We start from the raw sequence: 144,179 nt of genomic DNA, 5'->3' as shown, positions 1-144,179 counted from the left end.
ATCTAGATAAGTTCGTTGGGGGGTCTCGTTTCCAAAATGGGGTCACTTGTGGGGGGATTTCCACAGTTTAGGTACATTAGGGGCTCTGCAAATGTAGCATGATGCCCGCAGACCATTCCATCAAAGTCAGCATTTCATAATGTCACTACTTCCCTTCTGAGCCCCGATGTGTGCCCAAACAGTGGTCCCCCCACATATGGGGTACCAGCGTACTCAGGACAAACTGGACAACAACTTTTGGGGTCCAATTTATCCTGTTACCCTTGTGGAAAAAAAATTGTGGGCTAAAATTCATTTTTTTTGAGGAAAAAAAATGATTTTTTATTTTCACGGCTCTGCGATATAAACTTCTGTGAAGCACTTGGGGGTTCAAGATGCTCACCACACATCTAGGTAAGTTCCTTGGGGGGTCTAGATTCCAAAATGGGGTCATTTGTGGGGGGTTTCCACAGTTTAGGTACATCATGGGCTCTGAAAATGTAACATGATGCCCGCAGACCATTCCATCAAAGTCAGCATTTCAAAATGTCACTACTTCCCTTCTGAGCCCCGACATGTGCCCAATCAGTGGTTCCCCCCCCCACATATGGGGTACCAGTATACTCAGGACAAACTGGACAACATCTTTTGTGGTCCAATTTCTCCTGGTACCCTTGTGAAAATAAAAAATTGCGCACTAAAAGATAATTTTTTGAGGAAAAAAAATATTTTTATTTTCACGGCTCTGCGTTATAAACTTTTGTGAAGCACTTCAAAGTGCTCACTATGCATCTAGATAAGTTCCTTAGGGGGTCTAGTTTCCAAAATGGGGTCATTTGTGGGGGAGCTCCAATGTTTAGGCACACAGAGGCTCTCAAAACACGACATGGTGTCCGCTAATGATTAGAGGTAATTTTCATTTCAAAAAGTCAAATAGTGCTTCTTCCCTTCTGAGCCCTACCGTGCGCCCAAACAGTGGTTCCCCCCCACATATGGGGTACCAGCGTATTCAGGACAAACTGGACAACAACTTTTGATGTCCAATTTCTCCTGTTAGCCATGTCAAAATAAAAAATAGCGTGCTAAAGAAATCATTTTTGAGGAAAAAAAATGTTTTTTTTCACTGCTCTGCATTATAAAATTTTGTGAAGCACTTGGGGGTTCAAAGTGCTAAACACACATCTAGATAAGTTCCATAAGGGGTCTAGTTTCCAAAATGAGGTCACTTGTGGGGGGTTTTACTGTTTAGGCACACAGGGGCTCTCCAAACGCGACATGGTGTCCGATAACGATTGGAGCTAATTTTCCATTCAAAAAGTCAAATAGCGCTCCATTTTTATGGAAAAAAAGTACTTTTTTTTTTTTTACGGATCAATTTGTGAATCACCTTGGGGTTCAAAGTGATCACTATGCATCTAGATAAGTTCCTTGGGGGGTCTAGTTTCCAAAATGGGGTCACTTGTGGGGGAGCTCCAATGTTTAGGCACACAGGGACTCTCCAAACGCGACATGGCAACCGCTAAATATTCCAGCATATTTTCCATTCAAAAAGTCAAATGGCGCTCCTTCCCTTCTGAGCCCTGCCGTGCACCAAAACAGGGGTTTATGACCACATATGAGGCATCGGTGTACTCAGGAGAGATTGCCCAACAAATTTTAGGACCCATTTTATCCTGTTGCCCATGTGAAAATGAAAAAAATGATGCTAAATGAAAACTTTTGTTGTAAAAATTAAAATGTCCATTTTTTCCTTCCATGTTGCTTTAGTTCCTGTGAAACACCTGAAGGGTTAATAATCTTCTTGAATGTAGTTTTGAGTAGCTTGAGGGGTGCAGTTTATAGAATGGTGACACTTTTGGGTATTTTCTGCCATATAGACCCCTCAAAGTGATTTCAAATGTGAGGTGGTCTCTAAAAAAAATGGTTTTGTAAATTTTGTTGTAAAAATGAGAAATCGCTGGTCAACTTTTAACCCTTCTAACTTTCTAACAAAAAAAATTTTGTTTCCAAAATTGTGCTGATGTAAAGTAGACATGTGGGAAATGTTATTTAGTAACCACTTTGTGTCACATAACTCTCTGGTTTAACAGAATAAAAATTCAAAATTTGAAAATTGCTAAATTTTGGCCAAATTTCTGATTTTTTCACAAATAAACGCAAGAATTATCGACCTAAATTTACCACTAACATGAAGCCCAATATGTCACGAAAAAACATTCTCAGAATCGCTAGGATGCGTTGATATGTTCCAAAGTTATTACCTCATAAAGGGACACTGGTCAGAATTGCAAAAAATGGCCTGGTCATTAAGGTCAAAATAGGCTTGGTCATGAAGGGGTTAAACCTATATGGCATAATGCGTTACCAATGGTTTTCTTGGTGACTGTTGTCCCAGCTGACTTGAGATCATTAACAAGTTCCCCCCATATAGTTTTAGGCTGATCTCTCACCTTCCAATTGATCAAGGATAGCCCACAAGGTGAGATTTTGCACGGTGCTCCAGATCGATGTCGAAGGACAGTCATTTTGTACGTCTTCCATTTTCTTACTATTGCACCAACAGTTGTCTCCTTCTCACCCAGTGCCTTATGTATGGTTTTGTAGCCCATTCCAGCTTTGTGCAGGTCTATAGTCTTGTCCCTGACATCTTTAGAAAGCTCTTTGGTCTTGCCCATGTTGTAGAGGTTAGAGTCTGACTGATTGTGTCTGTGGACAGGAGGGGGATCTAATAACCATGTATATAAGTATATAAGGGGACAATACAAATATCTCTCCAAGGATCTGTTTATACCAAGGAAGGTGACGGCCACAAGGGGTCATTCTCTGCGTCTGGAGGAGAGAAGGTTTTTCCACCAACATTAAAGAGGATTCTTTACTGTTAGGGCAGTGAGAATCTGGAATTCCTTGCCTGAGGAGGTGGTGATGGTGAACTCAGTCAAGGGGTTCAAGATAGGCCTGGATGTCTTCATGGAGCGCAACAATATTGTATCTTACATTTATTAGGTCCTTTAGAAGGACGTAGATCTGAGGATTTATTCTGACGGAATATAGGCTGAACAAGATGGACAAATGTCTTTTTTCTGCCATGCTATGTTACTATAAAGGTGACTATGTATGACAGCGGTCTTTAATGCAGGTAACGAGTTGATTAGGAGCGTCTAACTGGTCTGTAGGAGCCAGAATTCTTAATGGTTGGTAGGGGATCAAATACGTATTTCTCACTGCAAAATGCAAATAAATTTGTATAATTTATACAATGTGATTTTCTGGATTTTATTTTTGATATTCTATCTCTCAATGTTAAAATTAACCTACCCTTAAAATTATAGACTGTTCGTGTCTTTGTCAGTGAGCAAACTTACAAAATCAGCAAGGGATCAAATACTTATTTCTCCCACTGTATAAGATAGACCATAACCCTGAGGAAGGCACGCTTTATGGCGATACACATGGGGTCCTTTTCTCCTTGAACCATGCTGTAGCTTGGTCTTTTCAATATGTCTACTTACATGTTATCTGGTTTAACATTGCCTGGGATTTTTTTTTCACTTTTTCTAAGTTACCATTTATTTATTTTCAATGTTTTAGGCATCTCTGTTTTTTGGATTTCCCTACAGGTTTTCCACTTAATATAGGTAGGAGGAGGATATTCAGTCTTTATATGGACTTTCTGGTGATGTTTTCTAGTTGTTTGGATTTTCAGTTGTTTTTATATAATTACCTTGTATGTATCTTGTTTAAAAATAAAATCATTGGTTTGATATTTTGGTGATCCTTACTTGTTATGCACACTTATTTTTCTCTCAGCTGGCCAGCAGTATGCTTTGGGTCATTGTCTTGTTCGAAGGTGAATCTCTATCCTAGTCTTAAATCACTGTATTTCACAACATCCATCTTCCCCTCGACTGGGACCATTTTCCCTGTCCCTGCTGCCAAAAACTTCAATTTAGGTCTCATCTGACACCTTCCTCTATACATCTGGGGAGTCTCCCATGTCTTTTAGCAAACCCAATCGAGCCTTAAAATTTTTGTGTTTAAATAAAGGCCTTTTTTTCCGCCCACTCTTTCATAAAGGCCACCTCTATGGAGTGTACAGCTTATTGTGGTCATATGGACAGATACTCCAGTCTCTGCTTGGGAACTATGCAGCTCCTTCAAGGTTACCTTTGGTCTCTGCGCTGCCTCTCTGATTAATGCCCTCCTTGCCTGGGCTGAGAGTTTTGGTGGGTAGCCCTCTCTTGGCAGGTTTGTTGTGGTACAATATTCTTTCCATTTGAAGATAATGGATTTGATAGTGCTAAAGGAGATCTTCAGAGATTGGGTTATTTTTTTATAACCCAACCCTGACTTGTACTTCTCAACAACTTTGTCATGCACACGCGTGGCGCACGTGGATTGTGGACCCACTGTGCCACAGGGACAGGCGTAAAAAGGAGCATTATAGTTAAGTGGTTACCTGGTTTTCACTGGAGCTCCTGATGGTGGAGTCAGGCTTGAGCTGTAGGTAGCTGCCAGGTACTACTCCTAGGCAGTCCCCGGTACTGCAGCTGCTGACCCCAGGGGTCAGGATCACTGACACAGACTGGACTCGAAGTAAATGGCAGGCCAGGATTCAGACTTCACTCAAACTACACAGGTTCTGGATCCTTGGGCAGAATGGATATGGACACATAGTCACAGACAGGCCTGGATTCATATACTGGAACAGGCTCCAACAGTATGGATTGGAATGCATACCAGAGCAGATGCTAGTGTTGGTTCAAGTACCATCAGAATGGTTTCAGGTTCAGGTACTGTGGGTGTGGCTTTAGGACTCAGGTACCGCTGATGTGGCTTCAGGGTGCAGGTACAGCCGGAGCGGCTTCAAGGTTCACATACTGCCGAAGCAGCTTCAGGATTCAGGCACCGCGCATGCGGCTTCAAGTACCACTGGTGCAGCTTCAGTGTTCTGGTAATGCTGGTGCGGCTTCATGGTTCAGGTACAGCCGGTGTAGCTTCAGGATTAAGGTACCACCAATGCTGCTTCACGGTTAAGGTATGGCTGGTGCTGCTTCAGGTTCAGACTCTGGACACACAGGAACCAGGGGTTTGTGTTCAGGTCCTGGCCACACAAGAACCATGGTTTCAGGTTCATTCCCTGGCCACACAAGAACCAGGGGTTCAAGGTCAGGCCCTGGCCACACAAGGAACTGGGGTTCAAGGTTAGGCCCTGGCCACCAAAGGACCTGGGGTTCAGGTTCACGTGCTAGCTACTCAGGATACTAGGATGGGTGACCTGGCAACATACAGTAGCGCACACTCACAGTAGGAAACTGCAGGTGTTGCTCAGGCACCTCCCTACAGGGGAGGGTGCCTTTAGTACAAGATGCCTCCCAGTTATTGGCTGGGGGCATTTTGAAAGGCCGCACTTGCCCCTGTAAGAACAGGGTACTAGACTTGCCGCTAGGAAGCCTGTCCAACGTACACAGACCAGGAAGCAGGAGACAGGTGATCACCGTGCGGTCGGTGCAGTGAGTATGTTGGTGTCCCTTCATAAAGGGAGAAGAGAGATCATGCAGGGTCACCGGCAATAATGTTACAGTCCCTGACTTGTTGGAGATCTCCTTGGTCTTCATGGTGTTGTTTGGTTAGTAGTCCCTCTTGCTTAATGGTGTTGCAGCCTCTGTGGCCTTTCAGAAAAGATGTGTATATATTGATGGACCATGAGACACTTAGTTTGCACACAGGTGGACTTCCTGTTACTAAGCATGTGACTTATGAAGGTAATTGTTGCACCAGAAATTTTTAGGGGCTTAATCGCAAAAGAGGTGAATACATCTGCACATTTCACTTTTTTTTTATTTCATCTAATACAGTAAATTTTTGCCTATATTTTTCTCACTTAACTTCACCAACTTAGACTGATGCATCACACACAAATTGGGTTACAAAAAGATTTAAACACAGGTTTAGTGATGAGAGAAGATTATTGGTTAACATCTTATCCGAACACGCTTGGATGTTATCCGAGAATCTGGGCGAGCTTGTAGATCATGTTAGAATCCCTGCAGCTGCATGATTTGTGGCTATTAGACAGCCTCATTACATGTTGGGATTCCCTAACAAACAGGCAATCCCCACAAGTAGTGAGGCTGTCTAACAGCCACAAATCATGCAGCCACAGGAACTCTACTATGTTATACAAGCACGCCTACATGTTTGGATAACACCCGAGTGTGCTCGGATAAGATGTTAACTGAGCATGTTCACTCATCTTTACACGAGTTGTAATGTGATAAAATAGGTAAAAAGCTAAAAGGAGGTTAATTCTTTTGCAAGTATAAACTTTCGTGTATACACACGTGGTTGGTACCCCTCGTTTAAAGACAGAAAAACCCACAACGGTGACAGAAATAACTTGAATTTGACAAAAGTAATAATCAAAAATCTATGAAAATGAACAAATGAAAGTCAGACATTGCTTTCAACCATGCTTCCAAAGAATTTAAAAAAATATAAAACTCAAGAAATAGGCCTGGACAGAAATGATGGTACCCCTGAAAATAATGTGACAAAAGGGACATGTTAAATCAAGGTGTGTCCACTAACTAGCATCACAGGTGTCTAAAATTTTGGAATCAGTGAGTGGGTCTGTATAGAGGGCTACAGGTACTCACTGTGATGTTTGGTGACATGGTGTGTATCACACTCAACATGGACCAGAGGAGGTGAAGGAAAAAGTTGTCTCAGGAGATTAGAAAGAAAATGATAGACAAACATGTAAAAGGTAAACGTTATACGACCATCTCCACGAAGCTTGATGTTCCTGTGACTATAGTTGCACATATTATTCAGAAATTTAAGCTCCATGGGACTGTAGCCAATCTCCCTGGACGTGGCCACAGGAGGAAAATTGATGACAAATCAAAGAGACGGATAATACGAATGATAATAAAAGATCCCAGAAAAACTTCTAAACAGATTAAAGGTGAACTTCAAGCTCACGGAACATCAGTGTCAGATCGCACCATCCGTCGTTGTATGAGCCAAAGTGGGCTACATGGGAGACGACCAAGGAGGACACCATTGTTGAAAAAAATGCTAAAAAAGCCAGACTGGAAATTGCCAGACAAGCTACAAAGCTTTTGGGAGAATGTCCTATGGACAGATGAGACAAAAATAGAACTTTTTGGCAAGGCACATCAGCTCTATGTTCACAGATAGAAAAATGAAGCATATCAAGAAAAGAACACTGTCCCTACTGTGAAACATGGAGGAGGCTCTGTTATGTTCTGGGGATACTTTGCTGCATCTGGCACAGGGTGTCTAGAATCTGTGCATGGTACAACGAAATCTCAAGACTATCAAGGGATTCTAGAGAGAAATATGCTGCCCAGTGTCAGAAAGCTTCGTCTCAGTTGCAGGTCATGGGTCTTTCAACAGGATAATGACCCAAAACATACAGCCAAAAACACCAAAGAATGGCTAAGAGGAAAACATTGGACTAGTCTGAAGTGACCTTCTATGAGCCCTGACCTAAATCCTATTGAGCATCTTGAGAAAGAGCTGAAACATGCCGTCTGGAAAAGGCAACCTTCAAACACGAGACACCTGGAGCAGTTTGCTCTTGAGGAGTGGGCCAAAATACCTGTTGCAAGGTGCAGAAGTCTCATTGACAGTTACAGGAATCGTTTGATTGCAGTGATTGCCTCAAAAGGTTGTGCAACAAAATATTAAGTTAAGGGTACCATCATTTCTGTCCAGGCCTATTTCATGAGTTTTATTTTTATTTTTTTTAATTCTGTGGAAGCGTTGTTGAAAGGTAAAGTCTGACTTTCATTTGTTCACAATCATAGATCTTTTATTTGTTATTACTTTTGCCAGACTCAAATTATTTCTGTGACCATTGTAGTTTTTTCTATCATTAAACTAGGAGTACCAACAATTTTGACCATGTGCGTGAAAATATACAGATATATATACAGTATATATATATATATATATATATATATACACATACTGTATATACACAAACGTGGTCAAAATTGTTGAATTGTTGGTACCCCTAGTTTAATGAAACAAAAACACATATATTTTGAATGTGTACGCTATCCATACATGTTATCCAGGGATACGGTACCCTTTCTAACCTTTGTGCAATCACGTGCAATCCATACTGGGCGTGAGAACGGCTGGCGAGCTGTTAAGCAAGCTACAGCACCTGTCCAGACAAGTACAGGGATTCCCTAGCGAGGAGACTTATTTGATTGTTTTCAATGTTGGGACAGCAATTTTTGGGGAGCACTATACTCTGGAGAATGATAGATGGGGCCCACCATACACTGGAACATTCCAAAGGTGGACATCAGACACTGGAGCAGCATTTACAGGGCCCATTATACATTAGAGCATTAGAAATGGGGCCCATTATGTTTGGAGCATTATTTGGGCCCATAAGACAGTGGAGCTTCATCCATGGGGACCAACATATACTGTAGCATTATGTGGAGCTCATCATATACTGTTTCAAACATTATATGGGACCAATGATTCTGTATGGAGAAATAGATGGGCCTCGTCATGAGATGTAAAAAGTGAGGTATTTTTCATTGTACTATACCGCTATTTATCTGCCGTATCGGAGCATGATGAGTTGTGGTATGTGTTAAAGGGGCACTCTTTCGCCCAGGGCACATGAAAACCTGCAGCCAGCCCTCCCCCCCCCCCCACAACTTTAGCCAAATAACCCCCATTTTTCAGTGCGTAACTTGTATTATGAAGTTAATTAAGGTTGACAAGCTTAAGTAAGAAGAATTGATGCTTTTGGCATTCAAATGGGCACTGTAGGTGTGTTTCCTGTCCTCCTCTCACTGCCGACTTTTATTCCCCATTGACTTACATTGGGTTTCGTGTTTCGGGACGACCCCGACTTTTCCCTATAATCGGACGATCTTGCTCGACCCGACTTTTGGAAAAGTCGGGTTTCACGAAACGAAACGCGACCCTAAAAAACCAAAAGTCGCTCAACTCTAATGCAGCACCCTCATAGAATATAATGCAGCCATCTCATAGAATATAGCCCTCTCATAGGGTATAATGCTGCCCCCTCATAGGGTATAATGCTATATAGATATAGAGTTAGATAGATATAGATAGAAAGATAGATGTAGAAATAGATAGATATAGAGATAGATAGTAGATAATGGATAGATAGAGATAGATAATAGATAGAGATCGATAGAGATAGATATAAAGATAGATATAGATGGAAATATAGATATAGAGATAGATTGATAGATATAGAGATAGATAGAAAATAGATAATGGATAGATAGATAAACGATAGATAGATAGAGAGATAGATAGCTATAGATAGAAAGATAGATATAGAGATAGATAGATATAGAGATAGATAGATAGATAATAGATAGAAATATAGAGATATAGTAATAATAATAATATAGAGATATATAGATAGATATAGAGATAGATAGCTACAGATATATATAGATAGATAGATATAGAGATAATAGATATATAGATATAGAGATAGATATAGAGTTAGATAGAAATAGAGTTAGATAGATATAGATAGAGCGATAGATAGAGATATAGAGATAATAGATAGATATAAAGATAGATATAGATATAGAGATAGATAGATATAGTGATAATAGATAGCTATAGAGATAGAGCGATAGATACATAGCATTAGATATAGAGATAGATAGATATAGAGATAGATAGATATAGAGATAGATAGATAGAGATAGATAGAGATAGAGAGATAAATATAGAGATAAATAATGGATAGATAGATAGAGATAGATAGATATAGAGACAGATAGATAGATAGATAGAGAAAGAGAAAGATAGATATAGATAATAGAGAAAGAGATATATATAGAGAGATATATAGAGATAGATAGATATAGAGATAGATATCTAGATAGAGAGAGAGAGACAGATAGAGAGAGAGAGATAGAGATATAAAAAAACAAACCATGTTACTCACCTCTCCTCCTCGCTCCCACGCTGATCCCGGCTTCAGTGTCAGGAGCTGCCCCCTCTGTCAGACACACAGCGGGTGCGCGATGTAGTGACGTCATCGTGCACTGGCTGTGAGTCAGGAGCAGAGGGGACTGAGGGCGGCACCGGCCCTGATTTACAGATGCAGAGCGGCTTACTTTGCTGTGGGGGGGGCCTCTGGGGGTGGAGACTGTGAAATGATATTCACTGCTTTGCAGTGAATATTCATTTCTCTTTAGCAGCGGGGACAGGGACTTCTGCCTCCTGTCACCCGCTGCTGCTCCACTGGCAGGGGCCCCCATAGCAGCTGCATGGTGTGCGACACACCACTGGCTGGGGGCCCCTGGAGCAGCAGGGGCCCTAGGCAACTGCTGGCCCTGTATGCCAGCAGGTGCCAGAGCCCACCAGATGCCAGGGCCCACCGGAGAATCCACCATCTCATGACGAGGCCCATCTATTTCTCCATACAGAATCATTGGTCCCATATAATGTTTGAAACAGTATATGATGAGCTCCACATAATGCTACAGTATATGTTGGTCCCCATGGATGAAGCTCCACTGTCTTATGGGCCCAAATAATGCTCCAAACATAATGGGCCCCATTTCTAATGCTCTAGTGTATAATGGGCCCTGTAAATGCTGCTCCAGTGTCTGATGTCCACCTTTGGAATGTTCCAGTGTATGGTGGGCCCCATCTATCATTCTCCAGAGTATAGTGCTCCCCAAAAATTGCTGTCCCAACATTGAAAACAATCAAATAAGTCTCCTCGCTAGGGAATCCCTGTACTTGTCTGGACAGGTGCTGTAGCTTGCTTAACAGCTCGCCAGCCGTTCTCACGCCCAGTATGGATTGCACGTGATTGCACAAAGGTTAGAAAGGGTACCGTATCCCTGGATAACATGTATGGATAGCGTACACATTCAAAATATATGTCTCAGGAGGCAGGCTCAGACGGTGTTAGGCCCAGTATGGATTGCACGTGATTGCACAAAGGTTAGAAAGGGTACCGTATCCCTGGATAACATGTATGGATAGCGTACACATTCAAAATATATGTCTCAGGAGGCAGGCTCAGACGGTGTTAGGCCCAGTATGGATTGCACGTGATTGCACAAAGGTTAGAAAGGGTACCGTATCCCTGGATAACATGTATGGATAGCGTACACATTCAAAATATATGTCTCAGGAGGCAGGCTCAGACGGTGTTAGGCCCAGTATGGATTGCACGTGATTGCACAAAGGTTAGAAAGGGTACTGTATCCCTGGATAACATGTATGGATAGCGTACACATTCAAAATATATGTCTCAGGAGGCAGGCTCAGACGGTGTTAGGCCCAGTATGGATTGCACGTGATTGCACAAAGGTTAGAAAGGGTACCGTATCCCTGGATAACATGTATGGATAGCGTACACATTCAAAATATATGTCTATACAGCATGAGGCAGGCTCAGACGGTGTTAGGCCCAGTATGGATTGCACGTGATTGCACAAAGGTTAGAAAGGGTACCGTATCCCTGGATAACATGTATGGATAGCGTACACATTCAAAATATATGTCTATACAGCATGAGGCAGGCTCAGACGGTGTTAGGCCCAGTATGGATTGCACGTGATTGCACAAAGGTTAGAAAGGGTACCGTATCCCTGGATAACATGTATGGATAGCGTACACATTCAAAATATATGTCTATACAGCATGAGGCAGGCTCAGACGGTGTTAGGCCCAGTATGGATTGCACGTGATTGCACAAAGGTTAGAAAGGGTACCGTATCCCTGGATAACATGTATGGATAGCGTACACATTCAAAATATATGTCTATACAGCATGAGGCAGGCTCAGACGGTGTTAGGCCCAGTATGGATTGCACGTGATTGCACAAAGGTTAGAAAGGGTACCGTATCCCTGGATAACATGTATGGATAGCGTACACATTCAAAATATATGTCTCAGGAGGCAGGCTCAGACGGTGTTAGGCCCAGTATGGATTGCACGTGATTGCACAAAGGTTAGAAAGGGTACCGTATCCCTGGATAACATGTATGGATAGCGTACACATTCAAAATATATGTCTCAGGAGGCAGGCTCAGACGGTGTTAGGCCCAGTATGGATTGCACGTGATTGCACAAAGGTTAGAAAGGGTACTGTATCCCTGGATAACATGTATGGATAGCGTACACATTCAAAATATATGTCTCAGGAGGCAGGCTCAGACGGTGTTAGGCCCAGTATGGATTGCACGTGATTGCACAAAGGTTAGAAAGGGTACCGTATCCCTGGATAACATGTATGGATAGCGTACACATTCAAAATATATGTCTCAGGAGGCAGGCTCAGACGGTGTTAGGCCCAGTATGGATTGCACGTGATTGCACAAAGGTTAGAAAGGGTACCGTATCCCTGGATAACATGTATGGATAGCGTACACATTCAAAATATATGTCTATACAGCATGAGGCAGGCTCAGACGGTGTTAGGCCCAGTATGGATTGCACGTGATTGCACAAAGGTTAGAAAGGGTACCGTATCCCTGGATAACATGTATGGATAGCGTACACATTCAAAATATATGTCTATACAGCATGAGGCAGGCTCAGACGGTGTTAGGCCCAGTATGGATTGCACGTGATTGCACAAAGGTTAGAAAGGGTACCGTATCCCTGGATAACATGTATGGATAGCGTACACATTCAAAATATATGTCTATACAGCATGAGGCAGGCTCAGACGGTGTTAGGCCCAGTATGGATTGCACGTGATTGCACAAAGGTTAGAAAGGGTACCGTATCCCTGGATAACATGTATGGATAGCGTACACATTCAAAATATATGTCTCAGGAGGCAGGCTCAGACGGTGTTAGGCCCAGTATGGATTGCACGTGAGTGCACAAAGGTTAGAAAGGGTACCGTATCCCTGGATAACATGTATGGATAGCGTACACATTCAAAATATATGTCTATACAGCATGAGGCAGGCTCAGACGGTGTTAGGCCCAGTATGGATTGCACGTGATTGCACAAAGGTTAGAAAGGGTACCGTATCCCTGGATAACATGTATAGATAGCGTACACATTCAAAATATATGTCTCAGGAGGCAGGCTCAGACGGTGTTAGGCCCAGTATGGATTGCACGTGATTGCACAAAGGTTAGAAAGGGTACCGTATCCCTGGATAACATGTATGGATAGCGTACACATTCAAAATATATGTCTCAGGAGGCAGGCTCAGACGGTGTTAGGCCCAGTATGGATTTGACGGCCCAGATTACACAGCGGAGGAGCAGGGAGAGGTAAAGATTGCAAATGCTGGGGCCCTGCCCAAGCAAGGGGGGCCCACTCGTGGGCGTCGGTACTGGCACTGGGCCCCTCATAGTACAGCGGTGTGTCTGACGGCGGGTGTGCACCACCACCGTCAGAGACACTTGATTGCACTATGAGGGACCCTGTGCCAGTGCCCGCGCCCAAGAGTCGGCCTACCCACCTGTCCAGGGCAACGGCACTCGCACGGTGTCGTGCGCTAGGTGTTGACCCCGGCCATGGGGGGGAGGCAGCACAGTTAGGGAGTTTTAGAAAGTGGCATATGTTGATGTTGGACATTCAGCTGATGCAAAAGGCGAAATAAGTGAAGTACCAGGAAGAGGTGGACCAAAGCAAGCCATTTTTCTGTCACCCTATGTGTAATCAGGGGAAGGTGGGACAAAATCCTTGGAAACCCATGCGTGGTTCATTTTAATGAAGGTTAGATCATCCACATTTTGGGTTGACAGACGGGTCCTTTTTTCTGTCAGGATTGATCCAGCTGCACTGAAGACTCTTTCCGATAGCACACTTGCAGCTGGGCAAGCGAGCTCCTGTAAGGCATATTGGGCCAATTCAGGCCAGGTGTCCAGTTTAGCGGCCCAATAGTCAAAGGGGAATGACCTGTGTGGGAGAACATCGATATGGGAGGAGAAGTAGTTTGTAACCATAGTTGACAACTGCTGTCTCCTGTCACTTTCCATCGATGCAGTATTACCAGTTGTGTGAGCGGTATTTGAAAAATCAGTCCACAACATTGTCATGAAACCCCTGTCTCCAACGCCACTTCTGCTGTGTGCACCACGAACACCTCTGCCAAGCTGCCCCCGGCCCGTACGGCTCGTGTGAGAACCATCACCGCTGCTGTGTGCTGGGAATGCCTCAAGCAACCGATTTACCAGAGTTGCTTGTTTATTAGCCAATATTATGTCAAGGTTCTCCTGTGGCATGATGTTTTGTAACTTGCCTTTATAGCGTGGATCCAGGATGCTGGCCAACCAGTAGTCGTCATCGTTCATCATTTTGGCAATGCGGGGGTCCCTTTTTAGGATCCGCAAGGCATAATCTGACATGTGGGCCAATGTTCCCGGTGTCAATGATGCACTGCGAGTGCTGGGTGGAGGAGCACTTTCTGGCAAATCCACATCCCTCCAGTCACACACAAACCCTGTACCAGACCTTGCCACGCCAACATTTTCACTTGCCCCACGAGATGCATCCTCCTCCCCTAAGTAATCATCCCCATCATCCTCCTCCTCCTCCTCTTCTTCCTCCACCTCGTCCAGGAGAGGTCCCTGAGCAGACAATGGCTGAATGTCATCAAGGATTCCCTCCTCCTCTTCCTCCTCATCAACATTGACTGCAGACGCCTGCTCCTTAAGGTGCGTCAAAGTTTGCATGAGCAGACGCATAAGTGGGATGCTCATGCTTAGGATGGCGTCGTATGCGCTTACCAGCCGTGTGCATTCCTCAAAACACTGAAGGACTTTACAAAGGTCTTTCAGCTTCGACCACTGCACGCCTGTCAACTCCATGTCTGCTCTCAAAGTGCCTGGCCGTGTATCCTCCCACAAATGCATTATGGCCTGCCTCTGCTCGCACAGCCGCTCCACCATGTGCAGGGTGGAGTTCCACCTTGTTGCAATGTCGATAATGAGGCGGTGGTTGGGAAGGTGGAGCAATCGCTGCAGCTTCTGCATACGAACGGAGTGTACAGGCGACCGGCGGATGTGCGCGCACAGTCTTCGCACCTTGTGGAGCAGGGCTGTTAACTCCGGATAATTTTTGAGGAAGCACTGCACCACCAGGTTCAAGGTGTGAGCCAAGCAAGGTATGTGGCTGAGTTTTGAAAGGGCTATGGCTGCCACAAAATTACGGCCGTTATCACTAACTACCTTGCCTGCCTCAAGATGTACACTGCCCAGCCATGACTCAGTTTGTCGCTTCAAGTACTCGGCCAGCACCTCGGCGGTGTGTCTGTCGCCCAAACACATCATCTGCAACACAGCCTGCTGACGCTTTCCACTAGCTGCTCGATAGGGGGACACATCGTGTGCAACAGTGGCAGCTGCAGATGGAGTGCTCATACGACTGCGCTCTGTGGACGAGCTTTCGCTTCTGGAGGAGGAGGAGGAGGAGGAGGGTCGAACGCCTACAACCAACTGTTTCCTATACCGTGGGCTAGGCAGCACTGTCCCACCACCGCTGTCCCCTGTGGACCCTGCATCCACCACATTAACCCAGTGCGCAGTGATGGACACGTATCGGCCCTGGCCATGCCGACTGGACCATGCATCAGTTGTGAGGTGCACCTTTCCGCTCACTGACTGCTTGAGTGCATGGACAATGCGGTCTTTCACATGATGGTGGAGGGCTGGGATGGCTTTGCGAGAGAAGAAGTGGCGACTGGGTAGGTCATAGCGTGGTACTGCATAGGCCATGAGTTCGCGGAAAGCTGTGCTTTCCACCAACCGAAAGGGCATCATCTCAAACGAGATTAGTTTAGCAATGTGGGCGTTCAAACCCAGTGTACGCGGATGAGAGACTGAGTACTTTCTTGACCTACTCATAGTGTCTGGGAGGGTGAGCTGGACTTGAGAGCTGCATATGGTGGAAGTAGCGGTGGACAGGGCGGACTGAGAGAGGGTTGATGATGGTGATGGAGTTGGTGTTCTTTCTGATGGCCTAGAATCAGTCTTTCATTGATATAACAGTGGGATTCCCTGACTGCTGTGGTCTTGCAACGACACCTCAACATTTGCTGCTGTGCTAACCGGTGGGCTTACAGTGGGGGAAACAATGTAGCGTTGCTGACTACCTTCGTTGTGATCAGTTGCACATGTGGCACTTGAGGTTTGGTGTTGTGTCCACGCTTGCAAGTGCATGCTGGTTAAATGTCTAAGCATGCAACTGGTATTCAAATTTTTCAGATTTTTCCCTCGGCTAAAGGTCTTTGCGCACTTCTTACATATAACCTTGGCCTGATCATGAGGATTTTGTTCAAAAAAGTGCCACACTGCACTCTTCCTACTTTGGCAGACATTTTGCGGCCTAGCACGCTGTGATCTTTTGACCCTCTGGACAAGCTGTCCAGCAACTCTTTTGATGTTTGGAACCTGTCTTTGGAGTGCTCCGGGCCTGCCAGATAACAGCTGTTGCGATGTCGTTGTCTGCTGTGGATGCTCCTCATCTGAGCTATTGGAAGCAGCACCCTCTTCCCCCAATGGATGCCAATCTGGGTCAACAACTGGGTCATCCATCACCTCCTCTTCTATGTCATGTGCACCTTCCTCTGTGTCACCGTGTATGGTGGTATAGTGTGCGGGAAGGGGCACCTGAGTCTCATCAGGGTCAGAATCTGGCTCTGTACACTGCGAGGACAATGTAGTGCTCTGAGTGAATGTACCAGCAGAATCATCCATCAGCGGCTGTGCATCAGTGCACTCCATGTCAGATTCATCTTGGCCTGGGTAATTCACCATTTCACTTGATAATCCAGGCATGGTATGTGAAAACAGCTCCATGGAGTAATCAGTAGTATGGCCTGCGTCATCCTTCAATCTTGGTTGGGGTGAAGGACACAAGGAAAGGTGTGGTTCATGAACATGAGCCTCCAATGACGACTCAGTGCTTTTACTTTTTACAACTGAAGAAGAGGAGGCGATAGAGCTGGAGGCTGAGTCAGCAATGTAAGACAAAACTTTTTCCTGATGCTCTGGCTTTAAAAGCGGTTTGCCAACTCCTAGAAAACTAAGCGTTCGAGGCCTTATGTAGCCAGACGATGACGCAGGGTCAGCACCTCCTGCATTCGGTCCTATTTTGCTCTTGCCACTACCATCAGATCCACCACCAACACCATCATTACCAGCTGCCAACCTCCGCCCAATTCCACGGCCTCTTCCACCAGCCTTCCTCATTTTTGGTAGAAATGTAGACAAAATCCAACAAACTATATAGTAATGTAAAACAAGGTACAAGGTGTCTATAGGACAGGGGAGATTTAGAATTTCTGCACACACTTGTGGACAGTGGACACTTTTGGATTGTGTGAGGCCCACTGATATCTGAGCGCTATGTGACAGGCTCGATGGCACAGCTGCCTGTGACAAAAGTGACGAGAGGATAATGGAGATTTTGAATCTCTGCGCACACTTTTGGACACTGGACACTTGTGGATTGTGTGAGGCCCACTGATATCTGAGCGCTATGTGACAGGCTCGATGGCACAGCTGCCTGTGACAAAAGTGACGAGAGGATAATGGAGATTTTGAATCTCTGCGCACACTTTTGGACACTGGACACTTGTGGATTGTGTGAGGCCCACTGATATCTGAGCGCTATGTGACAGGCTCGATGGCACAGCTGCCTGTGACAAAAGTGACGAGAGGATAATGGAGATTTTGAATCTCTGCGCACACTTTTGGACACTGGACACTTGTGGATTGTGTGAGGCCCACTGATATCTGAGCGCTATGTGACAGGCTCGATGGCACAGCTGCCTGTGACAAAAGTGACGAGAGGATAATGGAGATTTTGAATCTCTGCGCACACTTTTGGACACTGGACACTTGTGGATTGTGTGAGGCCCACTGATATCTGAGCGCTATGTGACAGGCTCGATGGCACAGCTGCCTGTGACAAAAGTGACGAGAGGATAATGGAGATTTTGAATCTCTGCGCACACTTTTGGACACTGGACACTTGTGGATTGTGTGAGGCCCACTGATATCTGAGCGCTATGTGACAGGCTCGATGGCACAGCTGCCTGTGACAAAAGTGACGAGAGGATAATGGAGATTTTGAATCTCTGCGCACACTTTTGGACACTGGACACTTGTGGATTGTGTGAGGCCCACTGATATCTGAGCGCTATGTGACAGGCTCGATGGCACAGCTGCCTGTGACAAAAGTGACGAGAGGATAATGGAGATTTTGAATCTCTGCGCACACTTTTGGACACTGGACACTTGTGGATTGTGTGAGGCCCACTGATATCTGAGCGCTATGTGACAGGCTCGATGGCACAGCTGCCTGTGACAAAAGTGACGAGAGGATAATGGAGATTTTGAATCTCTGCGCACACTTTTGGACACTGGACACTTGTGGATTGTGTGAGGCCCACTGATATCTGAGCGCTATGTGACAGGCTCGATGGCACAGCTGCCTGTGACAAAAGTGACGAGAGGATAATGGAGATTTTGAATCTCTGCGCACACTTTTGGACACTGGACACTTGTGGATTGTGTGAGGCCCACTGATATCTGAGCGCTATGTGACAGGCTCGATGGCACAGCTGCCTGTGACAAAAGTGACGAGAGGATAATGGAGATTTTGAATCTCTGCGCACACTTTTGGACACTGGACACTTGTGGATTGTGTGAGGCCCACTGATATCTGAGCGCTATGTGACAGGCTCGATGGCACAGCTGCCTGTGACAAAAGTGACGAGAGGATAATGGAGATTTTGAATTTCTGCGCACACTTTTGGACACTGGACACTTGTGGATTGTGTGAGGCCCACTGATATCTGAGCGCTATGTGACAGGCTCGATGGCACAGCTGCCTGTGACAAAAGTGACGAGAGGATAATGGAGATTTTGAATCTCTGCGCACACTTTTGGACACTGGACACTTGTGGATTGTGTGAGGCCCACTGATATCTGAGCGCTATGTGACAGGCTCGATGGCACAGCTGTGACAAAAGTGACTAGAGGATAAGGGAGATTGGATTGCTTTTAAAAAAGCAGTTTGCGGAGCAGTGGGTAAACAGCAATGCCAGCGTGTCAGGAAGCCTTAAAAGGCAGCCCAACAACCAACACCACTGATACACCACTATATAGCCTCCCCTTGCACTGCACACACAGTGACTTGTGTGTTGTGCAGGCCAAATCGCTAGCAGCAGAAGCAGTTTTTTTGTCTTGTTCCCTGCCTAACGCTCTCCCTACAGAATCAGCAGCAACCTCTCCCTATACTAAGATCGGCAGAAGTAAGATGGCGGTCGGCGTGCACGCCCTTTTATACCCCCTGTGACGCCCACCAAAGCAAGCCAATCACTTGCATGCCCTTCTGAAAGATGGTGGTGACCCGTGCCTAGGTCATCACGTTGCCCACAGTGTCCGTGGATCCTGATTGGCTGAAAAAGAGCGCAAAACAAACTTTTGAAACGCGACTTTGGCGCGTAAGTCGCCGACCTCGTGGCCGACCTCATCCTAGGGTCGGGTTTCGTTTCATGAAACCCGACTTTGCCAAAAGTCGGCGACTTTTGAATTTTTTCGACCCGTTTCGCTCAACTCTATGCTGCATTATATTCTATGAGGGGGCTGCATTATACTATATGAGGGGGCTGCTTTATATTCTATGAGGGGGCTGCATTATACTATATGAGGGGGCTGCTTTATATTCTATGAGGGAGGCTACCCCAACTCCTGCTACATAATTAAGATTTGTACTACTTTATATTATACCCTGATATTAGTGTGTTTTACCGCACAATTGGTGGTCTTGTATTTATTTCTATGTAGCTACATAGTGGGCCCCAAGAATGATTTTCTCTGGTGGGCCCAAGGTGCTCCAGTCCGACGCTGAAGACAGCTGAAAGGGCTGAAACAGTGGCCCATGGGCCGCACAGTTCCCTCCCCTGCCCATCCGTATTGTGAGAAATATTGTGCTTGATACAGCAGACGCGATGACGTCATTTAATTGCATGAACTGTGCATTGCAGAGAGTCTGTGCACCGGAGACAGGAGTAGAGCGCCAGTGGAATGGGAGCGAGGTTGAGTATGTGCTGTTTTTTCTTTCATGTGTTTGGGATGTTTGTATGTACATAGGAGGTTATGTTGAGCTCATACTGTTTATATGGAGGCTATGTGGTGTTCACATTGGATATGGAAGGCTATCTGTGGGGGTTCATGCTGTATATGGGAGACTATAGTCATTTCCAAAAGTGTTGGCACCCTTGAAATCATTTTAAAAAAATGAAGTATTTCCACCAGAAAATTATTGCAATCACATGTGTTTTCTTATACACGTTTATTTCCTTTTTGTATTGGAACAACACAAAAAACAGAGGGAAAAAAGGCAATTTGGACATAATTTCATGCAAAACCCCAAAAATGGGTAGGACAAAATTGCTGGCACCCTCAACTTAATATTTTGTTGCACACCCTTTGGAATAAATAATTGCAATCAATCGCTTCCTATAACCATCATCAAGTTTCTTACACCTCTTAAAGGGAATCTGTCACCTCATGTAGCCCTATAAGCTGTGGCCACTGCCATCAGGGGCTTATCTACAGTATTCTATAATGCTGTAGATAAGCCCCCTGATGAAACCTGAAAGATAAGGAAAACACGTTAGATTATACTCACCGGGGGGCGGTGGGTGTCGCGGTCCGGTCCGGCACCTCCTATCTTCATACGATGTCCTCCTCCTTGTTTCTCCCTCAGCTCCTGCGCAGGCGTAAAGTACTGCAGTGCGCAGGCGCCGGGAAAGATCAGAGAGGTCCGGCACCTGTGCACTGCAGTACTCTGCGCAGGAGTCGAGCGAGGAGCAAGAAGGAGGACATTATCTTATGAAGATGGGAGGCGCTGGATGGGACGGCGACACCCATCGCACCGGACAGAACGCCGGGGTGAGTATAATCTAACTCTTTTTTCTTATCTTTCAGGTTACATCGGGGGCTTAGCTACAGCATTACAGAATGGGGTGACAGATTTCCTTTAATTGGAATTTTGTACCACTCTTCTTTTGCAAACTGCTCCAGGTCTCTCATATTTGAAGGGTGCCTTCTCCCATGAGCAATTTTAAGATCTCTCCACAGGTGTTCAATAGGATTTCTTCAACTTCACCCCATTTTATCTGGTTTCAGTTGTGATTTTCACATTGCCCAAACTTGTTTCTTGCCACAGGTGAGTTTGAACGAGCATCATATGCTTGAAAACAAAGTTGTTTTCCCACAATTCTGGAAAGGTGCCAACAATTATGTCAGGCCCATTTTTGGGGTTTTGTGTGAAATTATGATTTTGTTTTTGTGCTGTTCCAATACACACAAATGAAACAAACATGTATAACAAAACATCTTTAACTGCAATAGTTTTCTTTGAATAATATTTAATTTTCTGGAACAGGTTCAAGGGTGACAACACTTTTGACCATGACTGTCTGTGTGGGGGCTCATGTTGTATATGGGAGGCTATGTGTGGAGGCTCTTATGGTCTCTAGGGGGATGTCAGCATACTTAATTCTGCTCAATATTAACCCCTTAATGACCGCCGATACACCTTTTAACAGCGGCAGTTAAGGGTACTTAAACCACAGTGCCTTGAATTCACGGCGCTGTGAAAAAAGTGTATAGTGCCCCCCAGAGTCGGAAATTCTCGGCTGGCGGGGGTACCCGAGGACCCAGAGAACATGATTCGGGTTGGTTTTTACCAACCCCGATGCTGCGATCGCCGTTATTAACGGTATAACGGCAACCACAAAAAATTCAGATTTTCCATTTTATTTCTCTGTCCTCTGATGTGATCGCACATCAGAGGAGAGAGAAATAGTGTCCCCAATCTCCCCGGTGCCCCCTGAAGTCCCCCGGGCCTCCGGCTTCTTCTTCCTGGAGAAAATGGCGGGCGCATGTGCAGTGCGCCCACCGAGATCTGCCGGCCGGCACCCAGCAACAATAGTGAGATTTTTCCTATTGGTTCATTTTGGTCACTGTGATAGACGCTAATAAATAAAAAAATAAAAAAATAGTAAATCAACCCCCCTTCATCACCCCCATAGATAGGGAAAAATAATAAAATAAAGAAAAAGTATTTATTTCCATTTTCCCATTAGGGATAGATTTGGGCTAAAGTGCTTTGGGCTAAAGTTAGGGTTAGGTTTGGGGCTAGGGTTGGGACCAAAGTTAAGGTTAGGGTTGGGACCAAAGTTAGGGTTAGGGTTGGGATCAGGGTTAGGATAATGGTTAGGGTTAAGGTTTGGGCTAAAGTTAGGGTTGGGATTAGTGTTAAGGGTGTGTTCATGTTAGGTCTGTGGTTAGGGTTATGGCTGGGTTGGGATTAGGGTTAGGGGTGTTTTGGGGTTAGGGTTGTGGTTAGGATTATGGTTGGGGTTGGGATTAGGGCTAGGGGTGTGTTGGGGTTATGTTTTTGGTTAGTGTTATGGTTAGGGTTGGTATTAGGGTTAGGGTTTTGGTTAGGGTTATGGTTAGGGTTGGAATTAGGGTTAGGGGTGTGTTGGGGTTAGGGTTGTGATTAGGGTTATGGTTAGGGTTGGTAATAGGGTTAGGGGTGTGTTGGGGTTAGGGTTGGAGTTAGAATTGGGTGGTTTCCACTGTTTAGGTACATCAGGGGGTTTCCAAATGCGACATGGCGCCACTAATGATTCCAGCCAATTTTGCGTTTAAAAAGTCAAACAGTGCTCCCTCCCTTCTGAGCTCTGCCATGCGCCCAAACAGTAGTCTACCCCCACATATGGGGCATCAGCGTACTCAGGACAAATTTCACAATAATTTTGGGGGTCTAATTTCTCCTGTTACCTTTGGGAAAACAAAAAATTGGAGGCTAAAAATCATTTTTGTGGAAAAAAAAAAGATGTTTTATTTTCACTGCTCTGCGTTATAAACTTCTCTGAAGCACTTGGGGGTTCAAAGTGCTCACCACACATCTAGATAAGTTCCTTGGGGGATCTAGTTTCCAAAAAGGGGTCACTTGTCAGGGTTTCTACTGTTTAGGCACATAAGGGGCTCTGCAAACACAACATGATGCCCGCAGACCATTCCATCAAAGTCTGCATTTCAAAACATCACTACTTCCCTTCCGAGCCCCGGCGTGCGCCCAAACAGTCGTTCCTCCCCACATATGGGGTACCACCATACTCAGGACAAACTGTACAACAACTTTGGAATCCAATTTCTCCTGTTACCCTTGTGAAAATAAAAATTGCGGACTAAAAAAATCATTTTTGAGGAAATATAAATTATTTTTTTATTTTCACAGCTCTGTGTTATAAACTTCTGTGAAGCACTTCGGGGTTCAAAGTACTCACCACACATCTAGATAAGTTCCTTAAGGGGTCTAGTTTGCAAAATGGTGTCACTTGTGGCAGGTTTCCACTGTTTAGGCACATCAGGGGCTCTCCAAATGCAACATGGTATCCGATCTCAATTCCAGCCAATTCTGAATTGAAAAAGTCAAATGGCACTACTTCCCTTCTAGGCTCTGCCGTGCTCCCAAATAGTGGTTTTCCCCCACATATGGGGTATCGGCGTATTCAGTAGAAATTGCAAAACAAATTTTGTGGTTCGTTTTCTCTTTTTCCACTCATAAAAATAAAAAAAATTGGTTCTGAATTAAAATGTTTGTAAAAAAAGTTAAATGTTAATTTTTTTTCCTTCCACATTGCTTCAGTTCTTGTGAAGCACGTAAAGGGTTAATAAACTTCTTGAATGTGGTTTTGAGCACCTTGAGGGGTGCAGTTTTTAGAATGGTGTCACTTTTGGGTATTTTCTGTTATTTACACCCCTCAAAGTGACTTTAAATGTGATGTGGTCCCCCCAAAAAATGGTTTTGTAAATTTTGTTGTAAAAATGAGAAATCGCTAGTCAACTTTTAACCCTTATAACTTCCTATCAAAAAATAAATGTCGTTTCCAAAATTGTGCTGATGTAAAGTAGTCATGTGGGAGATGTTATTTATTACCTATTTTGTGTGACATATCTCTCTGATTTAACCCCTTAACGACAGCCGGTACACCTTTTAACGGCGGTAGTTAAGGGTACTTAAACCATGGCACTGTGGAAAAAGTGTTTAGCGCCCCCCAAAGTGGGATTTCCTCTGGGGTCTCGGCTGCCGGGGGGTAGCCAAGACCCCAGAGAACATGATTCGGTTTGGTTTTTACCAACTCAGTTTTTGCGATCACCGTTATTAACCGTATAACAGCGACCGCTAAAAAAAAGCAGCGATTTTGCATTAACTTTCTCCTCTGATGTGATCGCACATCAGAGAAGAGAGAAATACGGTCCCTGATCTCCCCCCCCCCGGTACCTCCCAGTGGTCCTCGGACCCTCCTGCATCCTCCGGTGGGGGCTGCCATCTTGTTCCTGAAAGAAAATGGCGGACGCATGCGCCGGCAGATTCCATTCATTCATTGAACGTACATTTTGATCACTGTGATAAACTCTATCACAGTGATCAAAATAAAAAAAAATAACCCCCCCCCCCCTTTATCACCCCTTTAGTTAGGGAAATATAATGAAATAAAGAAAATATTTCTATTTTTCCATTAGGGTTAGAATTAGGGTTAGGGTTGGGATTAGGGTTAGAGGTGTGTTGGGGTTAGGGTTGGAGCTAGAATTGAAGGGTTTCCACTATTAGGCGCATCAGGGGGTCTCCAAACGCGACATGGCGCCACCATTGATTCCAGCCAATTTTGCGTTCAAAAAGTCAAATGGTGCTCCCTCCCTTCCGAGCCCCGACGTGTGCCCAAACAGTGGTTTACCCCAACATATGGGGCATCAGCGTACTCAGGACAAATTGAACACCAACTTTGGGGGTCTAATTTCTCCTGTTACCCTTGTAAAGATAAAGGTTTGGGTCCGAAAAGATCATTTTTGTGGAAAAAAAATGATTTTTTATTTTCACGGCTCTACATTATAAACTTCTGTGAAGCACTTGAAGGTTCAAAGTGCTCACCACACATCTAGATAAGTTCCTTAAGGGGTCTAGTTTCCAAAATGGGGTCACTTGTTGGGGGTTTCCACTGTTTAGGCACATGAGGGGCTCTCCAAATGTAACATGGCATCCGATCTCAAATCCAGCCAATTCTGCATTGAAAAAGTCAAACGGTGCTCCTTCCATTCCAAGCCCCGCCGTGCACCCAAACAGTGGTTTACCCCCACATATGGGGTATCGGCGTATTCAAGAGAAATTGCACAACAAATTTTGGGGTTCATTTTCTCTTTTTACTCTTGTGAAAATAAAAAATTTGGTTCTGAAGTAAAATGTTTGTAAAAAAAAGTTAAATGTTAATTTTTCCCTTCCATATTGCTTCAGTTCCTGTGAAGAATGTAAAGGGTTAATAAATGTCTTGAATGTGGTTTTGAGCACCTTGAGGGGTGCAGTTTTTAGAATGGTGTCACTTTTGGGTATTTTCTGTCATATTGACCTCTCAAAGTGACTTCAAATGTGATGTGGTCCCCCAAAAAATGGTTTTGTAAATTTTGTTGTAAAAATGAGAAATCGCTGTTCAACTTTTAACCCTTACTTCCTAACAAAAAAAAATTTGGTTCCAAAATTGTGCTGATGTAAAGCAGACATGTGGGAAATGTTATTTATTAAGTATTTTTTGTGACATATCTTGCTGATTTAAGGGCATAAAAATTATATGTTTGAAAATTGCAAAATTTTAAAAATTTTCGCCATATTTCCGTTTTTTTCATAAACACAAGTCATATCGAAGAAATTTTACCACTAGCATGAAGTAAAATGTCACGAAAAAATATTCTCAGAATCAGCGGGATCCGTTAAAGCGTTCCAGAGTTATAACCTCATAAAGTGACAACCGTGCAGAGATGGAAAACTGCTGCTTAGTAATGGAGGACGTGATATGGCAGTATAATAAAGGAACACACGGGGTTAATTTCACCCTGTCTGTACCGAGGCGGACTCTGATACCTCACAGAGCCGCACGGCCGCCAAACATAAATGCCGTGGCCTGTTTAAGCTCACAGAGCACGGCAGTGTGAACACTAGTGTATAGTCACAGGACTCTACCCCTGAGATACTGGGTCTGAGTCCCTCTAGACCAGTGGTCCCCAAGCTTTTTTGCACCAGGGACCGGTTTCAAGCAAGACCATTCTTCCATGGCCCGGCAGGGCGGGGATGGAGGTGTGGCAGGGGCGGGGCTTTGGTCATAAGGGGGCGGGGCTATGGACACGGTTGTAGTGTAGCAGTGCATACTTATAATTAAATAACATTTATAATGTGACTCAACTCACCATAGGTTTTGAATGAGTGCTCCATCACCCCCTTCTCCCCATCATTGCCCTCACCCCATCACTCCCCTCTCCCCATCATTGCCTTCACCCCATCATTGCCTTCACCCCATCATTGCCTTCACCCCATCACTCCCTTCTCCCCATCATTGCCTTCACCCCATCACTCCCTTCTCCCCATCATTGCCTTCACCCCATCACTCCCCTCTCCCCATCATTGCCTTCACCCCATCACTCCCTTCTCCCCATCATTGCCTTCAGCCCATCACTCCTCTCTCCCCATCATTGCCTTCACCCCATCACTGCCTTCACCCCATCACTCCCCTCTCCCCATCACTCCCTTCTCCCCATCATTGCCTTCACCCCATAACTCCCCTCTCCCCATCATTGCCTTCACCCCATCACTCCCCTCTCCCCATCATTGCCTTCACCCCATCACTCCCTTCTCCCCATCATTGCCTTCACCCCATCACTCCCTTCTCCCCATCATTGCCTTCAGCCCATCACTCCCCTCTCCCCATCATTGCCTTCACCCCATCACTCCCCTCTCCCCATCATTGCCTTCACCCCATCACTGCTGTCTCTCCATCACTTCCCTCATGGCCTTCTCCTCATGTCCCCATCTCCTCCAGGGCCAGGCTACACAAACACAGACCAATACATACACACACACACATACACACACATACATATATACACACACATACATATTATACGTACACACACACACACACACACCACCTCTCTCCTCTCACCTGCCCGCCGCCCGCGCTTCCTCGCTCTGACACAGCAGCGGCGCGCTCCTCTCTGTGTCAGTCAGAGAGAGGAAGCGCGGACGGCGGGCAGGAAGCTGGACGGGTCCTTGCAGCTCCGCTCCTGCTACTCCCTCTTGCAGGCAGCGGAGCTGCTGGGATCACTCCCTGCCGCCGCTACACACGCCGCCCCAGCCCCCGCTACGCCACTGACCGCCCCTGGCTCCCCTTGTGTCCGCGGACCGGCAAGGGCACTGCAGCGGCCCGGTGCTGGGCCACGGACCGGCGGTTGGGGACCCCTGCTCTAGACACACTAGTGCTCGGCACCGAAACCATCGGACGCTAGTGTGTGCAGTGTACCAGGAGCACAGTGGCGTGAGCACAGCCACCCTTTGGCGCTGACTCTAACTCTGAATCCCTATACCAACAGACACAACCAAGGGTAGGGGCTTCCAATGAGTCAGTCACCAGATACATGCATCCATCATCGTACACACCATGAGTATTAGAGTCTATACTAGCGAGCAGCGTCCTTCCGGGACCTTCCTAGTGGTCCAATGGGAGCAGCAATAGGACCTGAGCACGTGACCTCAAACCTCCAATGAGAGGACTTCCACGGGTATGCTCAGTGGGCCAAAAAAAGGACTTAGTCCCAAGAGCTGCTCGCTGCTGGCTATTGCAGGTTACCAATAGCTGAACCCTGATTGGCAGCAGTAGCTAAGACAACAGAAGTAGACTGAGCAAGATGCTGGGAAAGATGTCTCTGCTGAGCAGGCTCCTCTGTGGCTGGAAAGGAATGGGAGACTGCAGAAGACAAGGCCTGGGAGTCCTGCTGTGCAGAGGCAGGAACCCGATGCCTAACACCATTTTTCCACCAATACTGACCAGCTTTCCTGTCCCTGCTGAAAAAGCATCCCCACAGCATGATGCTGCCACCACCTTGGGGATGGCATTTTCAGGGTGAGGTGTAGTATTAGTTTTCCGTCACACACAATGTTTTGCATTTAGCCCAAAAGGTTCAACTTTGGTCTCATCTGACCAGAGCACCTTCTTCCATATATTAGCTGTGTCCCCTACATGGCTTTTTGATAACTGCGAACTACAATTCTTATGGATGGCTTTTTCTTGCCATTCTTCCATGAAGGCTAGATTTGTGTAGTATACAACTAAAGCCACGTATACACGTTGAGTATTTGGTCAGTATTTCACATCAGCATTTGTAAGTCAAAATCAGTAGTGAAACAATGAGAGGAAAAGTATAAGAGAAACACGTCACCAGTTCTGCATTTCTTCGCCCACTCCTGGTTTTGGGTTACAAATACTGATGTAAAATACTGACCAAATACTGAATGTGTCCACAGCTCCTCCAGAGTGACGATTTTATTACTTTTTATAACCATAACCTAACCCTGCTGTATTCTTCTCCACAACTTTATCCCTGACATGTCTGGTGTGTTCCTTGATCTTCATGATGCTGGTTGATCACTGAGGCCGTCACAGAACAGCTGTAGTTATAGTGCGAATAAATCACACACAGGTGAACTCGGTTTACTATGGTACTTGTGGAGGCAACAATTAGTCACTCAGGATTTTATTTAGGGTTATCAGACTACAGGGGGCTGAATGCAAATGCGTATCTCAATTTTCAGATTTATATATACTTTTTTAAAATTAGAAAACCACGTATCACTTCCTTTACACACCACAAAAACTTGCACGTGAGTGAAACGTGCAAAAAGGTGAGAAGTTAACGGGGTAGGAATACTTTGTCAGCGCACTGTATATAGAAATGCCTATTCCTATGTATGTGCGCGTATATATTTGTGTACAGCAGACAGCAATCCTGTGGGGACAAGCGCACTCGGGAAGTTTTAGCAGAAAAGCTTATTTTGAAATTGGGATTGAGAAAAGTTAACCCTGTCAGGCACAGACTGGATCTTCAGCACTTTCCGGAGGTCTTGCTTTTGCAGGATCACGTGCCGCTCACGAGTCTGGTAGAGTGCTGCCGAAACGCAAAGAAAGCGGCATGGAAATCGTCGTCCATCCGCCATATCCTCCTGGTTTATTGTCTTTTTCCAAAACTCGAGAAATGCTTGAAAGGATGAAAATTTACGGGAAATGAGGGGACCTGGCGCCGTGGAGTCGCGGTCTGCGGAACAGGGTGACAAGCTTTTTCTATAGGATCAGAATGACTTTTTGACCGATGCATTAAACGTATAAATCTGTGTTCGCTGGCGGGAATATGTGAGGTAACGACAACATGTCGCTCCGCCAACTTCTATCAGTACCGCCTGGTGCTATACGAGGGCACCCAGTACACACACCTGTAACACTGATTATACAGGGGGATTAGCACACGGCACCAACATTTACATTTCTAAAATATTTTGATGTTCATGTAATATAGTGAGAACATCCTGATATTACAGGGTCAACAAGAGAAGACATGCCGGCACCAGAGGCCCCACCTCGGTCCCCCCTCTCCAGGCTCTCCTTGGTCTCGTCCTCGCTGACATTACCTAGCGCCTCATTATCAGACTCGTTCGTTGCCGTCTGTACGAGGTTACTTACTGACAAGTGGCTGTCTGTACATGCAGTAGCATAGGCTGCCACTAGGTGCCGCTGTTGTGTGTGAGAGCACATTGTCGCTCTACTCTAGCAGCGCTCATCTCTGTGCTCCCCTCCGGGCCGGGCTGTTGTTTAGGACCCTGTTTGTTGTTACGCCGCCCGGGGAGCGGGGATGGCGGAGGCCGAGGTAGCGGTTGCTGAGGTGGTGGCTGAGACTGGGAGGGCCGACGCCGAGGAGGCCGAGCTCCAGAGCCCCGGCTGGTGCGAGTCCCAGTTACGTTCATATCAGTTTCAAACCAGTCAGATCCCACGAATGCACCATTCCGATCCCAGGGCGGAAGAACGCATCTACAATGAGGTGAGATGTGGATGTGCAGGGCACGTACGGCGCCTGTAGTGATTGCCCATTGATGGGATGAAAGAAGGGTGGTGGTGTGGGGTAGGGTGTGCGTGCCAGATGTGGTGTGGGGTACTAGGGTGTGCGTGCCAGATGTGGTGTGGGGTACTAGGGTGTGCGTGCCAGATGTGGTGTGGGGTACCAGGGTGTGCGTGCCAGATGTGGTGTGCGGTACTAGTGTGTGCGTGCCAGATGTGGTGTGGGGTACTAGGGTGTGCGTGCCAGATGTGGTGTGGGGTACTAGGGTGTGCGTGCCAGATGTGGTGTGGGGTACTAGGGTGTGCGTGCCAGATGTGGTGTGGGGTACTAGTGTGTGCGTGCCAGGTGTGGTGTGGGGTACTAGGGTGTGCGTGCCAGGTGTGGTGTGGGGTACCAGGGTGTGCGTGCCAGATGTGGTGTGCGGTACTAGTGTGTGCGTGCCAGGTGTGGTGTGGGGTACTAGGGTGTGCGTGCCAGATGTGGTGTGGGGTACTAGGGTGTGCGTGCCAGATGTGGTGTGGGGTACTAGGGTGTGCGTGCCAGATGTGGTGTGGGGTACTAGGGTGTGCGTGCCAGATGTGGTGTGGGGTACTAGGGTGTGCGTGCCAGATGTGGTGTGGGGTACTAGGGTGTGCGTGCCAGATGTGGTGTGGGGTACCAGGGTGTGCGTGCCAGATGTGGTGTGCGGTACTAGTGTGTGCGTGCCAGGTGTGGTGTGGGGTACTAGGGTGTGCGTGCCAGATGTGGTGTGGGGTACCAGGGTGTGCGTGCCAGATGTGGTGTGCGGTACTAGTGTGTGCGTGCCAGGTGTGGTGTGGGGTACTAGGGTGTGCGTGCCAGATGTGGTGTGGGGTACTAGGGTGTGCGTGCCAGATGTGGTGTGGGGTACTAGGGTGTGCGTGCCAGATGTGGTGTGGGGTACTAGGGTGTGCGTGCCAGGTGTGGTGTGGGGTACTAGGGTGTGCGTGCCAGGTGTGGTGTGGGGTACCAGGGTGTGCGTGCCAGGTGTGGTGTGGGGTACCAGGGTGTGCGTGCCAGGTGTGGTGTGGGGTACCAGGGTGTGCGTGCCAGGTGTGGTGTGGGGTACTAGGGTGTGCGTGCCAGGTGTGGTGTGGGGTACTAGTGTGTGCGTTCCAGGTGTGGTGTGGGGTACTAGTGTGTGCGTTCCAGGTGTGGTGTGGGGTACTAGTGTGTGCGTTCCAGGTGTGGTGTGGGTTAGGCTGTGTGCACCAGGTGTGGTGTGGGGTAGGGTGTGCGTGCCAGGTGTGGTGTGGGGTTACTAGGGTGTGCGTGCCAGGTGTGGTGTGGGGTTACTAGGGTGTGCGTGCCAGGTGTGGTGTGGGGTACTAGTGTGTGCGTTCCAGGTGTGGTGTGTGGTACTAGTGTGTGCGTTCCAGGTGTGGTGTGGGTTAGGCTGTGTGTGCACCAGGTGTGGTGTGGGGTACTAGGGTGTGCGTGCCAGGTGTGGTGTGGGGTACTAGGGTGTGCGTGGTAGGGTGTGGTGTGGGGTACCAGGGTGTGCGTGGTAGGGTGTGGCGTACCAGGGTGTGGCGTGGGGTACCAGGGTGTGGCGTGGGGTACCAGGGTGTGGCGTGGGGTACCAGGGTGTGCGTGGTAGGGTGTGGCATGGGGTACCAGGGTGTGCGTGGTAGGGTGTGGGTGCCTGATGTGGCAGTGTCAGGTGGTGTTTGCCAGGTGTGGCCGTGACGGGCAGGGGGTGTTCGCTACGTGTGGTGGTGTAGGGGGTGTGCGCCAGGTGTGGTGGGGTAAGGGGTGTGCGCCAGGTGGGGTGTGGGCACCAGGTGTGGCAGTGTCGGGCAGGGGCTGTGGAGCAGGTGGACATGACGGCACATCAGGGACTCCGGTGTGTGATTCGTTGGATCTCTCAGGTGACTTTACAATTCCTTGTCAGTCACCATGGTGAATGTGCAGCCGTCTGTCTCCCCCTTTGGTAGCTGTGCAGCCATTTTGCGTCCACTCCCAACCATCCTTTGGTGCTAGCTCATAACATTTTTCAGAATTTCCCCCTAGATTTTGCCATGTGAATAGTCGTAGGCAATCATGCGACTTGCAGATACTTTTCCACTTAATGCAGGATTAGGTTGCTTGATTTCAAGACCTGGGCTCGGTTGTGGAAACAACCTCCCTGGGTGTCTAAAGAAGGGGTTAGATGACACCTTATCTGGTTGCTTAAGGTAAGAGGAGGGGAACCAAATAACTGTAGAGGTAATATTCTGAAATATGGTAGAGTGAAAGGCCATGAACTGCTGTCGCTTTTTGTTATTCGTTCTAAGCTGGAAGAGACCATTAACTTTCTGTTCCTGACCCATCTGTCTAGCAGCCTGCAGAGCGCCAAGATTCGGATATGTGCAGGCAATCCATGGATGCTGCGTACTTCATCAGCGTTCAACCCGCAGCATCTAGATGTTACAGCATAGTGTATGGGATTTTAAGAAATCGCTCATCCGCTATGTGTCCACAGACACCTGCGGAGATGGACATGTGGCGTTTCTCTCCGACCGCAGCAGGTCTATTTCTCTTGCAGAGACGCGAAAGAAATCACTGTTCAATAGCCGTCAGTGCTTTGGATGCAGTGAACGTGCGCTGTGTCCAAAGTGCTGCCAGTCCCTCCTGATCGTCTGCACGTGCCCTTAATCTGCAGAAATCTCCCACTCTTGTCCCAGGGCAGGACTAAGATAAGGGCTTGGGTTTTTTTTTCTTGGCTCCTCTGAAGACAAAGTGGGAAAAATAAAAACATACTTGATATCGTCAATTCTGATGTATCAAAATGTAAAGGCATACTGTACTTTAAAGGGAATCAGTCCAAAAATGGGGTGACAATCAGCTGCCAGCACCGCCATCAGGGGCTTATCTACAGCATTCTGTGTAATGCTGTAGATAAGCCTCCGATGTAACCTGAAAGAGAAGAAAAACGAGTTATATTATACTCACCCGGGGGGCAGTTCGGGTCTGGTTTTGGTCCAATGGGTGTAGCGGTCCGGCGCTTCCTATCTTCTAACAGTGACGTCCTCTTCTTTGCTTCCCGTCATGGCTCCTGCGCAGGCGCACTGCTCTGCCCTTTTGCGCAGGCGCCAGACCAGGTCAGAGAGGTCCGGCGCCTGAGCACTGTAGTACTTTACTCTGCCCTCAACAGGGCTGGTAAAGTACGCCTGCATCGGAGCCGCGACGGGAAGCAAAGAGGACGTCACCGCTACAAGATGGGAGGCGCCGGACTGCGATACCCATCAGACCCGAACCGGACCGCCCCCGGTGAGTATAATCTAGGTCGTTTTTCTTATGTTTCAGGTCACATCGGGGGGGGGGGGGCTTATCTACAGCATTACAGAATGCTGTAGATAAGCCCCTGATGGCGGTGACTGTAGCTGATAGTCCAAAAATGGAGTGTCAGATTCCCTTTAAAGGCCAGAAAAAAATGAAAATGTGAAAAATGCAGTTTTTCAGACTTTACTCCTCCATTTTAAAAAGTACAATAAAAAGCGATCAAAATGTTATATGTACTCCAAAAATGGTATCAATAAAATTTGTGTTAAATTGTCAGCGGAACCCTCAAAAATACAAGCCATCCCTCAGCTCCATGGACCAAAATATAACGCACACACCTAGTATTTCCATAATCGTATCGAGCAGGAAAATCCTAATGCAAGGACATTTTTACCATGGAATGAATGCCGTAAAACCAAAGAATGGTAGAACAGCAGTGTTTTTAAACATTTTATTTCTGCATGGGTCTCCCCTCCACCCATCCCCATTTGTAGTGCATTACATGATATAACTTAAAATTACAACTCATCCTGCAAAATAAAACAGGTGCTAGCATGGTTATATCAATGATAGGATAAAAACTTTTCCCAAAGGTCACTTGGATAAAGCGAAATGCCATGGCAGCTATGATGCCCCTTATCCTTTGTAATGCCCCTCTTGAAGCAATGCAAGGCCCTGTGCTAGGTGCATCACTTTAAGTGCTCCATTAAAATCTTGCTACTGATGGCAAAAGAATTTTTTTTTTTCCTTTGTGCCACTTCCTCCGTCTTAGTTGCTTAGCACTCATGACCTCTTTTGCGTAGGACTAATTGAGTCAGCTTGGTGTCCTGTATGTCCAACGTGGTCAGGTGACTGGGTCTAGATAGAGTAAAGATCAATGTGTGATACATGCTGCTGGGTCTATAAAAAAACAAAAAAAAAACACCGCCATCAATTAAGGTATTATTGACTTTAATTCATCATTGCTGTTTCTCATTTTTTTTTGCTGTAGCGTAACACTTTTTTTTTTTTTTTTTTTTTTGTGGCTTCACCATTAGCCTCTAGTGTCTTGTAATTGGCTTCCAAGCTCTTGCTTTTCCCAGTCGATTTTACCTGCTTTCAGTTGCACCGAGGTCAAAATGTACTCATTTGGAGTACAGATGATTGCAGTAATGCGTCAGCACCTCTGTCCTCCTCCTGAGATTGTGATGATCAGAACAGTCTCGCGCAGACGCTTATCCCCAGAGATAGCTGGACAATGGTGCTAACCTTTTCATTTCCGTCATCTGTACCCCAAATGAGTACGTTCTAATATCAGTGCAGCTGAAGCCTGGGAAAATAAACTGGGGAAAAGCAGAGGTTTTGGAAGTTGCTTTCCTGCCAATTTTTTTTTTTTTTTAGTTAAAAAAAAAAAAAAAATTGAAAACTAATCCTATTAAAGGGAATCTGTCACCACATTTGACCTTTCTAAACTATTAATATAGGCATACAGGTTGTAGAATGCTGGAAAAAGTCCTACCTGTATGCCTCATATCAGATTCCTTATTGCTGAGAAATCATCTTTTATCACTCTATGTAAATGACCTCTTCCAGGCTTTAGGACGCAGCCTCGAAGATCACTCTGCCTCCAGAGCTTGTTTTGCATGAAGGGGAGTTACCAGTGTGAGAAGTGTAACCAGAACAAAATAAAACCTCTACTAGGACAACCCCTTCTTGATAAAAATGTTTGGTGCCGATAAAATAACAAAATCTTTACACTCCTCCTGTACCAATGCCGTTCCTGAGGTGTCGGCGCTCTCGTGTGGTTGGACCCCAGCGTCATGTGTCACAACAGTGCGGGAGCCCCGGAAGACGGAGTGCTGATACCATGGGAAAGGTCCCAGCACGGGCGGTGAGTATAAACTTTATTTTTTGAGGGCCAAGTGAGGGGTACGAGATGTTGTCCAAGTGGTGGACAACTTCTTTTAAATTGGTCTTCTTGCAAATACATTTTTGCTTCTCTCAGCTCTGCTGTATTGAAACAATATTGCACCCTGCCTGTCTGTGAGATGGTAGCTGAGAGGAACCTGCAAAAATGTCAGGTATAATCAGACAGAGGTGTATCTAGGTTTTCCAGCACCCGAGAGAGTTCAGTTCAGTTTCGCACCCCCCACCACTTCCCACATATGTGATTTCCCACTTGCAGTTGTGTGACGACGAGCTGCTCTTCCTAAATCTCTCAATGTTCAGTGAAAAACTGAGAGAAGCAGGAAGAAAAGCTAGGTATCTCATGACCAGAGATAGGCGAAACACTGGATGTTTGGGTTCAGCCGAACAATTAAAAAAAAAAAAAAGTTTGGGTACTAGATCAGTACTTGGACCCCAGAGGTAGAAAGTTTACCTCTGGTCACTGGCGTCGGCTGATGGGACTACTGCCGCTAATAACAGTGAGAGCAGACAACAGCTCATAGGAGTATTCATCAGCTGGCACCTGCCCTCTAAATAATGTATATATTTAAAAAATAAATAAATAAAGCGTGGCTTCCCCTGTATTTTCTGAGAACCAGCCAGGCAAAACTGACAGCTGGGAGCTGCAACCCTCCGCTGTCAGCTTTAGCAGGGTTGGTTAGCAAAAATAGAGGGGTTACTACTGTGTGGTGTTTTTTTTTTTTTTTTTTTTTTCCTTAAACCCAAAAAGGGCTTGGGGTCCCCCCATTTTTGACAACCAGCCTTGCCGCCCAGAAAAGACACATCTATTAGAACCACCAACAGTACAAAAATACATCCATAGAACCCTCATAACTACTGGAACACATCACAAGAATCCTCATCAGTACAAGAAGACATCAATTCTAATGTTAGGTCAGACCCATATACATTTGTATTATTATTATTTATTATAGCGCCATTTATTCCATGGTGCTTTACATGTGAGGAGGGGTATACATAATACATACAAGTACAGTAATCTTAAACAATACAAGTCATGACTGGTACAGGAGGAGAGAGGACCCTGCCCGCGAGGGCTCACAATCTACAAGGGATGGGTGAGGATACAGTAGGCGAGGGTAGAGTTGGTCGTGCAGCGGTTAGGTGGATCGGTGGTTACTGCAGGTTGTAGGCTTGTCGGAAGAGGTAGGTCTTCAGGATCTGTTTGAAGGTTTCCATGGTAGGCGAGAGTCTGATATGTTGTGGTAGAGAGTTCCAGAGTAGGGGGGATGTGCGGGAGAAGTCTTGTAAGCGATTGTGGGAAGAGGAGATAAGAGGGGAGTACAGAAGGATATCTTGTGAGGATTGGAGGTTTCGTGCAGGTAAGTACCGGTAGACGAGGTCACAGATGTATGGAGGACTCAGGTTGTGGATGACTTTGTATGTCATGGATAGGGTTTTGAACTGGAGTCTTTGAGTAATGGGGAGCCGATTCAGGGATTGACAGAGGGGAGAGGCCGGGGAATAGCGGGGGGACAGGATGACTAGTCGGGCAGCAGAGTTTAGAATAGATTGGAGGGGTGTGAGAGTATTAAAGGGAAGGCCACAGAGCAGGAGGTTGCAGTAGTCAAGGCGGGAGATGAGGGCATGGACTAGGGTTTTTGCAGATTCTTGGTTGAGGAATGTGCGGATCCGTGAAATATTTTTTGAGTTGAAGTTGGCAGGAAGTGGAAAAAGCTTGGATATGTGGTTTGAAGGAGAGATCAGTGTCAAGTATAACCCCGAGGTAGCGAGCATTAGCCTACAACTTCCGGTACGTCCTTAATAAAGGTGAGGCGATACTGGGAGTTGTTGCTACTGATGAGTACTAATTACAATTAGTGAGTATCACAAAGAATAAAAATACATCCAGGTGCCTTATACATACAGTCATGGCCAAAAGTTTTGAGAATGACACAAATATTATATTTTCACATGATCTGCTGCCCTCTGGTTTTTATGTGTGTTTGTCAGATGTTTTTATCACATACAGAAATATAATTGCAATCATATTATGAGTAACAAAAGGTTATATTGACAGTTAGAATGAGTTAATGCAGCAAGCAGGGTGGATTTGATTTAAATCTAACTGATCTAAATCACTAGTCAGTAAGGCTTGATTTAAATCAGTGATTTAAATCAAAGTTTCTACCTAAACTAGTTCTTGCTACTTTAACATGCAAGTAGATGAAGATTTTTAGAATCACTTTTTATATTACTTTTTTCTCCCCAGTTTAATGGGTTAATCATTCATATTTGGACACCACTCTTCTGTTGTACTTAGGAAGGAGAAAAATAATCCTGACTTTAATAACAATTTAAATAGATTTATTCAACTGAAACAATAACATTACAGCATAAGTTATTTGCTTAAACAAACATCCATGTTTGTTAACTAATTTGGCTAAACAAAATATATATATTTTAAGAAACTTAGACTGTCAGCCCAGCTGACACATGAGAAACTTAAATACTACTGTCCCTGCTGTCCTCTGTAGCTCACTTGTCGTCATCTTCGTCATCATCTTCTTCTTTGTTCCTATTCATAATCTGGAAAAGAAAAACAAGCTTTCCTGCTTTATTGGGTGCAAACCGATTTCTCAATTTAGAATGAATGAGTCCAAAGGAAGAGAATATTCTTTCAACGCCTGCAGAAGAAGCTACTGCTGTTAAAAGTGAAATCATTACTTGAACAGTCTCTAAATGCAAGCGCTTAAGTGACTTCCACCAGTTTACTGGTGTGACCTTCCTTAAAATATCTTCAGCAAACATATATTTCTTGAATGGTTCCCCCTTAGCTCTGAAGTTTATTATAGTTGGCATTAAAGATGGATGATTGCTGGGTACCCATGTCATAGCTAACTCCTCTTCCTCAGCACTTAGGTTTTGACCCTGATATTGGATATTGACAATATTTGCCAAAAAATGAGCTGGAGTCAGTGCTTGTCCCATTCGTTTGTTTACTGCTTGTAATTTAATTCTGTCCATGTGTAGTTCTGTTTTTAAGTGTTCACTCAGTTCCTTCCAAATTTCAACAGCATCCGCAATAAAACAGCTATTTTTCTGTATTTTGTTTAAAGCTTGAGAGATGGGTTTCAGGAAGCTCAGCACATGTTCAACATTTCTCTTAAGCCCAATGTTGAGGATTTTGGCCGTGGCAGTGCCATCTATTTTATCTCTATTTTCTTCACAAAGTGTCATCAGAATAGGCCAGTTTTTGATATACTGCTCAAAACAGTCCACCACAGAGTTCCATCTAACATCTTGTGGGAGCGTTAGCTTGGTTCCACCCATCCTATTCAGAGCTGCTGCAGCAAAATGATTATTACGGAAGTATTTAGCAATTTCAACAACATTAGCCTTTATTTCTGGAACACTTAAGTCTTTGGCTAAGAGGTGCAGCAAATGAGCACTGCAACCATATGTTATTAGCAGCTTTGTATTCCCTCCCTGCTCTTCTAAATCTCTTCTCATCTTGGATACGTTTGCAGCATTGTCAGTGACCAAACTGCGTACTAGACATTTGAATTTTTGTTCACATGTCGTTATAGCTTTTACTGCCACTTCTTGTAAGTATTCTGCTGTGTGTGCATTTCCTGACGTATCAGTTGTTTGTGCAAGGAAGACTTTACCTTCTTCTGTTGTTATACAAGCACATACAATAGGATCATTGTGGACATTACTCCACCCATCAATACTTAGGTTAACAATTTTACCCTCCAGAGCTGTTGCACATTGCTACATTTCTCTGTCATACACTTGATCCAGCAGTTTCCCTGCAACATCAGCTCTGCTGGGTGGACTGTATCCTGGTCTCAGTGACTGAACCATATTAATGAAATGTGGGTTCTCAGTCAGACGGAAAGAAGAGTTCGTTGCATAAATAAACTGGGCAATTTAAATAAACTGGGAAATTTTTTCATCAATCAACTCTTTTTCTAATCTGCTAGTTCTTATCACAAACCTATCTATGGTGGTTCCAGGAGGTAAAGGTTTTTTCTTCCTTTTGGGTGATGGTGATATGTGGCTGTGGGTGTCTGATGATGATGCTGCTGCTAATGAAGCACTATCCTGGATGGATAACTCTGAAACTGTAGAACAGGATGATGGTGATCTTGGAGGTGGATAGTTTCCAGAATCCATGAATTCCCCTAAACAAAAAAGTCAATGCTGTTATTTTATTGTTTATACAATTTCTGCTTATTGTACACAACACATCACTGCCCCTGCCCCAAAAGGAATATTTGTTTTTCTTCATAACTGTACCAAATGACAGTAACATGCAGTAATAATAAGAAATATAATTTTTCTCACACATGACAGTTCAGTCTTTAGAAATAGGATTCAATAAAAATGTTTACCAACCTGAAGATCCTGCCTGTTCAGAAGTGTTTCTTTGGTCATCTTCATCACCGCACTTCTCATGATGTTGCCTCATTCGCGCCACCAGGCCTTGCATCTCTTTGTTGCATCGTTTGCATTTTGCACGCATGCCTGCCTTACCGATAGGCGAAGGAGCTTCATTAAAATATTCCCAAACTGGGTCTCTTTTACGGCCTGCTGCCATTATAAGGAAAGAATGTAATAAACCTCAGATCGTACACACAAACAGATCCAGACTTGTCTGTCTGTGGCTATGCTGCAGTATTGTGCTCAAAGTTTCACTTTCATTTTCTTGTCTGCTTGCCCTTCCTCCTCCTCACACTTAGATTCACATTCTTCTTGTGTTGTGCAGATCTATTCCACTCCAAACAATCAAACATATTGTCTAACTTCTTGGACTTGGCACTGAAGGGGTTGATTCTGTATTCATAGGTTCCTAGAACAATAGGATTAAGGTCTTTTTCTCAACTCTGTTCATGTTGTAACATTTTTGCCGTGAAGAAGAGGCTGGGACCTCTGCGGAGTCAAATTCAGTTTTGAGAACTGCGTAAGTAAAGCGAGCGTCTGTGATAATTTAGGAGAGAAACTGCCCACTAATCCTACAGAAACCTCTGGAAGAGCATGGCATTGTGAATGTTACACATATACAGCCTTTATTCTACTGAGTTAAACAACTCAGCTTTATCTCATGATGGAAGAACCTTTGGATGGTAAAATATTTTCCTCAAAAAGCAGTTTATTGAAAAAAATCCGATTTAAATCAAAAAAATCCGATTTTTTTTTTTTTTTTTTTTTAAAAAAAACATTGATTTTTATCCACCCTGGCAGCAAGTCAATATTTGCAGTGTTGACCCTTCTTCTTCAGGACCTCAGCAATTCTCACTGGCATGCTCTCAATCAACTTCTTTATCAAATCCTGACTGATAGCAGTCCATTCTTGCAAAATCAATGCTTTTATTTTGTCTGAATTTGAAGGTTTTTGTTTGTCCACCCGTCTCTTGATGATTGACCACAAGTTCTAAATGGGATTAAGATCTGGGGAGTTTCCAGGCCATGGTCCCAAAATCTCTGTTTTGTTCCCTGAGCCATTTAGTTATCACCTTTGCTTTATGGCAAGGTGCTCCATGTTGAAAAAGGCATTGTTGATCGCCAAACTGCTCTTGGACGGTTGGGAGAAGTTGCTCTTGGAGGACATTCTGGTACCATTCTTTATTCATGGCTGTGTTTTTAGGCAAGACAGAGAGAGCCCATTCCCTTGGCTGAGAAGCCACCCCACACATGAATGGTTTCAGGATGCTTGACAGTTGGCATGAGACAAGACTGGTGGTAGCGCTCACCTGGTCTTCTCCGAATAAGCCGTTTTCCAGATGTCCCAAACAATCGAAAAGGGGATTCATCAGAGAAAATGACTTTACCCCAGTCCTCAGCAATCCACTCCCTGTACCTCTTGCAGAATATCAGTCTGTCCATGATGTTTTTTCTGGAGAGAAGTGGCTTCTTTGCTGCCCTCCTTGAGACCAGGCCTTGCTCCAAGAGTCTCCGCCTCACAGTGCGTGCAGATGCACTCACACCTGCCTGCTGCCATTCCTGAGCAAGCTCTGCACTGCTGGTAGCCCGATCCCGCAGCTGAAACACTTTTAAGAGACGGTCCTGGCGCTTGCTGGTCTTTCTTGGGCGCCCTGGAGCCTTTTTGGCAACAAGGGAACCTCTCTCCTTGAAGTTCTTGATGATGTGATAGATTGTTGACTGAGGTGCAATCTTTCTAGCTGCGATACTCTTCCCTGTTAGGCCATTTTTGTGCAGTGCAATGATGACTGCACGTGTTTCTTTAGAGATAACCATGGTTAACAGAAGAGAAACAATGATGCCAAGCACCAGCCTCCTTTTAAAGTGTCCAATGGTGTCATTCTTACTTAATCATGACAGATTGATCTCGAGCCCTGTCCTCATCAACACCCACACCTGTGTTAATGGAGCAATCACTGAAACGATGTTAGCTGGTCCTTTTAAGGCAGGGCTGCAATGATGTTGAAATGTGTTTTGGGGGATAAAGTTAATTTTCTAGGCAAATATTGACTTTTCAAGTAATTGCTGTTAAGCTGATCAGTCTTTATATCATTCTGGAGTATATGAAAATTGCCATTAGAAAAAATGAAGCAGTAGACTTTGTAAAAATTAATATTTGTGTCATTCTCAAAACTTTTGGCCATGACTGTAACGTTGTCTCTGGAGTTATTCTGTTTTTGTCCAGATTCTATGATGAATTTTCACAGCCACAGCTACATCTTTTCTGGTCTTTTGCTGCACATTCCCACATGATTCCCTTAAAAATAAGTGTTGTCATAAGCCCCTGAATAAATAATTTCCCCCCACTATATTCCCTGCATTAAATATGGCCCACAAACGGTTCCTCTTATGGTACACTGCCCCTCTTCCCCCTCCTGGCTATGCATTTACATCTCCTGCCACACACACACACACACACACACACACTCTCTATTCTGTGCCCACTCACACTTTTCTCCCCCATACTATCTCCTCACATGTTTCCCGCTCCCTCCTCATACCGCCTTCTTGCATATTTACCCTTTTGCTCTCCATACTGCCTCCTCACACACTTCCCCTCTGACTCTCCATGCTCCATACTATGTCTGCACCCATCCTATCATTCTCTCTCCCTAAACTGTGTATACATTCTTCCCCTTGCTCTTCATCCTGTGTCCACACCAATCTCCCCCACTCGCTATACTGTTTCCTCTTATTTCTTCTCTCCACCTGTGTCCTGAAATCTTATTTTGACCCCCTACTCAACCAAGTTGCAACAAATCTTTGATGTTTTCAGGTCTACTGGAGCACGTATGTGGCGGGGAGTGATGTCAGCAGCGTGATCACATGACCTGATTGCTGCTGACGGCGTTCCAACCCTGCAGCCAGGGCTTCATTTGTGCTCGCGTCTCGCTGTCGGTCTGCTCAGAGAGGTCGACTTGCATCATGAAGCCCGACTGCGCCACCTGCCGGCTGAGCCCCGAGGCAGATGCTCTGCCTGCCCCCTCCTAGATATGCCTCTGATAACACACAGCGCTGATTGGGTGCCAATGTGATGTGTCACAACACTGCACGAGAGCCCCAGAGAGTGCAAGTGCAAACCACCGCGGGAATGGTGTCCGCATGTGAGGAGAGTATAAGCTTTATTTTATGAGGACCAAACATTTTGATCAAGAAGGGGTGGTCACGTGATGGCATAAAATTTTGTTTTCAGGTCAGCAAGTCCCACAGTGGAGAAATATTATGCAGTGATTACACCCTGGAGTATATGGCTAAAAGCAATCTATAGTAGTAATATTACATCTGCTTTAACACTATGAAATAACAAAGCACTAATTGTAGGAAGACCACAGTATTGCAGTGTAATCTCAGTTTTGATCCTTCAAATATGTGTAGTATGTTTATTAGAGGTAAATGTATAACAGAGGAGCGGCGCTAAGGCACCCTGTCGGCTGATCGTGAGTCTCCTGAGGGCACACTTATCAGATAAGGTGCATTCTTGGATTCTGGTTAATGAACCACTACATGTTTCATTTGTTTAGCTAAGCTCCCAGGTTCATGTGGATGTGGTTTGTTACCTGATCTCAGACTGCAGCATGCGTGTTTCCATTAACATTCACAGCACATTGGTTGGTGCTTACGTGCTGCAATTTTGATGACCACACTTGTAAATAAGCCCTAGGTTTGGTCATCACTTCTATTATTAGACCTCTCTCTTGTGCCACCCTAATTTACTGTAGCACACAGTAATCTATCCTAGGTTCATGGAACGCCTTTAGTACTGAGGAAAATATGCTGAAGATTAAGAATGCTTTAAAAATAGAAGTGCAAATAGTTTATTTTTATCAATTAGCAAAATGAACAAGTGAGAACTCTGAATGAAATCAATATTTGGTGTGACCTCCCTTTGTCTACAGAGCAACAACAAAGCATCAATTCTAGATATGGTTGCACACAAAAGGAACTTGGCAGTGAGGTTGATCCAAATATCTTAAAGAACTAGCCACAGATCTATAAATCTAGGCTTGTAACAATCTTTCAGTCTCATCATGGAATCCCACACAGTCCATGAGATCAGAGCTCTGTGAGGACCATCTCATCATACCCAGGACTTTGTATTTTTGTTTTTTTTGTTTTTTTGCAAGCTCTTAACATTAGCTGTATTTCTTTTTTTTACATTGGATCCCAATTTATTTTACAGCAGGACTATCAGATGCCTGATGGTATTGTGTTATGAAATGTTCTTGGCTGCAATTCTTCCATGAAGACCACTTCTGGCCATACTTCTCTGGCCAGTAGATGGGTGTACCAGGATCACCCTGGTTGCAGCCAGTTCTGAGCTGATTGCGCTTCCAGACATCTGTTTTGAAGGGCAGTAAGCATGATGTGTCTTATATTTGCTCCACTAGCTTTCTTTGGTCAACCAGTGCACTTACTGTCCTCAATGCTGCCCATTTCTTAGTGTTATCAATGCTGAAAAATACAGGCAGATACTGTATTTTTCGTGCCATATGATGCACTTTTTTTCCTCCAAATTTGGGAGGAAAGTGTGGGTGCGTCTTATGGTCGGAATGTAGCATGTGGGGAGGGGGCAGCGGGGAGTGAGATCGCACTGGCATAGCAGGAGGCAGGAAAATGTTGCCTGCTGCAGGAATCCAGCCACTGGGGAAACCAGGTGGTCCTGATACTTATAGTGAAGTGAATATTCATGAGCCACTTCCCCGCTCTCCTGTCAGCTGAGCAGTGAGCGGGAGCAGTAAAGGACAGACCCACATTGTTTCCCCAGCGGATTTATGCAGCACCTGGGGAGATCTGTGTCCGGTGGTGGAGGGGGCAAGAGCAGAGTGCAGCAGGAGGGATCGCCACATACCTGACAGGCAGCACAGCCAGGGCTGTGCTGATGCAATGCGGAATGCTCCTGTAGAGGACCTGTGGTGAGGTCATGAAGAGGGGGGGCTGGAGCATCACATGACCGCACAAAGCCCTGCCTCTTCATGATGTCATCACAGGTCCTGCAGACACCGCACTACAAAGAGTGCAGCATCCTCTTGCATGACCTGTGGTGAGGACATAAGAGGGCTCTGTGTGGCCATGGGATGCTGCATTACCTCACCACAGCGTGGCTTCCTAGCTGCAGGACCTGCACTGAGCACAGTGAGCAGCAGCCTGTACAAGAATGAATAATAAGGTTAGTAATTGCAGAACATAAAAATCACTCTGACATCCTGTGGTGAACTATAACTCCCAGCATGCCATAGGATCTGCAGGACATGCTGAGAGTTATAGTTCTCCCTTAAAGCAGCACTCCAGTGTTATTTTTCAGTGCTGGAGTGGTGCTTTAAATATAAGCCCTGTGCCCCCATTCTATACTTACCCTCCAGTGTCTTCATACAGTACTTTACAGACAACACACTAGTCCCGCAGCACCATCTTCTACCTGTAGCTCCCAACATAATAACATACTATTATATATATTAACACCACATATAATAGTATGTTATTTATGTTATTAAATATTTTACCACTTATTTTGGTTCAAATATATTTTTCCCTATTTTCCACCTCTAAAACCTGGGTGCGTCTTATAGACCGGTGCGTCTTATAGTCCGAAAAATACGGATATGGCTCCAAATGTATTTGGCAGCAGGACAACTCCCAATGTCATGAACCCCTTCATTACCTTTACGTGTGTGTGTGTGTGTGTATATATACTATATACGTCATAGGTCATGTCTCTGCATTGAGACGGTATGTTTTCCAGCACATGACAGCTAATTTCATCAGCTGACAGGCCCCTAGTAGCAGTGGGTGGAATTGAGATCCACCCTTGGCTTAACTTAATTGCCGCTGTCAATCTCCGAATGCAGTATTTAGCATGGCCGCGCCGGAAGCATGTCATTAATCCCGCCCCTGTCACATGATCGTTGGTTGGCATGACAACTCAGGGGTCTGCAGGAGACCCTGTGGTTGTCATTGCCGCTCTGCTATGAGCGCGGATCAATTGCAGGCGTTCATAGTAGATTTCTGATACACATAGCAGGGCTCTGCACAGGCGAGCAGATGATCGCAGCTTCAGTCTCCTAAAGAGACTATTGAAGCAAGTAAAAATTAGAAAATTTTTTTTTTATTTTTTTTTTAACATTAAAGTACATATCCGTCTTTGGCCTCATTTAAAATAAAAGAATAAAAAAATGTAAAAATACACATTTGGCATTCAAGTTCTGAAATGCCCGATCTATCAAAATACAGTGTGTCCATAAAGTCATGGTGCACTTTTGACCAGTTACATGAAAGTATACAGTATACTATAACAAAGTCCATAAACGTCAGGGAGTGCGGGCGGGAACTTAGAGAATATCGGCGCGTTTATAATGATGCGCCACCACATAGGGATAACGTTATTCGGTGGGATAAGCAGTTGAAGGAAACAGTCAGTGACGAGTCTGTAGAGGCTACACGGGATAGCTACCTGAGGGGCCCTAAAAAAATCTGTGCGTGTGCTCGACAGTTACACCTAAGCAAGACTACAGTTCATATGGTGTTAAAGAAATGTCTCAGTTTTACGGGTACAAATTGCGGCTGTTGCACACTATCAAACCGGCGGATAGACCCAAATGATGCACATTTGCCACAGATATGCTTCATGAGATCGACAATGATGCAAGATTTTTGCAGAAGATTGTGTTTAGCGATGAGGCGACCTTCCATATCTGTGGATATGTTCATTGCCATAGCGTCTGACTATGGGCTGTTGAACATCCTCACGCCTACGTTGAGTATGAACGTAACACCCCTAAAGTGAACGTGTGGTCTGATGCATGATAAGGTGATAGGCCCTTTTTTTTTTTTTTTTTGTGGAGCGGTCTGTGACCGCAAATGCGTATCTTGACATGTTGGAATTGTATGCAATGCCACAATTTCCAGAAGGTGTCATCTTTCAACAGGACGGCGCTCCTCCACACTATGCTACCATTGTTCGTGAGTTTCTGGATACAACGGATAGAACCCAGCAGTGGATAGGCAGGGGTTCTATCAAGCCATGGCCACCACGATCCCTGGATCTGACGCCCTTAGACTTTTGGGGTTATGTGAAGCAATGTGTACATTGAACGTATCAACGACATTAATCACTTAAAACAGAATCACAGACGTTATTCACCCAGTTACACCGGACGTCCTTACCTGTGTGCGGCAAGAACTTCACTATTGTTTGGATGTGTGTAGGGCAACAAATAGAGCCCACATCGAACTGCACTGAATAGGTATGAAAATGGGAGGGTTTTTCTTTTATTTGGAGCAGATTTCACATTTCTATCATCTTTTGTTGCTTTCCAGTGACTGGTCAAAAGGGCACCATGACTTTACAGACACACTGTATAAAAAGGAAACTGCTTAACGAGAAGAAAAATCAAAATGCTAGGATAGTTTTTTCTTTGGTCGCTGCAGCATTGCAATCAAAAGATTGTATCTACCCCAAAATGGTGAGAATAAAAACATCAGATTGGCACGCAAAAAGTAAGCCCCAGATCCTGAAAAATGGAGGCTCTACCGGAAAACCTATTCATGTTTGGTATCTGCGAAACACCAAAACTACAATTGTGGAATTATAATTCCACCACACTTTGAATTTTCTTCCCTTTTTTCCAGTACATGACGTGATTCAAAAGTGCAGCTCGTCCCGAAAAAACAAGTCCTCTCATGGTCATATTGACTGAAAAATAAAGTGTTACCTCTGGGAAGAAGGGGAGCAAAAATCTAAAAATCAAAGTGGAAAATCCCAAGGTCATGAAGGGATTAGGAACGATCTTCATTGTAAAGTGAAAAGTCCTGGAAGTGATGGATGTGGCCGCCACAGAGCCGTGATCGCAATGTCATCAAGACTGTCAGCGATTACATAAAATGACAGACTGATTTGCAGAAGCCACATCACAGAAGATCTGTGGTTAGTATGCTGAGATTTGTGGAACAACCCTCCTGAGTTGCTTCAAAAATTGTGCAAATGTACCTAGAAGTATTGATGCTCTGGTGATGATTGAAGGAAAAGGGAGGTTACACCAACTATTGATTGATTTTGTCTTTCTCTTTTGTTCAGTCGCTTTATCAATTAAGAAAATGAAAACTGTTGTGTATTTTCAGAAATTTCTGCACCATTTCTGCACCTCTTGGCTGGAAAACGCAGCGGCAAAAAATGCAGAGAGAATTGACCTGCTGCATTTGTGCATGACACTTCAGGTTTCTCATTCATTTTGCTGGCATCAGGTTTTGCCACAAATCCATGTAGGAATAAAATACAACAATGCTCCAAATCTGCAACGTGTGTACAACGTGTGCCTTTTTGAAGGCATTCTTGCTATTCTGTATTTTTTTATTTTTTTTTTTCCACACCACAGGGCGCCCGCACCCCATCTCCAGCACAAGCCGTGGTCTTTCCTGCCAGCTGTGACTGCACGGTGGTGGGGATCCTGGCGGAGGTGCGGCGGGGGGGTCCGGTGTGGGTGTCCCGCTGGTGGTACAGCGCAAGGGCCTGGTACCACCGACGGGTGTCCTACTGGAATACCATCACTTGGGTATTTCAATATGGCGGTCGGCGTACTTCTGGCGCGGTGGATTGTGGGATTCGAGGACGTCCGGACGGAAGTGGATGACGGACCATTTGAGGTAAGTATATAATAGATACTGCTTATAGAAATTGCAGCCATTTTCAAGATATTACCACTTTTCTTTTGTGTACAGCTTGTTGCCTAGGCTCATTATTGCCGTTCAGCTTGTCAGCACTGTGCTGAAGCCTGGAGGTAATGGCACCTTGAGCTACAGTGCTTACAAGCTCAATAGAAAAGAGCTGGTCAGGACTACCTGTCCTGCTGTCTAGCAGCAGTGGTCAGTCACCATGGCAACAAGCTATTAACAAAATTGTTAATATCTCAGAACAGGTTAAAGAAAAGTAATAAGCAGTAAATTTCAAAATTTCTTGTATTTACAAGCACTGTCCACATTACCCATTCATGACGACGGGTAAAACCCTTTAACTGATCTAGAGAAAATAAGACTCCAAACAATTGCAAGTTATATTTTTTTCTGTTTTTTTTTGCAGTCACCATAAACTGCGGTGACGTGAATATTTCTAGTTTGGAGTCTGTAAGAAGAATTCTAATGGGGCTTTGTAAGGGAGCACACACTGTGCCCGTGGTGACTTCATGTTCCCTTCCCTAACAGAACCCAGTGCAGCTCTTTCTCTGACGTTACTGTACATGGGCGCTCAAACTTCTGGAAGCTGGAGTATATAAAGGATGTAGTCTGCGTATAGAAGCAATGCTTTCTGTCACGTACTTCTGAAGTTTACACCAACACTTCCTCATCAGTAAGCAATGGAGTGTCGGCTGTGGTTTGGCTTATTCATGTGTGTACAGAACAAATCTGTATATATGTGAAGTAGATGCTGCACGGTTTTGTGCAGCCACATTAGAGGAAACCACGTTTTCACAATCAGAGGTTGGAAAATGTCACCTTTGACGTCCTCTATCTCTAGGTGAATGTAATAACTTCACTTATGGAAGGAATCCAACATCTGTACAGTGGGGAAACGAAACCCGAGAACCTGTAAAACTGCATTCACACATGTCTCATTTTACATCCGTTTAAAACACACTTTTTCTTCCGTGTGTCATCTGTTTTGCATCCATGTTGTATCCTGTTTTTAGAAATTGGCTGTCTGAGCTTTTATTTTGCTCCTAGTAATGGGATGGTTTCCATTTTTCGTCAGTGTATAAAGGATCTCTATAGACTTTTATGGCCCAGTCTGATTTTACAACAGATGAAACTAAGGCATGCTCAGAGTCTCACGGACTGTACACACGGATCCGCTAATGGACACAAAGTCTCGTATATGTACATCAATGCTTGGGTTTGTGTGTGTGTTAAGGGGCTCGGGAACTAAGCTCTCTCCACACAGTGCAGATGGGGACTTAGCTGCGATCACTGCCGTTAATGGTTTTGAGAGGGGGTGGTTGTCCGTACTTGCATGCATTGGCTCCCATTGACCCCTGTCATCTTAGTGCTCAGGTATAAGCAGTCATACAATTGTGGGATCAAGTCCCCTAGACAATAAAGTATATAAAATGTAACATTTAGTATTGCCACATCCATAAGTGTGGTGTAACAAGAAATTAAATTAACCCATGCAGTAAGCGCTGTACAGCGGGGAAAAAAAACAAACTGCAAAACTGATTTTTTTTTTCACCACACCTCCCTATAAAATTCAATAAAATGATCAAAATCTCATGTACTCCAAATTGGTATCGCTGAAACAATTTAATTGGGGTGTTAAACAACAAACTATCGCAGGGCTTCATCAGTGGAAGAATAAAAATATTATGGTTTCCAGAAACTGGAACCAAAATTTTTTTTTCTCCCGATAAAACCTGTCAGAATTGCTCCCCCCCCCACACACAATTTCTTCTCACTTGGATTTTTTCCTGTTTTTCAGTACATTGAATGATCAAATGAATTTTATCATTCAAAACTAAAACCTTGTCATGCAAAAAACCAGACCTCATACTGCTATGTTGGGAGCGGGGGGAATTGGAATAATCGTCTGCTCCCTAAGGAATTAAAACGAACGAGTGTATGGATGAAAAAAGCTGGCTAGATTCAATCTTATTGAAATGACTTGTAACACTTTATTTTAATGGCTAAGCCAGCCCCCTTCTATGCCTGTGTATCCGCTATGACTGAAGGGTGCTGGTTTAGTTACTGAAATGAGTCAGTTAGACCCCATCACATATATCACTGCCGACACGGGAAATATTCTCATAAATTGGGCATAAGCTGGAACTGGAGACCGACGTTAGTACGTAGAGTCGGTTGCCTGTATCAACTAGCAATGTATGTGTGGGCAGCTAGCATATGATGTCTCATTCCATCTTTTCTTTTTTGAACCAGGAGCCGGTGGTTTTGACAGACACAGATCTTGTGCATCCAGCACTGAAATGGGACTTGGATTATCTAAAAGAAAACATTGGAAATGGGGACTTTTCTGTGTACAGTGCCAACAGCCACAAATTTCTATATTATGATGAGAAGAAAATGTCAAACTCTATGACCTTCAAGCCCAAGTCCATTAGGGAAGAGATGAAGTTTCCAGAATTTGTAGCCCAACTAAGAGACATAGAGCAAAGAGGTAGCAATGAAAGGTAAGCTGGCTCTGTTACCTGACTAAACTTGCTTCACTGATTGTTTTTAGGATTCTACCACAAAAATCCATAGTAGTTATCGCCTTACCTAATTGCTGCGGTCCTGACAGTTGATGTGGTCCCCTACTAAAACTAGACCAGGATACTATTAATAAGCAATAGTCCCCACTTTGGAGTGCATGGCCAAAGATTTATCCATTATTAGTTGCAAAGTGCCAAATGCCTAAAGTTGCCCATACACTTAAGGTAACACCCACTAAACTCTTGGCTTGGTAACGCATGCATTGTGTTTTCCATGAGGGAGGGGAGAGAGAGTCTCTTTCAGACTCTTCTGGCAGCCGTTTAATTCCCATGAAAAACAGCGTATCAGCCATTGACGTTCCAACGGCCAGATATCTCAGAGGAGAGTCAAGGGACCAATATACACGTTAGATGGTTGGTGGGTTTTGTCAGATTTTGTCTAATTTGTAGGAAGACCTTTGACAGGTTTCCAGGTCGGCTGTCGGCAGCGTAGTTGATGTGCCGTGCACAGCATTATACACTGCTCAAAAGACTAAAAGGAACACTAAAATGCAACATCCTAGAGATCACTTAAATATTCCAGTTATTCAATACATAGTTGAATGCATTGAAAACAATAAAACCTAAAAATGATCAATGTAAATCAAAATTAATATGCCATGGAGGTCTGGATTTGGAATGATACTCAAAATCAAAGTGGAAAGTCAAATTCTATGCTGATCCAACTTCAGCGGAAATTCCTCAAGACAAAGAAATGATGCTCAATAGTGTTTGTCGCCACCACGTGCCTGTGTAACCTCCCTACAACGCCTTGGCATACTCCTGATGAAGTGGCAAATGTTCTGAGGGATCTCCTCACAGACCTGGATTAAAGCATCAGTCAATTACTGGAGAGTTTGAGGCGCATCGTGTCGTTGGTGGATGGAACAAGAGATGATGTCCCAAATGTGCTTAATTGGATTCAGGTCTGGGGAACGGGAAGGCCAGTACATGGCATCAATGCCTTCATCGTGCAGGAACTGCTGACACACACTTGAGGCGCATGAGTCCTAGCATTGTCATGCATCAGAAGGAACCCAGTGCACCTGCATATGGTCTCACAATGGGTCTGAGGATCTCATCCCGGTACCTAATGGCAGTATGGAGTACCTCTGGCTAGCATGTGGGCTGTGCAGCCCTCCAAAGAAATTCCTCCCAACACCATTACTGACCCACTGCCAAACCGGTCATGCTGGAGAATGTTGCAGGTTGCAGAACGTTCTCCACGGCGTCTCCAGACTCTGTCCTGTCTGTCAAGTGCTCAGTGTGAACCTGCTGTCATCTGTGAAGAACACAGGGCGTCAATGTCGATTCTGACAATCGCCCTGCACGGTGTTGGGCTGTAAGCACAAAAGCCACTTGTGGACCGCAGGCCCTTATACCCTCATGGAGTATGTTTCTGACAGTTGGAGCAGACACATTGATGTTAGTGGCTAGCTGGAGGTCATTTTGCAGTGCTCTAGCACGTCCCCCTCCTGTTGCTTTTTGCAGAGGTCCTGCTGCTGGGTTGTTAAACTCCTACAGCCCCTCCACGTCTCCTGGTGTACTGGCCTGTCTCCTGGTATCTGCTCCATGCTCTTGACACAGTGCTGACAGACACAGCTACCCTTCTTGTAACAGCTCGCATTGATGTGCCATCCTAGATGAACTGCACTACCTGAGCAGCTTCTGTGGGTTCTGGAGACCGCCTCATGCTACTGAACTGTACCTCTAGAGGTGAGAGCAATGACAAAAATGCAAAAGTGGCCAAAAAGGAAACCACTCCTTTTTATAGGGATTGTCTTGCTAATTCTATTTAATTTCTACCTGTTCTCTGCTCAGTTTGCAAAACAGGAGAAATTGATTAACAATCGGTGTTGCTTCATAACTGGACAGGTTGATTTTCACAGAAGTGTGATTGACTTGCAGTTACATTTAAGTGTTCCCTTTACTTTTTGAGCAGTTTATATTGACCCTTGTATCTCCATTTCCCAATTCTATCTTGATGTCAATGTAGGTACCTCGGATGCTTCAGTTTTCCTAGGAGGGGACACTGCTAGTGGTCTTGTGGTGCAGGCCAGGGTCTTGTCACACCAACCAGTTCTGTAATTGGACAATGACAGTCGCTGGTTATTGGACTTTGGGTTAAACAGATTGCAATGCTAATGTGCGTGGGGATTTTTTTTTTTTATTATAAAGAATTTCAGTGTACAAGACATCTGCCTCCTTGGAATATTATTGTATGTAATGCAGAATATGAGGGTGGTGAATGATTCAATCCCCCAAGACCCTTGGCACCATGCACAGAGAGAACCGTAAAGCTCCTTGCAGTACTCCGTTCTTACATTTTGCATGAAGTGTGTTTTTCAAAGTTGGCCTTTTCGACTTCTTTTAAATATCCTTATCTGATCATTGGGGTTTGACACACAACACCCCCACTGATTTAGGCCTGTTTCACACGTCCGTTTTTCAGATCAGTTGTAATCCGAAAATGGCGGAAAACTGATCCGTCGGCGGATTGACAGCAACGTGTGGCACCGGACCGTTGTTTTGACTGATCCGGCGAAGGTTGAATTTTAACCCCTTCACGACCAATGACGCCACATAGGCGTCATGAAAACTGGTACCAATCTGACCAGTGACGCCTATGTGGTGTCATGACTTTAAAGCCCCCCTGCGGGTCGGGTGACCTAGGTCACTGAAAGGTCACCAGACCCGCAGATACAGGGGACCTTGTACTTCACCACGGGGGGCGTGGCTTCACCCCCACATGGCTACGATTGCTCTGATTGGCTGTTTCACTTTTAACAGCCAATCAGAGCGATAGTAATATTTCATCAATGAAAATTGATGAAATATTACAATCATCCAGCCATGTCCAACGCTGCTGTAGCATCGGACATGGCTGGTGACACCGATCCGACCCCCTCCCCCCCCACCGGTTAATGGGGGCGATCTGCCCCCGCAACTCAATGACAGCAGCGATGTGCCGCCGCTGTCATCATCTGCGCTCCCCCGCCTTCTGATCGCCCCCCCCCCCCCTACCCCCCGAGTGCCGCTATGGCTCCCGGTGTCCCGCGGTCCCGGACCATGGGTGCCGCCATATTGGAAAATGGCAGGCACATGCGCAGTGCGCCTGCCGGCTGCAATTTACTTTCATTCATTTTGATCACTGTGATAAACTCTCACAGTGATCAAAATAGAATGAAAAGTAAATAAACCCCCCATTTATCACCCCCATAGGTAGGAACAACTAATAAAATAAAGAAATTATTTTTATTTTTCCGTTAGGGTTAGGGCTGGAATTAGGGTTAGGGTGGAATTAGGGCCAGGGTTGCAATTAGGGTTAGGCTTGTGGTTAGGGTTATGGTTAGGATTAGGGTTAGGGATGTGTTGGGGTTAGGGCTGTGGTTAGGGGTGTGTTGGGGTTAGGGTTGAAGTTAGAATTGAGGGGTTTCCATTGTTTAGGCACATCACGGGGGTCTCCAAACGCGACATGTGCAACCATTGATTCCAGCCAATTTTGCGTTCAAAAAGTCAATCGGTGCTCCCTCCCTTCCAAGCCCCGACGTGTGCCCAAACAGTGGTTTACCCCAACATATGGGGTATCGGCGTACTCAGGAAAAATTGCACAACAACTTTGGGGGTCTAATTTCTCCTGGTACCCTTGGGAAAATAAAAAATTGGGAGCTAGAAAATTATTTTTGTGGAAATTTTTTTTTTTTTATTTTCACTGCATTATAAACTTCTGTGAAGCACTTGGGGGTTCAAAGTGCTCAACAGGCATCTAGATAAGTTCCGTGGGGGGTCTAGTTTACAAAATTGGGTCACTTGTGGGGGGGTTCCACAGTTTAGGTACATCAGGTGCTCTGGAAATGTAACATGATGCCCGCAGTCCATGCCATCAAAGTCAGCATTTCATAATGTCACTACTTCCCTTCCGAGCCCCAACGTGTACCCAAACAGTGGTCCCCACCCACGTATGGGGTTCCAGCGTACTCAGGACAAACTGGACAACAACTTTTGGGGTCCAATTTATCCTACTACCCTTGTGAAAAAAAATTGCTGGCTAAAAATCAATTTTTTTGAGGAAAAAAAATTATTTTCACGGCTCTGCGTTATAAACTTCAGTGAAGCGCTTGGGGGTTCAAGGTGCTCACCACACATCTAGATAAGTTCCTTGGGGGGTCTAGTTTCCAAAATTGGGTCACTTGTGGGGGGTTCCACAGTTTAGGTACCTCGGGGGCTCTGCAAATGTAAAATGTAACAAAGTCAGCTTTTCAAAATGTCACTACTTCCCTTCCGAGCCCCGACGTGTGCCCAAACAGTGGTTTCCCCCCCCACATATGGGGTAACAGCGTACTCAGGACAAACTGGACAACAACTTTTGGGGTCCAATTTCTCCTGTTAGCCTTGTGAAAATTAAAAATAGCGTGCTAAAAAATCATTTTTGAGGAAAAAAATTATTTTTTTATTTTCACTGCTGTTATAAACTTTTGTGAAGCACTTGGGGGTTCAAAGTGCTCCCTACACATCTAGATAAGTTCCATAAGGAGTCTAGTTTCCAAAATGGGGTCACTTGTGGGGGAGCTCCAATGTTTAGGTGCACAGGGGCTCTCCAAACACGACATGGTGTCCGATAACGATTGGAGCTAATTTTCCATTCAAAAAGTCAAATAATGCTCCTTCCCTTCTGAGCCTTGCCGTGCGCCCAAACAGTGGTTTATGACCATATATGATGTATCGGTGTACTCAGGAGAAATTGCCCAACAAATTTTAGGATACATTTTATCCTGTTGCTCATGTTAAAATGAAAAAATTGATGCTAAAAGAAAATTTTTGTTGGAAAAATTAAAATGTCCATTTTTTTCTTTCCACATTGCTTTAGTTTGTGTGAAACACCTGAAGGGTTAATAATCTTCTTGAATGTAGTTTTTGAGTAGCTTGAGGGGTGCAGTTTTTAGAATGGTGTCACTTTTGGGTATTTTCTGCCATATAGACCCCTCAGTGACTTCATATGTGTGGTCCCTAAAAGAAAAAAAAATGGTTTTGTAAATTTTGTTGTAAAAATGAGAAATCGTTGGTCAACTTTTAACCCTTATGACTTCCTAACAAAAATATTTTGTTTCCAAAATTGTGCTGATGTAAAGTAGACATGTGGGAAATGTTACTTAGTAACTATTTTGTGTCACATAACTCTCTGATTTAACAGAATAAAAATTCAAAATTTGAAAATTGCGAAATTTTCGCCAAATTTCTGATTTTTTTTTTTTCACAAATAAACGCAAAAATTATCGACCTAAATTTACCACTAACATGAAGCCCAATATGTCACGAAAAACATTCTCAGAATCGCTAGGATCCGTTGAAGCGTTCCTGAGTTATTACCTCATAAAGGCACACTGGTCAGAATTACAAAAAATGGCCTGGTCATTAAGGTCAAAATGGGCTCGGTCATGAAGGGGTTAAAGGAACCCGTGCCCGGAAAAACGAGAGAGATTGCAGTGTCTGTCTCATCCGCCCCTTTTTTTTGGTGGATCAGTTTTTTCAAAAATTGGCGGATTGTGGCTGACGCGAAAAAACTGAAGTGTGAAAGAGGACTTAGCTGTTACCATCTCTGGCAGCCAGATATAAACATGCCATACGCTATGTAGTGGCTGTTGCCAGATACTGCATCTCAGCTGATCCCTAATCTCCTCTTGATAGCCTAAGGCCTGGATCACGCTTCCGTTTTTTAAAATCCATCCAAATCCGTCGTTTTCCGTTAAAAAACGGATCCGCCATTTTTTTTGGAGGATCCTTTTTTTTGGTCCCATTTTCTTCCATTAGCAGTTACCGCGGATCCGTCAAAAAAACGGATCCGTTTTGCATCCGTTTGCGGTAAAACGGAAACGGATCTGTTTTTTCACACAAAAACGGATGCAAAAAACGGATGGCTGATTCCAAAAAAACGGATGTGTGAAACAGGCCTAAGGATCAGTTGTCAGTGCAAAGGTAGCGGACAATCTTTTTGAAGGGAACCTGTCAGCAGGATTATGCACAGTCACCTACACACACAGTCAGGTCGGTGCCGTTATACTGATTAAAATGATACCGTGGTTGATGAAATCCGTCTTGCCATTGTTGTTTAATCTTTATCTTCAGTTTTGTTCGATTCTCGTGCCCTAAAGGTACTGTCACACTTAGCGATGTACCAGCGATCCCGACCAGCGATATGACGCGGTCAGGATCGCTGGTGCATTGCTAAGTGGTCGCTAGTGAGCTGCCACACAGGCAGATCTCACCAGCGACATCGCTGGGGACGGGGATCGCTACTTACCTGTCAGACGAGGCGATCATGCGTCCTCCCGCCCGGCTCGTTTCTCCACAGGAAGCGCCGCAGGAAGCTGACGACGAGAAGCTGTCCTGGACGTTCTCGCGCGATCAGCGATAACCAGCGGGGGAGCGGGTTGTAGGTAAGTATCACACATAGCGATATCGCTTAGTGTGACAGTACCTTAAGGCAGGGCTGGGGTATCTGTTGCTCTGATTAGATATTCATAATATGGACTGCTGACAGGTCACTGATCCCTCACTGCCCTGCCCCCTAGTTTGCATAAGGAATATCTGTTATATACCGTATTTTTCGCTTTATAAGACGCTCCGGATTATAAGACGCACCACAATTTTTGAGGAGAAAAATAAGAAAAAAATATTTAATAAAATGGTGGTGCCTCTTATAATCCTTGCATCTTATTGCTTACCGGGGTTGGTGGCTGCGGTGTAGAGGGGTCCCAGGCTCGCTGCTGGAGGAGGCAGGCGTGGAGTGATGCTGCAGGCCGCATTCAGGGATGAGGGGGGGCTCCGATGTGTGCTGTTGCTGCTGCAGAGTCTTGTGCTGGTGTCAGGTTTCTCCACTTGTCCGGCGGTTGGAGGCCGGTGCTGCGGGTGCTCCGGTGCGGTGTTGTGTGCCCATCGATGCCCGGGGCTCTGCCGACATTGTTAGACAGACCAGAGCCCCAGCATTTCCTTGGTTCCCTGTATATGTGCGCTGAAGTGCCGGTAAAAAAAAAAATGGCCGCCGGCGCGTGCGCAGATGGGATCTCGGGACCAGTTCTCGAGAGATGAGATCTGAAATCTCATCTCTCGAGAGCTGGGTCCCGAGATCCCATCTGCGCACGCGCGGCGGCCATTTTTTTGCAGGCACCACCGCGCGCACACAGGGAACCCAGGGAAAATGGCCGCCGGCGCGTGCGCAGATGGGATCTCGGGACCCAGTTCTCGAGAGATGAGATTTCAAATCTCATCTCTCGAGAACTGGGTCCCGAGATCCCATCTGCGCACGCGCCGGCGGCCATCTTTTTACCGGCACACAGGGAACTGAGGAAATGCCGGGGCTCTGGCCTGTCGCACAATGTTGGCAGAGCCCCGGGCATCGACGGGCACACAACGCGGCACCGGACACACCTGCAGCAGCGGCCAGCAACCGCCGGACGCCCCCGATCACAGCCTAGGTAAGGCATGTCCGCTTTGTAAGACGCACCCCTGTTTTCCCCCCAAATTTTGGGGAAAAAAGTGCGTCTTACAAAGCGGAAAATACAGTATGTTAAAAAAAAAAAAAAAAAAAAAAAAGAAAAAGCCCTTCTGGTTTTGTGTGCCAATAATACATGGTGGGCCATTTATATGGATACACCTAAATAAAATGGGATTTGTTGGTGATATCAACTTCCTTTTATTTTTGTTTTCTAACTTGGCATCCTGTTTTTGGCCTCTCCTTTGGCAACTCAGTCAGTGGGCTCCATTAGTGGCTATATTAGTTCTGGGTTTCCTCCATTTCAGAACTGGGTATACTAACAAGATTTATTATAAAATGATTTTTCAAAATGATCCATTTCTGTTGATATGCAGATGAACTATACTCTTCCTTGTCTTATTTTGTTGGGGCGAAATTATTATTGTGCAGACTTTGTTTCCAACTTTGCTAAACGCCGGTCATGGTCTTTCTTCCCTTACATGCCGATGGCTCCCAGCTGTTCCCCCGTCCCTCATAATTGAACCCAGGTATTTCTATTCCACCCGCTCACACTCTGTCTATTGCTCCTGATGAAGCCAGCTTGACTGGCGTAACGCGTCGGGCATTTCTCCTGAGACCGTGCCTTCTCTCCCCATGCCTCTCCACTCACACTGCATGAGCATCCTTGGTCTTTATTTATCCGTGCAGGCATTTGCCTCTGTGACACAGGTTGTATGCGGTGTTTTGCCCCCCTCCATTCTAGGGGAATCTCTCAGAATATCACCTGCTGCATCCATTATGTAGTCTCTGCAGTGTTTGGTTTTATGGGAATTGGGCTGTATACCTTAATTACACTTATATTGTGGTATATTGTGCACCACTTTTTAATCCTGTCATTTGTTGATCTGTGCAAAATATTGTTTGTGGGGTCATTGCAAGGGCTTAACCCTCATGGGTTATGGTATAAACATGATTGCATTTTTGCAGTTTTAATGTTTTTTTGTGTGTTCGGGTGCTCCAATAAGAATTATCTGTTGTTATTTCTTTGGTGATCCCTGCTATGTACATGCCTCTTTTTCTCTACATGGTTTCATGATATCAACTTCCTGTTTGCGGCACATTAGTATATGGGAGGGGGAAAACTTTTTAAGATGGGTAGTGACCATGGTGGCCATTTTGAAGTTGGCCATTTTGGATTGTATCTTTATAAATGGCCCACCCAGGTGTATCCATATAAATGGCCCACCCTGTACATTTTATTCACGTTATTCAGCTAGGGCAAAAAAAAAAAATCAGTTTGAAACTGGCGCCTTAGCAGTAGCTGCAATTGGTGTCTAGCTGTGATCCGATGGCTGCTACTGCACAGGCGCCATTTTCAGATTGATTTTTTTTTTTGCCCTAGATAAATAACGTGAGTAAAATGCATTATTGGCACACAAAACAGGCGATTTTACTGCAGAGCCATGGCTGGTGCCTGCCTGCAGAAGGCTTTTCTTTTTAAGTACAGTATATACAGACTTTGCATAATGAATATGGGGCAGGTCAGTGAGGGAACGGTGAACTGTCAGCAGTCTGCATTATGAATAAGGCAGCACGGTGGCTCAGTGGTTAGCACTGCAGCCTTGCAGAGCTGGGGTCCTGGGTTCGAATCCCACCAAGGACAACATCTGCAAGGAGTTTGTATGTTCTCCCCGTGTTTGTGTGGGTTTCCTCCCACATTCCAAAGACATGTAGATTGTGAGCCCCATCGGGGACAGTGATGATAATGTGTGCAAACTGTAAAACGCTGCGGAATATGGTTAGCGCTATATAAAAATAAAGATTATCTAATCAGAGCACCACATACCCCAGCCCTACCTTAGCGCACACATAACTGAAAATAAAGATTAAGGCTATGTGCACACAGTGCAGAATTACCTGCGGGTTTTTCCACGCGGAACCGCAGGTGAAATGACCTGCAGTTTTCCTGCGGTTTGGCCTGCGGTTTTGCCCTGCGGGTTCACACCTCTACTATGTTAAAGGTGTGAAACCACTGCGGAAACCGCCCAAACAATTGACATGCTGCGGTTTGTAAACGCAGCAAAACCGCACCGTGAGCACAGCGTTTTTGAAACCCCATAGGGTTTCATTGTACTGTACTTTGTCAGCGGAACTGCTGCGTTAACGCAGCAGAATCCGCACCGTGTGCACACAGCCTAAAGAACAACCGCAAGACGGATTTCATCACCAGGTATCCTTGTAATCAGTATAACGACGCCGACCTGACACTGTCTGTAGGTTACTGTGTACAATCCTGCTGATGGGTTCCCTTTAAGTAATCTTCATGTCTTTGCTTGCATAAAAATGGTCTATTGTGAAATGATAAGCATTATCAGCTTATTGCAAAATGAAATCAGTTTTCAAGTCAAAATTTTATTCTAGGTGATGTTACATTTGCACATAGGACCCCTTGTTGGAAAGAAGCTTCTGAACTCTCTCGTCCATTGAATGTCAGTTTTTGGATGGTTTGTGCTTCAATTGTTTTGCATGTGGACAGAATACCCTCCCAGAGCTGTTGCTTAGATGTGAACTGCCTCCCGCCATCATAGACACTCCTTTTGATGATGCTCCAGAGGTTCTCAATGGGTTTGAGGTCAGGGGAAGATGGTGGCCACACCATAAGTTTGTCCTCTTTTATGCCCATAGCAGCCAGAGATGCAGATGTGTTATTTGCAGCATGAGACGGAGCATTATCATGCATGAAAATGATCTTGCTACGGAAAGCACGGTCCTTCCTCTTGAACCATGGCAGGAAGTGCTGTTTTAGAATCTCCACATAGATTATGGAGTTCATCTTTACCCCTTCAGGGATCCTAAAGGGGCCGACAATCTCTCTCCCCATGATTCCAGCCCAAAACATTACTCCACCTCCTTCTTGTTGGCGCCTTAGCCGTGTTTTCATGGAGTGTCCATCAACCAGCCATCCTTCACTCCATCCATCTGGACCATCGAGCGTTGCACGGCACTTATCGGTGAACAAAACAGTTTGGAAGTCAGTCTTCATGTATCGTTTGGCCCACTGGAGCCGTTTCTGCTTGTGTGCAGTGGACAGAGGTGGTCGACAGGATGGCTTACGCACAGCTGCAAACCTCCGAAGGACCCTGCATCTTGTTGTTCGGGGGACGTTGGAGGCACCAGCAGCTTCAAAAACTTGTCTGCTGCTATGACAAGGCATTTTTGCAGCTGCTCATTTAACCTGACGCAATTGCCTGTTGGAAAGTGTCCTCAATTTTTCCTTATCAACACACACGTGTGTGCTGGGAATCAGCTACATACTTCTTGATTGTGCGATGATCACGATGAAGTGTCTTGGCAATGTTGATTGTAGTCATGCCTTGACCTAAATACTCCACAATTTGTTGCTTCTCAGCAGCCGACACATCCTTTTTCTTTCCCATTTTGGCAAAAAATGTAGGCTGCTTAATAATGTGGAACAGCCTTCTTAAGTAGTCTTGCCTTTATTTGGACACCTGCCAAACTAATTTGCACAGGTATCTGCAATTGCTTTCAGTGATATAAAGAGCCCTGACACACGTCACCATCAATGAGTTTAAATGACAAACAAAAAAATTCTAACCTTATCACTCCTAAACTCTTTTTGCATAATAATTTGGAACACAGTGTAGAAGCAGTTTTTCATGTGTTCTTCAAAGAGGACGGCCTGCTCCCTTTACATTTGTGTTAGTAAATATATACATTTCTCATGATATTCTGCGTTTGTTACTCCTGGATTGTATCAATAATTTAGCAACTGGACATTCATTCTTTTGTCCACAGGGTAAGTTCTCACAGTCCATTCAGTTCTAACAGTGTCAAATTGTAATTGTCAGTTTAGTCATAAAATACCAAAGAAATGAGCCGAAGCGTAGGTTGGTATACATGCACCGCATAGGAGCATGTTCACACAGTGGCTATTTGTCATACAAAACCAAAGATGGAAACAAAATGGGGACAGAGCCGATAGTGTATCTAAAGCGCTGTGGAATTATTTGTGCTATATAAGGAAGATAAATTAAATGAGCATCTGTCCTGATGTAAGTAAATGGTTATAGTACATATTGGTAACAAACTGATTACGATGTACCCTAAGAAGCATAAGTATTCACAGGAATTTTTGAAATTTGAAAGGAAAGAATAAAAATATTCTGAATTGAGAGTCCTCAGTGGTTGATACCTTTTTTAATGGCTAACTGAAAAGATGGTAACAAATTACAAGCTTTCGAGACTACGCAGGTCTCTTCATCAGGCATTGACTAATACAAAATCTGAAGAGTCACATATTTATGCACAACACAGCACAGAAAAAATGCAAAGGATGAGACAAGTGACGTGAAGCAGAACTATCATTAGAAACATAAATATTGGACCAGTTCATGGATAAGGAGTCTGGATGTTTTATTGTCTTCTGATTGGGGTCTCCTAATGTATTGTGATGCTCCCACAAGGTCTTAGGAGCAAATTCCTTAATTGATGTAAAAAGACATAAATCCATGCGACACATTCATTCCAGCATTGAGTGTGTCAAAGGTCGTCATAAATTTATACTCAGACTCTTCTCTCTCTCTCTCTGAGATGTGAAGTTACCTTTCAATACCAGTAATTTCATATCCATGGTGTTGTGATTAGGCATACAAAAATGTTTTTCCACAGGTAGAGCCATTCTTTTTTTCTCTTATTGTGTATAATAACCACGGACAAGATAAAGATCCCCAATTCACATCCGGACTACAAGATCCCAGGTACTTTCAGCTGCATCACATCTAATGTGGTGTACTTAATTATTTGTACTAAATGTCCAACTGGGGGTCTGTATGTGGGGGAGACAGGGCAAAAGTTTAGATTAAGGATGAATTCTCATCGTCACACAACCCCTTTTATGACCATTGCTATTTTTCATGTTTTCGTTTTTCGCTCCCCTTCTTCCCAGAGCCATAACTTTTTTTTTTTTTTTTTTTTTTCTGTCAATATGGCCAAGTGAGGGCTTATTTTATGCGGAATGAGTTGTACTTTTGAATGACGCCATGGGTTTTACCATGTCGTGTACTCGAAAAGGGGAGAAAAATTACAAGTGCGGTGAGATTGCAAAAAATGTGCAGTCCCACACTTGTTTTTGTTTGGGTTTTTGCTAGGTCCAATACATGCTAAAACTGACCTGCCATTATGATTCTCCAGGTCATTACAAGTTCATAGACACCAAACATGTCTAGGTTCTCTTTTATCGAAGTAGTGAAAATTTTTTCCAAAGTTTGCTACAAGAATTGCGCCTTTTTCTGCCACCCGTAGCGTCTCCGTTTTTTATGAACTCGTCTTGGGTGAGGGCTTATTTTTTTTGTGTCGAGCTGTCGTTTTTAATACAACCTTTGTGCAAATACGTTCTTTTGATCGCCCGTTATTGCATTTTAATGCAATGTCGCGTTGACCAATTAAACGTAATTCTGGTGTTTTTTGATTTTTTTTTTTTCTTTTTTTTTTTTTTTTCCTCGCTACGCTTTTTAGCGATCAGGTTAATCTATATATATATATATATATATATATATATATATATATATATATATATATAATATCTATCTAGTTAATAGGTGCGGGCACCCTATTGCGTGCACATGTCAGCTGTTTAAAACTGACATGTCGCGGGTTTGAGGTGGGTTCACCGCCGGAGCCCACTGTGGCCAACGACACTTTTATACACTCCTAATAAGACGGTCAACACTGAATCACAGGCCAGATGGCATCCAAAGTGCCTCTGTCTGCCTCATTATAAGAAAACTTCTGCCTGGGGTTCCATCTGAATCACATATTTCAGACATTTACTCGGAAACCCTTGTGTAAGCGCTCAGCGAAGAGCGCAGGATAAATGTGAGCTGAGCCTTACTGTCATCTTTGATCCGCTCATTCTGCCTCCCAACAGCAGGTGAAGTTTTGTTTATTTTTATTCCATTCCTCATGCAGTATAAATGTTCAGGCAACTTTATTCTTTGGGTTGGGGTGATTCCAGCAAAACCAGATTTATAGAGTTTTTTTTTTTTTTTTTCTGTTTGGCAGCTGTCACACTCTGAACACTTATTTTTTTTTTTTTTTATTTCAAAAACTAGTTTTTTGCATCCCCATATTTAGATGGCTAGAATTTCCTTAATTTGACTGACGGTCATGTGAGGGCTTGTTTGTCTTTTTTTTTTTTTTTTGCAGGGCGAGTTGACTTTTTTTTTTTTTTAATGGTAATCTCAACTCCTCTATACACACGCACTCCTCTGTATAGAAGAGAGCTGCTGCCAGACACCTCAAATAATGGCTTCTCGTCCCTTAAAACAAAAGGATCTCTTGTTCAACGTCCACCTGCCCGATCAAGTGAAGAGTCCTCCATACACGTTAACTAGCCTGCTGAAATCAATGGGTTTAGCCAACTTCCATGTAATGTGTATGAAGCCTTAACATTTGAGTCGATGGGTAGATGACACAACTGGTACATATTCTGAATAGCTGTCTTTTCAGTATATGTTTCTGTTTCCTCCATGCAGGTTGTATCTGCAGCAGACTCTCAATGACACCGTAGGTCGTAAAATTGTGGTGGATTTCTTGGGTTTTAACTGGAATTGGATTAACAAACAGCAGGCGAAACATGGCTGGGGCCAGTTAACCTCCAACCTTCTGCTGATTGGCATGGAAGGTAAAGACTGTCCTGGGATAGCACTAGATATGTATGTGATATGGAATGTCTCTGGGTGCGGCCTTCAGATATTCATTGTCTAAACAGCGATGTATGATTTCAGTCCAGTCGTGTTTGTCTGATACAGTAGAGAACGTACATCAGCAAAGTCTTGCCACTGTAACCAGTGCAGGACGCTACTGGAGGAGAAACGTTGGTCTGTGCTACGCAGACACGGTAACAAACATTAGGCCAGGGTAATGGCTAGATGACCCCTCTCCTTTTCTTTGATTAGTGATTGCAGATGTGCGAATTCTCTGAATTATCCACAGGGTCATCCAACCATCTAATGTGTATGGAGGCTCCGACTAACAACCAATAGGTAATGTAAGGGGACCTAACTACCAATCTCTTCATCCACATCATCGTTCTTCTCTCTCAGTGAATACTTGAACAATCCATGGTTGCCTGTTTGTAAGACTGTCAGGAGGGAAACGAGAAAAACTAGTTCAGCCAACAGGTATGCAAGGTATATGGCACCCTAAAAAGTATTTTTTTTTTCTAAAGGGGGCAGGGTGGGAAACCAAATCAGTGCCATACGTTTAAAGGGGTATTCCCAGCTCAGGCTTTTAAAACATCCATACTCTATGCAATAAATATCTGATCAGTGCAGATTAGATTTGGGGCCCTCAATTATCTCTAGAGTTTTCCATTTCTCACACTGTTTTCAGTGGTGATGTGTCCGTGCCTGTGTGTATTACATATTGCATATAGCATGTGGCATACTTTTTAAGTGTGATTCCTCTGTATGGAACACAGTTTGGTAAAAAATAAAAAGTGGCTCACCAGAGGCCATGATGATTTTTTTTTTTTGTGTGTGTGTTTTCTCCAGTGGGTGAAATTAAGGCATCTAAGTAGGTGTGGTGGTGTATGTCCTGGGAGTTGTGTGCGCCGTGGATGTACCCCAAAAGACGTGTTTGTCCATCTAAAGTAAAATGGGCCTCTAAGAGGGATTATTAGATGTTAAAAAAAAAACAAAAAAAACTGATCCAGTACGGACACGTCTCCAAGCAAAGCCGTGCGAGAAGGAGCCCATTCTAGAGATCTGTGGGTTCTAACTCAGTGACCTGGAGTGTTCGGCCACATTCACAGGTTCAGTATTTGGGCAGTGTTTTACATCAGTATTTGTAATGAAAAATCCAGAAGTGGTGACCTGTTTCTATTAGGCTATATGCACACGCTGTGGATTCTGCTGCGGATCTACAGCGGATTTGGCCTCTGCGGATCCGCAGCAGTTCCGCAGACAGTGTACAGTACCATGTAAGTCTATGGGATTTACAATCCGCAGTGCACATGCTGCGTTTTTTTCACTGTGGAAAAGCTGCGGTTTTAAATCCGCAGAAAGAATTGACATGTCAATTCTTTCAGCGCATTCCACTGCGGTTTGCCACCTATTCCATTGTCCAGGTGTCAAACCGCAGGGGAAAACCGCTGGCCAATCCGCAGGTAAAACCGCAGGTCAATTTACCTGCGGTTTTACCTGAGGATCTGCACGGAAAAATCTGCTGGTGAATCCGCAGCGTGTGCACATAGCCTTATACTTTTTCCTCTGATTGTTCCACTCCTAGGTTTGGCTCACAAATACTGATTTAAAATACTGACCGAATACTGATATTGTGAACATGGCCTTAAGATATTTATGGCATGTGGTATAGATATCATAGATATCTGATATACAGTATATTCCACCAATATAGTCCAAAAGGTCCTTTTATATGGGTTGCGTGCATCTATTACACAGAGCCTATTAAAAAAGCATGACCACGGCCAAACAGTAAGTATAAAATTTCACAATTTAAGGATAACAACTTATTAAAAATGCAGTGCATATAGCCATACATAGGGGGTTCAGTTTTTGCTGGCCCTTTGTCTATTTCTCTACATAGGGTGACTTCATTGTACTGCATTTATAAGGCCGCTTTCACACTTCAGGCTTTCGGTATCCGGCATGTGGCGGCAAAAAACCGGACTACCGGATCCGGCTGCATACGCAGACACCGGATCCTTCTTTCTGCCGGATATATTCCTGGCAGAGAAGGTTTCCGGGCATGCGCAGTGCGAAAAACCGGTCCGGCGTTGGGAAAAAACGTTGCATGTTTTTTCCAGATGCCGGACCGGCTATTTTCTCCAGATCCAGAAAAAAACGGACGCGCCGCATTGCCTTCCGGCGCAATGCGGCAGCAATGAAACAGCACGGGGAAAAAGCCGGATCTGGTCGTAACAGGCGCCGGATCCGGCAGTCCAGTTTTTCGCCGCACCATGCCTTATACCGAAAGCCTGAAGTGTGAAAGCGGCCTAACATGCTTTTGTTACCATCGCTAATAAAGTTTATGACTTTCTATACTTAGCGGTTGGTCGTAGTCATGCTTTTTTTCATTGGCCATATAGGCAAATATTTGACACATGGTGTTTACCTTGAGGTAAGGGATGGTTAGGAAACGGATATGTATTCACATTTGTTTTCTTCCTTAGAAGTAACTACCCTTTTGAGGTGCCATATAACTTACAAAGCTGACGGCTGAACAAGCTTGTTTGTGACCACCATTTCTCCTGACTTCCCTACACATGGGAAACTCACTGTTAGAGGGGGAACAAAAGAATTGGGAATTTTGTGTTCAGCCACCAGATACTTCTCTCTCCTGACATCACCTGAATGCACAAACCAGACAATTAAGATAATTCCCATTGTCTTTACATTTAGGCAAGCCTTAAAAACTCCTCTTTATGCAGGCATTAGAACATCACTTATCTGTCTGTTCTCAGTTCTCCCTTTCTAAACCCTCCTCAGAATGTGGTCCGTATTTTCATTTGTTCCCACACCCTCCAGACACGAAGTACGCATACACATATTGGCTGGTGGCCGGTTTACACAAATAGCTAATTTATTAGAATGATGGCTGGACGACACAAGCACTTTTGTGTCACTCCTACTTCCTCATAGATCGTAAGCTCTTGTGAGCAGGACCCTCACTGTTCTTGTTAGAATTTGTGAGTTGTTGCTCTGTACCGTCTGATATTTTTTTTGTATCTGTCCCCTCTGAATTATAACATGAGATGCAATTTGTGCCATTTAAATATTATCTATCGTGAAAATCACAGTGAGCCCTATACACATTAAATGGATGGTCGATCTTCTGGGTATTACTGAATATTTATAGCTATTAAATGGGTGTTCCAAAACCAATACTGAGTTTCATCCAAAATGTCTTTTTTACTAAAATATGTTGTTGTTTCCTAGCATTCACTGTGAGTTTTCAAACGGGATGTCATCAGATGGCAGCGGCTGCTCTCACAGCCATAGCCTGTCCATATCATGAAAAGAAGTGTCATCAGTGACATCCGTTACAGGGCCTGGGCTAGTTAATCCCTGTTGTACTTGGCATGGGTCAGTTGCCAATTTCATCGTATTCTCAGTAAGAGTTCCCTTCTTAATCTGCACAGAGATTAAAAATGCACAGTGACAGTGCGGTCCCTCGCCGGCTCTAATTAGAAGTGACGAGCCTGCAACAGAGTGCACTGTCAGTGTTCATTGTAAGGAGAGAACACTGTCTCTGCACTTTGTCTCTATACAATGTGCACGGACTGTGAGCTGTATTATTGGCTCGTCACTTTTAATTAAAGCCAGCGAAAGAAGTGCGGTCACTGATTTGACAACTGGCGCATGTTCAGTACAGCAGGGACTAGCTCAACCCTTGAAACGGACGTCATTGATGACTTTGCTTGTGGGCGGGGACATGGGCTGTGGCAGTGACCGCAGCCTTTGCCCCCTTATGACGTCATGTCTGAGTATCCCAGCACGCACTGGGAGTTCTCAAATGATGTGTCATAAAAACATAGAAATGAGTTAAAAAAAAAAAAAAATGGGTAAAGCGGTTAGAGAGCGCAGGGTAGGGACTTTTTAATGACACCATATTAAAAAAAAGTTTATTAAAATCTAAAATGGACATTAGGATGAAAATATTCGTTTCGGACCACCCCTTTAATCCGACGTGCATCGGGATCTTTATTCATGGGATTGATGTTTGAGGTTCTATGGGAAGAAATGTGCTGTAAGCTGCAGTACACCGGATGCTGATGGGTGGTGACTTTTCTACATAATTTCCCATCATTCATTAGCTATTACAGAAACACAAGTGGACGCATACACTCTAAATTACATTGCTGGTAGTATATATTTATCTCTGTAAATAAGGCAGCATCTGTAATAAACTACATTTACAGAAATCAGTTTGGACATATTGAAAAATTGCTTGTCATGAATTTTTTTTTTTTTTTTTTACTAACCTTTTGTATTAAAACAGAGAGCTATGTAGGTATTGCATCTGTGCATGGCTCGAGCATTTTCCACATTTCTGTGACAGTATTGGGATGCTTCGGTCGCCTGTGTACGTGTCTAATCTCATGTTGCTGTTTCTGTGCAGGGAATGTGACTCCGGCGCACTATGACGAGCAGCAAAACTTCTTTGCTCAGATTAAAGGATACAAACGTTGTATCCTCTTTCCACCCGAACAGTTTGAGTGCCTCTATCCATACCCTGTCCACCATCCCTGTGACAGACAGAGCCAGGTGAGAATCCTTTCGGCCATCCTGCCAGCATTACATTCTCCCCTGATTGCAGCTGCCTGATATCCATGTGAACATATCGTATGTTCTGGTTACCATCAGCAGATATTTTCAAGGTGTTGATTAAAACATTCATGTAGTGTATATCCTGTGGTGCTTGTTTTTTAAATGTTTGGTCTTTTTATTTGGTATTTTGCACTAACTAGCTTCCTGATCTTCAGATGAGAAAGGAGGGCTAAATGGCTATGATGGGATTTTTCATGTCCACCAAGTGTTTCTTAAATCAGTTTAGTGTGTGTACGTGTTTGTTACATTATGGAGAAGGATAATATAACACAACACTAGAAAGAATACATTAATACTTCATGCACTATCCATATAACACCCAACTTGAAACTTGCATATTTCTGATGTGAACACTGAGTCAAGCCTATTGTCACACCAGATGCATAAATAACAATATTTTCTATTCTTCGGCAAAGAAAAATGCTTACTCCCTCTCATCCTATTAGTATATGCTTTTGTAAGATATATTGGGTCTTTTTTATTTTTTTTTTTATTTTTTCCAATTTGTTTAGTACATTTCTTTTTAAGGCAATACATTTCACTTGGAATAAAATATAAAGCATACCTATCACTATCGGGACTCTGGTTCTATCGCTTCTAGTATACCCAAAATACTCGTATACATAAATATATAATCCATATACACCAAATTGCTAAGTTATCTTATATCGATTGGAGAGGTGGATAAATTTGATCACCAGTGGCCTGTCTGAAGGGATTTAGTGGGATGTCATCAGCTGACATGTGCCCTTTACAGCTTCGGGTAGAATTGCAATCCACCTGCGGCTGGTGGTAACGTGTTTAAATGTCGCTGTTAATCTCCGGCAGAGACATTTAACTCAGCCGCATCGGAAGTGCATCACTAATCCTGCCCATCGTCTCCCATGTCACATGACCGCTGAGCTCCAGTGGGTGGCATGACAACCCAGAGTCTGCAGGAGACCCGTGTGGTTGTCACTGCTGATCTGCTGTGAGCACCACCCTGTAGCTGGCGCTCATAGCAGTTGATAGTTTATCACAGTGATCAAAATGAATGAATGGAATCTTGGCACATTCGGCGGGCACACTGCGTATGCGCCCGCCATTTACTTCCGGGACCAAGATGGCAGCGCCCACAGGAGGAGGGACCCAGGACCACCGGGGGGTTCGGGGACCCTATTTCTCTCTCCTCTCATGTGCGATCACATCAGAGGAGAGCGAAATTAAATGCAAAATCGCGGCTTTTTTTTTTTGCGATCGCCGTTATAAGGTTAATAATGGCGATCACAAAAGCAGGAGGAGCAATGCCTAGTGGAAGACTGTGAAAATGAGGATGAATGAACTCATGGAGTTCAACATCCAACACTGCAGAGACACCATCACATGTTTCTCAACGCAGTGATTCTAGGGCAATGCCCCCACCCTTATGGGAAATATGTAAATATATGCAAAACACAAGCCGCGGAGACACCATCACATGTTTCTCAACGCAAGCAATGACTAGCCAGGTCTTTCCCCGGGAGGGAACAAGCATTGGAAGGGCAGTCTCCAATGAAGGAAACCACCTATGCCAAAGTAGGCATTGCTCCTACTGGCCAGATTCCTACTCCACACTGATGAGGGGCAATACCCCAAAACAGCTGTCTGTGGATGGATACCGTGTTTTGGCATAGGTGGTTTCCTTCATTGGAGACTGCCCTTCCCGTGGTTGTTCCCTCCCGGGGAAAGACCTGGCTAGTCATTGCTTGCGTTGAGAAATGTGATGGTGTCTCCGCAGTGTTGGATGTTGATCTCCATGACTTCATTCATCCTCATTTTCACTTAATATGAACCATGTCCCACAAGCCCAAACAATAGCCAAGGGCTTATAGACAGCAACATAAGTTCACAAATACAATGTTGTGGGTAATAAATATATATGTGCTTCTCACAAAATTCGAATATCATCAAAAAGTTAATTTATTTTAGTTCTCAAGTACAAAAAGTGAAACCCGTATATTATATAGCGTCATTACAAACAGAGTGATCTATTTCAAGTGTTTATTTCTGTTAATGTTGATGATTACGGCTTACAGCCAATGAACACCCAAAAGTCATTATCTCAGTAAATTAGCATAATTAAGAAAGTCACCTGCAAAGGCTTCCTAAGCATTTGAAAAGGTCCCGTGGTCTGTTTCAGTAGGCTCCGCAGTCAGAGGGGAAGACTGCTGATTTCACAGATGTCCAGAAGGCTGTCATTGACACTACACAAGGAAAGAAAATTTTGCATTTCATTTATTTCATTTGGGAATAAAAGGTCCCAGAGTGTGGAGGAAGACTGGAGAGGCCACAATCCAAGCTGCTTGAGGTCTAGTGTGAAGTTTCCACAATCAGTGATGGTTTGGGGAGCCATGTCATCTGCTGGTGTATGTCCACTGTTTCATCAAGATCAAAGTCAGCGCAGCTGTCTAACAGGACATTTTAGAGCACTTCATGCTTCTTTCTGCTGGCAAGCTTTTTGGAGATGGAAATATCATTCTCCTGCAAGACTTGGCACCTGTCTACACTGCCGAAAGTACCAATACCTGGATTATAAACAACAGTATCACTGTGCTTGATTGGCCTGCAAACTCGCCTGACCTTAACCGCATAGAGAATCTATGGGGTATTGTCAAGAGGAAGATGAGAGACAACAGACACAACAATGCAGACGAGCTGAAGGCTGCTATCAAAGCAACCTGGGCTTCCATAACAACTCAGCAGGGCCACAGGCTGATCGCCTCCATGCCACACCACATTGATGCAGTAATTGATGCAAAAGGAGCCCTCACCATGTATAGAGTGCATTTACTGAACATACATTTCCGTAGGCCAACATTTTGGATTTTAAAATCGTTTTTCAAGCTGGTATTATAAAGTATTCTAACTTGCTGAGATAATGATCTTTGGAATTTCATTGGCTGTAAGCCATAATCATCAATATTAACAGAAATAAACACTTGAAATAGACCACTGTAAGGTATATACAGTACAGACCAAAAGTTTGGACACACCTTCTCATTAACAAAAAAGTGTGAAACAACTGAAAATATGTCTTATATTCTAGGTTCTTCAAAGTAGCCACCTTTTGCTTTGATTACTGCTTTGCACACTCTTGGCATTCTCTTGATGAGCTTCAAGAGGTAGTCACTGGAAATGGTTTTACTTCACAGGTGTGCCCTGTCAGGTTTAGTAAGTGAGATTTCTTGCCTTATAAATGGGGTTGGGACCTTCAGTTGTGTTGTGCAGAAGTCTGGTGGATACACAGCTGATAGTCATACTGAATATACTGTTAGAATTTGTATTATGGCAAATTAAAAAGCAGCTAAGTAAAGAAAAACGAGTGGCCATCATTACTTTAAGAAAATGAAGATCAGTCAGTCTGAAAAATTGGGAAAACTTTGAAAGTGTCCCCAAGTGCAGTGGCAAAAACCATCAAGAGCTACATAGAAACTGGCTCACATGAGGACCGCCCCAGGAAAGGAAGACCGAGAGTCACCTCTGCTGCGGAGGATAAGTTCATCCGAGTCACCAGCCTCAGAAATCGCAGGTTAATAGCAGCTCAGATTAGAGACCAGGTCAATGCCTCACAGAGTTCTAGCAGCCTGACACATCTCTACAACAACTGTTAAGAGGAGACTTTGTGCAGCATGCCTTCATGGTAAAATAGCTGCTAGGAAACCACTGCTAAGGACAGGCAACAAGCAGAAGAGACTTGTTTGGGCGAAAGAACACAAGGAATGGACATTGGACTAGTGGAAATCTGTGCTTTGGTCTGAGTCCAAATTTGAGATCTTTGGTTCCAACCACCGTGTCTTTGTGCGACGCAGAAAAGGTGAACGGATGGACTCTACATGCCTGGTTCCCACCGTGAAGCATTGAGGAGGAGGTGTCATGGTGTGGGGGTGCTTTGCTGGTGACACTGTTGGGATTAATTCAAAATTGAAGGCATACTGAAGCAGCATGGCTAGCACAGCATCTTGCAGCGGCATGCTATTCCATCCGTTTGCGTTTAGTTGGACCATTTATTTTTCAACCGGACAATTACCCCAAACACACCTCCAGGCTGTGTAAGGGCTATTTGACCAAGAAGGAGAGTGATGGGGTGCTACGCCAGATGACCTGGCCACAGTCACCAGACCTGAACCCAATTGAGATGGTTTGGGGTGAGCTGGACCGCAGAGTGAAGGCAAAAGGGCCAACAAGTGCTAAGCATCTCTGGGAACTCCTTCAAGACTATTGGAAGACCATTTACGGTGACTATCTCTTGAAGTTCATCAAGAGAATGCCAAGAGTGTGCAAAGCAGTAATCAAAGCAAAAGGTGGCTACTTTGAAGAACCTAGAATAGGACATATTTTCAGTTGTTTCACACCTTTTTGTTAATTATATAATTCCACATGTGTTAATTCATAGTTTCGATGCCTTCAGAGTGAATCTACAATTTTTATAGTCCTGAAAATTAAGAAAACTCTTTGAATGAGGTGTGTCCAAACTTTTGGTCTGTACTGTGTATGTATGTGTGTGTGTGTGTGTGTATATATATATATATATATATATATATATATATATATATATATATATATATATATATATATATTTATATACACACACACGCAATAATCGCTTAATACTTATCGTGTAACTCTAGACTCCTAACACATGAACCATAACTTCCAACGCATTTTTCCCCTCTTATTTTAGGGGTTTATCAGGGAAAAGGTTTCACACTGTTTGAAAGGGCCACACTGCTTAGATCATGTTAGAGGCTTAATATTTTTGGGTGGCTCTACATATCTGCTTCCATGTGTATTATGCGCGCTCCATAGAGCTGAACATGTCACTACTAGTGTCAAGTCCAAACTTGGGTGCTTACCGACTTTAAAGAGGTATTCCCATCTCCAGGAACCTGTCCCAATATGTAGCAGGTGTAATAATATACCTCAAATTAAAAATCGACTAGTCTTTCTGATTCGCCATGTCTTTCCTCATGTGCAGGCATTGCAGGACCTTAGGTATCCAAGGTTGCGACCACTGATATGACAGCTGTTTGATAGTAGTCATGACGCTCTCTCTCCCATCATTCCCCTCTGCCTCTGACACTGCGGGTTCTTGATGTTACTTCATCGCGCACCCACTGTGTGCCGCAGTTGAGACCGGAGCAGAGCCTGGAGCCGCGTGGGGCACGAGGAGAGGTGAGGATTGTGGATTTTTTTTTTTAAGAAATCGGTGAGTAGTGGACTGTGGGGCCATTCTCGGGTGGGGGGGCTACATTATATTCTATGGGGATTAGGTGGGCTGTTATGGGGGCTACATTTTATTTTATGGGGGGCTGTATTATATTCTATGTGGCGGTACATTATATTCTATGGGGAGGTGGACTGTATTATATTCTATGGGGGCTACATTATATTTTATGGGGGCTGTATTAAATTCTGAGGGAGGATTACATCATACTCTTTGATAGGGCTACATTATATTCTGGGGAGGTGGGCTGTATTATATTCTATGGGGGCTACATTATATTTTATGGGGGGGGCTGTATTATACTTATTATATTCTATGAGGGGTGATTGCATCATAATCTGAGGGGGCTACATTATACTATATGGGGGGGCTACATTGTATTCTATGGGGGAGGTGCATTTTATGCTATGGGGGGCCAGATTATATTGTATGGGGAGGCGTCATTATACTAGGAGGGGGCTGCATTATCTTCAATGGAGGGGCTGCATTATCTTCAATGGAGGGGCTGCATTATACTGTATTGGAATATGGGGAATACATTATACTATGGGAAGTGAATTGTACTACATGGATGACTATTGTGGTGCATTATACTAAATTAAACACTGTGAGGAGTGAACTCAGCACATGTAGATACAACAGAAATGCTTCTGTGTGATGTGCAATATGTTACCATTTGGGGCCCCATTTTAGACTTTTGCCTAGGGCCCCACTTTGCCTAAAACTGACCCTGTCTAAGGGTATGTTCACTGGGATTGATATGCTGCAGTATTAGCGCTATTGTCAACAGCAAAGTGGATAAGATTACACCAAATTATCACTTGCTTCTTAACCTCCTACACCCCCCCCCAAAAAAAAAAACAAAAAAAAACACAATTAGGGGAGATAACTGTCTGGAGTCTTCCTTGTATTGATATAGTACTGCACTGCTGAAAAAAATAAAGGGAACACTTAAACAGCAGAATATAACTCCAAGAAAATCAAACTTCTGTGAAATCAAACTGTCCACTTAGGAAGCAACACTGATTATTACATTTTCACAACAGCATGTGAAATTGATTGGCAGTCAACAGATGGAAATTATTGGCAGTTATCAAGACACCCTCAATAAAGGAGTGGTTCTGCAGGTGGAGACCACAGACCACATTTCGGTACCAATGCTTTCTAGCTGATGTTTTGTCACTTTTGAATGTTGGTTGTGCTTTCACACTCGTGGTAGCATGAGACAGACTCTACAACCCTCAAGTAGTGCAGCTCATCCAGGATGGCACATCAACGCTAGCTGTGGCAAGCAGGTTTGATGTGACTCAGTGTAGTGTTCAGAGGCGCTACCAGGAGACAGGCCAGTACACCAGGAGACGTGGAGGGGGCCGTAGGAGGGCAACAACCCAGTAGCAGGACCACTACCTCAGCCTTTGTGCAAGGAGGAACAGGAGGAGCACTGCCAGAGCCCTGCAAAATGACCTCCAGCAGGCCACAAATGTGCATGTGTCTGCACAAATGGTTAGAAACCGTCTCCATGAGGATGGTCTGAGTGCCTGACGTCCACAGATGGGGGTTGTGCTCACTGCCCAACACTGTGCAGGACGCTTGGCATTTGCCACAGAACACCAGGCTTGGCAAATTCGCCACTGGCGCCCTGTGCTCTTCACAGGTGAAAGCAGGTTCACACTGAGCACATGTGACAGACGTGGCAGTCTGGAGACGCCGTGGAGAGCGATCTGCCTGCAACATCCTTCAGCATGACCGGTTTGGCAGTGGGTCAGTAATGGTGTGGGGTGGCATTTCTTTGGAGGGCCGCACAGCCCTCCATGTGCTCGCTAGAGGTAGCTTGACTGCCATTAGGTACCGAGATGAGATCCTCAGACCCCTTGTGAGACCATATTCTGGTGCGGTTGGCCCTGGGTTCCTCCTAATGCAGGGCAATGCCAGATCTCCATGTGGCTGGAGTGTGTCAGCAGTTCCTACAAGATGAAGGCATTGAAGCTATGGACTGGCCCGCCAGTTCCCCAGACCTGAATCCGATTGAGCACATCTGGGACATCATGTCTCGATCCATCCACCAATGTTACATTGCACCACAGACTGTCCAGGAGTTGGGGGATGCTTTAGTCCAGGTCTGGGAGGAGATCCCTCATGTCAACATCCGCCAACTCATCAGGAGCATGCCCAGGTGTCGTAGGGAGGTAAAACAGGCACGTGGAGGCCACACACGCTACTGAGCATTTCCTTGTCTTGAGGCATTTCCACTGAAGTTGGATCAGCCTGTAATTTGATTTTCCACTTTGATTTTGAGTATCCTTCCAAATCCAGACCTCCATGAGATATTCATTTTGATTTACTTTGATCATTTTTGTTTTGATGTTCTCAATGCATGTCACTATGTAATGAATAAAGAGTTGCAGCTGCGATATTTCATTCAGTGATATCTACGATGTGGTATCTTAGTGTTCCCTTTATTTTTTTGAGCAGTGTATGATGAGTACTTCATACTATTTTTCTACCCTCTTTGCATTTGGTACCTGCACTCTCTAGTTTATTGTGAGCTTGACGCTGCCTCCGGATGTCTGTGTCCTCCTATGACTGTCATTGCGGCAGGAATGAAGGGTATACAGCCGCTGTCTAGCATAATTGTTCTAATGTGACAAGAGGCTGAAATTGGTAACTCCTGGGTCATTCATATCCAACTCCATAAAACGGAGCACAAAGCTATGTGCTGGTCTTGTAAAACTTTGTTTCTCTAAATACTTATACAATGTTGGTAAGTCAAAGGTAACATCAGGCTTGTATGCACTAGAATTACATGTACGGCTGGTGGCTGGGAGAAATGTATTTTCCATAAAGCTCCAATTATCGGATTCTTCCCACTAAGGTGGTAGACATTAAAGACATCCATAGGGGAAATGCTGTACTACTGTTACCTTTTCTGTTAGTTCAGGTCAGGAAACCTGCGGTTGGTGTGAACATTGCAAACCATATACGGCCCGTGAAATGTGGCCATCTGAAGCCGCCTTTAACGGGCCCATATATTTTTGCCCCAATACACTGCTGTAGCCAATGCTCCAAGAAGACAGGCAGGATTTTAACGCTTATTTACCTGCTGATTAACATATAAAATCATGTTATCCCACCAGTCAGTGTCTGTAAAGTGCCTCTACCTGCTTTGTGCATTTGTATTATCACTGCAGTTGTCATTCTTTGATACGGTTTGTGGGTGTTGTTGGGATGATGGGGGTATCTTCTCTTATTTAACATGTGCAGTACATATATTTCTTTTTCATATATATTAGGTGGACTTTGAGAACCCTGATATAGAGCGGTTTCCTAACTTCAGAAATGTGCATGGCTACGAGACAGTTGTGGGGCCTGGTGATGTTCTATATATTCCAATGTATTGGTAAGCAATTGCTTCTATTTAGGTTTTAGGCTGCTTTGTAAAATAAGTTGCTTTTCAGAATTGTTTTGATGCACGGAGAGCTATTTTTGCTGTTTCTATCCTGCCTTGTCTGGGTCTCCAGCAGTATAAAGGAGCTTAAGGAATTTGACTCTCATCTTATGATGAAATGACTCTGCTCACATTGTCTCAGTATATGTAGAAAAGTGAGCTATAGTGTTTTTTACTGTGATCGCTCCAGTGACTTACAAAATGAGAACATCATACGATTATTTTGATATGATCACACCAAAAATGCTACAAAAATAAAAAAGGGTATATAATAACACAACAAAATAAAAACCTGACACTTGATTATGATTCCTTCCCTCTAATTCTGAGAATTTATGGGGATTGGGGTTTCATCTTTCTGTTTATCATTTACCATGTCTTGGCCTTTCTTACCTAGCTCAGGATTGACCTTTTAGAACTTCAAGACAATGCTATAATGTGAGTCTTTTGCAAGACTGATGTTTAGTGCCGGAAAAGGCTCAGATCTGGTCTGTTTGTCAGAAAGCAACGTCAACCCAACAGAATAGAAACTAATGCTTATTAACTTGCCCATCGAGAAAAATCCAAAGCGTTCTTGTGTGGTGAAGTACTTTACTACTATTTCAGGTGGCACCATATAGAGTCACTTATGGATGGAGGGACAACCATTACAGTCAATTTCTGGTACAAGGTATGTCTACTGTACCTATTAAAACTGATAAGAAACGGGGATCAGGGTTTATTGAAGCCATTCTCGCTATATACCCGGTCTGATGCATCGAGAGATTCCGTTTCATACATCCGTGTGACCGCTGCAGCCAGCTGTCTCACTCTGCATGCCAGCATTAACGCTGAGGCCAGTGATTGGCTGCAGCAGTTCCATGGATATCTGTATGGTAGAACACTGGTAATGTAGTATTTTCATGCCTAACATTGATGAAATGTCTAAGACAGTGTTGGACAATCCCAAATGTGCAGAAGAAAGACCTATTTGACTTCTTGTCATTATGTACCTCTTTAGTATACTAAATGGCATTAAAATCTCAGTGACATGGCCTTTCCTTTATGCTTGTAATTTTGGTTTTATTTAATTTGAATGGCCTTTTTAACCTATTTTTCCATGGTTGCAATTTTAAATAGGGTGCACCCACTCCAAGAAGAATAGAATACCCACTCAAAGCTCACCAAAAGGTGGCAATAATGCGGAACATTGAGAAAATGCTGGGAGAAGCACTGGGAAGCCCACAGGAGGTAAGTCACTAACTATAGGGATTTTTCAGATGTAGGTAACTAAAAATCTGCTTCTGCTTTTGGGGCCTCTTTTTTTCATACACGATTGACTGTTAAAGAAAGTATGGCAGTGTTCACACGAGACTATAAAATCAAAGCCTGATTGTTCCACCATAAGGATGAAAATCACTATTCAGTCAGCATGGCATCAGTTTTTTAAATCACCAGTTAACACTTACAATACCACATTCAATTTCCTCTATTAAGAATTGCATTTCTTATTTGTAAAAAAACCAAAAGGAAACTGCAATATGGGTGATCCGTATGTGATACAGGATTTTTTTTGTGCACCTATAGACTTTGAATTTGTGAGCATCATCAGATATATGGAAGAGTTGTGCATGCTAATATTTTTTATTTTTTGCACAGAATCTCATCTTAAAAAAACACAAAAAAAACCAAACAAATCTGAATAGCCAGATTGCATAACATTGGTCCTAGTGTGGTGTGTTTTTTCACAGGCGGAACTTAGGCCAAAAATATGCTTGTGTGAATGTACCCTAATACTTGACAGTATGATCTGTCATTTCCTTTAAAGGGAACCTGTCACCTGTTTTGGCCGCTATAAGATGTGGCCATCACCTTTCAGGGCCTATCTACAGCATTCTATAATTCTTAGAACAAAACAAATGCTCAATATCTGAGTAGACAAAACTGGTGGAAATATTTTACAGTAAACCGCCATATTAATGCAAATTCCACTCCATATACATAATGGAAAGTAGGAGAACAAAATTGAGTAGCGGATCCAATATAGTAAAAATGTAACAATTTTATTTAATCACAATACAATATAAACATAATAAATGAACATAATAGCAGCAAACAGGACAAAGTCAGAGATGGAGGAATAAAGAAGCCGTGCATAGCTTCCCATATCCATATAATCATCCATAATAGAAGTCCCATAATGTGGCTGGCTGTGTTGGCAATATTGTCAGACATGACATGATTGCTTCCTCAAAACATGAACCCAAGTGGGAAAGAAAGCTGCCTGTGTGGGCATGAAACGCGCTTCGGGGTTTACCCTCTGCTTTGGTGTCCGTGCACATCCCCACTGGGAAGCCTCCTGTCGTTTTGTAGGATTAGCTTCCCTCTTGGGTTCATGTTATGCACGGCTTCTTTATTCCCCCATCTCTGTTTTTGTCCTGTTTGTTGCCATTATGCTAATTTATTATGTTTATATTGTGATGAAATAAAATTGTTACATTTTTACTATATTGGATTCGCTACTCCGTTTTGTTCTCCTACTTTCCAGCATTGAACAATTCTGTAGATAAGCCCCTGATCCGACCTGAAAGATAAGAAGCCGTGAAAGGCTGTGGCTGCATCTTATAGCAGCAAAAACGGCTGACAGGTTCGCTCTATCTATAATCTGCTCATGCCTGAATTCTGGCATAAATTGTTCTTGAAAAGTTGCAAAATTTTGGCACAGCTCAGTTGCCCAAAAATATTGTGACTTTGTGTTTTCACGCCAATTTATCACAGCTCTGCCAAAATTGGTGGGGTGGGGACATGGCTCAACAGCTAGTCTCCGGCATGATCATCTGTTGTGTTCCTTACTTCCGTCATTGACTGGAATAAGATTTGTGGTAAGGCTCCGTCACTGTCCTGATTCATTAAGAGGTGTGAAGATTGCTGGTCTTCATGAATTAACCCATTGTTTTGGAATTTTTTTTTCCCACAGTTTAATGAAGGGGCAAAAGTGAGACATGCTCTTTATCTTTGTAAAGCAGGATGGATGTAACTAGATACATATACAGTATACATAAAATGTAGTTTGCATCACTAGTTATTGGTTGTTTTACCAAACTTGGAAATGCGCTATTACAGTATATTTAAACCGGAGCTGTCCTGTCTTAGTAAAGGCTTGTATCCCCCATTTATATCAGTTCTGGATTATACCTTTCCTCCGTTGTTCCTCCTACAAAACTAATAAAGCAAACGGAGTAGGTGTTGCAAGTCGCGGTCCCTACACTACACTGTCCAATCAGAGTTGCTACACCCATCTGTCAATTTATTCAGTAAATTTTCAGGATGAGTAACAGTGGAGAAGCCCAGTGAAGAGTCATTACTGATCACTTCTTTTACGTTTTTTTTTTTTTTTTTTAACTCTTTCTAGGTTGGTCCTTTGTTAAACACCATGCTGAAGGGTCGCTACGACTAACCCTGGCTCCCCGAGCAGCGACGTACTGTGTATGAGACTGCTGCCGCTTTCTTGATTCATTTCTGAGACGACTGACAAGAAATCCTGCTGATTGGAAGCACTTAACTGGCCAACAGTTCTCCTGTACATTGGTTTACACCACTCACTACTGTTTTTTATATATATATATATATATATATATATATATATATATATTTGTTTTATTCTTTCCAAAAAAAAAAAAAAAAAATCAACAAAACAATGCAACCCCTACGGTTCTTTGCACTCTGTACAGACAGTGGATATCAGGGCTGTGGCCCGTCGCCCACCCTGTCTGCATGCAAAAAGCGTTTACGTCATCCATTCACTTCGTCACGTACAGTATCCAAAGATGATGAGCTTTTGATTTTTACCCAAGGCATTCTCCGTGGACTTTTTTTTTTTTCTTGGTGTCCTGCCCAATTTAAATCATGAACAGGTCTTTGGTTTTACAGTGAAATCCGCTATATAGACATAACAAAAATAATGAACGGTTGTTAAGAAGGCAAGACTAAACTCAGGCAATTGTTTTTTCACTGCAATGCAACGTGATCAAAGGCAAGCACACCCATAAAGGATTATGGCAGCGACTGCTGTACTGGCTCTGAGGACCTTTTATTTTTAGTCTTTTACTAGAGTTTTTGTTTTGGAATTCAAAAAATGTTATTATCTGCCTGTAAATCATGCTACAATCCTTGCTGCTTTCGAGGGGTTTATCAAAAAACAAATGGAGAAAACAAATTGAGGACCTTCCCTATGCCTATAACAGCAAATGACACCTGGCTTTTACATATTAATATAGTCATCTAGTGGAATGGCTTGGTGCACCAGAAGGTTGCAGGCCATTATATAGTCTTGGGGGAAGACTTATCAGGTGAGCGATGATGGTCCACTTCTACTAATGTTAGTTGTAAAGTGCCTCTGCGATGTCACTAGTGATGAGTGGGCAGCATATTATTTTTCCATAACTACTTGTGCAGTCCACAAAATTTGGGCTTCGATTTGCTCACGAAGAAACCCACCATCTTGTTTTATATAACTGTTTAGTTTGGCAGTAATGGCTAGACAAAGTAATTGAATGCTGCCAACTCTCCTTGCCTCTTCTGTGCCCTCAGTTGAGGACCAATTTAGCCATTTGTTGAAGACATGGTAGATTGGGTGTTAGTAAGTGCTGTCTGACAAATCAATGAAGTTGTTAGGCAGTGATTCCCTAAAAACGTAACTGTTCAATGGGATACAACAGCCTGGCAGCAGCCATATTATACCAATACCGCCTCGGTGTAATCAGATATATATATATTTTCTAAAGTTGGGTATAGCTGACATTGAAGACTATAGTATGGGGTGGGTTGGATATAGAAAGTCATGTTGTAGTAATCCCTCAGCCACACCTTGTGCTTGTCTTCCTTACATTGCTATTATGTACTCTGCAGATCACCGGTTTTCATTCTGTGGGTACAGTGAATATTGAACGGTATTGTCATTTACTGTGAAATAACAGGGCTTTAGTTTGCTGTGCAAGTTTATTTCCTTTTTGTTGAATGTTGATGGAATTTTGGCAACAACCCTGTTAGGATCGCTGCCACCGATGCAGAAATGAATTCCTCTATTTTATAGCGATTGAACAATTATGTTGTGAATGAGTTGCTTAATGAATCATGAGTTCATCACTATGTATATATATTTTTTTTTAATTGAAGTTTTCCTGCCACGTAAAGATACCGGGGTGATATTGGAACCTAAATTTATGATCTATTTGACAATGCTAAAGTCAAAAATGACATTAATAAGTAAAGCTTCATTATCCTCTCCACAACTATTAATGTGAGAACTGCTATCATGGCAAAAAAATGCAGCCTAGCCACTGTATATGCAAGTAGTTTATTGTCCGTAGATCAAGTAGTCATTTGTGGTAATAATTGGAAGGGCATCCTCTTAAAGTAAACGTTTCACTCTAAACTTCTCAATCCCTTCATGTGCCATGTTTATTGAGGGTCATAAAACCGAATTATGAGAGACTGTTAAAGGGTATTCTCCTGTTATTACATTTCTTCAGCTAGACATCATGAAAATAAGCAAGTTTGCAACTGACTTGCTTTTTCTATCTGTCATTCTTCTGCTGTTGTTTTTTTAACATAATGTACACATTTGCTTCCAAGGAGAAGACCACCAGAGCCTGGCCCAGTGTAAACAGCACAGTAGTTAACTCCTATCCATGAATATAACTCTGAAGATCTGTCAGTATTGGATGGAACTGCTCTGATCAGTCCTGCATAATCATAGTCTCCCTTCCCTAGCATGGTTCTTTTCACAGCAGTTTACTAATCATTTTCAGGAGCTGTGTGCTTGTTCAAATGCCATTTTGTCTCTATGTAAATGTAGTGATATCAGTGTGGTCTCTGTGAATGCGCACCCCCCGAAGACGTAGGGAAACTGCAGAACGCTGAGCTGCTCATGAGAACCTTAGAATACCTCTTCAACTTGAGAAAACTCCTTCAAAACCTACCACCTAATATTCTTGATATACAAACTTTTTAGGTTTGGGCTGTATGACAACTTTGGCAACGACACAGATCCACACAGTCAAGGATCAATCTGTTGCTTCATTACTGGACTAATGCAAGTGACTGACGACTCCCCGCAAGACACTGCAACAGGCAAGGAATAAAAAGTTGGGATTAGGGTTTTTTAAAAATTTTTTTTGCAACTTGCTATTAGCAGTGCCTTGCGGTTTACAATGTGACCCTTTTCACTTGCTCTATGCTCCGATATAGCCATCTGCTGTCTCTTAGAAAACACAGGGGTGATCAGCCAAACGAACGCTCCTGTGACTGAGACAACCGAGATGGCTGTCAGCTGCATGATGGTTTGGCCAGCAGCCATCTAATATGCAAGGTAGGCTATCACTATCCACATCTCTGAGGATGCATATTAATTTTGATGGGGAAACCTTTTAATTTGACATGAGGTGCGTGCCATTAGTAGAGGAACTGTCCTCCGAGACTTGGCAGCCTATTCATCTATCTCAAAATGTGTGGCTTTAGCTCAATTGGTGCCAAGACAATGGAACCGAGCGCTGTTATAGAACAATATTGCGACTTTCTATTGTCTTCTAAGGACCGAATACACAAGTCGCCTCTCCTAGCTGCACTAAGGTGCATCATGGCTCCAGGCATAAGAGAAGAGGTAATAGTTCAACTAGAAATACTCTAGATGCTTCATGGGATTCCTGGCAGCAGTCAATCATGTATTCGGTTTTCTGTTACTTATGGTATACTGCCCTGACATTTTTTTTCCAGATATCATGTAGTAGAAGTACAAGTTACAATATATGTTATGTTGTACAGTTTACAATGGCTCTAAAATACTGCCCTAATCGTGGCCGATCTGTCGTGTGACATTGGGCTCCCAATCACATTGGCTTAATGTCCCCTTTATTTAATGTATGTTTTGTAGATCAATTTTCAGGCTCAGTTTTGGAATATTTTAAACGTATTTTTTGATTCTTAAGTAATTAGAATGATCACCCTGACTCTTTGTAACTGGAGGGAAACATTTTGTTGCCTTTTATATTTACATGTGTTTGGATTGCATTTCTACCTCCTATATAATAAGATGTTTGCTATGTAAGTTTTTGTTCTTTTCGATGCACTTCGTTTAATAAAAAAACAAAACAATTGAAACCTCCTCAAACGTATAAGAAAATGTGTTCTTGATGTGGGTTTCCCCTTTCCCTTTTTTTTTTTTTTTTTTTTCTCCACTAATTGTATTTGAGATTACTGGTTGGTACTCGCCCTGTTTACAGGCTGGCAGCGATGTCACACCTGTAGTGCTGCAGCTAATCGCTGAGCGGTACATGGTTGCAGCACCGCCGGACCCTCAAAGGATGCGTACCAACTGATTTTACTAGTTCTAACACTGCCACCACAAATACGTGTTATGAATACCCCTGACTTGACACTAGACATCGGGAGCATGAATCGAACCCCGTTATTGCAGCCAGGTTTGTTTAGGTCTGGATCCTGCCGCAGACTAACCATTCCAGATGCAGAGCCCCTTGAACACGTTTTAAAGTTGTTGTTTTTTTTGTTTCCGGTTCTTTTTTTAAGTGGTTACAAAAAATAAAATGTCCCTAAAAGTAGGAAGAAAGCTGCTCATCTTTCTCCCAAACAAATGGATTAGCCATTGGATTGCCACGGTGCTGATCCTTCTCGCCTCGGACATCATTTGTTGGGAGGCCCCCAGACTGTCATCCAATCTTGCTGATATTGAAAGGTTTGGCCAACTTTTGATCAAGAAGCAAATGTAAGTTATGCCACAATCAATTTTCGGCCTCTGTTAAACTTATGTTCTTGGAAAAGCTTCACGGGTACATTAAAATGATGAATCATGAAAACCTATTGAAAATGTTTTATGATGTAGCCATTAAACACATGCCTTTCATAGATACCCTATAGAGGCATAATTCTCCCATAAAATATATTTGCCGTGTAATGTGAGGAGTAGAGTTGAATTTTTCAAAAATTCCATGGGCAAACATCCTAGTGGCAAGATGAGGTAAGCTCATAGACTTTTCCAAAGCGACTTGGGAGCTGTATATGCCACAAAATAAGGCTCTACAAAGTACTAACTTTAGAGATGTGGGAACGGTGAATGTTTATGTAAACTGAAGTTTCAAGTTATTTGTCCTATTTGTTGTTAGCTTCATAAAAAAAGAGAACCAAATGTTCACAGTTGTAGGCATGTTCTTTACATGAACTGATGCAAATCCTCAAAAGCCATGAAATTTCAGGTTGTAGGGTAGCAAAACACGAAAACTGCTAAGGGAGGGTCAATACTTTTGCAAGCCACTGTAACGTTTGGCTATTCTGGTAGGATTTTCATAAAGTTTTCTTAGTTTCATTTACTATAAAAGTTATAATTCATAAACCGCTTATAACACAGCAAAAGGATCTCATTGTGGAAAGTCTGGAGAAGAGTACTTTTTTTTTTTTTTTTTTTTTTTTTCCAGGTAAGCTGTGGAACACTATGAAGACTATCAAGAAGTGGCACAACAGGGACATAACACAGAACTAGATGTTCCTCAAAAGCCATCTTGGAGGTTGAATTTTTTTTTTCTCTAGTGAGATGGTGCAATAGCAGCTATCGGATCACCTCTATATACACCAATAGCTACTACTGCGCAGGTGCCATTTTAAAATGAATTTTTTTTTTTGCAATATCAGGATAACCTCAATCATATTCTACATACAGTACATATGTGATTATGCTGCAGCGCAGCTGCCACAGCTGGTGCTTGCCTGCCGAAGGGTTTTTTTTTTGTATGTGTGTGTGTATATATGTAATGTGATAGACAGGCCTCTATTCCTTACATTTAAAGACTCTCTATAGAAACAGGGTATGTTCCTTTTGATTGGTGGGAAGCAAATGTGGTACCAATATTCAAAAAGTGGTGTAAAAGGGAACCTGGAAACTATGGGCCGGTAAGCTTAACATCTGTTGTGGGTAAAATTTTTGAAGGGTTTCTAAGGGATACCATTATGGAATATCTCAATGTTAATAAATGTTTAACTTCATATCAACATGGATTTATGAAGGATCGCTCCTGTCAAACTAACCTGATCAGCTTCTATGAGGATGTAAGCTCTCAAATGGACCAAGGAGAATCATTGGATGTCATTTATCTCGACTTCTCTAAAGCATTTGACACTGTCCCACATAAAAGATTGGTAAGTAAGATGAGAAAGCTTGGGCTAGGGGAAAATGTGTGTAGATGGGTAGGTAGCTGGCTTAGTGATAGAAAACAGAGTGGTTATTAATGGTGCATACTCAGATTGGGCCAGGGTTACTAGTGGGGTACCATAGGGTTCTGTATTGGGCCCCCTACTATTTAATATATTAATGATCTAGTGGATGGCTTACACAGTAAAATATCAGTATTTGCAGATGATACAAAACTATGTAAGGTAGTTAACACAAAGGAGCACAGTTTGCAACTACAGACAGATTTGAGTAAATTGGAGAATTGGGCTGAAAAATAAGGTTTAACACAGATAAGTGTAAGGTTGTGCACATGGGAAGGAGAAACAGATGCTACAATTACTTACAAAATGGGAAACTGCTGGGGAAATCAGACATGGAAAAAGACTTAGGCATCTTAGTTAATAAGAAGCTAAATTGGAGTGCCCAGTGTCAGGCAGCTGCCACCAAAGCAAATAGGGTCATGGGATGCATTAGAAGAGGTCTGGGGACACGAGATGAAAACATAATTCTCCCTCTGTACAAATCACTCGTCAGACCACACTTGGAGTATTGTGTGCAGTTTTGGACACCGGTGCTCAAGAAAGACATTACTGAACTTGAAAGGGTTCAAAGGCGGGCTACTAAAATGATAAATGGTGTTGGTTCACTACAATACCCAGAAAGGTTATCAAAATTAGGTCTATTTACTCTAGAAAAGACAAGACTTAGGGGAGACCTAATATATATGTACAAGTATATTAGAGGGCAATACAGAGATCTCTCCAATGAACTGTTTGTACCAAGGACTGTGACAAGAACAAGGGGGCATTCTCTTCGTTTGGAGGAAAGACAATTTCTGCACCAGCATAGAAGAGGGTTCTACACGGTAAGAGCACGGTCTTGTGTGTGTATGTATGTGTATATATATATGTATGTGTGTATATTTATATATAATGTGTGTGTGTGTAAACTAGGGGGCAGGTCACTTGGGGATCACTGACCTGTCAGAAGCCATACTGATGAATACCTAATCAGAGCACCACATGAAGACCTCCCCACAGACCGCCTTGGGGCATGGGCACATCATTAACTGAAAACTGCAAATAAAGATTAAAAAAAAAAACCACAAGATGGATTTCTTCACCAGGTACCATTTTAATCTGTATAATGGCGCCGACCTGACACTGTAGGTTACTCTGCACAATCCTTCTGACAGGTTCCCTTTAAAGGGGTTTTCCTCAATTGGATGTGTTTTAAAAAAAATAAAATAAAGATCCTGTGCTTAGACAAAAAGAGTATACAGACATTATAGCACAGGATCACAGCTGATCCTTCATGTGATACAAAACATTTCACTGCCTGGTTTTAAGCAATGTTTTACCTCAAAATAATAATCTGCCATTCCCTGTAATAATGTCTGTATACTCTTTTGCTTTCTCCCTTGCCCAGGAGCTGTGGTATGATCAGACCATGCCCCTGTACGGTCAGACACAGACATCACAGTACACAGCAGGGGCACATTGATGAGATTATTTTAGATCAGGGGGAATTTTTATTTTAACCTTTCTGACATCTGACGTACTGTCCCGTCCATGGGACCCGGGCCCCTATGCCCATGGACAGGACAGTACGTCATAGTGATCAGCGCCGCTGATCGCGGCCGGGTGTCATTGTCACAGCGGACACCTGACACGTTAACCTCTGGCACACTGCGATCAAACACGATCGCAGTGTACCGGGGGTTTAGGGAAGCATCGGCAGGGAGGGGTCTCCCTCCGTGCTTCCCTGGAACCCCCGCAGCAGCACAATGTGCAGCGCTGTTGCGGGGGCCTCCTTCCCTGCAGGTCCCCGGATCCAAAATGGCGGCGGCTTCCTCATGCCTGCAAAGTGCTGGTATGAGGAAGCCTGCAGCACTGCCTGTGACAGATCGCTAATCTGTCACAGCGATCTGTGATGTGACAGCTCAGCGATGACAGTTATGTCCCCCCTGGGAGATTGTAATAAAGTTAAAAAAAAGTGTAAAAATAATAAAAAATCGCTAAACAAATTAAAAAAAAAATTCCCTAATTTTTTGGAAATAAAAAAACCCAAAACAGTAAAAGTACACATATTTAGTATTGCCGCGTCCGTAACGACCCGCCCTATAAAACTGTCCCATTAGTTAACCCCTTTAGCGAAACCCCTTAAAAAATAAAAAACAAAGCAAAAAATAAGACTTTGCCAACAAACAGCAACCTTGTACGCCTTCAGAGTCCTCCTGGATGGAGAAAGAAAAATGTTGTGAAGAAGAAACGGAGAGTGGTGGTCATGGGGGATTCCCTGTTGAGAGGAACAGACGCCGCGATCTGCAGACCGGATATAACTTCAAGAGAAATGTGCTGTCTTCCAGGTGCAAAAATTAAAGATGTGTCTGACAGGATATCAGGACTCTTCAGACCTACAGATGACTACCCATTCCTGCTACTACATGTGGGGACAAATGACACAGCAAGAAACGACCTGGAAACCATCTGCAGAGACTTTGAAGACTTAGGCAAGAAAGTGAAAGAACTGGGAGCGCAGGTGATCTCTTCCATCCTCCCAGTGGATGGCCATGGAACAAGGAGGTGGAATAAGATTCTGCAGGTGAACAACTGGCTACATCGATGGTGCCGTCAGCAATGATTTGGATTTCTGGATCACGGAGTGAACTACTTATACGATGGACTACTTGCTAGTGATGGGGTGCACCTTACGAAGACTGGAAAGCATGTATTTGGAAGTCGCCTTGCTACACTTGTAAGGAGAGCTTTAAACTAGAACAACATGGGAAGGGAAGCAAAAGACCAGAAAAAGCCATACACCTGACAAATGCTATTGAGAACGCTGCTATTAGAAGTGGAAAGGAAGAACAAAGACGAAAGAATCTAATAAAAATATTGGAGAAAGAGAAACCAATCACAAACTAAAATGTTTCTATACTAATGCACAAAGCATGGGCAACAAACGAGGAGAATTGGAACTACTAACACAGGAAAAGAAATATGATGTCATTGGAATCACTGAAACTTGGTGGGACAATACACATGATTGGAATACAAGACTAGAAGGATACAACTTATTTGCAAGAAACAGACTTGATAAACGAGGAGGGGGTGTCGCATTGTATGTTAGAAACGCGTATATCTGCACAGAGATTGAAGCTTCAGAGACTGGGAGTTCTGTGGAAACTGTTTGGGTAAGAATACAAGGACAGAACAATGGAAAGGACACCATTGTAGGCAATTACTACAGGCTGCCTGTGCAAGCTGAAGATATGGATGAACTCTTTATGCATCAAATGGCCAAGTTCTCCAAAAAATATGACATAGTTGTCATGGGAGATTTCAACTATCCAGACATTTGTTGGGAATCTCTCTCAGGCAAAACTAACAGGTCAAGGAAATTCTTATCCTCTCTTGCTGACAACTTTATCTTCCAAAAGGTAGGGGAGAAAACAAGGGGAACTGCTACCTTGGATCTAATCCTTATAAACAGGGAGGAAATGGTTGAGGAGGTAAAAGTGGCTGGAACCCTAGGAGGTAGCGACCATGCTATTTTAGAATTTTGGATAACTGGAGGCGGAAGACCTGTGAAGACTCAGACGTCAAGGTTAGATTTCAGAAAGGCAGATTTTAAGGGATTCAGAAAGATAATTGGAGGGATCCAATGGCTGGATATCCTTAAAGACAAAAATGTCCAGGAAGGATGGGAAATCTTGAAAAATGAAATTCTCAAAGCACAGTTAACAATTCCGAAAAGAGGTAAGAATAGGATGCATTTAAGGAAACCAGGATGGATGAACACAGAACTTAAGCACATGCTAAAAAGGAAGAAAAAAATGTTTATAAAATGGAAAGAGGGAAGCATATCTAAAGAAGAATATAATGCTGTCTGCAGAACCTGCAGGGCACAAATCAGATTATCTAAAGCTGAAAATGAATTGAGGCTTGCAAGAGATGTCAAAAGCAATAATAAAGGATTTTGGGGATATGTCAAAAGTAAAAGAAAAGTCAAAGATGCTATAGGATTTTTACAGGATGAAAATGATGAAATGGTAAGACAGGATGTTGAGAAGGCTGAACTTTTAAATTCCTATTTTGCATCTGTTTTCTCTCAGAAAGGAAATGTAACATCAACTGTTATTCACTGTCCTATTAAGGGAATAGAAGAATCCAGGATATCTATAAACAGAAAGATAGTGAGGAAACACTTAGCTAACCTAAATGAATTCAAGTCTCCAGGTCCAGATGAATTACACCCCAGAGTACTGAAGGAGATAGCAGAAGAAATTTTTGAACCCCTCTCCATAATCTTTGAAAATTCTTGGAGAACAGGAGAAGTGCCAGAAGACTGGAGAAGAGCAAATGTTGTTCCTATCTTCAAAAAGGGGAAGAAGGTGGACCCAGGCAACTATAGGCCGGTGAGTCTGACTTCTATACCAGGAAAGATCTTTGAACAAATTATTAAACAACATGTATGTCAATACCTGGATAAGAATGAAGTGATCAGAGTCAGCATGGGTTTGTAACTAATAAGTCATGTCAGACTAACTTAATTTCCTTCTATGACGGTATCACTGATTGGGTGGATCAAGGAAATGCTGTAGATATAGTATATCTTGACTTCAGCAAAGCATTTGACAAAGTCTCTCATACAATCCTTATTGAAAAAATGACTAAGTATGGAATGGACAAGGCAACTGTTAGGTGGATTCATAACTGGCTTAGTGATCGGACCCAAAGAGTGGTCGTGAATGGCTGCACATCCAGTTGGAAGAATGTCTCAAGTGGGGTACCACAGGGCTCTGTCCTGGGCCCTGTATTGTTCAACATCTTTATCAACGATTTAGATGAAGGAATTGAGGGTAAACTGATTAAATTTGCTGATGACACAAAGCTAGGAGGGATAGCTAATACTAGAGAAGAGAGAGAGAGGATTCAAAAAGATTTAAATAAACTGGAGAAGTGGGCAGCAACTAACAGAATGGTTTTTAACAGGGAGAAATGCAAAGTACTACATCTGGGCAATAAAAATGAAAAAAGCATATATAGAATGGGAGGAATAGGGCTAAGTGACAGCACATGTGAAAAAGACTTGGGTATACTAATAGATCACAGACTGAATATGAGTCAACAGTGTGATGCAGCAGCAAAAAAGGCAAATGCAATTCTAGGATGTATTAACAGAAGCATACAGTCTAGATCACGTGAAGTCATTATTGCCCTCTACTCCTCTTTGGTCAGACCTCATCTGGAATATTGTGTCCAGTTTTGGGCACCACATTTTAAAAAAGACATCAACAAACTGGAGCAAGTTCAGAAAAGAGCGACCAGAATGGTGACCGGTCTGCAAACCCTGTCTTATGAGGAAAGGTTGCAAGATTTGGGATTGTTTAGTTTGTAAAAGAGAAGACTGAGAGGAGACTTAATAGCTGTCTACAAATATCTAAAGGGCTGTCACATTGTAGAAGGATCAACTTTATTCTCATTTGCACAAGGAAAGACTAGAAGCAATGGGATGAAACTGAATGGGAGGAGACACAGATTAGATATTAGAAAAAACTTTTTGACAGAGTGATCAATGAGTGGAACAAGCTGCCACGAGAAGTGGTGAGTTCTCCTTCAATGGACGTCTTCAAACAGAGGCTGGACAGACATCTGACTGGGATGATTTAGCGAATCCTGCTTTGAGCAGGGGGTTGGACCAGATGGCCCAGGAGGTCCCTTCCAACTCTACGATTTTATGATTCTATGATAATGCTTTATTATCTTGCCGCCGAACAAAAAGTGCAATAACGCGTGATCAGAAAGACAGATATAAATAACCATGGTACCGCTGAAAACGTCATCTTGTCTCACAAAAAACGAGCCGCCACACAGCATCATCAGTGGAAAAAATAAAAAAAGTTATAGCTCGCAGAATAAAGCGATGCAAAAATAATTTTTTATATAAAATTTTTATTACATAAAAGCACCAAAACATAAAAAAAACATAAATGAGGTATCGCTGTAATCGTACTGACCCAAAGAATAAAACCGCCTTATCAATTTTACCGCACGTGTAAATGCACCCCCCCAAAAGAAATTCTTGAAATGCTGGTTTTTGTTCATTCTGCGTCCCAAAAATCAGAATAAAAAGCGATCAAAAAATGAAACGTGCCCGAAAATGGTACCAATAAAAACGTCAACTCGTCCCGCAAAAAAGACTTCACATGTCTCAGTGAGTCAAAATATGGAAAAATTATAGCTCTCAAAATGTGGTGATGCAAAAACTATTTTTACAATGAAACGTCTTTTAGCGTGCGACAGCTGCCAAATATAAAAACCCGCCATAAATAGTAAATCAAACCCCCCTTTATCACCCCCTTAGTTAAGGAAAAATAAAATTAAAAAAATGTATTAATTTCCATTTTCCCGTTAGGGTTAGGGCTGAGATTAGGGTTAGGGGTGTGTTGGGGTTAGGGTTGGAGTTATAATTGGGGGGGTTTCCGCTGTTTGGGCACATCAGGGGCTCTCCAAACGCAACATGGTGTCAGATCTCAATTGCAGCCAATTCTGTGTTGAAATAGTCAAACGGTGCTCCTTCCCTTCCAAGCTCTGCTGTGTGCCCAAACAGTGTTTTACCCCCACATATGGGGTATCAGCCTGCTCAGGACAAATTGCAAAACAACTTTTGGGGTCCAATTTCTCCTGTTACCCTTAGGAAAATAAAAAATTGGGGGCAAAAACATCATTTTTGTGGTTAAAAAATATTTTTTCATTTTCATAAACTTCTGTGAAGCCCTTGGGGGTTCAAGGTGCTCACCACAGATCTAGATAAGTTCCTTGGGGGGTCTAGTTTCCAAAATGTCATTTGTGGGGGGTTTCTACTGTTTTGGCACATCAGGGGCTTTCCAAACGCAACATGGTGTCCGATCTCAATTCCGAGCTCTGCCAAGCGCCCAAATAGTCGCTTACACCCACATATGGGGTATCAGCGCACTCAGGACAAATTGCACAATAACTTTTAGGGTCCTGTTACCCTTGGGAAAATAAAATTGGGGGTGAAAAGATCATTTTTGTGGAAAAAATGATTTAACTGTACGGCTGTACGTTATATACTTCGGTGAAGCCCTTGTGGGTTCAAAGTTCTCACCACATATCTAGATAAGTTCCTTGGGGGTCTAGTTTCCAAAATGGGGTCACTTGGGGGGATTTCCACTGTTTAGGCACATCAGGGACCCTCCAAACGTGACATGGCGTCCGATCTGAATTCCAGCCAATTTTGCATTGAAAAAGTGAAATGGAGCTCCTTCCCTTCTGAGCTCTGCCATGCGCCGAAACAGTGGTTCCTTCCACATATCAGGTATCAGCGTACTCAAGAGAAATTGCACAATAACTTTTGCAGTCCAATTTCTCCTGTTACCCTTCGTAAAATAAAAAAAATTGGACCTGAAATAATTTTTTTGTGAAAAAAAAGTTAAATGTTCATTTTTTTTTAAACATTCAAAAAATTCATGTGAAGCACCTGAAGGGTTAATAATCTTCTTGAATGTGGTTTTGAGCACCTTGAGGGGTGCAGTTTTTAGAATGGTATCACTTTTGGATATTTTCTATCATATAGAGCCCTCAAAGTGACTTCAAAGGTGATGTGGTCCGTAAAAATAAAATGGTGTTGTAAAAATGAGAAATCGCTGGTCAACTTTTAACCCTTATAACTAGAGTTGAGCGAAACCGGTCGGTCAAATTCAAAAGTCGCCGACTTTAGCTAAAGTCCGGTTTCGTCAATCGAAACCCAACCATAATGTGAGGTCGGCCATGAGGTCACCGACCCGAGCGCCAAAGTCGCGTTTCAAATAATGCTTCCAGTGCCTTTTCTCAGCCAATGATGGAGGACGCACACTGTGGGCAACGCGATGACATGGACAGCGGCCACCACAATCTTAGAGAAGGGCATTGAAGTGATTGGCTGGCTTTGTGTGGCATCACAGTGGGTATAAAAGGCCATGACCGCCATCTTACTTCTGCTGATTCTGAATAGGGAGAGGGTTAGGCAGGGAAGAAGAAGAAAAAAAATAGCTTCGGCTGATAGCGCTTTTCACTGTACAGTTAGTGTGCAATGACGGGAGGATTTTTGTTGTGTGCAACAGCGCTGGTGGTGATTAGGCTGCCTTTTAAGGCTACCTCATAGCTGCATTGCTGTGTGCACACTGCTGTTCAAACTGCTTTTTTCAAAGCACTCCCAACTTTTATTATTTTGTTCTGGTCAGTTACTGAGCGTTCATTTTTTCACACACCGTATAGCGGTGTACGCTCCTCACACACTACCGTGTACCGGCTGGTATCAGGCACAAATAGAAGCTATCTGTGTGTGACTCTGGAAAAACAAACAGAGGAGATTTTCCATTTTTCCAGACCTACACCTTATAGAGCTGTCCGCTTTTCAAACAGTTTTGTATATCTGCTGTTTGAGTACGGTCAAAACTAGACAGACAGTGTGTCACTCCGTATAAAATAAGACGAAGATTTACAACTTTCCATACAGACACCATATAGAGCTGTCCGATTCTCAAACAGTATTGTATATCTGCCGTCCGCATTACGGTCACATCTATACTTTTGTGTGTGACACTCCGTATATACATATACGGACATTTCCATTTATCCATACACCGTATTGAGCTGTCCGATTCTCAAACAGTATTGTATATCTGCTGTTCGCATTACAGTCACATCTATAAAGAGTCAGCGTGTGTGTGTGACACTCCGTAAATACATATATGGAGATTGGAAGTTACACAAAAAACGTATACAGCTGTACACTTCTGATACAGTATATCAGCTTGTTGGATTACGGTCCAATACATCCTGTGAGAGCGTCTGTGACTAACAACATATATACATAGATTTAATTTTTTTAATACACCTTACACAGCTGCACGCTCCTCATACAGTACCATCCCTTTGCTGGTATTTTTGGTACATTTTCCCAAACATGAGGAAGCATGGTGGAAGAGGCCACGGACGTGGGCAGGGGGGCGTGGCTGGAACTGATGGTGGTGGTGCATCGGCCGGTTCTGGCAAAAGCACAATAGCAGCTAAGGCAGGAGGTGTTGAGCCTGCATCATCATCTGGCCCAAGAAGGCCTGAAAGGTTCCCTTTTCTTGGAGTAGGAAAACTGCTTTTAAAGCCGGAGCATCAGGAACAGGTTTTGGCGTACATTGCCGAAACAGCCACCAGCAGCTCTATTGCCTCCTCTTCTGAATATTCGAAACCTGCAAGCACGGAGTCGTCAGTGCAGGGTTCTGGTCAGGAAAAACACCTTTCCTTGTGTCCTTCACCCCCACCAAAAATTAAGGATGCGGCAGCCCACACTTCAGATTACTCTATGGAGCTCTTTTCACATACCATGCCTGGGTTATCCAGTCAAATCCGGAATTCCCCAGTCCAATATGAATCTGACATGGAGTGCACTGATGCACAGCCACTGCTAGATAATTCTGCTGGTACATTGACTCAGAGCACTACATTGCCCTCACAGTCTACTGAGCCAGAATCCTACCCTGATGAAACTCAGGTGCACCTTCCCACATACTATACCACCTTACACGGTGACACTAGAGGAAGATAAAGAGGAAGGTGCAGATGACTTTGAAGAGGAGGTGATGGATGACCCAGTTCTTGACCCGGATTGGCATCCATTGGGGGGAGGAGGGTGGCGCTGGCAATAGTTCAGATAAGGAGAAGGATCCGCAGCAGGCATTGACATCGCAGCAGCGGTTATCTGGCAGGCCCGTAGCTGTACAAAAACGTGGACCAAAAACTAAAAGAGTTGCAGGACAGCTTGGCCAGATGGTCAACTTAGCACAGCGTGCAAGACCAGAAAATGTGTACCATAGTAGGAAGAGTGCAGTGTGGCACTTCTTTGTCCAAAATCCTACTGATGAGGCAAAAGTTACATGTAAGAAGTGCGGAAGGACCTTTAGCCGAGGTAAACAACTCAGAAATTTGAATACCAGTTGTATGCTTAGACATTTAATCAACATGCACTTGCAAACGTGGACGGACTACAAAACCACAGCACATGTGCACCTGCTCCGACTGAAGGTAGCCAGCAATGTTCCATCGCTTCCCCCACTGTAAGACCACCGCCACAGTTAAGCACACTACCAGCACTAAATGTTGAGGTGTCGTCGCAAGGCCAAAGCACTCGGAATCACAATGGTTTTGCAACACAACACTGAATCTAGGCCATCACCACCAATACCATCACCAACCCCCTCTCACTCTGTCTGGTCCACCGCTACTTCCCCCATATGCAGCTCTCCAGACCAGCTCACCCTACCAGACACTCTGAGTAGGACAAGAAAGTACTCATCCTCTCTTCCGCGTACACTATGTTTGAACGCCTACATTGCCAAACTAATCTCATTAGAGATGATGCCATACCGTTTGGTTGAAAGCGAAGCTTTCCACGAGCTGGCCTACGCAGTCCCATGCTATGACCTACCCAGTCGGCACTTCTTTTCTCGAAAAGCCATCCCAGCCCTCCACCTGCATGTGAAAGATGGCATTGTCCAGCAATCAGTGAGTGGAAAGGTGCACCTCACAACAGATGCATCGTCCAGTAGGCATGGCCAGGGCCGTTACGTGTCCATCACTGCGCACTGGGTTAATGTGGTGGATGCAGGCTCCACAGGGGACAGCGGCGGTAGAACAGTGCTGCGTAGCCCATGGTATAGGAAACAGCTGTAGGCTTTCGACCCTCCTCCATAAGCGAAAGCTCGTCCACAGAGCGCAGTTGCACGAGCACTCCATCTGCAGCTGGCAGTGTTGAACACGAGGTGTCACACTATCGAACAGCTAGTGGTAAGCGTCAGCAGGCTGTTAAAGATGATGTCTTTGGGCAACAACAGACACACTGCGGACTGACTGGCCGACTACTTGCAGCAACAAACTGAGCCATGGCTGGGCAGTCTACATCTTGAGCCAGGCAAGGTAGTCAGTGATAACGGCCGTAATTTTGTGGCAGCCATAGCCCTTGCAAAACTCACACACATACCTTGCCTGGCTCACACTTTGAACCTGGTGGTGCAGTGCTTCCTTAACTTAATAATTATCCGGAGTTAACATCCCTGCTTCATAAGGTGCGAAGACTATGCTCGCACATCCGTCGCTCGGCTGTACACTCCAGTCGTATGCAGAAGCTGCAGCGATTGCTCCACCTCCCCAAGCACCGCCTAATCATAGACGTTGCAACAAGGTGGAACTCCACCCTGCACATGGTTGAGAGGCTGTGCGAACAGAGGCAGGCTGTAATGCATTTGTGGGAGGATACATGGGCAGGCAGTTTGAGGGAAGACATGGCATTGTTGGGTGTGCAGTGGTCAAAGCTGAGAGACCTCTGTAAAGTCCTTCAGTGTTTTGAGGAATGCACATGGCTGGTAAGCGCAGACGACGCCATCATAAGCATGAGCATCCCACTTATGCGTCTGCTCATGCAAAGATTGACGCACTTTAAGCATCTGGCATCTGCAGCAGAGGAGGAGGAACAGGAGGAAGAGGAGGGAAGCCTTGCTGACAGTCAGCCAATTTCTGGTCAGGGAACTGTCCTGGACGAGGTGGAGGAAGAAGAGGATGAGGAGGATGATTATTTTGGGCAAGAGGATGCTTCTCAGGGGGCAAGAGAAAATGTTGGCGTTCCAAGGTCAGGTACAGGGTTTGTGCGTGACTGTAGGGATGTGGATTTGCCAGAAAGTGCTCCTCCACCCAGCAGTGGCAGTGCATTATTGACACCTGGAACATTGGCCCACATGTGCGATTATGCCTTGTGGATCCTAAAAAGGGACCCCCGCATTGCCAAAATGATAAAGGATGATGACTACTGGCTGGCCAGCATCCTTGATCCATGCTGCAAAGGCAAATTACACATCATGTCACAGGAGAACCTAGAGATAATATTGGCTAACAAACAAGCAACTCTGGTAAACCATTTGTTTGAGGATTTCCCAGCACACAGCAGCAGTGCTGGATCTCCCACGAGCAATAGTGGGCACAATGGAATAGGTGTTCGTGGTGCACACAGCCGAAGTGGCATTGGAGACAGGGGTTTCATGACCATGTTGTGGACTGATTATACTGCATCGATTAAAAGTGACAGGAGACAGCAGTTGTCAACTATGGTTACAAACTACTCCCATATCGATGTTCTCCCTCACAGGTCATTCCCCTTTGACTATTGGGCCTCTAAACTGGACACCTGGCCTGAATTGGCACAATATGCCTTACAGGAGCTTGATTGCCCTGCTGCTAGTGTGTTATCTGAAAGAGTCTTAAGTGCTGCTGGATCAATCCTGACAGAAAAAAGGACCCGTCTGTCGACCCAAAATGTTGATGATCTAACTTTCATTAAAATGAACCATGCATGGGTTTCAAAGGACTTTGTCCCACCTTCCCCTGATGACACATAGGTTGCCAGAAAACTGCCTCGCTTTTGTCCTCTTCCTCGGTCTTGCCCAATTCCGCCATTTGCAGCTGCTGAATGTCCAGCCTACACATCAACATATGCCATTTTTTAAACCTCCCTAACTGGGCTTCCCACCCCCCCAAGGGCTGGGGTCAACACCTGGCTAACCCAGGCAAGTGATGTTGCTCTGAACAGGTGGATGGGCCCACTGATGGCTGACGGAACTGGCACAGGGCCCCTCATAGTACAATACAGTGTCTCTGACGGAGAGGGGCCCACTCGCCGTGAGAAACACCAGCGTACTCTGAGGGGCCCTGCCCTGTGCCAGTACCGTCGCCCACGAGTGTGCCCCCCCTGCTTGGTCATGGCCACAGCACTTGCAAGTTACAATACTTACATCTCCCTGCTCCACTGCTGTGAAGTCTGGGCAGTTAAATCCTTCACAGGGACGGCCACTAGAAATTTGGTGTATTGATCGATGATGGTTAAGATGTAGCTATGGCCTTTCCTGCTGGCCTCTACCTTCAGATGATCAATGGCTACCATTTGTAATGGACGTCAACTTACAAGCGGATGCAGTGGTGCTTTATGATCACCTTTCACAGTTGTGATATTCACAGATGTGTGACATTCCTGCCACCATTTTTCAATGTCTCCTCTCATGCCAATCCAATAGAATCGCCTACGGCCTGTGGCATCTGTCTTTTGCACTCCAAAATGACCAGACACATCATGATCGGCTGTGAGGACCATGTCTACATCTCTCCCTGTGATCACAATTTGATGGAGAGGAGTAAGGTGATGTGATCCACGCTACTGCGATAAAGCAATCCTTTCTTCACAAAGAACCGTTTTCGCTGTCTCCACAGACACAGTAATAGAGGGTCTGCATCGCCTCTGCAACATCTACCGGGAGGTTTTCCCGTGACGAGTAATTCCCAAATTTCTGCAAACACTTGACTTTCCGTCTGTACTTGTATCCATGTAGTTTACAGTAGCGGAGAGTCTGGACTGGCTTACTGAGATTGAAATATATACAAAGATTTTAAAAGTACCACAACACTGTATACTGGTGTACAAATACCTTTCCCTTTTTCTACTTTTTAAATTCTGGTGTAATACATACTGACCCTGTCTGTGTCTGACTCCGGAAGTATAGATGGAAATTTACAATTACCCCTAGACTGGACACACCTGGTATGTGCTGATACAGTACCTTTGTTCAAAAATTTTTATTACGGTATCATCCATAGTGAGCATGTGTGGTTTACGCCTTCTATATATACGGTGAATTGGAGGTACCAATTTTTACCCTATACTTGATACAGCTTGTATCTTGTTATACAGTACCTTTGTTTGACATTTAGTATTACGGTCAAATCCATACTGAGTAAGCGTCTGAGAGTGACTACGGAACTATGTATATGGAGATTTCAATTGTACCCTATAATATATATACTTGCTATCTTGTTATCCAGTACCTTTTTTGCAACATTTTGTATTATGGTCAAACCCAGACTGAGTGAGCGTCTGAGGGTGACTCCGGAAATATGTACTGAGATTTCAAATTTGGCCAACACTGTATACAGCTGTATGCTTCTGATACAGTAACCTTTTTTGCTATTCAGATTCTGGTGTAATCCATAATGAGCCTGTGAATGTCTATCTGTTACTCCGGACACATATTTGGAGATTTAAGATTACCCCAACACTGTATACAGCTGTACGCTTGTGTTACATTACCAATTTACAGCTTTTCATATTTTTGTGTAATCCATACTGGGCCTGAGAGTGTTTGTGTCTGCCTCCTGAAATATATACGGAGAATCAGAATGTTTACACTATACTATATATACACCTTGTATCTGGTGATACTGTACCCTTTTTCAGCTTTTTATTTTATTGTGTAATCCATACTGAGCCTGTGAACGTCTGTGTATGACTCATGAAACATATACGGTGATTTACTGTTATAGACTGTATAGAGTTGTACGCTTCTGATACAGTACCATATATCTGCTGGTATTTTGGGTCAATTTTCCAAAACATGAGGAAGTATGGTGGAAGAGGATGCGGACGTGGGCGTGGGAGGCCACCTGGTACTGATGGTGGTGGTGCTGCATCTGCTGGTAGTGCCAAAAGCACAATAGCAGCTAAGGCAGGAGGTGTTGAGCCTCCTTCATGGTGTCACTCCGGAAGACCTGTAAGGCTCCTTTTTATGGGAGTAGGTAGACTGCTTTTAAAGCCGGAGCATCAGGAACTGTTTTTGGCTTACATTGCTGAAACAGCCTCCAGCTCTATCGCCTCCTTTTCTGAAGTTTCAAAAAATGCAAACACTGAGTCGTCAGTGCAACCCCTGTCCTTGTGTCCTTCACCCACACCAAAAGAGAAGGATGCGGCAGCACACACTTCAGATTACTCCATGGAGCTCTTTTCACATACCATGCCTGGGTTCATTAAAAATGGGGCCCATCATATACTGGAGCATTCCAAATGGGGGACATCAGACACTGGAGCAGCATTTACAGGGCCCATTATACACTGGAGCATTAGAAATGAAGCCCATTATATATGGAGCATTACTAGGGCCCATCATACACTGGAGCATCATCCATGAGGCCCATCATATACTGGAGCATTCCAAATGGGGGACGTCAGACACTGGAGCAGCATTTACGGGGCCCATTATACACTGGAGAATTAGAAATGGAGCCCATTATATGGAGCATTATTAGGGCCCATCATACACTGGAGCATCATCCATGAGGCCCATCATATACTGGAGCATTCCAAATGGGGACATCAGACACTGGAGCAGCATTTACGGGGCCCATTATACACTGGAGAATTAGAAATGGAGCCCATTATATATGGAGCATTATTAGGGCCCATCATACACTGGAGCATCATCCATGAGGCCTATCATATACTGGAGCATTCCAAATGGGGGACATCAGACACTGGAGCAGCATTTATGGGGCCCATTATACACTGGAGCATTAGAAATGGAGCCCATTATATATGGAGCATTATTTGGGCCCATAAGACACTGGAGCATCGTCCATGGGGCCCATCATATACTGGAGCATTCTAAATGGGGTAGATCAAACACGGGAGCAGCAACTATGGGGCACATTATACACTGGAGCATTAGAAATGGAGCCCATTATATATGGAGCATTATTTGGGCCCATAACACACTGGAACATTGTCCATAGGGACCATCATATACTGTAGCATTATGTGGAGCTCATCATATACTGTATGGAACATTATATGTGACCAATTATTCTGTATGGAGAAATATATGGGGCTCATTATTCTGTATGGTGCACAATGCGGTGGCCATAATACTGTATGGAGTAATATACTGTCCTTTTTTGAGCTATTGTACAATTTAAAATAGATCAGTCAAGTCATGTAAGCAGTGAAGTATTTGTCATTGTACTATACCTATATTTCTGTGCCGTATTGGAGCATCATGAGTTGTGGTATGTGTTAAAGGGGCACACTGACACTCTTTGGCCCAGGGCACATGAAAACCTGGAGCCAGCCCTACCCCCCACAACTTTAGCCAAATAACCCCTAGTTTTCAATGCGTAACTATTATTATGAAGTAAATTAAGGTTGACAAGCTTCAGTAGCAAGAATTGATATTTTTGGCATTGAAATGGGCACTGTAGGTGTGTTTACTGTCCTCCACTCCCTGCCGACTTTGCTTCCCCATTAACTTGCATTGGGTTTCGTGTTTCTGTCGGCCTCCGACTTTTCCCTATATTCGGCCGATTTCGTTCGACCCGACTTTTTACTCCTGGGGGTAAAGGGGTTAAACCCATCCAATTGTGGAAGTTCTTTTTATTCAAAGTTCTATTTAATTAAAATTACGTTTGTTCATGGGAAAACCCCTATACAGGGCACAAGATGACGGTTCAGACTAAGTCCCGCTGATCAATGTCTCACGGTGGGGCTAATCATTTATACACACATTCCCATCTGCTTGTTTCCTATCTATCTCCAGGCCTGAAATGTACTGAAATGACTCGAATAGCCATGGCGCATGGAGCTCCTGTACTGGGAGTTCTTTTCAGGCCAGCCTTACTGAACAGGGTTGCTGGATGCACACACCACTTAAATCAGGAATTCTACAGGTGCCGTGTGCCTCTGGCAGAAATATACATGCACATGTATGTACAAACACACTGCATATACATGTGTGTATATATATATAAATAGATATATATCTGTCTATCTATATAGACTCAGATCCAGACAGACCAATTTCAGCACAGCCTGGATTGACTACAGGAATCCTTTGACTCAATGCCACACAGATGGATCTGTGAATGCTTGGCTCTCTACAATGTCAACAGGAAATTAAGAACCTTCCTCAGAAACCCAATGGGGCTATGGAGAACAACATTGGACGTGAACACAAGAAAACTAGCACACCTGACCTTCAAATGCAGCATATACCAAGGTGATGCACTGTCCCCATTGCTGTTCTGCATAGGCTTGAACCCCGTCAGTCAGATAATTACAGAGTCTGGCTATGGATACAAGTTCAAGAGTTGAAGCACCATCAGCCCCCTCCTCTACATGGATGACATCAATAAATAAACCCAATACCAAGACACTGATTAAAAAAGGGGGAATGCCAGACAGGAGATCAGTATAATAGAAATATTTATTATTCAAATTTCATATATAATCATAAGGCAAGTCACAAAAATGATAAAAGATTAAAAACACAATGTGCACACAACAGGATAAATAAAAAAAATGTATAGTATGAGTTGGATAGAAACCCACAAGGTAATATAAATTGGTATAAAATTATATAACTCTGATAAAAAGCAACAGGTGCAAGTGTATTCAAGTGCAAAAGTTAATAGGTACATAAGTACTCCATGTGCAAAAAAATGCAATAAAATATATTAATATAAAAGTGCAAAGTGCCAAATACCAGACATATATACAATGGTATGTGCAAATCAAAGAGTGCCAGTGAGGATGAGCCAGAGTATATACCGCAATATAAAAGATACCTCAAGGGTTGTTCTCCTGTGTGTATAAGCGCCCCGACGCGCGTTTCGGTTTGACTTCCTTCGTCAGATACCAAGGTGATGCACTGTCCCCATTGCTGATCTGCATAGGCTTGAACCCCCTCGGTCAGATAATTACAGAGTCTAGCTATGGATATAAGTTCAAGAGTGGCATAGACCCTTCAATAAAACCTTGTGGTTAAAAACTCTATAGCATTTAATTGGAAGAAAACAGACCCTCCTATTTACTCAGTAATAGAAGAAAGAATAAACTTACATAAATCATTCAAATTCCAATTCGCAATTAATAATGACAGTCTATTTAAGAGTTCAAAAAAATGGAAATACTGGTCTAATCATTTCCCCTGACAATTTACTGATGTTTTGCATCCAGAATACTTCCTAACACAAGTAATACGAATAAACTAAATAACATTGGACTATTGTATTTAATAACTTCGTATATAGTTTCCCAAATTAGGAATTTTGTTGATAATTTGTGATTAATTTTATGTTATCTTTGTAATTTTACCATGATTCCCAGAACTATTTACCAACCAGCGTTCTTTACCAATGTACCTGTCCTTTCCTGCCCTTACCCTTCATTTTCCCTTCCCCCTTTTCCCTATTGATATAATATATATACGTTTTCAATGTAATGATAAAAAGTTAATAAAAATTATTGAAAAACAAGTTCAAGAGTGGAAGCACTATCAGCCACCTCCTCTACATGGATGACATCAAAAATATCTTGTGAAGTACATCACATATGTACTGTATAGATCACCAATGAAGCAGGACCTATAGAAAAGAAAAATCACATGTAGTAGCAAAAACCTAAAGAAAAACGCGATCAAAATCCAAATATACTGAAGTAGAAAAAATGTTTATTGAGATATACACTCACTGGCCACTTTATTAGGTACACCATGCTAGTAACGGGTTGGACCCCCTTTTGCCTTCAGAACTGCCTCAATTCTTCGTGGCAGAGATTCAACAAGGTGCTGGAAGCATTCCTCAGAGATTTTGGACCATATTGACATGATGGCATCACACAGTTGGCGCAGATTTGTCGGCTGCACATCCCTGATGCGAATCTCCCGTTCCACCACATCCCAAAGATGCTCTATTGGATTGAGATCTGGTGACTGAGGAGGCCATTTGAGTACAGTGAACTCATTGTCATGTTCAAGAAACCAATCTGAGATGATTCGAGCTTTATGACATGGCGCATTATCCTGCTGAAAGTAGCCATCAGATGCCTGTTCTTAGCTGAGAGGAGTGGTACCCAGTGTGGTCTTCTGCTGCTGTAGCCCATCTGCCTCAAAGTTCGACGCACTGTGCGTTCAGAGATGCTCTTCTGCCTACCTTGGTTGTAACGGGTGGCAATTTGAGTCACTGTTGCCTTTCTATCAGCTCGAACCAGTATGCCCATTCTCCTCTGACCTCTGGCATCAACAAGGCATTTCCGGCCACAGAACTGCCGCTCACTGGATTTTTTTTCTTTTTCGGACCATTCTCTGTAAACCCTAGAGATGGTTGTGCGTGAAAATCCCAGTAGATCAGCAGTTTCTGAAATACTCAGACCAGCCCTTCTGGCACCAACAATCATGCCACGTTCAAAGGCACTCAAATCACCTTTCTTCCCCATACTGATGCTTGGTTTGAACTGCAGGAGATTGTCTTGACCATGTCTACATGCCTAAATGCACTGAGTTGCCGCCATGTGATTGGCTGATTAGAAATTAAGTCTTAACACACAGTTGGACAGGTGTACCTAATAAAGTGGCCAGTGAGTGTATAGATACAAGGAGAAGGGAAGTTACCCTCAAGACACATGTTGACAAAGGACGCTTAATGGATCAAAGCACACATAGTACATACAGTAGGGGATATAGACAATATATAAAGTTGAAATAATCAGTACCACTACAGTAAAAGAAGGATATAACAATCACCAATAGGGACTGTAAGGGATAAAAATATCATACCAATTGCTATACCATCCCACAAGACATTGCTCAATGTGCTATAGGACAACCCGCACCCCAAATAATTATATGAATTGCCAAATACCTGAAATAATAAAGGGAGGCAGAAGCCTAGTCCAGGAGCATCACCCCTGGATGACATAAAGCTGTATGCGAAAAACAAACAAGACATCAATTCACTGATCCACCTGACAAGCAGGGGCGGGACTACCAGGACCCGGAGTGTTTAGGGGCCCGATCGCGGAGCTGCAGCCGCTCATTGGCTGTGCAGCTCCGTGCATTGAGTGGATGCCAGGCTTCAATTGGCCTGACGCGATGGCTGCACCCAGGACCTGTGATGAGGTTACAGGAGGGGAGGAGTCACTGGTCACATGATCAGGAGTCTCCGCGTGTGTGCAGGACTCTGTTGTGCTGGTTGTCATGGTGCTGGATGAAGGTAAGTTTATGTGTGGGGTCAGGAGGGGTTTACAGGGTGGATGTAGCAGAACTGTGTGTGTATGAGGTGTATGGAGAGCAGCCGTGTGTGTATGGGTGTGTACTGAGCGGAGCCGTGTGTGTGCGAGGTGTACTGAGTGGAGCTGTTTGTGTACGAGGTGTGCGGAGCGGAGCCGTGTGTGTATGAGGTGTATGCAGCAGAGCCGTGTGTGTACAGGTGTACGGAGTGGAGCCATGGTGTATGGGGTGAGCGGAGCCGTGTGTGTATGAGGTGGATGGAGTGGAGCCGTGTGTGTACAAGGTGTACAGAGCGGAGCCATGTGTGTACGAAGTGTACAGAGCAGAGCCGTGTGTGTATGAAGTGTACGGAGCGGAGCCACGTGTGTACGAGGTGTACGGAGCAGAGATGTGTGTGTATTTTGGCATGGGGGCCCCATTTGAAAGTTCGCACCAGGGCCCATAACTTTATAGTTACGCCACTGCTGACAAGGATCTACAGCAAAGAAATCGGGATGTCCTTTGGACTGGAGAAGTGCGACCTATGGTAATAAAGAGACAAGGTTGTCAAGACTGATGGAGTGGAATCACCAGCAGGGCACATAGCAGATGTGCAGACATGCTTCAAGTACCTTGGCATCCCACAAAGATACGGTAACCATGATGAGGCAAGGAAAGCAGCAACATCCAAATACCATCAAAGGGTAAAACAGGTCCTGAAAATCCAGCTCAATGGGAAAAATACAATCTGAGCCATCAATACATATGCCCTGCCAGTTATCAGATACCCTGCTGGCATAGTGTGCTGGTCAAAAGAAGAGAGGGAAGCTGCAGATGTGAAGACATGAAAGCTCCTCACAATGCATGGAGGTCTCCACCCTAAGTCTAGCACCCAAAGATTGTATACCAACAGAAAGGATGGTGGCTTGGATGCTTGATAAGCATCCAAGCCACCATCATGGATGAAACAAGGATTATCCAGGAATACATCAGAAAAATGGCACCAAAAGATGAGATGCTGAGTGAAATCCTAAGGCAGCAACAGCAACAGATCTGGAAGGAAGAACAGGAACATGAAGCACCATGGCAAGACAAGCCACTACATGGGACAGATATTGGAGGTGGCCGACATGGAGAAATCCTACCAATGGCTGGACAAAGCTGGACTCCGAGACAGCAAATAGACACTAATCATAGCGGCACAAGAGCAAGCACTAAGTACCAGATCCATAGAAGGAGGAATCTACCACACAAGACAAGACCCAAGATGCAAAGAAACCTCAGAAACAGTCCAACACATAGTGGCAGGATGCAAAATGCAAGCAGGAACAGCGTATACTGAACCCCACAACCAAGTAGTGGAAATTGTTTACAGGAACATCTGCACAGCATATGGTTAAGCACCCCTAAGTCCACGTGGGAGACCCCAGAGAAAATGGTGGAGAACGAAAGGCCTAAAATCTGGTTGGACTTCAAGATCCAGACGGATAAGCAGGTGTTGGCTAACTAACGAGACATTGTGATAGTAGACAAGGACCAGTATACAGCAATGATAATAGATGTGGCAGTGCCAAGTGACAGCAACATCAGAAAGAAGGAATATGAGAAGCTGGAGAAATACCATGGCCTCAAAGGAGAACTGGAGAAGATGTGGAAGGTGAAGGCAACATTGATCCCAGTGGTGATAGGAGTACTTGGAGCAGTGACCCTTAAGTTGGAAAAATGGCTACAACAGATCCCAGGAGCAACATCTGAGCCAGGGGCGGGCTGGGCTGGGTGGCAGGGAGGCAAATGCCCCCCGGGCCACCCACCCAGCAGCTATGCAGGACCGGCCGCCTGATGGCTGCACACAGCAAACTGTGTTTTGGCAATGCTGCTGGAGAAGTAAGTGTGAAATGAGGGGCTCCACCATGGAGCCCTGTGAGGAGAGGACTGAGGGCTGCAAATGGTAGTGAGGAAGCAGGACTCGGTGTAAGGACCCTGAGGATGTATTTTGGAGGGGTTGTTGCTACTTGAGTGGGCCTGCAAAGGGAAGATTATGATGAGGTGCTGTGTGGGGAATGGGGAGATGATGAGGGGCTTTGTAGGGAGAAAGGGGAGGTGATGAGGGGCTGTGTGTGCCGAGAAGGGAAGATGAGGGGCTGTGGGGAGATGATAAGGGGCTGTGGGGAGAAGGGGGATGATGAGAGGCTGTGGGGAGAAGCGGGATGATGAAGAGCTCTGTGGAGAAAGGGGGGTGAAGATGAGGGGCTATGGGGAGAAGGGTGAATGATGAGGCGCTGTGTGGGGAATGGGGGAATGATGAGGGGCTGTGTGGAGAAAGGGGGGTGAAGATGAGGGGCTGTGGGGAGAAGGGGGATGATGAGGGGTTGTGTGGAGAAGGGGAGTGAAGATGAGGGGCTGTGGGGAGAAGGGGGATGATGAGGGGTTGTGTGGAGAAAGGGGGGTGAAGATGAGGGGCTGTGGGGAGAAGGGGGATGATGAGGGGTTGTGTGGAGAAAGGGGGGTGAAGATGAGGGGCTGTGGGGAGAAGGGGGATGATGAGGGGCTGTGGGGAGAAGGGGGTGAAGATGAGGGACTGTGGGGAGAAGGGGGTGAAGATGAGGGGCTGTGGGGAGAAGGGGGATGATGAGGGGCTGTGGGGAGAAGGGTGAATGATGAGGGGCTGTGTGGGGAATGGGGATGATGAGGGGCTGTGTGGGGAATTGGGGGTGATGAGAGGCTATGGGGGGAATTGGGAGTGATGAGAGGCTGTGAGGGGAATTGGTGATGAAGGGCTGTGTGGGGAGAAGGGATGATTAGGAGCTGTGGGGGCTGAGAGGCTGTGTGGGGAATGGGGTAAAGATGAGGGGCTGTGTGGGGAATTGGGGGATGAAGAGGGGCTGTGTGGGGAATGGGGGATGATGAGGGACTGTGTGGGGAATGGGGTAAAGATGAGGGTCTGTGTGGGGAATTGGGGGATGAAGAGGCTGTGTGGGGAATGGAGGGATGATGAGGGACTGTGTGGGGACTGGGGGGGTGATCAGGGGCTGTGTGGTGAGAAGGGGGATGGTGAGGTGCTGTATGGGGAATGGGGGCATAATGAGAGGCTGTGTGGGGGATGGGGGATGAGAGGCTGTGTGGGGAATGGGGGGATGATGAGGGGCTGTGAGGGGAATGGGGCATAATGAGGGGCTGTGTGGGGAATGGGGTGATGAGGGGCTGTGTGGAGAAGGGGGATGAGGACCTTCATTGTGTGTGTGAGTGTGTAGGTATGTATGTATGTGTATATATATATATATATATATATACACTCACTGGCCACTTTATTAGGTACACCTGTCCAACTGTGTGTTAAGACTTAATTTCTAATCAGCCAATCACATGGCGGCAACTCAGTGCATTTAGGCATGTAGACATGGTCAAGACAATCTCCTGCAGTTCAAACCGAGCATCAGTATGGGGAAGAAAGGTGATTTGAGTGCCTTTGAACGTGGCATGATTGTTGGTGCCAGAAGGGCTGGTCTGAGTATTTCAGAAACTGCTGATCTACTGGGATTTTCACGCACAACCATCTCTAGGGTTTACAGAGAATGGTCCGAAAAAGAAAAAAAATCCAGTGAGCGGCAGTTCTGTGGCCGGAAATGCCTTGTTGATGCCAGAGGTCAGAGGAGAATGGGCATACTGGTTCGAGCTGATAGAAAGGCAACAGTGACTCAAATTGCCACCCGTTACAACCAAGGTAGGCAGAAGAGCATCTCTGAACGCACAGTGCGTCGAACTTTGAGGCAGATGGGCTACAGCAGCAGAAGACCACACTGGGTACCACTCCTCTCAGCTAAGAACAGGAAACTGAGGCTACAATTTGCACAAGCTCATCGAAATTGGACAGTAGAAGATTGGAAAAACGTTGCCTGGTCTGATGAGTCTCGATTTCTGCTGCGACATTCGGATGGTAGGGTCAGAATTTGGCGTAAACAACATGAAAGCATGGATCCATCCTGCCTTGTATCAACGGTTCAGGCTGGTGGTGGTGGTGTCATGGTGTGGGGAATTTTTTCTTGGCACTCTTTGGGCCCCTTGGTACCAATTGAGCATCGTTGCAATGCCACAGCCTACCTGAGTATTGTTGCTGACCATGTCCATCCCTTTATGACCACAATGTACCCAACATCTGATGGCTACTTTCAGCAGGATAATGCGCCATGTCATAAAGCTCGAATCATCTCAGATTGGTTTCTTGAACATGACAATGAGTTCACTGTACTCAAATGGCCTCCTCAGTCACCAGATCTCAATCCAATAGAGCATCTTTGGGATGTGGTGGAACGGGAGATTCGCATCAGGGATGTGCAGCCGACAAATCTGCGCCAACTGTGTGATGCCATCATGTCAATATGGTCCAAAATCTCTGAGGAATGCTTCCAGCACCTTGTTGAATCTCTGCCACGAAGAATTGAGGCAGTTCTGAAGGCAAAAGGGGGTCCAACCCGTTACTAGCATGGTGTACCTAATAAAGTGGCCAGTGAGTGTATATACACTGTATATTTATACATATATATTATATACATATATACACAGTGGGGAAAAAAGTATTTAGTCAGACACCAATTGTGCAAGTTCTCCCAATTAAAAAAATGAGAGGCCTGTAATTGTCATCATAGGTAGACCACAACTATGAGAGTCAAAATGAGAAAGCAAATCCAGAAAATCACCTTGTCTGATTTGGCAAGATTTATTTTGCAAGTTATGGTGGAAAATAAGTATTTGGTCATTAACAAAAGTTCATTTCAGTATTTTGTTATATATCCTTTGTTGGCAATGACAAAGGTCAAACAAATTCTGTAAGTCTTCACAAGGTTGGCACACACTGTTGGTGGTATGTTGGCCCATTCCTCCATGCAGATCTTCTCTAGAGCAGAGATGTTTTGGCCCTGTCCCTGGGCAACACGGACTTTCAAATCCCTCAAAAGGTTTTCTATGGGGTTGAGATCTGGAGACTGGCTAGGCCACTCCAGGACCTTCATATGCTTCTTAAAAAGCCACTCCTTCATTGCCCTGGCGGTGTGCTTGGGATCATTATCATGCTGAAAGACCCATCCACATTTCTTCAATGCCCTTGCTGATGAAAGGAGGTTTGCACTCAAAACCTCACAAAACATGGCCCCATTCATTCTTTCATTTACACAAATTAGTTGTCCTAGTCATTTTGTAGAGAAACAGCCCCAAAGCATGATGTTGCCATCCCCATGCTTCACAGTAGGTATGATGTTATTTGGATGCAACTCAGCATTCTGTCTCCTCCAAACATGACGAGTTTTGTCTCTACCAAATAATTCTACTTTGGTTTCATCAGACCATATGACATTCTCCTAATACTCTTCTGGATAATCCAAATGCTCTCTAGCAAACTTCATACAGGCCCGGACATGTAATGGCTTATGCAGGTGGACACGTTTTGCACTGCAGGATCTGAGTCCCTGGTTGCATAGTGTGTTACTGATGGTAGCCTTTGTTACGGTGGTCCCAGCTCTGTGCATGTCATTCACTAGGTCCCCCCGTGTGGTTCTGGGTTTTTGCTCACCGCTCTTGTGATCATTTTGACCCCATGGAGGTGAGATCTTGCGTGGAGCCCCAGATAGAGGGAGATTATCAGTGGTCTTGTATATCTTCCATTTCCTTATTATTGCTCCCACCGTTGATCTCATCACACCAAGCTGCTTGCCTATTGCAGAATCAGTCTTCCCAGCCTGGTGCAGGGTACAGTTTTGTTTCTGGTGTCCTTCGACAGCAATTTTGGTCTTCACCATAGTGGAGTTTGGAGTGTGACTGTTTGAGGTTGTGGACAGGTGTCTTTTATACTGAAAACAAGTTCAAACAGGAGCCAATACTACAGGTAATGAGTGGAGGACAGAGGAGCCTCTTAAAGAAGAAGTTACAGGTCTGTGAGAGCCTGAAATCTTGCATGTTTTTAGGTGACCAAATACTTATTTTCCACCATAATTTGCAAAATAAATCTTACCAAATCAGACAAGGTGATTTTCTGGATTTATTTTCTCATTTTGACTCTCATAGTTGTGGTCTACCTAAAATGTCCATTACAGGCCTCTCATCTTTTTAAGTGGGAGAACTTGCACAATTGGTGGCTGACTAAACACTTTTTTTCCCCAACGTATAATACATATAAGTCAATGAGGACCTTCATACTATATATAGGGGGAAATGGGGACATCATATTGTATATAGGGGCTATGTAGACATTTTACTATATATAGGGAGCTCTGGGGTCCTCAATGTATTATAAAGGGCTTTGGGGACCATCATATTGTGTATTGGGGGCTGTAGGACTATCATTCTGTATATACAGAGCTGTGTGGGTACTCAGAGGACATTATTAGTTTTGATGGGGCACTCAGGTTCCATTTATTTATTCTTGTTGGGGGGGCATTATTAACTTTAAGTGGACACTCAAGGGTATTTGTTGCTGGAAGGGGGCACTTGGGATATTATATAGAATACAGACCTTTGCATAGTAGAGGCATTAATACTTTCTATGGGACACTTTCATTTTTTGGGGAGGGAGTAATCCTAATTTTAGTAGTTTTTTTATTTTTTTTATTTAGTAACAGACACATTAAGCTGTTACTAAATAAAAAAAATAAAAAAACTACTAAAATTAGGATTACTCCCTCCCCAAAAAATGAAAGTGTCCCAGTGTCAGTCATTGTGTAGTAGAAGGTGTATGGTGGGGTCATTGGTCTTTGTATAGAGTGTTTTGTTTTGTAGAGGTAATGGTCATATTATATTATGTATTCGCAGTGTGGTGGTGGACATTGTACAGCCGTATTGTTTTGGTCTTTTATAGTAGTCATTTTGATAATATTGGTCTTGCATTGTGTATTGTTGGCTAGCATCAGTGGTATACTGTAGTTTCATATGTACAGATGCTATTTTAAATGGCTATAGGGGGGGTCATATGGGGAAACATGCACTTTGGGGCTTGGATCCCTAGCAACGCCCTCGCCGTCCTGTGTGTTTACATGTCCGTGTTTCTGGAGTTGTATGTTTGAAGGTAAGCTCAGTTACGGTACCATTGCTAAGCAGTAAGCTTGGTTCTGGTACTGTATTGATGTAGTAATCTAGATTCTGGTACCATATGTATGCCATAAGCTTGGTTTTGTTCCCGTATCTATGTAGCAGACTTAGTAAGCTCTGTTCTGCTCCCATACCTCTGTAGCAAGCTCGGTTCTGCTCCCATATTTCTGTAGTAAGCTCAGTTCTGCTCCCATATCTCTGTAGTAAGCTCTGTTTTGCTCCCATATCTCTGTAGTAAGCTCAGTTCTGTTCTTATATCTCTCTAGTAAGCTCGGTTCTGCACCCATATCTCTGTAGTAAGCTCAGCTCTGCTCCATATCTCTGTAGTAAGCTTTGTTCTGCTCCATATCTCTGTAGTAAGCTAAGTTCTGCTCCCATATCTCTGTAGTAAGCTCAGCTCTGCTCCTTTATCTCCGTAGTAAGCTCGGTTCTTCACCCATATCTCTAGTAAGCTTTGTTCTGCTCCTTATCTCTGTAGTAAGTTTTGATCTGCTCCATATCTCTGTAGTAAGCTCCGTTCTGCTCCCATATCTTTGTAGTAAGCTCGGCTCTGCTCCATATCTCTCTAGTAAGCTCGGTTCTGCTTCCCTCTCTAGTAAATTCAGTTCAGCTCCCTTATCTCTGTAGTAAGCTCTGTTCTGCTCCCATATCTCTGTAGTAAGCTCAGTTCTGCTCCCATATCTCTGTAGTAAGCTCAGTTCTGCTCCCATATCTCTGTAGTAAGCTTGGCTCTGCTCCATATCTCTGTAGTAAGCTTGGTTCTGCTCCCATATTTCTGTAGTAAGCTCTGTTCTGCTCCCATATCTCTGTAGTTAGCTCGGTTCTGCTTCCCTATCTCTCTAGTTAACTCAGTTCTGCTCCCATATCTCTGTAGTAAGCTCAGTTCTGCTCCCATATCTCTGTAGTAAGCTCGGTTCTACTCCCATATCTCTGTAGTAAGCTCTGTTCTGCTCCCATATCTCTGTAGTAGGCTTGGTTCTGCTCCCATATCTCTGTAGTAAACTCGGTTCTGCTCCCATATCTCTGGAGTAAGCTAAGTTCTGCTAACATATCTCTGTAGTAAGCTCGGTTCTGCTCCCATATATCTGTAGTAAGCTTGGTTCTGCTCCCATATCTCTGTAGTAAACTCGGTTCTGCTCCCATATCTCTGTAGTAAGCTCGGTTCTGCTAACATATCTCTGTAGTAAGCTCTGTTCTGCTCCAATATATCTGTAGTAAGCTTGGTTCTGTGTTATGAATAAGTCACCGTAGGAGGCAAAAACAGAAATACTATCTGAGTCCAGAAAACCAGAGAAGTTGGCAGCTATCGGATTGCAGACCCCTGAGCCTAACAACAACAACTAGCAGTAGCCGTGGGGGGTTCCTACGGTGCCCTAGACCCCTCGATCACAGCCGGAGAACTACATAGCCTAAAGACAGAAAGGGAAATTTAAACTGCCCCAGAGCAGACCCCAAAGCAATAGGCAGCCCCCAACATATAATGACGGTGAAGCAAGATGAAAAAACACTCACACAGATAGAAAGATAGGCTGAGCAAATGATGGGGCCCAAGCTAACTAAAAAGGACAGAATAGAAAAGCTGCTGTCTGCAATCCGCCAAAACCCTCTCAAAAACAAGAGCCAACAGACTGATAGGGAAAAAAGCCCTGAAGACGCTAGGCTTCAAAAAGACTATATCAGTACTCAGGTATTTTCTGAAGACAGAGCAAAAAGGATTTCAGCTCACCCAGCAGGGAAAGGCAGAAATCCAGAAAAACAAGGAAAAGCAAAACCAAAACACAAATGCAAAAAGTAGAGTAGAAAACTTAGCTTTTGAGGAGCAGGAATCAGACTGGTCTCCAAGAATCCCTCAGAGTAATCACCTGCAAGGCAGAAGGGCATCGACTGCCTTATATCCAGTCAGCAATTCTAGTCACCCAGTCATCATCATTCTGTTCAGGTGCTTTGTAATCAGCCTCACTACCTTCCTTCACCAGAAGAGGGAGTTCATCAGACCTCAATGGTGAAGGGGAAAATGAACTCACAACAGTACCTCCCCCTTGAGGAGGGGTCACCGAACCCTCATCCACGCCACCAGGGCGATCAGGGTGAGCCCGATGAAAGGCACGCACCAATCTTTTGGCATGACTATCAGAGGCAGAGACCCAGGAATTATCCTCCTGACCATAACCCTTCCACTTAACCAAATACTGGAGTCTCCGTCTAGCCAGACGGGAATCCAGTATCTTCTCTACCTCATATTCCATGTTACCTTCAACTAATACAGGGTCCAGAGGTGCCACCCCAGGAACAACTGGTTCAACAAACTTCTTCAATAAGGACTTATGAAACACATTATGAATTTTAAATGTGACAGGAATAGCCAAATGAAAAGAGACTGGATTAATAATCTCCAAAATCTTGTAAGGTCCAATAAATCTAGGCTTAAACTTAGGAGAAGCCACTTTCATAGAGATATTTTTTGATGATAACCAAACCATATCACCAACCTTAAACTGGGGACCAATGGTCCTATGTCAGTTGGAAAACCGCTGGGCCTTTTCCTGGGAGAGAGATAACTTATTCACCACTTGGTCCCAGATCTGGTGCATTCTCTCCACCACAGTGTCAACACCTGGGCAGGCAGAAGGCTCCACCTGCCCTGAAGAAAATCGAGGATGAAACCCAAAGTTACAAAAAAAAGGTGACATCAAAGTGGCAGAACTAGCTCTATTATTTAAAGCAAATTCGGCCAAGGGCAAAAATGAAACCCAATCATCCTGATCAGCGGAAATAAAACATCTCAAATACGACTCCAAGGTCTGGTTTGTTCTCTCCGTCTGCCCATTGGTCTGAGGGTGAAAAGCAGAGGAGAAGGACAACTGAATTCCCAGCTTGGAACAGAAAGTCCTCCAAAATCTAGACATAAACTGAACTCCTCTGTCAGATACAATGTTCTCAGGGATCCTGTGCAAGCGAACCACCTGTTGCAAAAACAGGGGCACCAACTCAGAGGAAGATGGCAACTTAGGGAGTGGTACAAGATGAACCATCTTAGAGAACCTATCACAAATCACCCAAATAACAGTCATTCTCTGAGAGACAGGCATATCAGAGATGAAATCCATTGAAATATAGGTCCATGGCCTCCTGGGGACCGGCAAAGGCATCAACAACCCACTAGAGCGAGAACAAGGTTTAGACCGGGAGCAAGTCCCACAGGACTGCACAAAATTCCTGACATCACGAGACAAGGCGGGCCACCAAAAAGACCGACTCACCAGATCTCTAGTACCAAAAATACCTGGATGACCAGCCAATGCAGAGCAATGAACTTCAGACATCACTCTCTTCTTCCACTGGTCAGGAACATACAACTTTCCACTGGGACAATGCTCAGGTTTGTCCTCCTGGAACTCTTGCAGAGCACTTCTCAAATCGGGCGAGATGGCAGAAAGAACTACCCCTTCACCTAAGATGGTAGCAGGCTTCGTCACCACAGGAGAATCAGCAAAGAAGTTCCTAGAGAGGGCATCTGCCTTGACATTCTTAGTGCCAGGAAGAAAAGAGACCACAAAATCAAAACGTGTAAAAAACAAGGCCCACCTAGCCTGTCTAGGGTTCAAGCCTTTGGCCGACTCCAGGTAAATCAAATTCTTGTGGTCAGTGAGGACCACGACTTGGTATTTAGCTACCTCCAACCAATGTCTCCACTCCTCAAATGCCCATTTCATGGCTAACAGTTCCCGATTCCCCACATCATAGTTACGTTCAGATGGAGAGAACTTTCGGGAAAAGAAAGCACAGGGATTCATTTTAGATGTTACAGGATCCTTTTGGGACAAAACAGCTCCTGCACCAATCTCAGAAGCGTCGACCTCTACCTGGAACGGGAGTGAGACGTTAGGTTGCCGCAAAACCGGGGCAGAAGTGAATCTTCGCTTCAGCTCCTGAAAGGAAGAAACAGCCTCCGGAGACCAATTCAACACATCAGCACCCTTCTTAGTCAGATCAGTCAATGGCTTGGCAATACTAGAAAATTTTGCTATAAATTTCCGATAAAAATTAGCAAAACCCAAAAACTTCTGGAGGGCCTTCAAAGAAGTGGGCTGAACCCAATCATAAATGGCCTGTACCTTGGCCGGGTCCATTTCAATAGTTGACGGAGACAAAATAAATCCCAAAAATGAAATCCTCTGTACCCCAAAAAGGCATTTCGATCCTTTGACATACAGGGAATTCTCCCTCAAGATCCGGAACACAGTCCGAACATGTTCCACATGAGAATCCCAATCCTTGGAGAAGATCAAAATATCATCCAGATAGATAATCAAAAATTTATCCACAAAGTTTCGGAAAAAGTCGTTCATGAAGCACTGGAAGACAGAAGGGGCATTAGTGAGCCCAAAAGGCATCACCAGGTACTCAAAATGTCCCTCCGGAGTATTAAACGCCGTCTTCCATTCATCCCCATGCTTAATGCGGATAAGATTATACGCCCCCCTGAGGTCAAGCTTGGTAAACCAGCAAGCACCTTTAACTCTGGAGAATAGATCCAAAATCAGGGGTAACGGATACTGATATTTAATAGTAATTTGTTGAGGGCACGATAATCAATACAAGGCCTTAATGAACCATCCTTTTTGGCCACAAAAAAAAAACCGGCACCTAAGGGTGAAGAGGATGGTCTAATATGACCCTTCTCCAACGCCTCCTTAATATAGGATCGCATAGCCTCGTGCTCGGGTACAGATAAATTGAAGAGCCGACCCTTAGGAAATTTACACCCCGGGCTCAGTTCAACTGCACAGTCATAACTCCTATGAGGAGGCAAAGACGCAGACTCATTCTCACTAAATACATCATAAAAGTCCGCCAAATAGTCAGGAACATCATGCGACTGAGGAGAGGTGGAAAAAACCGGAGCCTCACAAAGGGCACACCGACAACCCCAACTCACCACAGACACAGATTTCCAATCCAAAACTGGATTATGAATTTGCAACCAGGGAAACCCTAGAACAATGGTATCATGCAAATTATGCAACACCAAAAATCTGCAATTTTCTTGATGGTCTGGGGCGACCCGCATTACCACGTGGGTCCAAAACTGAGGCTTATTTTTCGCCAAAGGAGTAGCATCAATCCCCCTCAAAGGGATAGGCGTCCACAGAGGAGTCATAGGAAATCCACAACGTTTAGCAAAATCCAAGTCCATTAGGTTCAGGGCTGCTCCCGAATCCACAAAAGCCTTGGCGGAAAATGTGGACAGGGAGCAGATCAGAGTAATTGCCAAAAGAAACTTAGGCTGAACACCACCCACAGAAAACGTGTGTGCAAAACGTTTCTCTAGTTTAGGACAGACAGAAATAACATGCGAGGCATCTCCACAAAAAAAACACAGCTTATTACGCCTTCTGAACTCCTGACGTTGCTCCCTGGTCAAAACTCTATCACATTGCATAGGTTCAGACACTTGTTCAACAGGTGACAACACCTCTCGTGCAGTCCTGCGTTCACGTAAACGCCGATCAACCTGAATGGCTAATGACATAGAATCGTCAAGACCGGAGGGGACAGGAAATCCCACCATATAGTATCTTTTACGCCTTCTGACAAACCCTTCCGAAAAAGAGCTGCCAAGGCATTATCATTCCAGGTAGTAAGGACTGCCCACTTTCGGAATTTTTGACAGTACAATTCTGCAGAATCTCGACCCTGGCTCAATGCCAACAGGGTCTTTTCAGCCTGATCAATAGCATTAGGTTCATCATACATCAACCCCAAGGCTTGAAAAAATGCATTCACATTAGTCAGAATAGGATCATCTTGTTTCAAAGAAAACGCCCAATCCTGGGGATCGCCACGCAGCAAAGAGATGACAATTTTAACCTGCTGCACAGAGCTCCCTGACGAGTTAGGCTTCAAGGCAAAAAATAATTTACAATTATTTTTGAAATTCAAAAATTTAGACCGATCCCCAAAAAACACATCAGGAGTAGGGATCTTTGGTTCAGCAGCATGTGAATGAGCAAGGTAGGCGGAAATTCCCTGCACTTCCGCAGCGAGCTGCTCCACACGATCAGACAATTGCTTTATTTCCATTGAGAGAAAAAAAATTCCCCCTACGGCCTCAGAGATATAGGGGAAAAAATATACACACTTTTTTTTTTCCAGCTATTGAGTACCCTAGGATCTGCGGTATGGCGGGTGATTCTGTTATGAATGAATCACCGTAGGAGGCAAAAACAGAAATACTATCTGAGTCCAGAAAACCAGAGAAGTTGGCAGCTATCGGATTGCAGACCCCTGAACCTAACAACAACAACTAGCAGTAGCCGTGGGGGGTTCCTACGGTGCCCTAGACCCCTCGATCACAGCCGGAGAACTACATAGCCTAAAGACAGAAAGGGAAATCTAAACTGCCCCAGAGCAGACCCCAAAGCAATAGGCAGCCCCCAACATATAATGACGGTGAAGCAAGATGAAAAAACACTCACACAGATAGAAAGATAGGCTGAGCAAATGATGGGGCCCAAGCTAACTAAAAAGGACAGAATAGAAAAGCTGCTGTTTGCAATCCGCCAAAACCCTCTCAAAAACAAGAGCCAACAGACTGATAGGGAAAAAAGCCCTGAAGATGCTAGGATTCAAAAAGACTATATTAGTACTCAGGTATTTTCTGAAGACAGAGCAAAAAGGAATTCAGCTCACCCAGCAGGGAAAGGCAGAAATCCAGAGAAACAAGGAAAAGCAAAACGAAAACACAAATGCAAAAAGTAGAGCAGAAAACTTAGCTTTTGAGGAGCAGGAATCAGACTGGTCTCCCAGAATCCCTCAGAGTAATCTCCCGCAAGGCAGAAGGGCATCGACTGCCTTATATCCAGTCAGCAATTCTAGTCACCCAGTCATCATCATTCTGCTCAGGTGCTTTGTAATCAGCCTCACTACCTTCCTTCACCAGAAGAGGGAGTTCATCAGACCTCAATGGTGAAGGGGAAAATGAACTCACAACAGTTCTGCTCCCATATCTCTGTAGTAAGCTTGGCTCTGCTCCCATATCTCTGTAGTAAACTTGGTTCTGCTCCCATATCTCTGTAGTAAGCTTGGTTCTGCTCCCATATCCCTGGAGTAAGCTCCGTTCTGCTCAGATATCTCTGTAGTAAACTTGGTTGTGCTCCCACATCTCTGTAGTAAACTCCTTTCAGTTCCCTTATCTACATAGTAATCTTGGTTCTGTTCTTGTGTCTATGTAGTTAGCTTGCTTCGGACAGTATGCAGGCTGTAAGCTTGGCTCTGCTCCCATATCTCTGTAGTAAGCTCAGTTCTGCTCCCATATCTCTGTAGTAAGCTCAGTTCTGCTCCCAAATCTCTGTAGTAAGCTTGGTTCTGCTCCCATATCTCTGTAGTAAGCGCTGTTCTGCTCCCATATCTCTCTAGTAAACTCAGTTCAGCTCCCTTATCTCTGTAGTAAGCTCTGATCTGCTCCCATATCTCTGTAGAAAGTTCGGTACTGCTCCCATATCTCTTTAGTAAGCTCGGTTCAGCTTCCCTATCTCTCTAGTAGACTTAGTTCTGCTCCCATATCTCTGTAGTAAGCTCAGTTCTGCTCCTATATCTCTGCAGTAAGCTCAGTTCTGCTCCCATATCTCTGTAGTAAGCTCAGCTCTGCTCCCATATCTCTGTAGTAAACTCCTTTCAGTTCCCTTATCTACGTAGTAATCTTGGTTCTGTTCCTGCGTCTATGTAGTTAGCTTGCTTCGGACAGTATGTAGGTAGTAAGCTCGGCTCTGTTCCCATATCTACGTAATCCTGTCTTGAAAGCCTGTTATCTCTGCTGCTTTAATGCAGCAGCCAGAGATAAGCAGGGCAGAGGTGGGCCACCACAATTCGAGGGCCACTGCCTTGTGATTGCCCCCCAGGCTGAAAAGTGCCAGCCAGCCCCTGAGCGCAAAGCGCAGTGATTGGCTGCAGAGGTCACATGCTGTAGTCACGATTCATTACTGCAGCTATGTTAACAAAAACCAGGGCAGCGTTGGATTAGTAATGATGAACGCAAGCAGAAATCTTAATTTATTTTTTCACTAGGACTTGAATATCCCATTCATTTACATATGTCAGAAAGTTGAGCCGATGAAAAAAAAAATATTCTATATCACAAAACATTGTGCTCATGAATTTTGTAGCGGATCCATCAGAACAGAAGTTCATTACCATAAGGATATATTATTTTACTCGTCATAGTACGTCCAATTTAATAGATCTTCCCTGGTAAAAAAACAAACAAAAACTTTGGTGTTAATTCACATTTCTTTTTATAAAGCTATAGCTTTTTGCTTTACAGATACTGTAGACAAGTACGAGGAGTTAATCTTTAGTACACTCATATTACTATCTTACCACTAGAGGGCAGGATCGGCAAGCTCTCATTGCTTCTTGTAGACTGCGTCCTAGCATCTTATGGCAAAACCTTGTATCTCCTGATATAAAATAGCGACTATACTGTTAGAGGAACTATGCAGAGTGATTACAATTTCTACAATCCAATATCTATTGCATCTTTGTACTTCGTCAATATGCAATTTATGAATATGCACTCCAGGGCCGGGCCGAGAGATTACGGCGCCCTAGGCGAAACTATTTTGTTGCGCCCCTACTATTTTTGGCAGTAGATGAAAACTTAGGATATAAATTTAGGAGCAAAATAAACCACAACAACAATGATTAATTAACTCTTTCCTCTTCTGAGAAGTTGTATAGGACAAATATATACAAAGTAATCAATAACACAAAACAAAAACGACCATAGGTAATTAAAATTTTTGTTTCCTTACCTTTTTTTTTGAAAAGGATGACACTAAGTCACTGAGATTAATTTGTTTAGCAACTTCAGATTCTATCGAAATTGTTGCCAACCCAACCAACCTCTCTTGCGTCATATTTGCCCTTAAATATGTACACTTTTCTTTCCATCCCTAAAACTTTTTGCCTTTTGAAAAGATTTTTTATAATTTTTTCTATTTTTTCTCTGGCGCCCCCTTTGGGTCGGCGCCCTAGGCGGCCGCCTAGTTCGCCTATACGTTTGGGTCGGCCCTGATGCACTCCTCAACAGTGAAACTGTAACATCAAGAAAATAGAGTCATGGATTTATGGAAATCGCAGGATGGATAGATATGTTAATGATATACAAATGGAAAAATGGAAACAAATTCTTCAAAACATCTTGATTTATTCAATATTGAGCCTGAGCGGCACAGGCAGATATACACTTACACATCTTGGCTGCAGTCGATATTAATGGATGTCTGAGGAATGTTATACCACACTGAATGCACTTGGGAAAATCATCAAGATCCACTACTGGCAACTCCCTTTGTAGTCGTCGATTAATGACATCCCAAGGAAGCAAATCAGGAGATGCTGCAGGCAATAGCACATTTAGGCCTCACAGGCCTACTTACACTAGTAGGAATGACATGTGACCTGGCGTTGTTGTGTTGAAAAACGGCTCCTGAGGCACTTTGGAGAAATGGCTGTACTGCTGATTCTCCCACCAAATCAATGTAATCCCTGAGCTGTTACACTAGCTGGAATAAATCATACCACGCCCAGAAGGACCAGTGTGACGTCCCCTACTGAAGACCTCTTCATAGGGTCAGCTAAGTGGCCTCTAGAACAATCTCTGGTTATCACAGTGTCCAAGAGAAAAGTGAGGCTCATCGCTGAAGAGTGGAGACCACCATACCTGCTTCCATCGCTGTCTTACTCTGCACCATGAGAGCTTTTAAGAGTTGTGGACAATGGAGCATCTGTAGCTGGACGTCTGGCTCATAGTCCAATGTTGTGCAAATACCTTCTGATGATTTGTGTAGATACTGCTTGACGTCTTAGGATTGGTATGTGACACCCAATTTCACTTACTGTATAATGGATCAGTAGTAGAAACAGTGGTACAGCCATTTCTCCAAAGTGTCCCAGGAGCCATTTTTCAACACAACAACTCCAGGCCACATGTTGCTCGTGCTATTGTGAGCAGCCTGGGTGAGCTAGACGTGCCACCATGGTCATCAGCGTTTCTGGACCTGTCTCCTATATCGCACATCAAGGATCTCATTGCTCGGCAATTGCGCAGGGAGCTGGCAATAGCAGATTTTGATGATTTCCATCCCAAGTGCATTCAGTGTGGCAGAACATTCCGTAGACAATAATTAATAACCTCATTGATTGCTGACAATGTGTGTAAGTGCGTGTAATGCTGCACATGGAGCTCATACTCAATACTGAATAAAGTGAAATGTTTTGAAAATGTTGTTTCCATTTTTTCCATCATTTGCATATCATTATCGTGTGTATGCCTCTTGTGATTTCCACACTTGCATTTTTTTTCTTCTTGGTGTTACAATTTCAATGTTGAGGATTGTATATACAGAATAAGAGCAGATACCAAGAAGAAATTTACCCCACTATACAGGACAGGAGAAGCGGTCCTGTACCATGTCGATAGGTAGTCGTGAATGAACAACCCATTTAAACAAAATCTGTCACCAGGTTTTTGCCACCCCATCTGAGAACAACGAGATCTAGTGGCAGAACTGTGATTCCAGCAATGTGTCACTTACTGAGCTGCTTGCCACAATTTTGATAAAATCGCTGTTTATTCATTGAATGCTGAGCTCTGTAAAACCCCGCCCACACCACCAATTGGCTGCTTTCTGTGTACACTGTGCATAGGCAGAACGCTGCCAATTAGTGATGGGGGGGGTTTATGCAGAGCTCATTAACATAGAGGACTACATGGCACCAGGTTTAATGGTCCTCTTGTGATTATCTCCTGCTGATAAAACAGATATTTTACCAAAACTACAGCTAGCAGCAAAGTAAGTGACACTTTGCTGGAATCAGGGTCTCTCTACATCATTCTGCTCTCAGATTAGGTGGCAGATTCTCTGTAAATTACTTAATTGCCCCCATATTCTGCTGAACCACATTGAAATAAAATGGTTTTGTAGCAACCTGTTGTTAGGGCTGGCGGAACGCCCCAAATAATAAAAGATGATACTGAGCTGTGTTCACAGCACGGGGTCCACCATGCAGAGATGGTAGACTGCTGCTCGGTAATGGCGGATGGAAATTGGCGGCATAGCAAACACACACGGGTTAACTTCACCCGGTGAATAGGAGGCGGACCCTGTTGCTTCACAGGGCTGCGATACCACAGAGTGAACGCTAGTGTTCTGGTCACCATACCCTGCCACAAGGACACGGGGTAAGAGTTCCTCAAGACCCTCTAGCGTTCGGTGCCGCAACTGCGACGCCAGGGAGAGACCCTTACTGAACTCTGTGCCCTGTTAACAGTCACATGGTGCAGCTGATAGATGAATACCGCACGAAGTACGTACAGCGCAGCTCTGGCGGATGCAGCTTTGGTCTGGAAAGCAAATTAATGGCGCACGGCGCCTCTCTGACTGACATTGCTGAATGTGCGGTACCGTAGTGCCTAATGTAGCGTGGTGCACACTGGCGCTAACTTGATTGGAGCTGGGAGCACTGCGGCGCTAGGCAGTGCCACTACTCGGCTCTGACTCGAAACTCTAAACCCTACTAACATGCGTATCAGAGGGAAGGAGTTTCATAATGAGTCAGTCAGCGGTTCACAAGCATCCATCATCACACACACCACTACAAATTAAAGACTATACTAGTCCACGGCCGTGCGATCCTTTTATAGGCGCAGCCTTCCGGGACCTTCCTGATGGCCCAATCAGAGTTGCTTCAGGACCTGAGCATGTGACCTGTGACCTCCAATGAGAGGTCGTCCCACGGGCATGCTCAGAAGGCTCAGGAGACTGCAGAAGGCAAGGCTCGGGATTCCTCCTGTGCAGAGGCAGGAATCCGATGCCTAATATTACCTCTCCCTAGGGCCTCCTGCGCCTCGCTATGCTCAAAGGCTACAATGAGCAGGGGAGCACAAATATTCTCCACAGGCTCCCAGGTCCTATCCTCTGGGCCATGACCCTTCCAGTCCACCAGGTAATACCTATTGCTCTGTACCACCTTACACCCCACGATGGCGTTCACCTCGTACTCGTCCGAGGACAAGTCCGATGTCCCGGTTGATGACTCAGAAAACCAGGACAAGTGAACGGGCTTAAGGAGAGACACGTGGAAGGTGTCCGTGATACCCAGGTGTGGAGGAAGGGCCAGACGGTAGACCACAGGGTTAACTTGCTCAAGGGACCTATAAAGCGAGGCGTGAACTTAGTGGACTCAACCCTCAGCCTGATGTTACGAGCAGAGAGCCACACTAAGTCGCCGGGAGCAAAGGTGGGAGTGGGGCGCCGCTGTGCATCAGCGGAAGACCTGATTCTCTCCTTGGAGGCCCGTATGGCATACTGAGTGCGGTCCCAAATGTCACTTGCCTCCACCGCCCAGTCTGTCACCCTAGAGTCGGTGGACGACACAGGCATGGGCACAGGAACGCGCGGATGCTGGCCGTAATTAAAAAAGAATGGGGTCTGACCGGTGGAATCGGCCACAGCATTGTTCAAAGCGAACTCCGCCCATGGCAGCAAGGATGCCCAGTCATCCTGCTTGGCTGAGACAAAATGTTGAAGATATGTGACCAGGGACTGGTTGTCCCTCTCTACCAACCCGTTCGTCTCTGGGTGATAAGCCGAGGAGATATTCAGCTCAATACTGAGCAGATGACATAACTCTATCCAAAATCGAGACACAAATTGGGGACCCCAGTGGCTGATAATCTTGTCCGGCATACCATGTAGGCAGAAGACATGCTGAATGAACAACGCCGCCAGGCCCCATGCAGAAGGTACCCTGGAAAGAGGCACCAGGTGCACCATCTTAGAGAAATGGTCGGTGATAACCCAAATGACCGTGCTGCCACTGGACTTAGGCAGTCCCACCACAAAATCCATACCGACCATCTCCCAGGGCCTGTCTGCTACCGGCAGGGGGTAAAGTAGCCCAGCAGACCGTTGCCGAGGGGACGTATTCCGGGCACAGGAGACACACGCCCGAATATAGTCCCTGACGTCACGGGCCATATGCAGCCACCAGTACGTCCTCGCCAGGAGCTCAGAGGTGCGTTTTGTCCCAAAATGTCCAGCCACCCTGGATGAGTGAGCCCAAGAGAGGACCTCCGGTCACAGACGGGCAGGGACAAATGTCTTGCCCGGGGCTACAGACTCAAGAGCGACTGGAGCCACGGTCCTCAGGCTCTCAGAAGGGACTATCAACCGAGGCTCCTCCTCCTCCACTGACACCACGGAGCGGAAGAGGGCATCGGCCTGGATGTTCTTCTCACCGGAGAGAAAATGGAGGGTAAAGTGGAACCGGGAGAAGAACAAGGACCATCTGGCCTGGCGAGAATTTAGCCGCTGGGATGTCTGCATGAAAAACAAGTTCTTGTGGTCGGTGAACACCTGGAAAGGGTGGCGAGCCCCCTCCAGGAGGTGTCTCCACTCTGAGAAGGCCAACTTCATTGCTAGTAACTCCCTGTCCCCGATGGAATAATTCCTCTCCGCCGGTGTGAATGTCTTAGAGAAAAAGAAGCATGGGTGCTTCCGACATTGCGTGTCCTTCTGGAACAGGACTGCTCCAGCACCGACAGATGAGGCATCCACCTCCAGAATGAAGCATTTATCTACATAAGGGCAATGTAGAATAGGAGCGCTACCGAAATGGGACTTAATGGAGGCGAAGGCCTTGGAGACAGGTTCCGACCACAACTTGGGATTTGCATCCTTCTTGGTGAGGGCCACCAAGGGGGCTACTAAAGTCGAGAAGTGGGGAATGAATTGTCGGTAGTAGTTTATGAACCCCATAAAGCGCTGCACCGCTTTGAGAGAATGGGGCTTCTGCCAATCCATCACCGCCTGTAGTTTGGCAGGATCCATAGCCAATCCCTGGGCGGAGATGATATAGCCCAGGAAAGGCAAGGACTCCTGCTCAAACACACACTTCTCCAACTTGGCATAGAGGTAGTTTGCCCGCAAGAGGTCGAAGACTTTGCAAACATCTCTCCGGTGGGAGACAATATCTGGAGAGTAGATGAGAACATCATCCAGATAGACTACTACCGAGGTGGTAAACATATCCCGGAAGATATCATTTGCAAAGTCTTGGAAGATGGCTGGGGCATTACAGAGCCCAAAGGGCATCACCAGGTATTCATAGTGCCCATCCCTGGTGTTAAAAGCCATCTGCTATTCGTCCCCCTCACGGATGCGAATCAGGTTGTAAGCCCCCGCAGATCAAGTTTGGTAAACACTCTCACTCCCCGTAGCCTATCAAACAGCTCTGATATCAGGGGCAGAGGGTACTTATTCTTAACGGTGATAGCGTTAAGACCCCTGTAATCGATGCAGGGATGTAGTTCTCCGTTCTTCTTCTGGACGAAGAAGAATCCCGCCCCTGCTGGTGACACCGACTTCCTAATGAATCCCCTTGCCAGATTCTCCCTGATGTACTGAGACTTGGCCTCTGTCTCTGGGAGAGAAAGGGGATATACACAACCCCGAGGAGGTTCAGCACCAGGCAAGAGGTCAATAGGACAGTCGTAGGGACGATGAGGCGGAAGAGTCTCTGCCGCCCACTTGGAGAACACATCTGCATACTGTTGATAGTGTGTGGGGAGAGAGGAAAGATCTGCAGGGACTTCGGTGGAGGCAACCTGGACGCACACCCTCAGACATCTACCCTCACATGTTTTACTCCATCTCAGAATTCTCCCTGTGGACCATTCTATATGAGGGGAGTGGTAGCGTAGCCAGGGGACCACTAAAAGGACCTGATCGATACCCTCGGGCATGATGAGAAGGGATATCGTGTCCTGATGGGATGGAGACACCGAGAGTACCAAAGGAGCGGTCTGGTGTGTAATCTGTGAAGGTAGGGACGCACCGTTCATCACTGTGACAGTGACTGGTTTAGATAGCATAACCAGGGGTATTGCATGTCATTGAGCGAAGGCAGATGACATAAAATTGCCCTCCGCTCTGGAGTCCATGCATACCTCCACCGCCAGAGTGGGTGAACCAAACTCAAGCGTCCCCTCAAAGGACAGCTTGAGAGAAAACGCTGCTGAGTCCAGTAAGCATCCCCCAATGACCACTCAACGGGAGCGTTTTCCCAACCACTGTGGGCATCGGTAGGCAAGGTGATCAGACTGCCGGCATACATAGCAGACCACGGGTGCTCGAGCGGACCGAGACCTGGTTCCCGAGCGAGAACCCTCCGTGACCTCTTGGGGCTCGGACACCCTATCAGAAGACTCCTGAGGTTTAGAAAAACTAGGTGCCAACCTAAACCTCTGCCTACACTGGGCCCGCTCCAACCTTTGCTCAACGAAGCGAAGGTCAATACAGGTAGAGACAGTAATAAGCTCCTCCAGTGTAGCGGGAATCTCCCTGGTGGACAGGGCGTCCTTCACGCGGTCAGCCAGGCCTCTCCAGAACACTGAGATGAAGACCTTGTCTGGCCACTCAAGCTCAGAGACCAGGGTCCGGAACCGGATGGCATAATTGCTGACCAAGGACGAGCCCTGTGACAGTGCCAGCAGCTGGACCGCGGTGTCATGGGTGGCTCACGGTCCCAAGAAGACCTGCTTCAGAGCGGCCAAGAAATGAGAAGCGCTCTGCACCACCTGATCACCGCGTTCCCACAGTGGTGTGGCCCACTCCAAAGCCCTATCCGACAAGAGGAAAAGGACAAATCCCACCTTAGCCCGCTCTGAGGGGAATCGTGCCGCCAGCAGCTCTAGCTGTATAGAGCACTGGCTCATGAAGCCCCTACATGAAGCACTATTACCTGAGAACTTATCGGGCAGCGGGAGGCGGGACAGAGTCAGGGCAGGAATAGCAGTGGTCACACGAGAGACAGCCTTCATGGCTGCCTGAACAGCGACCGCAGTAACATCTGCAGCTGAGGCTGAACGCTCAAGAGCCGCCAACCTGCTCTCCAGCTGCCGGATGTACTGCAGCAGTCGCTGTTCATCCGCCATTACTAGCCAGACCTTGGCGCTAGTATGTTAGGGCTGGCGGAACGCACCAAATAATAAAAGATGGTAATGAGGTGCGTTCGCAGCCCGGGGTCCACCGTGCAGAGATGGTAGACTGCTGATCGGTAATCGCAGACAGAAACTGGCAGTATAGCAAACACACACGGGTTAACTTCACCCGGTGAATAGGAGGCGGATTCTGTTGCTTCACAGGGCCGCGATACCGCAGAGGGAACGCTAGTGTTTTGGTCACAGGACCCTGCCACAAGGACACGGGGTTAGAGTCTCTCTAGACCCACTAGCGTTCGGCGCCGCAACTGCGACGCCAGGGAGAGACCCTTACTGAACACTGTGGCCTCTTAACAGTCACAGGGTGCAGCTGATAGATGAATACCACACGAAGTACATACAGCACAGCTCTGGCGGACGCCACTAACCAGCCTAAGCTTTGGTCTGGAAAGCGCATTAATGGCGCACGGCGCCGCTCTGACTGACGTTGCTGAACGTGCGGTATCGTAGTGCCTAATGTAGCGTGGCTCACACTGGCGCTAACATGTGATAGGAGCTGGGAGCACTGCAGCGCTAGGCAGTGCCACTACTCGGCGCTGATTCGAAGCTCTAAACCCTACTAACATTGTTATCAGAGGGAAGGGGTTTCATAATGAGTCAGTCAGCGGTTCACAAGCATCCATCATCACACACACCACTATAAATTACAGACTATACTAGCATACGGCTGTGCGATCCTTTTTTAGGCGCAGCCTTCCGGGACCTTCCTGATGGCCCAATCAGAGCTGCTTGAGGATCTGAGCATGTGACTTCCGACCTCCAATGAGAGGTCGTCCCAAGGGCATGCTCAGAAGACTGCAAAAAGGACTTAGCCTCTGGAGCTGCTCGCTTCTGGCTAGTGCGGATTGCCAAAGCTGACCCAGAGGTGGCAGCAGCAACCAATCTGACAGCACTAGCCTGAGCAAGATGCTGGGAACATGTCTTTGCTGAGCAGGCTCCTTTGTGGCTGGGACTGAATGGGAGACTGCAGAAGGCAAGGCTCTCGAGGTTCCTCCTGTGAGGAGGCAGGAATCTGATGCTTAACACCTGTGCACTTCCGGTATCTACGGTCCACATTCAGCAGCTTCAGAAGAGAAGTGGATTTACATCCAAGAGGTTCTGCAGCTGTTGTGTGGATTGAGTTCTGGCATATTCTCCCATCTACCTGTGTGATATGTTATTTTGCAGTTCTCTATATCAGATATAACAATGTAAATATCCCATAAAATACAACGCTGCTGAAGAACCTCTCACATAAAAGTTTTTTTTCCCGTGGTTTTGCAGCAGAATATACAACATAAAACCCCAGAACATTTTTTTTAATGCTTATAATTTATAAAAATCTGAAATGTCTTCTAACAGAACATATATGAGCCATCTAATATACAAGAACAATCCCATATATTAGAGTAATATTAATCTGCCGCGTTTCCTTGTCCAACACAGAATCCTCTTTAGATAATTCCTAGATCCTGGTCTTTTCTTTTTGACAACCCGTCTCCTTGTAGCCAGTGAGATATACTAGTGTTGCCATCAATGTCTGCTCGTTTTCCAGGGTTGAAAACCAGAAGTCAGCAGTTTCTCTGCCTCACTGCTCCTGTTGTCCTATTGCTCCTGTGTTGGAGCACAGATGTGCATTGCTATGCAAATCCGGTTTACACAAAAAAAAAAATCACGTGTTGTTCACAGATCCACAGGTTTTTAAAAATGTATTTTTTTCCCTTGGGAACTTTATTGTAACACAAAATCTTGTGTTTTATCATTAGTTTCAGATCTTATTGGGGGTCACTTTACTTTCTATTAACGAAAATGGCTCAGTGTTGAAACACTTGTCCTTGACTTGTCCTCTGATATATCTGTTCTATCCGTGTCTGGGAAACCTAGGTGAAATGCAATACTGCTGTGATTATAACGGGTTAATACAAGGTTTGGCGGCCAAGTCTCTCAACCCGTTGAACTGCTTAGTAATGGGTTGTAAATAGGAGCAGATTATAAAACGGGTATGTGTCTTAGATCCACCACCACGGAAGGGGAATCTGTCATTAGATTCTTGCTACCCCTTCCAAGAACAGCATTATGTAGGGCAGAGACCTTGATTCCAGTGATACATTACTTACTGCAGTTTTGGTAAAATCTGTTTATCTGCTGCAGATCTAGCAGTTCCCTAATGCTGAGCTCTGTATGCCCCCGCCCACACCACTGATTGGCAGCTTTCTTCGTACACTATACATAAACTGCCAATCAGTGGTGTGGGAAGAGTTATACAGAGCCATGAATATGGAGGACTACATTGCAGAAGGTTTACTAGTCCTCTAGTGATAATCTCCTGCTGCTAAAACAGTTATTTTATCAAAACTGCAGCAAAAAGCCTATCAAGTGATACATTACTGGAATCAGAGTCTCTGCCCCCACATTATGCTGCTCTCAGATTAGGTGGCAAAATCCTGATGAGAGATTCCATTTCGGGACCTATTCCTTAAGGTACTGTCACACTTAGCGATGCACCAGCGATCCCGACCAGCGATATGACGCTGACAGGATCGCTAGTGCATCGCTAAGTGGTCGCTAGTGAGCTGCCACACAGGCAGATCTCACCAGCGACATAGCTGACTTACCTGTCAGACGAGGCGATCCTGACGTCCTCCCGCCCACGTTCCACGCATCGCTCGTCGGCGCCACAGGAAGCCCAGCAGGAAGCTGACGACGAGAAACGGCCCAGGACGTTCTCGCGCGATCAGCGATAACCAGCGGGGGAGCTGTCGGAGGTAAGTATCAGACATAGCGATATCGCTAGCAATATCGCTATAACGTCACAAAAACCAGTGACATTATAGCGATATTGCTAGCGATATCGCTTTGTGTGACAGGCCCTTTAGGCTCTAGTGACCATGTAGCTATAAATCCTACATGTGGCTGCAATCAGGTAAGGTCTACATAAAACAGCAATAATTACATTTTTAAATCTGGAGATAAAAAAAATCAAAGGTAAGTTGCAAACTTTCTTAATATATTTTTTCATAGCTGTTGGAGCTCTGTTTTTTTTCTGCTACCGTATCTCTGAATCCATTACATAGCCAGCCACAAAGTTAAAGGGAACCTGTTACTTATTTTTAGCCCTATCAGCTGCGCCCACCGCCATCAGGGGCTTATCTACAGCATTCTCTTTAAATCTCTTTAGCCATCAATGATCCGTCAGATTTCTATCGAAATAGGAGCTTAAGGCCGACACCTGGACTTTGAGGGTACTAGGTTTTACAAGCCATACTTCAAGAAATCCAATATTTTGGCAATGTCCGGATGGAAAGGATTCAGAGGAAGACACCCATACCGTAACCTGAAGGTTTTCCAAATTTTAGCATAAATGGAATTTATAATCTGTTTCCTGCGCTTCTGGAGGGTATGAATTGCTTCTTCTGAGAGGCCCCTGGCAGTTAAGATTGAGGCTTCAGAAGCCAAGCAGCCAGATATAGGTTCTGGGGTTTCGGATGATGCAGTGGGTACAGAAAGAATTCTGACCTTTAAATTTTTCACTCTTTGTTTCATTGCAGCCATTTGGTAAATTCAAAAAAGTTCATTTTTTTTCTCATTAATGTACACTCTGCACCCCACCTTGACTGAAAAAAAACAGAAATGTAGAATTTTTTGCAAATTTCTTAGAAAAGAAAAACTGAAATATGCATGGTCATAAGTATTCAGACCCTTTGCTCAGTATTGAGTAGAAACACTCTTGAGCTAGTACAGCCATGAGTCTTCTTGGGAATGATGCAACAAGTTTTTCCCCCCTGGATTTGGGTATCCTCTGCCATTCTTCCTTGCAGATTCTCTCCAGTTCTGTCAGGTTGGATGGTGAACGTTGGTGGACAGCCATTTTCAGGTCTCTCCAGAGATGCTGAATTGGGTTTAGGTCAGGGCTCTGGCTGGGCCAGTCAAGAATGGTCACAGAGTTGTTCTGAAACCACTCCTTTGTTATTTTAGCTGTGTGCCTCAGCCAAGACAAGTCTGAGGTCCAGAGTACTCTGGAAGACATTTTCATCCAGGATATTTATGTACTTCACCACATTCATGTTTCCTTCAATTGCAACCAGTCATCTTGTCCCTGCAGCTGAAAAACACCCCCACAGCCTGATGCTACCACCACCATGTTTCACGGTTGGGATTGTATTGGGCAGGTGATGAGCAGTGCCTGATTTTCTCCACACATACCGCTTAGAATTTGTCAGGAACACCGCACTGCACTTGCTCACTGAGCCAGTGCGCGTGTCCTGAGTACAAAAACAGTGCTCAAAGATACCTATGGAGCGGGGCAGCAACGGTGACAATGCGTACTTCAGACTATCAGGACCTGAAGCATGTGACTGCTGGGGGCATGACCTAAGCTCCACAGAGCTAGGAGCTGCAGGGAAAGGTAACTACGGGACAAGTTACCAAGGGGCATAGACAGGGACGTAAACCAGATCAAGCCGGGTCAAAGCACGAGATAGCAGGACAGTACCAAAGGGTTAGACAGAGGGAATAGTCAGGACGTAGCAATAGATCAGAAAACCAGAACGGGCAATGGACGGTACAATAGGGACAAACTGTAACGGAGTAACAATAGCCAAGCCAGGAGGTCAGAACCAGAGAAGACAATAGTACCAAAGCGAGAGATGGAGTACAGAGTGAGGGGACAGACCGGGTCATACACAGGAATCAAACAAGCAATGCAGTATACACGCACACCAGGGGGGTCAGACACACAGCCAGAATACCAGTATAGCTGACAGGGAATCCTAGTCTGGAGTGAGTATAAATACCCCTCCCAGATCCAAAGAGAGGCCGGCAAAAGTTAACCCTGTGAGAACAGGACATTAACCATGTCCTAACCATGACAGAATTATCACCAAAAAGTTCTATCTTCGTTTCATTAGACCAGAGAATCTTATTTCTCATAGTCTGGGAGTCCTTTGTGTATTTTTTTTTAGCAAACTCTGTGTGGGCTTTCATATGTCTTGCACTGAGGAGAAGCTTCTGTCGGGCCACTTCTGCCATAAAGGCCTGACAGGTGGAGGGCTGCAGTGATTGCAGACTTTGTGGAACTTTCTCCCTACTGCATCTGTGGAGCTCAGCCACAGTGATCTTGGGGTTCTTCTTTACCTTTCTCACCAAGGCTCTTCTCCCACGATTTCTCGGTTTGGCTGGATGGTCAGATCTAGGAAGACATCTGGTGGTCCCAAATGTCTTCGATTTAAGGATTATGGAGGTCACTGTGCTTTTAGGAATCTTATGTACTGTAGAAATTCTTTTATAACCTTGACCAGGTCTGTACCTTGCCCGATTAGGCGGACTAGCCAGCACTCTCTAAATGCATCCCATGTGAACACCCCTGTATACAAGACCCAACGTGCTGGGTCTAATAGCAAAGCCACTGAAAATCCACCAAAAATTCAGCCCGCCTAATCGAATAGTATGGGCGTGACTAATATTCTGTGAACCAGACACTATGCATACCTGCATGTAAACAGTGCCCTATACAGGCCTCTATTGTGCAAATGTATACTAAGCAGTCACCCCCACCATGAATGGTTATCTGGTGAATGGCTGTCTATTTAGTATTTTGCACCTGTGTTTTGCAACATCTTGCTATATGGGCTGGCTATATCCTGTAGTGCATTTGTTCAAAGACCTGGTCAGGTAAGCGGTGCTGCCCCTTTTTCTGCTGTATTTTTGAATTTTTTGGAGGATTTTCAGTCCTCTTTTGTGGCTTTGCTATTAGTTTAGTGATAGGACTCGCAAGCGTGAGGACCCTTGACATTTGGTTGCGAGCTTGCATATCTTAGCCAAAATATCGACCAATACCTCACATATTTATATGTATTTCGTGCACTTTATTTTTCAGGGTGCAGCCAAGCCCAGCACATTTGGTCTTGTATACAGGGGTGTTTACTTGGGATGCATTTAGAGAGTGCTGGCCAGTCCGCCTAATCGAATAATATGGGCGTGACTAATAGGCTGTGAACCAGACACTATGCATACCTACATGTGAACAGTGCCCTATACAGGCCTCTATTGTGCAAATGTATACTAAGCAGTCACCCGTTCCATGAATGGCTAGTTGGTGAGTGGCTGTCTATTTAGCATTTTGCACCTGTGTTTTGCACCATCTTGCTATATGGGCTGACTGCATCTTGTAGTGCATTTATTCAAAGACCTGGGAAGGTAAGCTGTGCTGCCCCTTTTTGATTTTAAGCCTCAGAACATCTAATCTTGAACGGTTCGTGTAGTATTCTCTTCCTCTACCTCCATTGTATTTCTCAATACTGACAACAGTTCCTCCATATCTTCAGAGGAAAAATATCTTTTATCCTCCTCCAAGTTTCAATTCGAGTTTAACTCTCCTTCTTTCAGCCACTCGTCAGAGATGGAAAAGTCTGCCTAGAGTAAGAACTATCCCTAAGATTATACATCCTCTTTTTTGCTGATGACATGCCTATAGAGACAGATTTAGAGGATCGAGAGAAGCAGGCTAGGGAAGACTGAATCTCCTGCTGCACCATTACTTTTACTTCTTCCATAAGGGAAGGATGTTCCTATTTTAAAATCTTCTCCGTACACCCCTGGATGTGCAGATTTGGGCTTTTAACTACAGATGGCGCATTTGCAGTTTGTAGTTTTATCCCTGACTCTTGGTGCAGGATCCTTGCCTACTTAATAATATATAAAATAATATTAATAATAAAAGAGGGGAGATAACCCAAATTTGGATTCTGCCCAACGAGAGTGGGAACTTACCCATATCAGCAATACTTACTGGGCCTTGGTTCGTGCTGGGCTTTGCAGATGCAGATCTTAGGGACATCACATCTTCCTTAGTCAAAGACCTTTTGTTCTATCTTAAGGTGTCTTCTTATTAGGGTCTCTTATAAGGGCAGAGACCGTGACTCAGCGCACCAGCATCCAATGGGATGAAAGATTCCGCCTTCATTTGAAAGAAACTGGCCTAGGGATCCTCTAGTATGAAGTTCCAGAGGCCCATTTTCAAATTTCCAAATCGAGACACCATGCGTTCCATGCTAGAACACACCCGGAAGTGACGTCATGCGCAAAGAATCCTGAGGACCTCCGGTTCCTCCTGCATGCGCATCACACACCGACATGGAGGGAAGGAGGAAGACTGTGGCTGAATAGCTATGGGAGGACCCCAGCCCTAACATCACTTAACATTACCATGAGGCGTAGGAGAGTGGTGAGGTCCCGGTCCCGAAGGTGCGGGAGCCACATGAGGAGGAAGGCACTGCCATTGACCTCTGGAGCATGGTTTAATTCTCAGGTAACATCCTAGGTGACTGCTTCTTTGACCACAGCACCCCACAGGCAACCTCTTAATGCCCTTAGGAACTGGAAAAACACTGAGGATAGAAGGTGGGAAGAGCTATTTAACCTCTTTGTGTTTCCTGTCCCTAATTAGGATGGGGAGGCAACCTTCTGTGGTGCTATCGTGGAGACGATTGGAGAAAATACCCTTTTTCCTCTAAAAGAAAAAAGAAAGAAATGTAAGAAAATATGTGGTACCACTAAGTCTACAAAAGTCTGATGGAATCACACAGTTCAGTTGATGTAAAAATGAAAATGTTATTGATCTTGGAAAATGGTGTCATGACAACATTTTCCAGATTATAGAATGATAAACTGAATGGTGTAAATCAAAACTACACCTGGTCCTGCTATGTGGATGGGAAAATAAAGTTATGGCTTTTGAAAAAAGGGGAAAAAAAACAAAGGTGCAAAACAGAATATTGTCAGGTCGGGGATGAGTTAAGCTCTATGAATAAACACTTTTTAACAATCTGCAAGTACAGGCAGCCAAAATCCTTGTTTTATCGGCTGCAGTTCTCTGAATGATGAGCTCTGTATAGCCCCGCCCACACCATTGATTGGCAGCTCTGTGTACACTGCAAATAGGCAGAAAACTGCCAGTCAGTGGTTGGGCGAAGTTACACAAAGTAACAGAACTGCATTGCATGAGAAAACTAGACCTTAGTGACAATCTCCTGATAATAAAACACTGATTTTATTGAAACTGCAACAAGCAGCTCAGTAAGTGACACATCGCTGAAGTCAAAGTCTCTGTCTTTACATTATGTAGGCTCTCACACCTATTCAAAGAAGATAAAACTGGTTTGAATCACTGACTGGTAACCAACTTACGATTTTACTTAAAAAAATGCTTTGTCCCAATTAATTTGCACAGCACTGTATATTAAATAATCTCTGTGGGTCTCAAAAGCTCAGCCGTGCTCCCTCTCCTTCTACCTCGCTTGTGTCTGGCTGTAAGACAATTGGCTGTAGCAGAAGCCTCCCTGTTGTGAACTGTCTTACAACAGTAAGAGTGTTCACTAAGCCCCTCCCTTTTGATAAAGGGGAGGGGTTTGAATCAGACTCCAGCTGAAGAATGAATGGATCAGCAGGAGATTACCCCTTGTGTTCTTTGCAGAATTTCTACAAAACTGACTATCTTGCAGAAATCTATGCTGATGCAGAATAACAAACCGTGAGGGCAATTATGGGTATTTCTTCCTCATTTGAGAATTCATTTCCAGTAATATAATTCCTTCAAGAAAGTTCAAAATATGGATTAAATATTTACTTCAAAAGCTTTTTACATGTAAAGCTGTCTTTAAAGAGGCAAAAAAGAGACCAGCTCACTAGTGTCAATCGATCCAGATAGCGAGGAAGCAAGGAATCACTGCACTGCATAGCATGTGTAACATATCGAAGGAGAAATAACGATCCAGCTTCCAAATCACAGTGATCATTAAAAATATAATTTTTTTTATTTAAGGTACTTAAAATGCATACACATTGAAGAAAAGTTTTTAATGTTAACAGGATTAAGAAAGCAGTTTGTGTTTGAAACGTGTTGTTTTTTATAGTGTTCTACCTCTTGCCCTGCACACATAGGGGTATGCATTTCAGGGGTACACCATTTTTGCCTTAAGAGCCGCTTGTGTCAATGGCTCTGTTTTTCATGTACGCGTCAAACCATCACAACATCTGATCTTTCGGTGTAATCATAGGTAGTAGCCATAGGTAGTAGCGTTATAAATGTCCACCTAAAGAAATAATAAATCCTCCATTTGGATGAAGTTGATATCGGATCCTATGTAGCGCACCAGAAAATTGTTTAGGAAAGACATCAAACTTTGTGATTAATGACCCCCTAACATTAATAAGTGGTAAAGGGAGGTGACGACTTCGAAAACATCTGATCCAACCATGATAAACACATGTCAAGCAAGTTCTAATTACTGCTCCGCAAAGTCAAATATTTGTTGCAAGCAGAGGAATAATTGTCAATGGCAGTGACGGTGTGAAAGTAGAAGGAAAAGAAGAGCATGGTGTCGCTTTGTATGTGGAACAGATGCCTACACGCCTTGGGGAAACACAGCTTTCTTTTTACAAATCAAAGCTTTAAATTACAAGGTTTTTACCAAAGAGAACAGTTGTGGCAAGGCGTCTGCTCTCATTTGCGTAATGGTTTCTGTCACTGGTGATTAGACACAGGATGAAGTAAAAGAAATTTGACAATTAGGAATGAGGGATCATTAATCTGAATCTTTGTTAAGAGGACAGAAGTATTGGAAAAAAAAGAACTCGAAATATATGTACCAAAGACGGATAAAAGATGAGCAGCAAGTGCAAAACTACAGGTTCCTTTTCTGAAAAGATGTCAGAGAAAGACCCTGCTCCCATCATGTTATTTCACTCTACTTAGCGCCCACGTTGGGAGAGGCTCAGGTACATGCTAAGCTCCTGTTTGGGTGTATAGATACCTGACATGGGCCAAAAGTGTCCTTTAGAACTTCTTTAGACCAGTATACTGCAGCAACAAGTATGTAATAGCATAGTAGATTATTCCATTGATCAATATTGGTAGTATTTATGCAATAGTGTACACTTTTTCGATCAATATGGTACAGAAAAGTTGCAGACTACCATATTTTCGCAAAAAGTTATGAAGTTTATTATGGTGAACAGGAAACAAATAATCATCCTGAAATAGCTACAGTGGGGGCAAGGACAAACCCAGAGCAAATTCCACTTGTAACTGTATCGGCGTGCATAAAGGCTGATACAGCTAACCTCTGGGGTAGAGCAGAAAACCATGGTCTCTCCTGCCCTACAGCTCTACATTCTGTTGGCAACTAGGCACTTTAGGCTTGTGGCTTACAGACAGGCTTGAAGATGGCTGGGAAATGAACATGATGTCAGAGTCCCGATGCTGACTATGAAGGTGGACTCTCCAGGATCCAGGGTCAGGTGAGAATGTATAAGATTTTGTTTTCATTTTCTGCCACTTTTACTTTTTTTTTCGGTTTTATTGGAACTCAGGGGACATTTTAATTATATGTGCAGCTGACATGTGCCCAAAATAGCCACGGGTGGAATCGTGATCCACCTGCGGCTATTAACTAGTTAAGTGCTGCTGTCAAACGCTGACAGCGGCATTTAAATGGCGCTTCCGGCCATGGGACCGGAAATACGCATACCGGTGACCCGCGTCACGTAATCGTGGGTCACTGGTATGTCGGCATGACGACTCAAGGTCTCCTGGAGACCTCTATGGTTGTCAGTGCTGAATTGCTATAAGCGCCGAATTGCTAGAGGCGATATGTAGTAGAGCCGGTTGAGTTGTGCCAGCTTCTAGTCTCCTATTGAGACTATTGATGCATGGCAAAAATTAAAAAAAAAAAAAAGTGTTTAAAAATATATATAAAAGTTTAAATCACCCCCCCTTTCGCCCCATTCAAAATAAAACAATAAAAAAAATACATACACGTATTAGGTATCGCCGCGTTCAGAATCACCTGATCTATCAATAAAAAAAGGATTAACCCTATCACTAAACGGGAATATAAGATTCCAACTGCCAGATATACGGTTTTCTGGTCGCCGTGACATTGCATTTAAATGCAATAACGGGCGATCAAAAGACCGTATCTGCACCAAAATGGTATCATTAAAAACGTCAGCCCGGCTTGGAAAAATAAGCCCGAGATCACAAAAAATGGAGACGTTATGGGTACTGGAAAATGGTGCAATTTGGTTTTTACATAGCAAAGTTTGGAATTTTTTTCATCACTTAGATAAAAAAGAACCTAGACATGTTTGGTGTCTATGAACTCATAATGACCTGGAGAATCATAATGGCAGGACAAAAAAAAGCCAAACAAAAAACAAGTGTGTCATTGCACTTTTTTTGCAATTTCACCACACTTGGATTTTTTTTCCCGTTTTCTAGTACACTACATAGCAAAACCAATGGTGTTGTTCAGAGGGGTGTAATGAAGTGGGTATAATGAGAGGGTGTAATGAGGGGGTGTAATGAGAGGGTGTAATGAGGGGGGAGTAATGAAAGGGATGCCACCGCCGGACCCCCGCCAGGACCCACCTCCTGACTACACACGCCGGATCCCGCCGCTTCCTGCGCACCCACCTCTGTGCAGTCACAGCCGGCAGGAAAGACCGCAGCTTGAGGCCTGTGCTGGAGATTGGGTGCGGCCACCCTCTGCTGGCGCTGCACACCATCTCCAGCATAGGCCGCAATTCATCGTCTTTCCTGCCACCTGTGAGAGAGGTGTAACGAGAGGCTGTAATGAGGGGGGAGTAATGAGAGGGATGCCACCGCTGGACCCCCGCCAGGACCCACCGCCTGACTACACGTGCCGGATCCTGCCGCTGCTGGCTGTTATGAATGGGTCGCCGAGGAAAAAAAAAACAACGCAAGCTAAGTCTCAGAAAACCAGAGAGGTTGGTAACTATGCAGACTGCAGATCCCTGATTCTAACCGCGCAACTAGCAGCAGTCGTGGAGCGTTCCTATGTTGGTCCTAGATGCCTCATCACAACCGGAGAGCTAAATAAGCCTAAAGCAGGAAAAGAGGAAAACTAACTGCCCCAGAGCAGACCCCAAAGGAAAGACAGCCCCCCACATGTATTGACGGTGAAACAAGATGAAAACACATACAAAGGCAGGAAAATAGGCTGAGCAAACGATGGGGCCAAACTAGCTAGAAAGGACAGGAAAGGAAAGACACTGTCTGCAATCTGCCAAACACCCTACCAAAAATAATGTCCAACACATCTGATAGCAAAATTAACCCTGAAGTCACTAGACTTCTCCCACTATATCAGCACTCTGAAATATTCTAAGACAGAGCAAAAAGAGGCCAATCCAATACGGGACAAAAAAAAAGCAAATTGGCAAATACAGATAAATAAGAGTGCAAATTCAGCACAGCCCAGCCGGGCTGGCTGACCACACAAAAAACTGAATTGACCAACAAGAGCAAGTGTGAACATTAGCAAAAACAAACTTAACTTGAGACTGGAACAGAGCTGAGTCCAAGACCTGAGAAGCAGACTGAATCACCAGCACCAGGATAGGGCGTCGGCTGTCTTATATCCAGTCTGATACTCCAGAGATCCAATCTTTATCCTCCTCACCAGGTGGCAGATCACTACCAATTAAACCAACCTCACTACCTCCTGTCACCACCAGAGGGAGAACGGAAGGAGAACTCTCAACTGGTGGAGCAGAAAATGAGCTCATAACAGCCGGCCCACCCACCTCCGTGCAGTAACATCCGCAGGAAAGACCGCGGCTTGAGGCCTGTGCTGGAGATTGGGTGCGGCCACCCTCTGGTGGTGCCGCACACCTTCTCCAGCACAGGCCACAAAACACAGTCTTTCCTGCCGGTTGGTCAGTTTGAAAACAGGGTGGCACATGTTAAGGAGCTGAAAATCCTAAACCCTTCATCCAATTTTAATGTGGATACCCTCAAATGAAAGCTGAAAGTCTGAACTTCAACTGCATCTGAATTGTTTTGTTTAAAATTCATTGTGGTAATGTCTAGAACCAAAATTAGAAAAATGTTGTCTCTGTCCAAATATATATGGACCCAACAGTATATATATATATCTATCTACTGTATATCTATATAGATATATAGATAGATATATAGCTAGATAGATTAAAAGCCAGCAAAGGATCTGCCACATACAGTATAATCACAGAGTGACAGGTTAGAATAGAATAGCTAGGATAGATATATACACATAGAATACATATATACACTACTGTTCAAAAGTTTGGGGTCACCCAGACAATTTTGTGTTTTCCATGAAAACTCATACTTTTATTAACCCCTTACCTACAATTGACGTAATATTCCGTCCATGTGACCATGGACCTAATTACCATGGACGGAATATTACGTCACCATGATCAGCGGTGCCCAATGTGCAGCGCTGCTGCGGGGGGCTCCTTTCCTCCAGGCCCCCGAATCCAAGATGGCGACGGGGGCCTTCGGGGGCCTGAGGAAGCTGGCTTCCTCAGTGCCTGCAAAGCGCAGGCATGAGGAAGTCTGCAGCAGTGCCTGTGACAGATCGCTGATCTGTCACAGTGATCTGTGATGTGACAGATCAGCGATCTGTCACAGGACAGTGATGTCCCACCTGGGACAAGGTAATAAAGTAAAAAAAAAAAAAAAAAAGTGTTAAAAATAAT

General features: G+C 44.4%; 1 protein-coding gene across 1 annotated transcript; it reads left to right on the top strand.

The window, feature by feature from the left end:
- Positions 1–29,582: 29,582 nt before the first annotated feature.
- On the top strand, positions 29,583–85,530 carry HIF1AN (hypoxia inducible factor 1 subunit alpha inhibitor). The gene is made up of 8 exons (XM_073585775.1): positions 29,583–29,956; positions 50,549–50,799; positions 64,885–65,033; positions 69,494–69,639; positions 78,235–78,341; positions 78,996–79,059; positions 79,509–79,619; positions 81,781–85,530. Exons 1-8 carry the CDS (start codon positions 29,771–29,773, stop codon positions 81,823–81,825), a joined length of 1,059 nt encoding a protein of 352 aa, XP_073441876.1. The 5' UTR covers positions 29,583–29,770; the 3' UTR covers positions 81,826–85,530.
- Positions 85,531–144,179: the final 58,649 nt, after the last annotated feature.

The sequence above is a fragment of the Dendrobates tinctorius genome, unplaced genomic scaffold, assembly GCF_039654945.1.
Source record: "Dendrobates tinctorius isolate UK_male_01 unplaced genomic scaffold, ASM3965494v1 ptg000089l, whole genome shotgun sequence".
Taxonomy (NCBI): Eukaryota; Metazoa; Chordata; class Amphibia; order Anura; family Dendrobatidae; genus Dendrobates; species Dendrobates tinctorius.
This window is presented reverse-complemented; position numbering and strand designations above follow the sequence as displayed.

What these genes read in the sequence shown, in the direction of transcription:
- HIF1AN (XM_073585775.1), top strand. Translation starts at nt 29,771, where the DNA reads ATGGCGGAGGCCGAGGTAGCGGTTGCTGAGGTGGTGGCTGAGACTGGG. An exon ending in AAGAACGCATCTACAATGAG is followed by an intron (nt 29,957 to 50,548) that starts GTGAGATGTGGA and finishes TTTTTGAACCAG; the next exon opens with GAGCCGGTGGTTTTGACAGA. An exon ending in CCTGTGACAGACAGAGCCAG is followed by an intron (nt 69,640 to 78,234) that starts GTGAGAATCCTT and finishes CATATATATTAG; the next exon opens with GTGGACTTTGAGAACCCTGA.